At 45.6% G+C, this 126,621-nt stretch overlaps 3 protein-coding genes and 1 pseudogene across 3 annotated transcripts; 3 read left to right on the forward strand and 1 right to left on the reverse strand.

Annotated features, from left to right (window-relative positions):
* Positions 1 to 29,817: 29,817 nt before the first annotated feature.
* LOC120979192 (CARD- and ANK-domain containing inflammasome adapter protein-like) lies at positions 29,818 to 32,249 on the forward strand. The gene is given in 3 exon segments (XM_040407781.1): positions 29,818 to 30,432; positions 30,478 to 32,026; positions 32,029 to 32,249. Coding segments are annotated over 3 exon segments (2,274 nt in total). The 5' UTR covers positions 29,818 to 29,928.
* Positions 32,250 to 34,790: 2,541 nt separating this feature from the next.
* LOC120979053 lies at positions 34,791 to 37,480 on the forward strand (annotated as a pseudogene).
* A 3,647-nt stretch (positions 37,481 to 41,127) lies between these two features.
* MYSM1 (Myb like, SWIRM and MPN domains 1) lies at positions 41,128 to 68,231 on the reverse strand. The gene is given in 21 exon segments (XM_040407569.1): positions 41,128 to 41,421; positions 41,423 to 41,466; positions 43,773 to 43,830; positions 44,483 to 44,588; positions 44,719 to 44,851; positions 45,650 to 45,838; positions 46,309 to 46,383; positions 46,466 to 46,516; positions 47,632 to 47,686; positions 48,013 to 48,095; positions 56,372 to 56,449; positions 59,003 to 59,106; positions 59,193 to 59,323; positions 60,437 to 61,047; positions 62,275 to 62,373; positions 62,573 to 62,651; positions 64,047 to 64,076; positions 64,501 to 64,578; positions 65,043 to 65,113; positions 67,223 to 67,301; positions 68,146 to 68,231. Coding segments are annotated over 21 exon segments (2,382 nt in total). The 5' UTR covers positions 68,205 to 68,231; the 3' UTR covers positions 41,128 to 41,252.
* Positions 68,232 to 68,510: 279 nt separating this feature from the next.
* Positions 68,511 to 115,353, forward strand: OMA1 (OMA1 zinc metallopeptidase). Its single transcript, XM_040407351.1, has 10 exons — positions 68,511 to 68,580; positions 79,360 to 79,791; positions 80,342 to 80,570; positions 82,538 to 82,714; positions 83,275 to 83,382; positions 92,265 to 92,393; positions 93,105 to 93,179; positions 107,165 to 107,314; positions 113,591 to 113,820; positions 114,687 to 115,353. Exons 2-9 carry the CDS (start codon positions 79,364 to 79,366, stop codon positions 113,780 to 113,782), a joined length of 1,488 nt encoding a protein of 495 aa, XP_040263285.1. The 5' UTR covers positions 68,511 to 68,580; positions 79,360 to 79,363; the 3' UTR covers positions 113,783 to 113,820; positions 114,687 to 115,353.
* The last annotated feature ends 11,268 nt before the right edge of the window (positions 115,354 to 126,621 follow it).

Below are 126,621 nucleotides of genomic sequence, written 5' to 3' on the forward strand. Positions count from 1 at the left end.
TTTGTGAATCACAGGAAGTATTTACAGGAAATCGTCCTTCCTCTGGGTTCTGGGACTTCAGTCATAGTAGAAATATGTGATGTTCTGACAGCGGCTCGCGCTCCACCTTCTGCTCTGTTATAACGTAGAGCTATGAAGCGCGGTACGAATGGTCTGCGCCAAAAGAGAATGTCTGAAATTCCTGGTGAAACCTACAACTTTGTAACATTCCTGCTGCTCTATTATATATAAGCCGTATTCTATTGTATTGATACATTGTATACACAAGGACTGCACCAAGAATTATTGCTATTGTTGCTGCCATTTTTAATATACGATACCCAAATAAATGTGTGGTCCTAGGGGTTGCCTATATAGTAAAAGAACAGGCCCAATTGTGGCGCTCCATCCATGGATGGTCATTCTGATAAAGTACTGTTACCCAAGGAACAGAAAGCATGAACCCATGGATGGGGGCATGGCGTCCCTCATAGTGCCTATTTTGTCTCATGGAGAACACGGCCCAAGTATGGTGCTCCATCCATGGATGGTCATCCTGACAAAGTACTGTTAGGGGACTTTCACACTTGCGTTGTTGGATTCCGGCAATCTGTATGAAAACGGATACCATTTGTAGACGGATCCAGGTGCGTATCCGTCTCACAAATGCATTGCAATACCGGATCCGGTATTTATCTTTTCACATTTCTAAAGGTTGGCTTATGCGCAGACCGCAAAACCGGATTTTTTTTGGAACACTTGGGGACGGATACGGCATTAAATGGAAAATAATGCAGGCTCCAGCATTCCGGCAAGTGTTCCGGAATTTTGGACGGAGAAAATACCGCAGCATGCTGCAGTATTTTCTCCGTCCAAAAACCGTACAGTGACTGAACTGAAGACATCCTGATGCATACTGAACGGATCACTGTCCATTCAGAATGCATAGGGATCAAACTGATCCGTTTTTCCCCGGTATATAACCCCTAGGACGGAACTCAATGCTGGAAAAGTTTAACGCAAGTGTGAAAGCACCCTTATCCAAGGATCAGAATGCATGAATCAATGGATGGGGGGTATGGTGTCCCCTAATTTTGTTCCCCCTCTGGTTTTATTACATTGGATAATGTTTTCATGTTGAAAAACTTTTTAATGAAAGAGGAGCCTGGTTCCCTTTAAGTTAACCCTTTACCCTTCGCCCTTGTTTGCCTGCATTGACAACAACCTCTGTGCCAGGCGGAGTAGAATCGCCAGGCTCAGCTTCCCCATTCCTTCCTCATCCGCACCCTCTCCCTCCCCGCGGCACGTCCAGCTCGGTTAACCACCAGATCATTTCCACAGCAACTTTTTATGTTTCTACACCGGATGGCGGAAGTCAGATGCTAGCAATCTGTCCTGTCCTGTAATCACCACTCCTGTGGGGCTCAGTCCACTGGAGTTGTTTTGTAGAAAGAGTCGGGTAATGCCGCCTGCCGCCTACAGAGGGCGCCGTCAAGTTGTTTACTTCCAAAGGGAATTCTGCTCCTGCCAAGAGTTTAAAATAATTTCCAGGGATACTTTACCAATAAGCAGATAGCGCGGGGCCTGACCTACTTAGAGCTGGTGACAATGATGGGGGTGATATCTGCTGCCTTCCAGGACAGGACTGAAAACAGGGACTATTATACAAAAATGCTACAAAATATAATCGTCTCTAAATGAAAAATGATAAAGAATCCCCAATAGAGGGAAACCCTTGAATATTCAGCCTTTTCTGTTTCTGGGAAAAACTGGGTGACAACCAGGATGGCCTCTGTTATTGCTCTCACAGGGGTTGTCATAAATGTTTCTGGAACCCCACGTGTAATATGGTCACATCCGAATCACGATCTGCATAGATCAGTAGGACGGCAGGATCCGGATCTGCAACACTGCCGGCTTGATGAGACCCATGAGACTAGAACGTTTTTGTATTTGCAGATATCTCCGGTGCACCCCATAACGGCAGGATCGGGGGGGGTGGAGAAATACCGGCCGTTAGAAGGGAAGTGATTTATATTAATGTACACACAGGAATGTCGCAATCCTACTGAGCGGCGGGAAATGGAGAAAGAGAATATGGGCTTATTTCTGATATTTACATTGGGCAAGTCACACAATGCAGACCATTGGCCTTCACCAGCAGAGCTCACAATCTAATCTCCATGTCTCACCCACACACTGAGGGTAGCATGTACATGTATAGAGAGATCCCAGCTCTGAAGCCTCCAGATCAGTCTGTTCTATCTATCTATCTATCTATCTATCTATCTATCTATCTATCTATCTATCTATCTATCTATCATTTATATTCTGAAGCATGCAGCATTGTGAGCGCAGCTCTGGAGCACAATACATATGATGCTATATGTGATCATGTTGTTACTCTATCACAGGTTTTGATGCCATTGCTGCACTATCAGGAACGTTCTGGGGGTCATGATGACGGTAATATGGAATATGATCATGAAGTTGTTTCAGAATCAGTCAGCTCATAATTCATCCTTCAGTTCACCTGATTTCTCTGCGGCCCGCGCCAGCACATATACATAATATTGGCTTCGTTTCTGAGGTTCTCTCTTTGATCTTCAGTCCAAGTTACTAATTTGGCATTAAGAATCTGGCGGCAGCGAGGCAGCATCCCTTTCTTTCCTGCCACTTTTATCTCGTTCCACATGAAGCCAAGAAAACTCCTTCTGCTGATCAGCAGGGATGCACGTTCTCAGGAGCCATGTGCCTTTAAGAAGTAACCTCTGCTGACAGGACAACCTCCGATGTCTATGGCCGGCTAAAAGGGCCACTAACCCAACAATCAGCAGCTCATGATAGACATTGTATCACTGATCCCATTAAAGAACATAACAGCCAAGCCACCCCCCAGCATTAAATGGCTGATAACAGGGGGCAATAGATTGTATTCTCCTGTCCTACAGCCATCCTCCCCCCTGAAATGGCTGATAACAGGGGGCAATAGACGGTATTCTCCTGTCCTACAGTCATCCTCTCCCCTGAAATGGCTGATAACAGGGGGCAATAGACTGTATTCTCCTGTCCTACAGTCATCCCTCCCCTGAAATGTCTGATAACACGGGGCAATAGACTGTATTCTCCTGTCCTACAGTCATCCTCTCCCCTGAAATGGCTGATAACAGGCGCAATATGCTGGTATTCTCCTGTCCTACAGTCATCCTCTCCTCTGAAATGGCTGAGTAACAGGGAGCAATAGACTGTATTCTCCTGTCCTACAGTCATCCTCTCCCCTGAAATGGCTGATAACAGGGGACAATAGATTGTATTCTCCTGTCCCTACAGTCTTCTCTCCCCTGAAATGGCTGATAACTGGGAGCAATGATTGTATTCTCCTGTCCTACAGTCATCCACTCCTCTGAAATGGCTGATAACAGGGGGCAATAGACTGTATTCTCCTGTCCTACAGTCATCCTCCCCCCCTGAAATGTCTGATACAGGGGGCAATAGATTGTATTCTCCTGTCCTACAGTCATCCTCTCCCTGAAATGGCTGATAACAGGGGGGCAATAGACTGTATTCTCCTGTCCTACAGTCATCCTCTCTCCTGAAATGGCTGATAACAGGGGGCAATAGACTGTATTCTCCTGTCCTACAGTCATCCTCTCCCCTGAAATGCTGATAACAGGAGGCATAGACTGTATTCTCCTGTCCTACAGTCATCCTCCCCCCTGAAATGTCTGATAACAGGGGGGCAATAGATTGTATCTCCTGTCCTACAGTCATCCTCTCCCTGAAATGGGCTGATAACAGGGGGCAATAGACTGTATCTCCTGTTCCTACAGTCATCCTCTCTCTGAAATGGCTGATAACAGGGGGCAATAGACTGTATTCTCCGTCCTACAGTCATCCTCTCCCCTGAAATGGCTGATAACAGGGGGCAATAGACTGTAGTCACCTGTCCTACAGTCATCCTCTCCCCTGACATGGCTGAAAACAGGGGACAATAGACTGTATTCCTCCTGTCCTACAGTCATCCTCTCCCCTGAAATGGCTGATAACAGGAGCAATAGATTGTATTCTCCTGTCCTACAGTCATCCTCTCCCCTGAAAAGGTCTGATAACAGGGGGTAATAGATTGTATTCTCCTGTCCTACAGTCATCCTCTCCCCCTGAAATGGCTGATAACAGGGAGCAATAGACTGTATTCTCCTGTCCTACAGTCATCCTCTCCCCTGAAATGTCTGATAACAGGGGGCAATAGACTGTATTCTACTGTCCTACAGTCATCCTCTCCCTGAAATGGCTGATAATAGGGAGTAATAGACTGTATTCTCCTGTCCTACAGTCATCCTCTCCCTGAAATGGCTGATAACAGGGAGCAATAGACTGTATTCTCCTGTCCTACAGTCATCCGCTCCCCTGAAATGGCTGATAACAGGGGGCAATAGATTGTAATTCTCCTGTCCTACAGTCATCCTCTCCCCTGAAATGGCTGATAACAGGGGGCAATAGACTGTATCTCTCCTGTCCTACAGTCATCCTCTCCCCTGAAATGTCTGGAAAACAGGGGGCAATATACTGTATTCTCCTGTCCTACAGTCATCCTCTCCCCTGAAAATGGCTGATAACAGGGAGCAATAGATTGTATTCTCCTGTCCTACAGTCGTCCTCTCTCCTGAAATGGCTGATAACAGGGGGCAATAGACTGTATTCTCCTGTCCTACAGTCATCATCTCCCCTGAAATGCTGATAACAGGGAGCAATAGACTGTATTCTCCTGTCCTACAGTCATCCTCTCCCCTGAAATGGCTGATAACAGGGAGCAATAGACTGTATTCTCCTGTCCTACAGTCATCTCTCCCCTGAAATGGCTGATAACAGGGAGCAATAGACTGTATTCTCCTGTCCTACAGTCATCCTCTCCCCTGAAATGGCTGATAACAGGGGGCAATAGACTATATTCTCCTGTCCTACAGTCATCCTCTCCCCTGAAATGGCTGATAACAGGGGGCAATAGACTGTATTCTCCTGTCCTACAGTCATCCTCTCCCCTGAAATGGCTGATAACAGGGAGCAATAGACTGTATTCTCCTGTCCTACAGTCATCCTCTCCCCTGAAATGGCTGATAACAGGGAGCAATAGATTGTATTCTCCTGTACTACAGTCATCCTCTCCCCTGAAATGGCTGATAACAGGGGGCAATAGATTGTATTCTACTGTCCTACAGTCATCCTCTCCCCTGAAATGGCTGATAACAGGGAGCAATAGACTGTATTCTCCTGTCCTACAGTCATCCTCTCCCTGAATGGCTGATAACAGGGGGCAATAGACTGTATTCTCCTGTCCTACAGTCATCCTCTCCCCTGAAATGGCTGATAACAGGGGGCAATAGACTGTATTCTCCTGTCCTACAGTCATCCTCTCCCCTGAAATGGGCTGATAACAGGGAGCAATAGATTGTATTCTCCTGTCCTACAGTCATCCTCTCCCCTGAAATGGCTGATAACAGGGGGCAATAGACTGTATTCTCCTGTCCTACAGTCATCCTCTCCCCTGAAATGGCTGATAACAGGAAGCAATAGACTGTATTCTCCTGTCCTACAGTCATCCTCTCCCCTGAAATGGCTGATAACAGGGAGCAATAGACTGTATTCTCCTGTCCTACTGTCATCCTCTCCTCTGAAATGGCTGATAACAAGGGGCAATAGACTGTATTCTCCTGTCCTACAGTCATCCTCTCCTCTGAAATGGCTGATAACAGGGAGCAATAGATTGTATTCTCCTGTCCTACAGTCATCCTCTCCCCTGAAATGGCTGATAACAGGGAGCAATAGATTGTATTCTCCTGTCCTACAGTCATCCTGTCCCCCCTGAAATGGCTAATAACAGGTGGCAATAGACTGTATTCTCCTGTCCTACAGTCATCCTCTCCCCTGAAATGGCTGATAACAGGGAGCAATAGATTGTATTCTCCTGTCCTACAGTCATCCTCTCCCCTGAAATGGCTGATAACAGGGGGCAATAGACTGTATTCTCCTGTCCTACAGTCATCCTGTCCCCCCTGAAATGGCTAATAACAGGTGGCAATAGATTGTATTCTCCTGTCCTACAGTATCCTCTCCCCTGAAATGGCTGATAACAGGGAGCAATAGATTGTATTCTCCTGTCCTACAGTCATCCTCTCCCCTGAAATGGCCGATAACAGGGAGCAATAGATTGTATTTCCCTGTCCTACAGTCATCCTCTCCCCTGAAATGGCTGATAACAGGGGGCAATAGATTGTATTCTCCTGTCCTACAGTCATCCTCTCCCCTGAAATGGCTGATAACAAGGGAGCAATAGATTGTATTCTCCTGTCCTACAGTCATCCTCTCCCCTGAAATGGCTGATAACAGGGGGCAATAGATTGTATTCTCTGTCCTTACAGTCATCCTCTCCCCTGAAATGGCTGATAACAGGGGGCAATAGGACTGTATTCTCCTGTCCTACAGTCATCCTCTCCCCCTGAAATGGCTGATAACAGGGGACAATAGACTGTATTCTCCTGTCCTACAGTCAAACTCTCCCCTGAAATGGCTGATAACAGGGGGCAATAGACTGTATTCTCCTGTCCTACAGTCATCCTCTCCCCTGAAATGTCTGATAACAGGGGGCAATAGACTGTATTCTCCTGTCCTACAGTCATTCTCTCCCCTGAAATGGCTGATAACAGGGAGCAATAGACTGTATTCTCCTGTCCTACAGTCATCCTCTCCCCTGAAATGGCTGATAACAGGGAGCAATAGACTGTATTCTCCTGTCCTACAGTCATCCTCTCCCCTGAAATGGCTGATAACAGGCAGCAATAGACTGTATTCTCCTGTTCTACAGTCATCCTCTCCCCTGAAATGGCTGATAACAGGGAGCAATAGACTGTATTCTCCTGTCCTACAGTCATCCTCTCCCCTGAAATGGCTGATAACAGGGGACAATAGACTGTATTCTCCTGTCCTACAGTCATCCTCTCCCCTGAAATGGCTGATAACAGGGAGCAATAGACTGTATTCTCCTGTCCTACAGTCATCCTCTCCCCTGAAATGGCTGAAAACAGGAGGCAATAGACTGTATTCTCCTGTCCTACAGTCATCCTCTCCCCTGAAATGGTTGATAACAGGGGGCAATAGACTGTATTCTCCTGTCCTACAGTCATCCTCTCCCCTGAAATGGCTGATAACAGGGAGCAATAGACTGTATTCTCCTGTCCTACAGTCATTCTCTCCCTGAAATGGCTGATAACAGGGAGCAATAGACTGTATTCTCCTGTCCTACAGTCATCCTCCTCCCTGAAATGTCTGATAACAGGGGGCAATAGACTGTATTCTCCTGTCCTACAGTCATCCTCCCCCTGAAATGGCTGATAACAGGGGGCAATAGACTGTATTCTCCTGTCCTACAGTCATCCTCCTCCCCTGAAATGGCTGATAACAGGGAGCAATAGGACTGTATTCTCCTGTCTACAGTCATCCTCTCCTCTGAAATGGCTGATAACAGGGAGAAATAGACTGTATTCTCCTGCCCTACAGTCATCCTCTCCCCTGAAATGGCTGATAACAGGGAGCAATAGACTGTATTCTCCTGTCCTACAGTCATCCTCTCCCCTGAAATGGCTGATAACAGGGGGCAATAGATTGTATTCCTCCTGTCCTACAGTCATCCTCTCCTCTGAAATGGCTGATAACAGGGAGCAATAGACTGTATTCTCCCGTCCTACAGTCATCCTCTCCCCTGAAATGGCTGATAACAGGGGGCAATAGACTATATTCTCCTGTCATACAGTCATCCTCTCCCCTGAAATGGCTGATAACAGGGGGCAATAGATTGTATTCTCCTGTCCTACAGTCATCCTCTCCTCTGAAATGGCTGATAACAGGGAGCAATAGACTGTATTCTCCTGTCCTACAGTCATCCTCTCCCCTGAAATGGCTGATAACAGGGGGCAATAGATTGTATTCTCCTGTCCTACAGTCATCCTCTCCCCTGAAATGGCTGATAACAGGGGGCAATAGATTGTATTCTCCTGTCCTACAGTCATCCTCTCCCCTGAAATGGCTGATAACAGGGGGCAATAGATTGTATTCTCCTGTCCTACAGTCATCCTCTCCCCTGAATTGGCTGATAATAGGGGGCAATAGACTGTATTCTCCTGTCCTACAGTCATCCTCTACCCTGAAATGGCTGATTAACAGGTAGCAATAGACTGTATTCTTCTGTCCTACAGTCATCCTCTACCCTGAAATGGCTGATAACAGGGGGCAATAGACTGTATTCTCCTGTCCTACAGTCATCCTCTCTCCTAAAATGGCTGATAACAGGTAGCAATAGACTGTATTCTCCTGTCCTACAGTCATCCTCTCCCCTGACTTGGCTGATAACAGGTAGCAATAGACTGTATTCTCCTGTTCCTACAGTCATCCTCCCCCCTTGACATTGGCTGATAACAGGGGGCAATAGATTGTATTCTCCTGTCCGACAGTCATCCTCTCCCCTGAAATGGCTGATAACATGGGGCAATAGATTGATTCTCCTGTCCTACAGTCATCCTCTCCCTGAAATGGCTGATAACAGGGGGCAATAGACTGTATTCTCCTGTCCTACAGTCATCCTCTCCCTGAAAAGGGTGATAACAGGGGGGCAATAGACTGTATTCTCCTGTCCTACAGTCATCCTCTCCCCCTGAAATGGCTGATCACAGGGGGCAATTAGACTGTAATCTCCTGTCCTACAGTCATCCTCTCCCTGAAATGGCTGATAACAGGGAGCAATAGATTGTATTCTCCTGTCCTACAGTCATCCTCTCCCCTGAAATGGCCGATAACAGGAGCAAGGAGATTGTATTTATCCTGTCCTACAGTCATCCTCTCCCCTGAAATGGCTGATAACAGGGGGCAATAGATTGTAATCTCCTTGTCCTACAGTCATCCTCTCCCCTGAAATGGCTGATAACAGGGAGCAATAGACTGTATTCTCCTGTCCTACAGTCATCCTCTCCCCCTGAAATGGCTGATAACAGGGGACAATAGACTGTATTCTCCTGTCCTACAGTCATCCTCTCCCCCCTGAAATGGCTGATAACAGGGGACAATAGACTGTATTCTCCTGTCCTACAGTCATTCTCTCCCCTGAAAATGGCTGATAACAGGGAGCAATAGACTGTATTCTCCTGTCCTACAGTCATCCTCTCCCCTGAAAATGTCTGATAACAGGGGGCAATAGATTGTATTCTCCTGTCCTACAGTCATTCTCTCCCCTGAAATGGCTGATAACAGGGGGCAATAGACTGTATTCTCCTGTCCTACAGTCATCCTCTCCCCTGAAATGGCTGATAACAGGGGGCAATAGATTGTATTCTCCTGTCCTACAGTCATCCTCTCCCCTGAAATGGCTGATAACAGGGAGCAATAGACTGTATTCCTCCTGTCCTACAGTCATCCCTCTCCCCCTGAAATGCTGAAAACAGGGGACAATAGACTGTATTCTCCTGTCCTAACAGTCATCCTCTCCCCCTGAAATGGCTGAGAACAGGGGACAATAGACTGTATTCTCCTGTCCAACAGTCAAACTCTCCCTGAAGATGGCTGATAACAGGGAGCAATAGACTGTAATCTCCTGTCCTACAGTCATCCTCTCCCCTGAAATGGCTGATAACAGGGGGCAATAGACTGTATTCTCCTGTCCTACAGTCATCCTCTCCCCTGACATGGCTGATAACAGGTAGCAATAGACTGTATTCTCCTGTCCTACAGTCATCCTCTTCCCCTGACTTGGCTGATAACAGGGGGCAATAGATTGTATTCTCCTGTCCTACAGTCATCCTCTCCCCTGAAATGGCTGATAACAGGGGCAATAGATTGTATTCTCCTGTCCTACAGTCATCCTCTCCCCTGAAATGGCTGATAACAGGGGGCAATAGACTGTATTCTCCTGTCCTACAGTCATCATCTCCCCTGAAATGGCTGATAACAGGGGGCAATAGACTGTATTCTCCTGTCCTACAGTCATCCTCTCCCCTGACATGGCTGATAACAGGGGCAATAGATTGTATTCTCCTGTCCTAACAGTCATCCTCTCCCCTGAAATGGCTGATAACAGGGGGCAATAGATTGTATTCTCCTGTCCTACAGTCATCCTCTCCCCTGAAATGGCTGATAACAGGGGGCAATAGACTGTATTCTCCTGTCCTACAGTCATCATCTCCCCTGAAATGGCTGATAACAGGGGCAATAGACTGTATTCTCCTGTCCTACAGTCATCCTCTCCCCTGAAATGGCTGATAACAGGGGGCAATAGACTGTATTCTCCTGTCCTACAGTCATCCTCTCCCCTGAAATGGCTGATAACAGGGAGTAATAGATTGTATTCTCCTGTCCTACAGTCATCCTCTCCCTGAAATGGCCAATAACAAGGGGCAATAGACTGTATTCTCCTGTCCTACAGTCATCCTCTCCCCTGAAATGGCTGATAACAGGGGGCATAGATTGTATTCTCCTGTCCTACAGTCATCCTCTCCCCTGAAATGGCTGATAACAGGGGGCAATAGACTGTATTCTCCTGTCCTACAGTCATCCTCTCCCCCTGAAATGGCTGATAACAGGGGACAATAGACTGTATTCTCCTGTCCTACAGTCATCCTCTCCCCTGAAATGGCTGATAACAGGGGACAATAGACTGTATTCTCCTGTCCTACAGTCAACTCTCCCCTGAAATGGCTGATAACAGGGAGCAATAGACTGTATTCTCCTGTCCTACAGTCATTCTCTCCACTGAAATGGCTGATAACAGGGAGCAATAGACTGTTATTCTCCTGTCCTACAGTCATCCTCTCCCTGAAATGTCTGATAACAGGGGCAATAGATTGTATTCTCCTGTCCTACAGTCATTCTCTCCCCTGAAATGGCTGATAACAGGGGGCAATAGATGGTATTCTCCTGTCCTACAGTCATCCTCTCCCCTGAAATGGCTGATAACAGGGGGAATAGACTGTATTCTCCTGTCCTACAGTCATCCTCTCCCCTGAAATGTCTGATAACAGGGGGCAATAGACTGTATTCTCCTGTCCTACAGTCATCCTCTCCTCTGAAATGGCTGATAACAGGGGGCAATAGACTGTATTCTCCTGTCCTACAGTCATCCTCTCCCTGAAATGTCTGATAACAGGGGGCAATAGACTGTATTCTCCTGTCCTACAGTCATCCTCTCCTCTGAAATGGCTGATAACAGGGGGCAATAGACTGTATTCCTCCTGTCCTACAGTCAAACTCTCCCCTGAAATGGCTGATAACAGGGAGCAATAGACTGTATTCTCCTGTCCTACAGTCATCTCACCCCTGAAATGGCTGATAACAGGGGGCAATAGATTGTATTCTCCTGTCCTACAGTCATCCTCTCCCCTGAAATGCTGATAACAGGGGGCAATAGACTGTATTCTCCTGTCCTACAGTCATCCTCTCCCCTGAATTGTCTGATAACAGGGGGCAAATAGACTGTATTCTCCTGTCCTACAGTCATCCTCTCCTCTGAAATGGCTGATAACAGGGGCAATAGACTGTATTCTCCTGTCCTACAGTCAAACTCTCCCCTGAAATGGCTGATAACAGGGAGCAATAGACTGTATTCTCCTGTCCTACAGTCATCCTCTCCCCTGAAATGGCTGATAACAGGGGGCAATAGACTGTATTCTCCTGTCCTACAGTCATCCTCTCCCCTGACTTGGCTGATAACAGGTAGCAATAGACTGTATTCTCCTGTCCTACAGTCATCCTCTCCCCTGACTTGGCTGATAACAGGGGGCAATAGATTGTATTCTCCTGTCCTACAGTCATCCTCTCCCCTGAAATGGCTGATAACAGGGGGCAATAGATTGTATTCTCCTGTCCTACAGTCATCCTCTCCCCTGAAATGCTGATAACAGGGGGCAATAGACTGTATTCTCCTGTCCTACAGTCATCATCTTCCCTGAAATGGCTGATAACAGGGGGCAATAGACTGTATTCTCCTGTCCTACAGTCATCCTCTCCCCTGAAATGGCTGATAACAGGGGGCAATAGACTGTATTCTCCTGTCCTACAGTCATCCTCTCCCCTGAAATGGCTGATAACAGGGAGCAATACAGTCTATTGCTCCCTGTCCTACAGTCATCCTCTCCCCTGAAATGGCTGATAACAGGGAGCAATAGATTGTATTCTCCTGTCCTACAGTCATCCTCTCCCCTGAAATGGCTGATAACAGGGGGCAATAGATTGTATTCTCCTGTCCTACAGTCATCCTCTCCCTGAAATGGCTGATAACAGGGAGCAATAGACTGTATTCTCCTGTCCTACAGTCATCCTCTCCCCCTGAAATGGCTGATAACAGGGGACAATAGACTGTATTCTCCTGTCCTACAGTATCCTCTCCCCCTGAAATGGCTGATAACAGGGGACAATAGACTGTATCTCCTGTCCTACAGTCAAACGCTCCCTGAAATGGCTGATAACAGGGGGCAATAGACTGTATTCTCCTGTCCTACAGTCATTCTCTCCCCTGAAATGGCTGATAACAGGGAGCAATAGACTGTATCTCCTGTCCTACAGTCATCCTCTCCCCTGAAATGTCTGATAACAGGGGGCAATAGATTGTATTCTCTCCTGTCCTACAGTCATTCCTCTCCCCTGAAATGGCTGATAACAGGGGGCAATAGACTGTATTCTCCTGTCCTACAGTCATCCTCTCCCCTGAAATGTCTGATAACAGGGGGCAATAGACTGTATTCTCCTGTCCTACAGTCATCCTCCCCCCTGAAATGGCTGATAACAGGGGGCAATAGACTGTATTCTCCTGTCCTACAGTCATCCTCTCCCTGAAATGGCTGATAACAGGGAGCAATAGACTGTATTCTCCTGTCCTACAGTCATCCTCTCCTCTGAAATGGCTGATAACAGGGAGCAATAGACTGTATTCTCCGTCCCTAACAGTCATCCTCTCCCCTGAAATGGCTGATAACAGGGGGCAATAGACTGTATTCTCCTGTCCTACAGTCATCCTCTCCCTGAAATGGCTGATAACAGGGGGCAATAGATTGTATTCTCCTGTCCTACAGTCTTCCTCTCCTCTGAAATGGCTGATAACAGGGAGCAATAGACTGTATTCCTCCTGTCCTACAGTCATCCTCTCCTCTGAAATGGCTGATAACAGGGAGCAATAGACTGTATTCTCCTGTCCTACAGTCATCCTCTCCCCTGAAATGTCTGATAACAGGGGGCAATAGACTGTATTCTCCTGTCCTACAGTCATCCTCCCCCTGAAATGGCTGATAACAGGGGCAATAGACTGTATTCTCCTGTCCTACAGTCATCCTCTCCCCTGAAATGGCTGATAACAGGGGGCAATAGATTGTATTCTCCTGTCCTACAGTCATCCTCTCCCCTGAAATGGCTGATAACAGGGGGCAATAGACTGTATTCTCCTGTCCTACAGTCATCCTCTCCCTGAAATGGCTGATAACAGGGGGCAATAGATTGTATTCTCCTGTCCTACCAGTCATCCTCTCCCCTGAAATGGCTGATAACAGGTAGGCAGTAGACTGTATTCTCCTGTCCTACAGTCATCCTCTCCCCTGAAATGGCTGATAACAGGGAGCAATAGATTGTATTCTCCTGTCCTACAGTCATCCTCTCCCCTGAAATGGCTGATAACAGGGAGCAATAGATTGTATTCTCCTTGTCCTACAGTCATCCTCTCCCCCTGAAATGGCTGATAACAGGGGGCAATAGACTGTATTCTCCTGTCCTACAGTCATCCTCTCCCTGAAATGGCTGATAACAGGAAGCAATAGATTGTATTCTCCTGTCCTACAGTCATCCTCTCCCTGACTTGGCTGATAACAGGGGGCAATAGACTGTATTCTCCTGTCCTACAGTCATCCTCTCCCCTGAAATGGCTGATAACAGGTAGCAATAGACTGTATTCTCCTGTCCTACAGTCATCCTCTCCCCTGAAATGGCTGATAACAGGGAGGCAATAGATTGTATTCTCCTGTCCTACAGTCATCCTCTCCCCTGAAATGGCTGATAACAGGGGCAATAGACTGTATTCTCCTGTCCTACAGTCATCATCTCCCCTGAAATGGCTGATAACAGGGGCAATAGACTGTATTCTCCTGTCCTACAGTCATCCTCTCCCCTGAAATGGCTGATAACAGGGGGCATAGACTGTATTCTCCTGTCCTACAGTCATCCTCTCCCCTGAAATGGCTGATAACAGGAAGCTATAGACCTGTATACTCCTGTCCTACAGTCATCCTCTCCTGAAATGCTGATAACAGGGGGCAATAGATTGTATTCTCCTGTCCTACAGTCATCCTCTCCCCTGAATGGCTGATAACAGGGAGCAATAGATTGTATTCTCCTGTACTACAGTCATCCTCTCCCCTGAAATGGCTGATAACAGGGGGCAATAGACCTGTATTCTCCTGTCCTACAGTCATCTCTTCCCCTGAAATGGCTGATAACAGGGAGCAATAGACTGTATTCTCCTGTCCTACACAGCTCTCCTCTCCCCTGAAATGGCTGATAACAGGGGGGCAATAGACCTGTATTCTCCTGTCTACAGTCATCCTCTCCCTGACTTGTCTGATAACAGGGGGCAATAGACTGTATTCTCCTGTCCTACAGTCATCCTCTCCCCTGAATTGGCTGATAACAGGGAGCAATAGATTGTATTCTCCTATCCTACAGTCATCCTTTCCATGAAATGGCTGATAACAGGGGGCAATAGATTGTATTCTCCTGTCCTACAGTCATCCTCTCCCCTGAAATGGCTGATAACAGGGAGCAATAGATTGTATTCTCTGTCCTACAGTCATCCTCTCCCCTGAAATGGCTGATAACAGGGAGCAATAGACTGTATTCTCCTGTCCTACAGTCATCCTCTCTCCTGAAATGGCTGATAACAGGGGGCAATAGACTGTATTCTCCTGTCCTACAGTCATCCTCTCCCCTGAAATGGCTGATAACAGAGGGCAGTAGACTGTATTCTCCTGTACTACAGTCATCCTCTCCCCTGAAATGGCTGATAACAGGGGGCAATAGACTGTATTCTCCTGTCCTACAGTCATCCTCTCCCCTGAAATGGCTGATAACATGGAGCAATAGACTGTATTCTCCTGTCCTACAGTCATCCTCCCCCCTGAAATGGCTGATAACAGGGAGCAATAGACTGTATTCTCCTGTCCTACAGTCATCCTCTCCCCTGAATTGGCTGATAACAGGGAGCAATAGATTGTATTCTCCTATCCTACAGTCATCCTTTCCCTGAAATGGCTGATAACAGGGGGCAATAGATTGTATTCTCCTGTCCTACAGTCATCCTCTCCTCTGAAATGGCTGATAACAGGGAGCAATAGACTGTATTCTCCTGTCCTACAGTCATCCTCTCCCTGAAATGGCTGATAACCGGGGGCAATAGACTGTATTCTCCTGTCCTACAGTCATCCTCTCCCCTGAAATGGCTGATAACAGGGGGCAATAGATTGTATTCTCCTGTCCTACAGTCATCCTCTCCTCTGAAATGGCTGATAACAGGGAGCAATAGACTGTATTCTCCTGTCCTACAGTCATCCTCTCCCCTGAAATGGCTGATAACAGGGGGCAATAGACTGTATTCTCCTGTCCTACAGTCATCCTCTCCCCTGAAATGTCTGATAACAGGGGGCAATAGACTGTATTCTCCTGTCCTACAGTCATCCTCCCCCTTAAATGGCTGATAACAGGGGACAATAGACTGTATTCTCCTGTCCTACAGTCATCCTCCCCCTGAAATGGCTGATAACAGGGGGCAATAGATTGTATTCTCCAGTCCTACAGTCATCCTCTCCCCTGAAATGGCTGATAACAGGGGGCAATAGACTGTATTCTCCTGTCCTACAGTCAGCCTCTCCCTGAAATGGCTGATAACAGGGGGCAATAGATTGTATTCTCCTGTCCTACAGTCATCCTCTCCCCTGAAATGGCTGATAACAGGTAGCAGTAGACTGTATTCTCCTGTCCTACAGTCATCCTCTCCCCTGAAATGGCTGATAATAGGGAGCAATAGACTGTATTCTCCTGTCCTACAGTCATCCTCCCCCCTGAAATGGCTGATAACAGGGGGCAATAGACTGTATTCTCCTGTCCTACAGTCATCCTCTCTTATGAAATGGCTGATAACAGGAAGCAATAGATTGTATTCTCCTGTCCTACAGTCATCCTCTCCCCTGACTTGTCAGATAACAGGGGGCAATAGACTGTATTCTCCTGTCCTACAGTCATCCTCTCCCCTGAATTGGCTGATAACAGGGAGCAATAGATTGTATTCTCCTATCCTACAGTCATCCTTTCCCTGAAATGGCTGATAACAGGGGCAATAGATTGTATTCTCCTGTCCTACAGTCATCCTCTCCCCTGAAATGGCTGATAACAGGGAGCAATAGATTGTATTCTCTGTCCTACAGTCATCCTTTCCCCTGAAATGGCTGATAACAGGGAGCAATAGTCTGTATTCTCCTGTCCTACAGTCATCCTCTCCCCTGACTTGGCTGATAACAGGGGGCAATAGACTGTATTCTCCTGTCCTACAGTCATCCTCTCCCTGAAATGGCTGATAACAGGGGGCAATAGACTGTATTCTCCTGTCCTACAGTCATCCTCTCCCCTGAAATGGCTGATAACAGGAGCAATAGACTGTATTCTCCTGTCCTACAGTCATCCTCTCCCCTGAAATGGCTGATAACCGGGAGCAATAGACTGTATTCTCCTGTCCTACAGTCATCCTCTCCCCTGAAATGGCTGATAACAGGGGGCAATAGACTGTATTCTCCTGTCCTACAGTCATCCTCTCCCCTGACTTGGCTGATAACAGGGAGCAATAGACTGTATTCTCCTGTGCTACAGTCATCCTCTCTCCTGAAATGGCTGATAACAGGAAGCAATAGACTGTATTCTCCTGTCCTACAGTCATCCTCTCCCCTGAAATGGCTGATAACAGGGGGCAATAGACTGTATTCTCCTGTCCTACAGTCATCCTCTCCCCTGAAATGGCTGATAACAGGGGGCAATAGACTGTATTCTCCTGTGCTACAGTCATCCTCTCTCCTGAAATGGCTGATAACAGGAAGCAATAGACTGTATTCTCCTGTCCTACAGTCATCCTCTCCCCTGAAATGGCTGATAACAGGGAGCAATAGACTGTATTCTCCTGTCCTACAGTCATCCTCTCCCCTGAAATGGCTGATAACAGGGAGCAATAGATTGTATTCTCCTGTCCTACAGTCATCCTCTCCCCCTGAAATGGCTGATAACAGGGGCAATAGACTGTATTCTCCTGTCCTACAGTCATCCTTCCCCCTGAAATGGCTGATAACAGGCGGCAATAGACTGTATTCTCCTGTCCTACAGTCATCCTCTCTCCTGAAATGGCTGATAACAGGGGGCAATAGACGGTATTCTCCTGTCCTACAGTCATCCTCTCCCCTGAAATGGCTGATAACAGGGAGCAATAGACTGTATTCTCCTGTCCTACAGTCATCCTCTCCCCTGAAATGGCTGATAACAGGGGGCAATAGACTGTATTCTCCTGTCCTACAGTCATCCTCTCCCCTGAAATGGCTGATAACAGGGGGCAATAGACTGTATTCTCCTGTCCTACAGTCATCCTCTCTCCTGAAATGGCTGATAACAGGGAGCTATAGACTGTATTCTCCTGTCCTACAGTCATCCTCTCCCCTGAAATGGCTGATAACAGGGAGCAATAGACTGTATTCTCCTGTCCTACAGTCATCCTCTCCCCTGAAATGGCTGATAACAGGGGGCAATAGACTGTATTCTCCTGTCCTACAGTCATCTTCTCTCCCCCTGAAATGGCTGATAACAGGGGGCAATAGACTGTATTCTCCTGTCCTACAGTCATCCTCTCCCCTGACTTGGCTGATAACAGGGAGCAATAGACTGTATTCTCCTGTCCTACAGTCATCCTCTCCCCTGACTTGGCTGATAACAGGGAGCAATAGACTGTATTCTCCTGTCCTACAGTCATCCCTCTCCTGAAATGGCTGATAACAGGGAGCTATAGACTGTATTCTCCTGTCCTACAGTCATCCTCTCCCCTGAAATGGCTGATAACAGGGAGCAATAGACTGTATTCTCCTGTCCTACAGTCATCCTCTCCCCTGAAATGGCTGATAACAGGGGGCAATAGACTGTATTCTCCTGTCCTACAGTCATCTTCTCTCCCCTGAAATGGCTGATAACAGGGGGCAATAGACTGTATTCTCCTGTCCTACAGTCATCCTCTCCCCTGACTTGGCTGATAACAGGGGGCAATAGACTGTATTCTCCTGTCCTACAGTCACCCTCCCCCTGACTTGGCTGATAACAGGGGCAGTAGACTGTATTCTCCTGTCCTACAGTCATCCTCTCCCCTGAAATGGCTGATAACAGGGGGCAATAGATTGTATTCTCCTGTCCTACAGTCATCCTCCCCCCTGAAATGTCTGATAACAGGAAGCAATAGACTGTATTCTCCTGTCCTACAGTCATCCTCTCCCCTGAAATGGCTGATAACAGGAAGCAATAGATTGTATTCTCCTGTCCTACAGTCATCCTCTCCCCTGAAATGGCGGATAACAGGGAGCAATAGACTGTATTCTCCTGTCCTACAGTCATCCTCTCCCTGAAATGGCTGATAACAGGGAGCAATAGACTGTATTCTCCTGTCCTACAGTCATCCTCTCCCTGAAATGGCTGATAACAGGGAGCAATAGATTGTATTCTCCTGTCCTACAGTCATCCTCTCCCTGAAATGGCTGATAACAGGGGGCAATAGATTGTATTCTCCTGTCCTACAGTCATCCTCTCCCCTGAAATGGCTGATAACAGGGGCAATAGATTGTATTCTCCTGTCCTACAGTCATCCTCTCCTCTGAAATGGCTGATAACAGGGAGCAATAGACTGTATTCTCCTGTCCTACAGTCATCCTCTCCCCTGAAATGGCTGATAACAGGGAGCAATAGACTGTATTCTCCTGTCCTACAGTCATCCTCTCCCCTGAAATGTCTGATAACAGGGGCAATAGACTGTATTCTCCTGTCCTACAGTCATCCTCCCCCTGAAATGGCTGATAACAGGGGACAATAGACTGTATTCTCCTGTCCTACAGTCATCCTCTCCCCTGAAATGGCTGATAACAGGGGGCAATAGATTGTATTCTCCAGTCCTACAGTCATCCTCTCCCCTGAAATGGCTGATAACATGGAGCAATAGACTGTATTCTCCTGTCCTACAGTCATCCTCCCCCTGAAATGGCTGATAACAGGGAGCAATAGACTGTATTCTCCTGTCCTACAGTCATCCTCTCCCTGAAATGGCTGATAACAGGGAGCAATAGATTGTATTCTCCTATCCTACAGTCATCCTTTCCCTGAAATGGCTGATAACAGGGGCAATAGATTGTATTCTCCTGTCCTACAGTCATCCTCTCCTCTGAAATGGCTGATAACAGGGAGCAATAGACTGTATTCTCCTGTCCTACAGTCATCCTCTCCCCTGAAATGGCTGATAACAGGGGCAATAGACTGTATTCTCCTGTCCTACAGTCATCCTCTCCCCTGAAATGGCTGATAACAGGGAGCAATAGACTGTATTCTCCTGTCCTACAGTCATCCTCTCCCCTGAAATGTCTGATAACAGGGGGCAATAGACTGTATTCTCCTGTCCTACAGTCATCCTCCCCCCCTGAAATGGCTGATAACAGGGGACAATAGACTGTATTCTCCTGTCCTACAGTCATCCTCTCCCCTGAAATGGCTGATAACAGGGGGCAATAGATTGTATTCTCCTCCTACAGTCATCCTCTCCCCTGAAATGGCTGATAACAGGGGGCAATAGACTGTATTCTCCTGTCCTACAGTCATCCTCTCCCCCAAATGGCTGATAACAGGGGGCAATAGATTGTATTCTCCTGTCCTACAGTCATCCTCTCCCCTGAAATGGCTGATAACAGGTAGCAGTAGACTGTATTCTCCTGTCCTACAGTCATCCTCTCCCCTGAAATGGCTGATAATAGGGAGCAATAGACTGTATTCTCCTGTCCTACAGTCATCCTCCCCCCTGAAATGGCTGATAACAGGGGGCAATAGACTGTATTCTCCTGTCCTACAGTCATCCTCTCTTATGAAATGGCTGATAACAGGAAGCAATAGATTGTATTCTCCTGTCCTACAGTCATCCTCTCCCCTGACTTGTCAGATAACAGGGGCAATAGACTGTATTCTCCTGTCCTACAGTCATCCTCTCCCCTGAATTGGCTGATAACAGGGAGCAATAGATTGTATTCTCCTATCCTACAGTCATCCTTTCCCTGAAATGGCTGATAACAGGGGGCAATAGATTGTATTCTCCTGTCCTACAGTCATCCTCTCCCCTGAAATGGCTGATAACAGGGAGCAATAGATTGTATTCTCTGTCCTACAGTCATCCTTTCCCCTGAAATGGCTGATAACAGGGAGCAATAGTCTGTATTCTCCTGTCCTACAGTCATCCTCTCCCCTGACCTGGCTGATAACAGGGGGCAATAGACTGTATTCTCCTGTCCTACAGTCATCCTCTCCCTGAAATGGCTGATAACAGGGGGCAATAGACTGTATTCTTCTGTCCTACAGTCATCCTCTCCCCTGAAATGGCTGATAACAGGGAGCAATAGACTGTATTCTCCTGTCCTACAGTCATCCTCTCCCCTGAAATGGCTGATAACAGGGAGCAATAGACTGTATTCTCCTGTCCTACAGTCATCCTCCCCTTAAATGGCTGATAACAGGGGCAATAGACTGTATTCTCCTGTCCTACAGTCATCCTCTCCCCTGACTTGGCTGATAACAGGGAGCAATAGACTGTATTCTCCTGTGCTACAGTCATCCTCTCTCCTGAAATGGCTGATAACAGGAAGCAATAGACTGTATTCTCCTGTCCTACAGTCATCCTCTCCCTGAAATGGCTGATAACAGGGGGCAGTAGACTGTATTCTCCTGTCCTACAGTCATCCTCTCCCCTGAAATGGCTGATAACAGGGGGCAATAGACTGTATTCTCCTGAAATGGCTGATAACAGGAAGCAATAGACTGTATTCTCCTGTCCTACAGTCATCCTCTCCCCTGAAATGGCTGATAACAGGGAGCAATAGATTGTATTCTCCTGTCCTACAGTCATCCTCTCCCCTGAAATGGCTGATAACAGGGAGCAATAGATTGTATTCTCCTGTCCTACAGTCATCCTCTCCCCCTGAAATGGCTGATAACAGGGGGCAATAGACTGTATTCTCCTGTCCTACAGTCATCCTTCCCCCTGAAATGGCTGATAACAGGCGGCAATAGACTGTATTCTCCTGTCCTACAGTCATCCTCTCTCCTGAAATGGCTGATAACAGGGGCAATAGACGGTATTCTCCTGTCCTACAGTCATCCTCTCCCCTGAAATGGCTGATAACAGGGAGCAATAGACTGTATTCTCCTGTCCTACAGTCATCCTCTCCCCTGAAATGGCTGATAACAGGGGGCAATAGACTGTATTCTCCTGTCCTACAGTCATCCTCTCCCCTGAAATGGCTGATAACAGGGGCAATAGACTGTATTCTCCTGTCCTACAGTCATCCTCTCTCCTGAAATGGCTGATAACAGGGAGCTATAGACTGTATTCTCCTGTCCTACAGTCATCCTCTCCCCTGACATGGCTGATAACAGGGAGCAATAGACTGTATTCTCCTGTCCTACAGTCATCCTCTCCCCTGAAATGGCTGATAACAGGGGGCAATAGACTGTATTCTCCTGTCCTACAGTCATCTTCTCTCCCCTGAAATGGCTGATAACAGGGGCAATAGACTGTATTCTCCTGTCCTACAGTCATCCTCTCCCCTGACTTGGCTGATAACAGGGAGCAATAGACTGTATTCTCCTGTCCTACAGTCATCCTCTCCCCTGACTTGGCTGATAACAGGGAGCAATAGACTGTATTCTCCTGTCCTACAGTCATCCTCTCCCTGAAATGGCTGATAACAGGGAGCTATAGACTGTATTCTCCTGTCCTACAGTCATCCTCTCCCCTGAAATGGCTGATAACAGGGAGCAATAGACTGTATTCTCCTGTCCTACAGTCATCCTCTCCCCTGAAATGGCTGATAACAGGGGGCAATAGACTGTATTCTCCTGTCCTACAGTCATCTTCTCTCCCCTGAAATGGCTGATAACAGGGGGCAATAGACTGTATTCTCCTGTCCTACAGTCATCCTCTCCCCTGACTTGGCTGATAACAGGGGGCAATAGACTGTATTCTCCTGTCCTACAGTCACCCTCCCCCTGACTTGGCTGATAACAGGGGCAGTAGACTGTATTCTCCTGTCCTACAGTCATCCTCTCCCCTGAAATGGCTGATAACAGGGAGCAATAGATTGTATTCTCCTGTCCTACAGTCATCCTCCCCCTGAAATGTCTGATAACAGGAAGCAATAGACTGTATTCTCCTGTCCTACAGTCATCCTCTCCCCTGAAATGGCTGATAACAGGAAGCAATAGATTGTATTCTCCTGTCCTACAGTCATCCTCTCCCCTGAAATGGCGATAACAGGGAGCAATAGACTGTATTCTCCTGTCCTACAGTCATCCTCTCCCTGAAATGGCTGATAACAGGGAGCAATAGACTGTATTCTCCTGTCCTACAGTCATCCTCTCCCTGAAATGGCTGATAACAGGGAGCAATAGATTGTATTCTCCTGTCCTACAGTCATCCTCTCCCTGAAATGGCTGATAACAGGGGGCAATAGACTGTATTCTCCTGTCCTACAGTCATCCTCTCCCCTGAAATGGCTGATAACAGGAGGCAATAGACTGTATTCTCCTGTCCTACAGTCATCCTCTCCCTGAAATGGCTGATAACAGGGGGCAATAGATTGTATTCTCCTGTCCTACAGTCATCCTCTCCCTGAAATGGCTGATAACAGGGAGCAATAGACTGTATTCACCTGTCCTACAGTCATCCTCCCCCAGCATTAAATGGCTGATAACAGGGGGCAATAGACTGTATTCTCCTGTCCTACAGTCATCCTCTCCCTGACTTGGCTGATAACAGGGGCAATAGACTGTATTCTCCTGTCCTACAGTCATCCTCTCCCCTGAAATGGCTGATAACAGGGGGCAATAGACTGTATTCTCCTGTCCTACAGTCATCCTCTCCCCTGAAATGGCTGATAACAGGGAGCAATAGATTGTATTCTCCTGTCCTACAGTCATCCTCTCCCCTGAAATGGCTGATAACAGGAGGCAATAGACTGTATTCTCCTGTCCTACAGTCATCCTCTCCCCCTGAAATGGCTGATAACAGGGGGCAATAGACTGTATTCTCCTGTCCTACAGTCATCCTCTCCCCTGAAATGGCTGATAACAGGGGGCAATAGACTGTATTCTCCTGTCCTACAGTCATCCTCTCCCCTGAAATAGCTGATAACAGGGGGCAATAGACTGTATTCTCCTGTCCTACAGTCATCCTCTCCCCTGAAATGGCTGATAACAGGGGGCAATAGATTGTATTCTCCTGTCCTACAGTCATCCTCTCCCCTGACATGGCTGATAACAGGGGGCAGTAGATGCCGTCCTGTCACCGCCTCTCCTTCATTGCCTCTTTGTCACGGACACCCTCCACCCCGCCGCGTCCTGTGGCTTTCATTTCTCCCCACACTTTGTACCTTGAGAAGAAACCCCCCGTTTCTCACACTCATCTCGCTGTGGTCACCATTAAGGAGGCCAGTATTACTTAGAACTCGACAGGACGACATTTCCCAGGAAGTGCGGCGTTAACCGCTGACAGCTCTGCTACATTCGCCCTGTGCAACATGACAGCAGGTTCATACAGCGCGCCCTCTAGATCCGGGGCGACCATTGTATGCTGAAAGCAGTGTAACTTGGCTCCATAACTATATGGAAAACTGGTAATTGGTTCCAAAGCCCCAAAATGTCATCTGGAGATAAGAGAAAGTAAAAATAAGCACATAACTAATCCAGATAAGTCCTAACATATAACAGTCAGGGATAGATGCTGGAAACCGTACATCACTCTCTATGATGAGGACAGGAGCTTCTCCAGGGTCCAGCACACAGTGCCAGGAGAATACCATGGAGCCCCCGACCAGGAGCAGCTCCTCCTGGCACAGGACATGTAGTACCGCCCTGTACTGTCATCAGGAGCTACTACACACCGACACAGGGGTTTACCAGAGGAATGGCCGTGTTTATTGGTGGGACCTGAGTCTGAGGCATCGTGTATTGTTTCTAGTTCCAACGGCCCAAGAAATATCATTATATGCTGAAAATACTGTGTCCTGAGGCCGTTGTATCTGGAGGAACCACTGTACCTATAGTCATACAAAGAAGAAGCCTTGCCCATAAATCAGGGGCACAAACCTCTTTACCGTACAGCTACACTGCCCCATTGTACTGGACAGAAGGGCAACAATAAAATGTCGCCATGTTGTACATTATTAACAAACGGAAGCTGCCTATACACTTTACATGTCAGGTCCCCTTGGAGTAGTGACTGTCCCCAAATGTTTAATGTCACGGGTCTGATATTTGACATCCTTCATAAGAGGTGACAGAGGAGTCAGACGGCTTCTTATCTCTCCGACTACACAGACATAGTGTAAGGGCGGAGCAGGATGGGAATGATAGTCCTTATCTAAAAAAGAATTCACTGCAATGTATGTGAGCCACTTGTTTTAACACCATATTATATCCTGTATTATACTCCAGAGATGCACTCACTATTCTGCTGGTGGAGTCACTGTGTACATACATTACTTATCCTGTACTGATCCTGAGTTACATCCTGTATTATACTCCAGAGCTGCACTCACTATTCTGCTGGTGCAGCCACTGTGTACATACATTACTTATCCTGTACTGATCCTGAGTTCCATCCTGTATTATACTCCAGAGCTGCACTCACTATTCTGCTGGTGCAGTCACTGTGTACATACATTACTTATCCTGTACTGATCCTGAGTTACATCATGTATTATACTCCAGAGCTGCACTCACTATTCTGCTGGTGCAGTCACTGTGTACATACATTACTTATCCTGTACTGATCCTGAGTTACATCCTGTATTATACTCCAGAGCTGCACTCACTATTCTGCTGGTGCAGTCACTGTGTACATACATTACTTATCCTGTACTGATCCTGAGTTACCACCTGTATTATACTCCAGAGCTGCACTCACTATTCTGCTGGTGCAGTCACTGTGTACATACATTACATTACTTATCCTGTACTGACCCTGAGTTACATCCTGTATTATACTCCAGAGCTGCACTCACTATTCTGCTGGTGCAGTCACTGTGTACATACATTACTTATCCTGTACTGATCCTGAGTTACATCCTGTATTATACTCCAGAGCTGCACTCACTATTCTGCTGGTGCAGTCACTGTGTAAATATATTACATTATTTATCCTGTTCTGGTCCTGAGTTACATCCTGTATTATACTGCAGAGCTGCACTCACTATTCTGCTGGTGCAGTCACTGTGTACATACATTACATTACTTATCCTGTACTGATCCTGAGTTACATCCTGTATTATACTCCAGAGCTGCACTCACTATTCTGCTGGTGCAGTCACTGTGTACATACATTACATTACTTATCCTGTACTGATCCTGAGTTACATCCTGTATTATACTTCAGAGCTGCACTCACTATTCTGCTGGTGCAGTCACTGTGTACATGCATTACATTACTTATCCTGTATTACAGGCATGCCCAACCTGCGGCCCTCCAGCTGTTATAAAACTACAACTCCCACAATGCCCTGCTGTAGGCTGTACGGGCATGCTTGGAGTTGTAGTTTTGCAAAAGCTGGAGGGCCGCAGGTTTAGCATGCCTGCTGTATTATACTCTAGAGCTGCACTATTTTGCAGGCTTCAGAGCTGAATTCTCTCCACAGGATGGGTGAATGGATAGACAGAGGAATAGATAGATAGATTTTTCTATTGTGGTCCCATTCTGTGAAGGAGAAGAGAATTCCTGGATCTCTCAATCCTCTGCTGTGGGTAATAACAATACACAGTCCTGGTTTCTCTGGGCCGCACCCTGCTCGTCCTCTCCAGCTGCAGCGCATGTTGTTAAACCTGTACAGTAGGAGGCCCCCTGACTGCACAATGCAATGCTGCCATCTAGTGGTGGACAATGAACACTGTGGATGTGGCAATGAATGGAGGAGTATAAATAATACAGCTGTGGTCGAAAGTTTTGAGACTGACACAACTTTTAGTTTTTACACATATTGCTGCTTCAGTTTTTCTGGTTGCAATTTGCATGAACCCTAGATTGTTAGGAAGGGTGATCAGATGAATCACAATTATATTAGTCGTTTCCATGAAAATTAACTTAATAAAAACAAAGATTTTCCACCACATTTCAGTCCTGCCGCATAATGACCTGCATCAGGAGAAAGCATTCACAAGGACAATGCAGCTGATATCACTCTGTCTTGTTAATTGGATTAGAAGAGGAGACTGGTTGCTTTAAAAGGAGGGTCGTGCTTGAAATCATTGTCTTCTTCTGCTAACCATGGTTATCTTCAAGGAAACGTACAGTCATCATTGATTTGCATCAAAACAGCTTCACAGGCAAGGACTTTGCTGCTTGTAAGATTGCACCTAAATCAACCATTTATCGAACTTCAAGGAGAGAGGGTGAATTGCTGTGAAGAAGGCTTCAGGGCGCCCAAGATCGTCCAGCAAGTGCCAGGACTGTCTCCTAAAGAGGATTGAGCTGCAGGATCGGGTCACCACCAGTGCAGAACTTGCTCAGGATTGGCAGAAGGCAGGTGTGAGTGCATTTGCAGGCAAAGTGCGGTGAAGGCTTATGGAGAATGACCTGGTGTCAAGAAGGACATCAAAGAAGTCGCTTCTCCAAGAAAAACATCAAGGACAGACAAACATTCTGCAGGACGTACAGGTGCTGCCTAAGAACACTGCCATAAATAAACTTCTCACAACCATCCAGGAGACACTTCTCCCAACCGTCCGGGAGACACTTCTCCCAACCGTCCAGGAGACACTTCTCCCAACCGTCCAGGAGACACTTCTCCCAACCGTCCAGGAGACACTTCTCCCAACCATCCAGGAGACACTTCTCACAACCGTCCTGGAGACACTTCTCACAACCGTCCAGGAGACACTTCTCCCAACCGTCCTGGAGACACTTCTCCCAACCGTCCTGGAGACACTTCTCCCAACCGTCCTGGAGACACTTCTCCCAACCGTCCTGGAGACACTTCTCCCAACCGTCCTGGAGACACTTCTCCTAACCGTCCTGGAGACACTTCTCCCAACCGTCCTGGAGACACTTCTAACTCTGGAGACACTCTCCAACACCCGTCCTGGAGACACTTCTCCCAACCGTCCTGGAGACACTTCTCCCCCAACCGTCCTGGAGACACTTCTCCCAACCGTCCTGGAGACACTTCTCCCAACCGTCCTGGAGACACTTCTCCCAACCGTCCTGGAGACACTTCTCCCAACCGTCCTGGAGACACTTCTCCCAACCGTCCTGGAGACACTTCTCCCAACCGTCCAGGAGACACTTCTCCCAACCGTCCAGGAGACACTTCTCCCAACACATGACCATGACTGTATTATAGGGATCCGCAGGCTCATCATGGGGTCCTCCTGCTGAGACCCTCACATGGTCAGCTGATATCTCCAGGGGGACCTGCGTTGAAGCATCTAATATTGGTTGCATTTTCTGCATAACATATTAGCAGATTGTGTTTTTTTTTTATATTAGTTATAGTACATGGCAACCATGACATGGATTAAAGGGTGTGTAGACTGTTTTGTGTATGCAGTTCCCATGCCGACCTATGTGTCCCCTTACCAGACCCTGTGAAGTCTGGCTCTGCACTCCTACCGCTTCCATTTGCCTCTTCTTCTGTTCTCTGTACTTTGTTATAAAAAGAGAGAGCGGCGTAAAACACGACGGCAGAATCAGACTACACAGGGGGCGATTGTAGTCTGCAGCCATGGGGACACATAAGGCTGCATAACAGCTGTATACACAAAACAGGGGGAGACTTTTTTTTAATGAAGAATATCTTAAAGTTGTTTCATTTTAATCAGCATTGGAGCATTAAGAGAAAGGCCGTAGAGAGGACTTTGTTATAAGGCACATCTGATGACTCGCGCTCTGTGTCACCCACACGATTCTCTCCTAAGTGGTCAGAATAATCAGATCATAAATAAGCCTAATGCAGAAAATAGCAGCGACGAGGTTGTGGGGGTGCAAGGGAATGCTGTAGGGTGAATTCTAGTTTGGAAATGGAAAAGTATGACTCCCCCAGCAGAGGGCAGCACTGAGATCACAAGCACATTATATTGTAAGTGATTATTTGTGCTCAGGTTTGTTTTGGGGGCCGTTTATGCCCTTAAAGGGGTCCTCTCACTTCAGTAAGTGGCATTTATCATGTAGACAAAGTTAATACAAGGCACTTTCTAATGTATTGTGATTGTCCATGTTGCTTCCTTTGCTGTCTGGATTCATTTTTCCATCACATTATACACTGCTCGTTTCCATGGTTACAGACCACCCTGCAATCCATCTGCGGTGGTCGTGCTTGCACACTGTAGGAAAAAGCACTAGGCTATGTGCACTCCCATGGCCCCGGCCACCAGAGCGGCTGGCACTTTTTCCTACAGTGTGCAAGCACGACCACCACTGCTGGATTCCAGGGTGGTCACAACCCTTGTATACAAGCAGTGCATAATGTGATGGAAAAATGAATCCAGCCAGCAAAGGAGGCAATATGGAGAATCGCAATACATTAGTAAGTGTCATGTATTATAAATGCTATTTGCTGAATGGGTGACTGCCAGCACCCATAGTGTAAACTGACCCTTTATAGTATCGGCACACAGGTGCGGGTAAATATTCAGAAGATCCACACGAATTTCCATGCAGATGTCTGTGCGTTTCTGCACCAAAATCCACATGTGTTACTTGCACATGTGTGACATGTATGATATCTGCACATCTTAACCTGATATTTTTAGGAGGTGTTGTGCATCTAAGGCTCTGCTTGGGTCATTTTATCTAAAATCCTAGTCCTACTCTTTGATGCAAAATTGCAAGAAGACGCCCATGGTTGTAAAGTACGAGGTAGATTTTCTACAATGTGTCAGCTGTCTACTCAAAACATATCTGGGTATGGGTGTATAATAGGATTTAGGTATTTGTTTGCACCAGTGTCCTGGTAGGAAAAGTGCAAATCTGAAACGCGTGAGCGTTCCTGTAGCTCGAAGTTGTGTAGTGTTTATATAAGTGGACATTCTGCTCTACATTCAGTGGACGTGTCATCTCCTGACTCCCCGACCCAATCAGCTTCTAGTTACAATGTTTCCACTGCTCCCAAAATGTATCAGTCTCTGGACAGTTTGTGTTGATTCTGGTATCGTTGTGGCAGAGTCCATTACCCAGGTCTTTGCTCTGTCACCGACTCTCTCTTTATTATGTGTAATGACCTCTCTGCTTCCCATATATTTCTGTGCCGGTTCTAATCCCCGTCTCTTCTGTACACAGATTACCCGCTCACACTCCACTTACTGAGTTGTGTTTGCAGCAACAGTCGCTAAGCTATTATTGACTTGTTTGTTAATCTGGACAAACTGCTTTACTTCCTACCAAGCCCAAACAAAAGGAGACCTGTCCAACAAAGGACTCCAGGGCAGTGTGTGTGATATGATTGCTGAGGCTCAGTGGCTTCTTACAAGGAGCTGGCATTTACTACGATGGTGTCTTGGACTCTCTCATGCTTCGAGGCTGCTCCAGGTTCCAGAAACGAAGCCGGAGTAATCTAAAACCTTGGAATGATGATTGCTGCAAGTTCAGGGTTGTTCCCACTTATTCCCCCCCAGGGGCAGTTTAAAAACCCTTACGCTGTAGATGTGCTGAAGACCAAGAAAGAGGAGCTCATCGAAGGTATCAAAAACCCAGAAGAACTCATCAACCTTCTGGTCGACCATGGAATCTTCTCTACAGATAAGAAAATGGTGATGTCCTACTACAGAACAAGGACTGAGAAGAATTCCCGGCTGGTAGACATCTTGTTGTCTAAAGGTGAGAGGGCTTGTCGCCTCTTCTTCTACCCTTGTCTGAAGCAGATAGAACCCAGCTTATACAACAGCATCAAAAGTTACGTCAACCATGTTAACAACGCAGTGGGAGATGGGAGAAGACAACTGGTGGGATATCTACTGGAGAGGGATAAGGAGGACAATCGAGGTCCCGTCAATGAACCACCAGAAAAAATTCCCCGGAAGGAGAATTTGCCCAAGACAGTTAAAAAAGAGACTCAAAAACCAAGTGTCAAAGTCAAGGAGAAGAAGAGTCCTCCACCGGAGACTCCGAGACAGAAGGTGGGTCAACAGTCAACTGTTGGGGTCTTTGATGCTGTCATGAAGGGCGACCTCTCCACATTGGAGGCAATTCTCAAGGGTTCAAATGTAAATGCTGTAAATTCTTCTGGAGAAACGCTGTTACACGTAGCTGCTTCTAATGGACACGTCCCGGTCATTGAATTCTTGCTTTCGAAAGGGGCCAAAGTAGACGCCAAGGATAAAAAACGGAGGACACCTCTGCACCGAGCAGCAGAGAATGGGCACATAGAGGCTGCAAGGGTTTTACTCCAAGCCGGGGCAAACATGTACTCCCTGGACAGCGACTCTCAATCTCCTCTACACTTAGCAGCTCAGAACAATTACCACCATCTGGTAAAACTTCTCCTCCAAGAAGAAGGGAAACGCTACAAAAATCGGACCAACTTTTTACACCAGGAGGCTTCCAAGGACAATAGTCATCTGGTGGAGATTCTTCTGACGAATGGTGCCAGTGTGGACGGTATGGATGAAAAGAAGCGAACCGCCTTATACCACGCGGTGTCGGGCGGCCACGAAGCGACAGTGAAAGTGTTACTGGAAGCTGGCGCTACTATTGACCCCAGCATTATAGACGTGGCCTTCAGTACCAATAACGAATACATTTTCGGTCTCCTTCTAGAATATTCCAAGGGGCTCTCCCCCGACACCATGATCTCCGCCATGTTCAAAGCCGTCAAGCTGAACCTTTTTGGAATAATCAAGGCTTTAATTGACAAAGGCACGGATGTGAATGCAAGGAACGACATCCAGTACACACCTCTTCTGCTGGCGGCAGAGCTGGGCAAGTCGGAGACGGCACAGGCGCTTATCGAGAAAGGAGCGCAGGTGAGGGACCGGACGCCAAATCTGAACACGGCATTGCATCTGTCCGTTCAAGCAGGAGATGTTTCCATCACAAATCTGCTGCTCAGGAAGGGGATTAATGTGAATATTACGGGTCCGGGAGAGCAAACCCCGCTTCACGTGGCAGCCTACCACAACAGACCGGACCTGAGTGATATCTTACTTGCAGCCGGTGCCAATGTGAACGCTGTCACCAAGGAATCGGTGACTCCTTTGCACCTTGCCAGCCAGAGGAACAATGTTGACGTTGCCCGGAATCTCATAGAGCACAAGGCCAACGTGAACGCCAAAGACAAGCATTCAAAGACGCCCTTACATATGGCGACAGAAGGAGGGGGGCTTCCTCTGGTGCAATTACTCCTCAATAGCAAAGCAGACCCCAATGTCCCAGATAAGGAAAAGAAGACCCCGCTCCACCTTGCAGCCATTGGGGGAAACTCCGAGGTGGTGTCAGCCTTGCTCAATAGCGGGGCCAGGTGTGGTGTGAAGGACATGGACGGTTGTACCCCCATCCACTACGCCATCATCTCCGGAAACGTGGACGTTGTCAAATCTTTGCTGAAAGCTGGGAAAAATAAAAACCTAGAAGATAAAAATGTCTGGAGGAAAACGCCCCTGCACCTCGCGGCTGAGCATGGACATAGTGACATCATCCACCTGCTGTTAACCAATGGGGCGGCCATAGACCCCTGGATAGTAACCGTGACACCCCACTGCACTGCGCCTGTAGAGCCGGCCACCTGAGCTCTGTGCAGACCCTTGTGGGCTGGACCCAGGGCCAAAAAGCCAATTTACAGGCCACCAACAGTCTGAAGAAGACCCCACTTCAAGTGGCAGAAGCTGAAAGCACCGACGGTCACCAGCAGGTGGCGACATTCCTGAAAAAGAAAATGCTGATCATTAAATAGAAATATAGAGGCGACTCCTGCCGCTGCTCTTAAAGGGGCCCCTCGTGCAGTAAACTCAAAGGGGTTATCCCAGCTTAGACAATAGGGGCAGATCGCTAGAATATGCTGCCCCCATTGTCTGATAGGTGCGGGTTCCACCTCTGGGACCCGCACCTACAAGGAGAACGGAGCGGAGAAAGTTGAGGAGGGCGCACTGCGCATGCGCAGCCGCCCTCTATTAATTTCTATGGAGCCGCAGAAAATAGCTGAGTGCTGGCTCGACTATTTCCGTCGGCCCCATAGAAATGAATGGGAGCGGTGGGGCCGCGCATGTGCGGTGCGCTCCCATTCACTTCAGTGGGAGAGGCGGGGAACTGCGCCTGGTGGTGGACGGACCCCGGGGTCCTCCAGCCACAGCTCTCCCCGGCTTTCTTCTTGTAAGTGCTAGTCCCAGAGGTGGGACCCGCACCTATCAGACAATGGGGCATATCCTAGCGATATGCCCCCATTGTCTAAGATGGGATAACCCCTTTAACCATAAAAAATCTGAAACTTTACAATATACTTTGTTTCAGCTGCTCAACATTTTCAAGATCTTTGCTCTCTGTCAGTGAACTGCAACATTAATGTTTATATACAGACACAAAAACACCTGTAAGACTGACCTAATGCTTCTCACAGCTGAGGTTTTGTTACAGTTGCAGGCAATCTGCACATGTGATAAATAGAATGGACGCGAAACTGATACATTGTAGTAAACTGTCAACACCAGGGTAAATAAAATGGAAACAAACCCTCAGCTGTGAGAAGTGCCAGGTCTATGGGGTTCTCTGCCTCTGGGTGTAAACAAGAAGGTTCTTATTCATTGGCAGCAAGCAGAGATTTTGAAAATGGTGAGGAATTGAAACACAAAATCTATTACAAAGTTGCAATGCTTTTAGAGCAGGGGTCAGCAACCTTCGGCACCCCGGCTGCTGTGAAGCCACAACCCCCAGCATGCACACTTGGTTTGGCTGTTCTGGGAACTAACATAGAAGTGAATGAAGCATACTGGGAGTTGTAGTTTCACAACAGCTGGGGTGCCAGAGGTGTACAGGAGAAAAGGCATATGAGGGGCGCAGACCTGAGCTAGTCCACTGTTGCTGCAGACTTCAGATCGCCATAAGAGTGATAGCGCAATGCTCTGCAGAACTGCGATGTGATGCTGCTCCGTGGCGGTTGTCGAGTGTGCGGAGTGTGGGACTTCACAGCAGGGGTGCACCACCAATGAGGCCAGGTGAGGCTCAGGCAGCACCAGGTAGGGGAAAGAGGGGGGGGGGGGGGCAGCTGAAGGGACATGGGCTGAAGGGAAAGGGTTTAGGTTACGAAATTTGCATTGGGAAGGCGCTGTTTCCGTTTTCACCTCAGGCAGCAGAAAGGCTAGGTGCACCCCTGCTTCACAATGGTCGGAGTGCCTCTATAGCATTCTGTATGCCTTAGTAGATTGCTTCATACTTGTTTGTATTTCAGGTTTTCCTTAAAGGGGTACTCCATCCTGACTCACTAGGATATGCCATCATTTTATGATTGGTGGGGTCTGGCCGCCTCCTGGACCCCGAAGGGTCCTGAGAATGAAGGGATAACACAGCATTGGTGCCGGGCTGTAGCTGCCCCTCCCCCCCCCCCATCTCAGGTCGCAGAGGTCCGAACCCCATCAATCATAAAGTGACCCCTCAGTAAATCTTCAGGAAACATGAAATTTTGAGTCATCTACTTCAGCCAAATTTAGTCAGCTTCTGGAAAAGCTGGGTGACGAGCATCATAAAAGTCAATGTTCTCTCCCCTGTGGCTCTCCAGCTATTGCAAAACTACAATTCCCATCATGCCATGACAGCCCGCGGATATCAGGGCATGACTGGAGTTTGAGAGAGGCTGCAGCCGGGCTCTACAATACCACAGTGTGATTCGTTATAATGGCCGCTTCCAGCATCGTCTGCACTGAGCAATAAGTCCCTGAGAAATGATTAGAAGTCACAAAATCTGCTTTCCCCTAATAGCATTCCTGGCTGCTGGGTGTGATGAGCAGTACCTGTCTATGACCAGCAGGGGCCGCTGTTACTATCAATATTTCTGATATGCACTTGTATTACAATGGCGACAGTGACCCCTGCAGGTTGTAAGGAGACATTACAGGCGGTCAGGTCACTGTAATGATATTTGTATAATTATATTTACATTTCTATTAAATATTAATATTAATATAACCTCGTGTCAAATTATTTCTGCATTTATCTGTAAAGCTCACCCGATTTCTGTGTATTCATTGCCACATTCACCCTCCAGACACAAGCCCTGATGCTATTAGAGGGAACCTGTGGTCAGTGGAGAAGATAAAGGTGAGAGATTTGGGAAGTTACAGCATGGTGGACAGGACACTGCACATGCTGTGCTCCTGGTCAGTGTCTTTCCTGTTGATGCCAATGAGGAAAAATGACGCAAAATACAACAGATTATTGACAGGGTCAGGGAGCTTAGAGATTTCTAGGGGTATGACGTCACTGTGCTGGGGGTGTGATGTCATAGTAGTGGGAGGATGATGTCACTGTTGGGGCTGTGATGTCACAGTGCTGGGAGGATGATGTCACTGTGCTGGGAGGATGATGTCACTGTTGGGGCTGTGATGTCACTGTTCTGGGGGCAGGGGCTGTGATGTCACAGTGCTGGGGCTGTGATGTCACTGTGCTAGGAGGATGATGTCACAGTGCCGGGCGCGTGATGTCACTGTTGGGGCTGTGCCGCTCTCAGTCTGCAGGGCGCAGTATGAGGACAGCTGTCCTGTGTGAGGCCGATAGGTCTGTTCTTAGGTAGACAGGCGCCGCCCACTCCCGAGATCTCCGCCTGGTTTACATTTGGCCCTGCCCCTCCGCTGCTGATTGGTGATGGGACGAAGATGTTTGTTGTAGTCAAGACAACGACCTCTCCGCCCATCTGACGTCACGTGACAAGAATGTCAGCTGACCGGAAGTAAAAGTAAACATGGCGAGAAACGAGGAGAAGCAGCTGGGAAGACTGAACCGCCTGTGGCTGCAGAAGGAGAAGGACGGTAAGAGACTTGGGGTCCTGTCCCCGGAGTGAGACCTGAGCCCCCCCCCCCCCCCCCCGCGTCCTGTCCCCGGAGTGAGGCCTGAGCCCCCCCCCCGCGTCCTGTCCCCGGAGTGAGGCCTGAGCCCCCCCCCCCCCGCGTCCTGTCCCCGGAGTGAGGCCTGAGCCCCCCCCCGCGTCCTGTCCCCGGAGTGAGGCCCGAGCCCCCCCCGCGTCCTGTCCCCGGAGTGAGGCCCGAGCCCCCCCCCGCGTCCTGTCCCCGGAGTGAGGCCCGAGCCCTCCCCCCCCCCCGCGTCCTGTCCACGGAGTGAGGCCCGAGCCCCCCCCCCCCCCCGCGTCCTGTCCCCGGAGTGAGGCCCGAGCCCCCCCCCGCGTCCTGTCCCCGGAGTGAGGCCCGAGCCCCCCCCGCGTCCTGTCCCCGGAGTGAGGCCCGAGCCCCCCCCCCGCGTCCTGTCCCGGAGTGAGGCCCGAGCCCCCTCGCGTCCTGTCCCCGGAGAGAGGTGCCTACCACCACCCCACCCCCCCAGTCCTTACCTGGGAGAGGCCCCTGACCCCCGCCGCGTCCCGCCCTCGGTGAGAGACCCGAGACCCCCGAGTCCTGCCCCAGTGAGAGGCCCAAGGCCCACAATCCTGACACCCTGGCCTTCCCAACATCTCTGATTTGATTCTCTGCAGAGGGACGGAGTGAAAGAGATATCCGTGGGAGCGTCCGCAGTCTGAGTAAGTGTAGTCCTGGAGGATGGGGGTATCCTTCCCGGCTCCATGTACTGCCTCCTGTTCTCTGTATGTCAGCATCTGCACACCGCCGCCGATGTCCGGAAATGGATCCCAAGCATCAAGAATGAGTTGGAGTATTACCTGGAGGTCAGTCACCCTGATATCGTGTCATAAGACCCCAGAGACAAGACGTGTTTCCATTCCTCACCATTTCAGTATCTCTGCTTGCTTTCAGAAAATTGTAACTTTGTTAACATCCAGGGAAACCAGTCTTGACCCACTACAGTTGTATCCAATCCTCTGTGAGGTGAACCCATCAGTAGCACAAACCTCTCTCCCGTTCTGACAGTTTGTTACAGTGTATCGGTCTGTTTACCACACAGGGGATTGTATGCAATTGTAACAAACCCTTAGCTGTAAAAAGTATCAGGTCTGTACAGATATTCTGGTCCCCATTTACTGACTAAAACTACAGAACTGTTAATTGTACAATGATTCTAGGAGTAGTCAGTGAGGGTCTGATCGCTGGGACAGGTGACCCCGGTGCCCTGTGCAGTCACGTCTTGTCCCTGCCCCCATTCACCGATTCGGCCTTTCTCCTTGCAGCAATCTCAGCTGATTCACTATTCAGACAGTAATGATTGAAGAATTCAAGAGAAGCTCGAAGTCCTGAAGAAGGAGTATCAGAAATATCTGTGGAAGTACGCCGCTTGGATCCGTCCTGCAAGGAGCACCCATGGAAACCCCGAGGATACACAAGGAAGAGGACGGCCGACGGGAAGGTGCCATCATGGGTGACATCAGGTGCGTGCTGACAGCACAGGGGACTCTAGGGGGTGTCAGTCAAGGGGTCTCCCACCAACAAAGCATCCTCTATCCAACAGCATAAAAGCTCCCACATAATGTTTTTAGAAATGAAGAGCTGATGGGACTAATACCCCCAATATCTGCAGATGACCTATGACCTTTGTTCTCTCGGTTAGGTGGACGGCCCGGTGATGCGCTGATCTCTACCCCCATCCTGTCTGACAGCATCAATACTGAGCTCAGTGACCCTGAGGAGGATGATGAGAGTAGCTCCAGGATCAGATAAAGTGATAGCACCGTGCCGGACCTCGGCCGCGTCATTCCTCAAGGTCAGGATGCTCCTCTAGAGTTCAGTAACGTGAAATCTCACTCCAAGCACGTCTGGCTGCGCTCGTCCTATAACACGGGGGACGACAGTGCCAATAAACTTAAAGACATTCTTCTGTCTACCCAGCCAATGCAAAAGGAAAACCAGTGCTGCAGGGAACAGCATGGAGGACAGGACTGAGAATCAAGCTGCTGGATCAAAGAGCAAAGGGATCCTGGGGTTAGACTGTTACTCGTCTTCTGAGGAGGATGATTGACATATACATTGGTGAAGAAGTGTTTCATTAAGAAAAACTTTGTTGAAATAAACACGGTCGGGACGGTGAAGAGAATCTGTGGATGAGGCCGTTCTGTCGTTACCTGCCAATGTGGCTATGAAAACACTTCCTGTCTGCACGGACAGCGTGCACCCTTAGCTTCATGTGTACAGGACTGTTAGGTTGTGAATGGTGTTTGAACACAGACAGGAGGTGTTGTCATAGGGACATAAGAGCAGAACAGCAGGCAGAGGACACGGCTCATCCTGATCTCGTCTGCTGTACAGAACTCTGATTTGGGAATTCATGGGTTTGTAGGAGGTTAAAAAAAAATATAAAATCACGGAAAATAATGCACTAACACAATAGATGCAAGCATTATATATGGACTAAGCCCTCACTCACCCTACCTGTGCCATTGGGCATCTACATTCAGGTGAGCAGACCCTGCCCAAAGGCATAGGCAGGTTTAGAGTAGGACCTGCCGGACTGTGACCACCTTGGCGCTGGTAGGCGGGCACAGATTGTGTTTTGATCAAAATATATTGTCTGAGAGTCTCAGATTTTATTATATCAGAAGTGAGGGCTTATGGACACATAATGTTTGCATCTATTGTGTTAGTGCAGTATTTTCAGTGCTTTGTATGAGGTTAGAAACAGCGCCACAGCTGGCTGGAGGTTTGGCATTGCAGCTGTACCCCATTGATGTGAATAGCAGACACAGCCAAGAATAAGAGCAGAACGGGTCCAGGAGAAGAGACCTTCCATTGCTCCTCCACCCGAAATCCACAGCCATTTCTACCCTCTTCAGAGAACAGTCCAAATTCATCTGCAACCTTTACAGAAGGCACGGGAAACCGCAAACAGCGAATGGCTGGTGTAACTCACACAGCCTGCGTTATCCTCCAGAGCTGCACCTCACTGTTCTACTAGGAAATAGTCATCGTAGATGAGATGCGAAAAGGATTGCTCATGAGCAGAGAGAGCGGCGCACTGCACTATAAGGCTCCAATAAAGCTAGAGCATAAGCAGAGGCTACGCGCTTCGGTGACTGACAGACCGCGTTTATTGGAGCCATATAGAGCCGCCACGCCATTCTTTCTCTGCTCTTGAGCAATCCGTTTCACATGGTTCTTCCGGCGTCCTCAGGTCCAACCGGCACACGAGCCAACAGCCCGGTATCTCCCCCATATGGGAGTGGCTCCATCATTCTCTAGTGCAGGCATGCTCAACCTGCGGCTCTCAGCTGTTGCAAAACTACAACTCCCAGCATGCCCGAACAGCCTACAGGTATCAGCCTACAGCAGGGCATTGTGGGAGTTGTAGTTTTACAACAGCTGGAGGGCCGCTGGTTGCGCATGCCTGCTCTTGTGTTGCTCGTAGGGTGCACCCACTATATGGTAAGGGCTTTACTCTGTTACCTTAAATCTACTCTGATGATAATCACATCAGGGAGCGCCTCCTTTTCTTTTTTCCATACTGAATGAGAGATGATTGCACAGCACCTGAATCACAAGAACAAACTGTGTGCAGGCACAGGGAGATTGCCGCTCTGAAGTATTGCATTACGCAGGATGTAACTCAGTTTCAGCAATGTATGTACACAGTGACTGCACCAGCAGAATAGTGAGTGCAGCTCTGGGGTATAATACAGGATGTAACTCAGGATCAGTACAGGATAAGTAATGTATGTACACAGTGACTGCACCAGCAGATAGTGTGTGCAGCTCTGGAGTATAATACAGGGATGTAACTCTGGATCAGTGCAGGATAAGTAATGTAATGTATGTACACAGTGACTGCACCAGCATAATAATGAGTGCAGCTCTGGAGTATAATACAGGATGTAACTCAGGATCAGTACTGGATAAGTAATGTTGTACACAGTGACTGCACCAGCAGAATAGTGAGTGCTGCTCCTGAGTATAATGCAGGATGTAACTCAGGATCAGTACAGGATTAGTAATGTAGGTACACAGTGACCTGCACCAGCTGAATAGTGAGTGCAGCTCTGGAGTATAATCAGGATGGAAACTCAGGATCTGTACAGGTTAAGTATGTATGTACACAGTGACTGCACCAGCAGATAGTGAGTTGCAGCTCTGGAGTATAATACAGGATGGAACTCAGGATCAGTACAGGTTAAGTAATGTATGTATCACAGTGACTGCACCAGCAGAATAGTGAGTGCAGCTGTGGAGTATAATACAGGATGTAACTCAGGATCAGTACAGGAATAAGTAATGTATGGTACACAGTGACTGCACCAGCAGAATAGTGAGTGCAGCTTGGAGTATAATACAGGATGGAACTGAGGATCAGTACAGGTTAAGTAATGTATGTACACAGTGACTGCACCAGCAGAATAGTGAGTGCAGCTCTGGAGTATAATACAGGATGTAACTCAGGATCAGTACAGGATAAGTAATGTATGTACACAGTGACTGCACCAGCAGAATAGTGAGTGCAGCTCTGGGGTATATACAGATGTAACTCAGACCAGTACAGGATAAGTAATGTATGTACACAGTGACTGCACCAGCAGAATAGTGAGTGCAGCTCTGAGGTAAAATACAGGATGTAACTCAGGATCAGTACAGGATAAGACTACTTTCACATTAGCGTTTTTTTTTTTGGGATCTGTCATGGATCTGCAAAAATGTTTCCGTTACAATATTACAACCGCATGCCATCATCATGAACGTATCCGGTTGTATTTTGTCTTCTAGAGCCATGATGGATACGTCATGAACACCATTGAAAGTTGGGGGACGGATCCGTTTTCTATTATGTCTGTATGTTCACAGTGACTCCACCAGCAGAATAGTGAGTGCAGCTCTGGAGTATAATAGAGGATGAAACACAGGATAAGTAATGGATGTACACAGTGACTGCATTATCAGAATAGTGAGTGCAGCTCTGGAGTATAATACAGGATCAGTACAAGGTAAGTAATACAATGTATTTACAAAGTGGCTCCACCGTTTAGGTAGATGATATATATGTAAACTTCATTTTTTTTTCCCTGCCAGCAGGACTCTGTATGGGGGTCTGGTGCTGTATTTGGGAGCTTTTAGGTTATCACTGTAGGAGTTGCTGTGACTTTATTGAAAGTTCCAGGTTGATCTGCTCAGGGCCAGGGAGCTGGAAATCTGTTGTAAAGTCAGGTTACAAAGTCTTTCCGAACATGCTTCAGGCATTCGTCTGCTTTTCCCGTTTACTATAGAGACTGCACATGCATGACAGACACCTCTGTGCTGGAAGAGGGGACCCGGAATGTAGTGCTCGGCCCTCCGCTAGGGGCTGCATCCGATGGCCCCCATCCTACGTTGCGCTCACCACCACTGCTGTAGCCCGAGCTCCCAGTAGGCAGTGGGACAGTTACCATCTTAGTGGCTGGAACGGATGACACACTCCCTTTACCTCCGTCTTATAGAATAAAGTGATACCCCCGTTTATAATGGAGGTGACAGTGAACAGAGCGCTCACGTCTCTCACAATATTATAATGGGCACCATGTAATCATTCAGTGCCAGCTGCCTCTGGATTACTGAACCCCTTTATAAATTTGGATATTGGCAGATATTCTACCAGAGGCACTGGATATGGTGCATTTCAGAGACCCCCTTGTATATACGCACTATTAGGACATTTTGAGGTAACATTAGGGAGCCCCAACTAGAACCACCAGAATGTCTCCCTTCTGGGGTACCGACCCTCCCATGGGATCAGTGGGCACATGGGAAATGAGCATTGTGTTCCTGCATGGTTAGATCTGCCGGCCGGGGACCCCCACAACAAGTGAAGTGAAAGGGCCCCAGTCTACAGTCAGTGGCTAAAGATGAACTGTCCTTAAAGGGTTAATACAAGGACGGGACATGTCCATCAGACAGCAGCCTCGCTCTCTGCCGGCAGCACCTCCCCCCGGCTCCTGCTCCTCCTTCACATTTGTATAGCTGTTTAGGAAATAGTCCTCGATCCTGCTCAGGAACTCGTCGCGAACACCGCGCAGGCCGACTCACCAGCGTCCTCCTCAAACACGTCAGGAGCTGCAACCAGGACAGAAGAGAGGATTAAAATAACCAGCAGACACTTATCCTGAGCTACAGCCTATACTCCAGTCACATCCAAAGCTGCACTTGTCATCACTTGGAATCCATCACCACAAAGCTGATAAAGACTCAATCGGTAGCGTAGGACAGATCAGGCAACCAATAAGCTCATCAGTGCAGTGCATTCTGGGAGACCCGAATTGTCTACAGAGGGTCGCTATAGTCACATGACATAGAAAAGCAGAGACCGGGAGCGCCTCCTCGCGTGGTACAGCTGGTATCCAATGCTGGGCCCTGAGCGTGATCACGCCGCGCTTCTACGCCAGGCACGGGAGGAAAAGACCCCGGGACAAAACAGAACTTCTCCTGATGAGGATTTTTATGTAAAAAAACAAACAAAACAAAAACATTTAAAAAAATTAATAAAAGCTACGCGTTTCAGCTGCAGTCTGCCGCCTTCCTCAGGCTTGATACAAATGAAGAAAGTCCATTACATAAAACCCCAGAAACCGGACGTAAAAGGTAATACAATAATAATTATATATATTGATCACTATGGTGTGTGTATTATACAGGAGCCAAATAGGATCATAATAGGTCGTGACAGCGACAAAGGGACCCAGTGCAGGAAGTGGTTGCGAGGCAACCAGGAAATGGGAACGAAAACCGTAGTGGAAGGCGGCAGCGAATGTCAAGAAATCCCACATGAAGCAGCAGGTTAGAGCGGTGGAAACCAGTACCAAGGGACGAACAAAGGAAACACCATGCCTGTGGCTGCTTGTAGAATACTCCATGGTCATCAGTATATTTTTCTTCTTTTTTTTCTTCAAACCCGAGGAAGGCAGCGGGCCGCAGCTGTAAAGCCTAGCTGTTATTCATTTAGTTTAATTTTTTAAAATAAAAATCCTCTTTAGAAGAAGTTTGAGTGCAGCGCGCTATTCCTCCTACGTTCCCACTAGTCACAGGACGTGACCGGAGTCATTCACGGCGAACCAGCAGGGGCAGCACTGGAGTTTGGACTAGTCGCTCCCCTGAACACGCAGACAGGATCTGGGTGTTGTGGAGGTTCTTTAGGTTTCTTTTTATTAGTTCTCAGATATTTTTATCCCCGACAGATATTCCTGCGGAATGCATGAAACGGGAGACGCGGCGCCGCCACGACTCTCCCTGGATCTCGTGTCTCGCAGGTATTCTCACTTGCCAGAGGAGGAACGAGTGTGAATGTTTTAGTGCGGAGGACGCGGCGCTGTGGGAGACGCGGGTGATTGACGAAGGAGGGCTGGAATTGTCACATGGCGACTGCCAGCGCCGAGGTCAATAATCGTCATATCCCGTTACATTACACATTAATTCCTTGGATCTAGCACCTAATGATCTGGAAGTCCCCACCACCAAAAATAGACCCGCCCAAGCCCGCGGGATGATCGGAATATGTCTCCTGATCCCATTCTTTAACCAAATTCTTTTTTTTTGCTCCATGTTCCAGTCAAAAGGGGTCCTCCACTGTCTTCATAACTTATGACATGCCATACACTGACATTGGTATGTGAACGCTGTAAGGGCCCATTTTCTACCCCAGTGTGACCTTAAAAGCCCCCACAGTCCGCATGTCCATTCACCCACGCGTCCACATCCTCTTCTGCGCAGTAGATCCTGCATATTGGATACGGCGGTCAGTTCACAACACAGTTCCCATGAGAAGACTCTACACTTGTGTTGGGGGTAGGGCATTGGGCATTTCAGAAGTTTAATCAGAAAGCAGACAAACCCCTTTAAATGCAGCCTGCAGTGTAAAGGATGGGTTTTCATTCTGGTGTCATGTACGTATAGACGCCATGTCTTATTACTGTGTTTACTGGAGACCCGCTCCTGCACAATAGAAATGGAGGTGTATTTATTCTCGAGTCTGAAAATATTCTTCACTGTGCAGTTTTCTTACACGCAGGACAGTACCACGCCGCTAAGCGCCCCCCCCCCCCCCCCCCCCCGGTGTTAAGATCGGGGGTACTATGCACGTGTGTGTCAGTATATAATTGCTACAGACATAGCTGTATTATACAGAAGTCATACAGCGCCATCTGCTGGCGTTTTTGTGAAACTGTCACTATCTGGCCCTAACACTCATGGGCAGAAGCTTACAGCAGAACAGAGGATTTCAGGAGAGGATGTATGCCTAGTTTGCATCATACCTTTAGCAACCACAGGCAGAAGTACACAGTCCCACATCTATAACAGCAGCATGTTATGTCACCCAGCTTTCCTAGAATCAGATAGGAGATTCTATTATTGGGGATAACACTCACCTTCTGTAAACACGTTAGATCACTGTCTTGTCGAAAGCGCCGGGTCATGGGGACGCTGCTGCTCATGAAAAAAGAAAAAAAAAAAAAGAAGATTAAACCCATCTCATGCCCATCGCCAGCGCCTGTTTGGGGGGAGGGGCAGAATCCACCTGTGATCGCCAGCGCCTGTTCTAATGGAGGCGATCAATGTCCTGTGAGAAAACAATGAAGCTACTGAACCAGGACTCACGAACAGGTTGCAAATGAAGGGAGCAGGGAAAAAAAACATGGTGGTAAGGGCGTTCCCTGCACGGGCAATGTGTGGTCTACTGCAGCTGAAATCCTTAAAGGGGCCATTAGGCTTCTGGGGTAGGAGAGGGGCGGGGGGGTCATAGAGAAGCTGCAGAGGAATATGCACTGAATGCAGCCCCTCTGACATCATCTAGTCGCTGGGGGATTCACTAAAGTAGGATTTGTCCCTGCAGACGCCCTGCAACTGAATGCAGCTGATCCGCTAATGGATGTAGCGGAGATCTCAGCAGCGCCTCTGCAGGGAACATGAAGTATTGCATGGCGCCCACTGAAATCACCTCCAGAGTGAGGACATTGCAGATCTCTGCTCTGAAGGTGGGCTTAATCGAATACCTCACTATACTGTAATAGGGCACCCTATATGAATACTAGCGGAGCGCCCCCATCAGCGGGCACAGGACGTTTTAATGTCTCCTTACTTGTGGGAATGCCGATACTTCTCAATGATCCATCTCGTCTTCTCAAACACAAGTTCCCAGTCAGGTTCTCCGGGCAAGTGTTGTACATCAAACCGGTACGGTATCCCTTTAAGAAAGGAGACATGTCCATCAGCGAACTAAGCTACAGGTACAATATCTGCACTGATACACTAAAACAAGTCCTGCTACTGTGTCAGACAATGTCCCCTTTCAGCTCCCCCACCCCCCGTACTTACTGTGTGATCCATCGTCACTGGGATCGTCACTTATCACCAGGCAGGAGAGCTGGGACTGGGGCAGGGGGTTACTGCGATTATACGGGCTGATGATCATCCCCAAAAACTTCGCTCCTCCCCGAGAAAAATAACTCTGGATACGAAATAGAAGGATAAAAAGGTCAGTGACGGCCATGTATACATATAAGGGGGGGAGGGGTCTCAGCGGAGACTGGATGCGTCCTCGGTCACCACCTCTCCAGCCGCAACTACATTTTAAAGGAGTTGTGTCATCTCAAGCATTGGGGGCATGTCGCTCTGATAGCGGGACCCGCACCTACCTCTAGAATGGACTGCGCATGCGCAGCCGCCCTGCATTCATATGGGATTGCCGAACATAGCCGAGTGAATGAAGGCAGCCGCACATGCGCGCCCGGCTCTCCTTCACTTTGCAAGCTGATGAAAAAGCCGATTTGTCACTTAAAAGGGTTCTCCAGGCTTTTTCTATTAAAGACCTGTCCTCAGAATAGGTCATAAATATTTGATCGGCGGGGATCTGAACCCCCGCCAATCAGCTGTTTGAGGAGACGGCGCGCGCAGTGCACACATGCCGTCTCCCTTCGCTCTTCCTGCTCTCTGCTGTATGTCTATGGGACAGCAGTGCTAAACAGAGAGGACGGCAAAGTGCGCACCGAGTCTCCTCAAAACAGCTGAGCGGCGGGGGTGCAATGAGTCGGACCCCCCCCGATCTGATATTGATGACCTATCCTGAGGATAGGTCATCAATATTAAAGCACGGACAACCTCTTTAAACCTGATCTCTGTTTTGCTTCATTTTCTGAATACAGCCTGCAGTGTAAAGTATGGAGGTTGTGTACTAGTTGCCTCAAGGGTCCCTCCTCTAGTCCATAACTGCATATATATATAACTACATTACATATGGAAGTCCCACCTGGTATTTGGCCTGAGTATCGATATCTCGGATTGAAGGGTTGGGGTCGAACGCTGGGTGAGAGTGGTACCATCCAATGACGCTGTAGCCGCGCAGGTGCAGGGCCTCCGATGCCTGGGTCTGGGAGACCGGATCCATCTCACACTGAAGTCCGGTGCTGAGGCTGTTACACGGCTCCGCGGCGCAGATCTGTGAACAACCGGAGAGCACAGTGTACAGGAATACGCGGGGACGACACCAAGATCGTCAGTAGGGGGCGCCAGAATTTACAGTGCAGCTCCTCTATGTGACAGCATCAGGAGAAATCTACTTATAAGGCCTCATACACACGACCGTAGTTTCAGTCCACATCCGATCCGCATTTTTTGCAGATTGGATGCGGAACCCATTTATTTCAAAAGATGCGGACAGCATACCGTGTGCTTTCCGAATCCGTATGTCCGTTCCGGAAAAACTGGATACAGTCATGTGCATGAGGACTAAGGCTGAGAACTCTGAAATAACTATCAATGCAAAATCTGAAAATGTAAAAGGTATTTATGAATTATAATACGAAGATTAGGACACAAAGTACGGCCGCTCAGTGTGTATAATATGTCATATGTGCTTCAGTCTTCCACCTGTCAGCGGGTGACGGACGGCTGATATCGGCCTCTTACTTCTATAATACCGTCATCCTCTGAATAGCTTCCACCCAATAAGCCGATAACCTCCGCCATGGATACGTGAGCGTGCTGAAAGACAGACAGGTTCGTATTAACTGGTCAGACACATAAGACAAGGGGACAGAGACTGACGTCTTCATGCTTCACTTACCAAATCCAATATCAACATGGCTTCCGCTGACACCCTCACTCGAAACGGGGCCTACGACACAAGGTGTAAAAAACTGAAATCTGAAGTTCACAAACAATTGAGAAAAAGAGAAAATATCCTGATAGATTTCAGACCATTCCAAAAAATAAAAATAGGCGATTCATCTCCTAATCTATCTTTATAAGGACTTAAGATTCTTTTTTTCTCATAGAAATGCAAGGGCAGCCCCTAGTGGTGGCTGTATAATCTGTATGCAGTGAGCTCCCCCTAGTGGTGGTTGTATGATTTGTATGTAGTGAGCTCCCTCTGGTGGTGGCTGTATAATCTGTATGTAGTGAGCTCCCCCTAGTGGTGGCTGTATAATCTGTATGTATGTGAGCTCCCCCTAGTGGTGGCTGTATAATCTGTATGTAGTGAGCTCCCCTCTAGTGGTGGCTGTATAATCTGTATGTGTGAGCTCCCACTAGTGATGGCTGTATAATCTGTATGTAGTGAGCTCCCCCTAGTGGTGGCTGTATAATCTGTATGTAGTGAGCTCCCCCTAGTGGTGACTGTATAATCTGTATGTAGTGAGCTCCCTCTAGTGGTGGCTGTATAATATGTATGCAGTGAGCTCCCTCTAGAGGTGGCTGTATAATCTGTATGTAGTGAGCTCCCCCTAGTGATGGCTGTATAATCTGTATGTAGTGAGCTCCCCCTAGTGGTGGCTGTATAATCTGTATGTAGTGAGCTCCCCCTAGTGGTGACTGTATAATCTGTATGTAGTGATCTCCCTCTAGTGGTGGCTGTATAATCTGTATGTAGTGATCTCCCTCTAGTGGTGGCTGTATAATATGTATGCAGTGAGCTCCCTCTAGAGGTGGCTGTATAATCTATATGTAGTGAGCTCCCTCTAGAGGTGGCTGTATAATCTGTATGTAGTGATCTCCCCCTAGTGGTGGCTGTATAATCTGTATTAGTACAGTATCCTCAGGATAGGACAGCAATATCTGATCAGTTGGGGTCTGACTCCTGCATCCCTGCCGATCTGCTGTTTTGAGGGGCTGCACCACTCCTCATACTATACCAAGCAGAGCGCCACACATTGTACAGTGGCTGTGCATGGTATTGCAACTAAATCCCATTCACTTGGGAGCTGACATGGCACAAATATAAAATGCTCATACCGGCTTCTCTTCTGTAAAGTCGGAGCAGGGAATCAGCTGGAAGGGGTCAAAGGAGCTGTGGGACAAAGCACCGGGGTTAACTGCAGGTAGTTAATACAAAAAGCATTACACAGACTCATCACGTCAAAGAACATGGAGCCGGCGCTCCCCCTTCCCCAGAACAAGCTGGATTAAAGGATTGCAGTTTGTCACCATTATAAAGATGGAAACCTTCTTGATTCCATCCAGAGACTAATAACCATTTCTGATCAAGTCTGGTTGACACCAGTGCACTGACACACTGTAACAAGCCCTGCAGCTGTGTCAGGAGCAGCTCTCAGCTTCGGGTGACAATAAATCTACTTTACAAGTCCTGAGGATGCAGATCTGAACAGTTCATACCTCTTGGACGATCTCGATCCTTTGGAACACTTTGACTGTTTCATCTTCTCCCGTCTGATCGCTACCTCTGCTGCCGAGAGATGCTGACAAATAAAAACATGGATCGTTACAGTGTACCTCTGTCCTGATACTGTAACACTGGCCATACACGTCAGATAGCAGTCACTGTCCCCCCCATACACATCTGACAATCATGTGTGTTCAGAAAGCGCTACCAGACGCTTCTCAAGACACATCTCCCCTGAGAACAAAAGGATTGGACATGCTGGAGTCCAACTGCTTGATCCTTATTGATACTGACATCTGTGGAGAGTCTGGACATTAATCAATGTGTACGGCCAGCCTGACTAGAATATACTATACATATCTGCTTGCAGTAATCTCCCGAGCTCCCCCTAGTGGTGGCTGTATATATCTGTATGCAGTAATCTTCTGAGCTCCCCCTAGTGGTGGCTGTATATATCTGTATGCAGTCAGCTCCTGAGCTCCTTCTAGTGGTGGCTGTATATATCTGTATGTAGTAATATCCTGAGCTCCCTCTAGTGGTGGCTGTATATATCTGTATGTAGTAATATCCTGAGCTCCCTCTAGTGGTCGCTGTATATATCTTTATGCAGTCATCTCCTGAGCTCCCTCTAGTGGTGACTGTATATATCTGTATTCAGTAATCTCCTGAGCTCCCTCTAGTGGTATCTGTATATTTCTGTATGCAGTAATCTCCTGAGCTCCCTCTAGTGGTGACTGTATATATCTGTATTCAATAATCTCCTGAGCTCCCTCTAGTGGTATCTGTATATTTCTGTATGCAGTAATCTCCTGAGCTCCCGCTAGTGTTGACTGTATATATCTGTAGGCAGTAATCTGAGCTCGCTCTAGTGGTGGCTGTATATATCTGTATGTAGTAATCTCCTGAGCTCGCTCTAGTGGTGGCTGTATATATCTGTATGCAGTAATCTCCTGAGCTCCCCCTAGTGGTGTCTGTATATATCTGTATGTAGTAATCTCCTGAGCTCCCCCTAGTGGTGTCTGTATATATCTGTATGTAGTAATCTCCTGAGCTCCCCCTAGTGGTGTCTGTATATATCTGTATGTAGTAATCTCCTGAGCTCCCCCTAGTGGTGTCTGTATATATCTGTATGTAGTAATCTCCTGAGCTCCCCCTAGTGGTGTCTGTATATATCTGTATGTAGTAATCTCCTGAGCTCCCTCTAGTGGTGGCTGTATATATCTGTATGCAGTAATCTCCTGAGCTCCCTCTAGTGTTGGCTGTATATATCTGTATGTAGTAATCTCCTGAGCTCCCTCTAGTGATGGCTGTATATATCTGTATGTAGTAATATCCTGAGCTCCCTCTAGTGGAGGCTGTATATATCTGTATGCAGTAATCTCCTGAGCTCACTCTAGTGATGGCTGTATATATCTGTATGCAGTAATCTCCTGAGCTCCCCCTAGTGGTGACTGTATATATCTGTATGTAGTAATCTCCTGAGCTCCCTCTAGTGGTGGCTGTATATATCTGTATGCAGTAATCTCCTGAGCTCCTTCTGGTAGCGGCTGTATATATCTGTATGTAGTAATCTCCTGAGCTCCCTCTAGTGGTGGCTGTATATATCTGTATGTAGTAATCTCCTGAGCTCCCTCTAATGGTGGCTGTATGTAGTAATCTCCTGAGCTCCCTCTAGTGGTGGCTGTATGTAGTAATCTCCTGAGCTCCCTCTAGTGATGGCTGTATATATCTGTATGCAGTAATCTCCTGAGCTCCTTCTGGTGGCGGCTGTATATATCTGTATGTAGTAATCTCCTGAGCTCCCTCTAGTGGTGGCTGTATATATCTGTATGCAGTAATCTCCTGAGCTCCTTCTGGTGGCGGCTGTATGTAGTAATCTCCTGAGCTCCCTCTAGTGGTGGCTGTATATATCTGTATGTAGTAATCTCCTGAGCTCCCTCTAGTGGTGGCTGTATGTAGTAATCTCCTGAGCTCCCTCTAGTGGTGGCTGTATATATCTGTATGTAGTAATCTCCTGAGCTCCCTCTAGTGATGGCTGTATATATCTGTATGCAGTAATCTCCTGAGCTCCTTCTAGTTCTGGCTGTATATATCTGTATGAAGTAATCTCCTGAGCTCCCTCTAGTGGTGGCTGTATGTAGTAATCTCCTGAGCTCCCTCTAGTGGTGGCTATATATATCTGTATGTAGTAATCTCCTGAGCTCCCTCTAGTGGTGGCTGTATATATCTGCATGTAGTAATCTCCTGAGCTCCCTCTAGTAGTGACTGTATGTATCTGTATGTAGTAATCTCCTGAGCTCCCTCTAGTGGAGGCTGTATATATCTGTATGCAGTAATCTCCTGAGCTCCCCCTAGTGGTGGCTGTATATATCTGTATGCAGTAATCTCCTGAGCTCCCTCTAGTGGTGGCTGTATATATCTGTATGTAGTAATCTCCTGAGCTCCCTCTAGTGGTGGCTGAATATATCTGTATGTAGTAATCTCCTGAGCTCCCTCTAGTGGTGGCTGTATATATCTGTATGTAGTAATCTCCTGAGCTCCCTCTAGTGGTGGCTGTATATATCTGTATGTAGTAATCTCCTGAGCTCCCTCTAGTGGTGGCTGTATGTATCTGTATGCAGTAATCTCCTGAGCTCCCTCTAGTAGTGACTGTATACAGGAGAAACTCGAAAAATTAGAACATCGTGCAAAGTTCATTTATTTCAGTAATGTAACTTAAAAGGTGAAACTAACATATGAGAAACTCATTACATGCAAAGTGAGATATTTCAAGCCTTTATTTGTTATAATTTGGATGAATATGGCTTACAGCTTATGAAACCCCAAAGTCACAATTTTGAGGTCCCCTTTGCTCAGGGGGTATGGATTAATTAGCGGACTAGAGTCTGACACTTTGAGCCTAGAATATTGAAACTTTTCACATAATTCTAATTTTAAGCTGCATTAATGCAATTCCTTTTAATTTGCATTACTGAAATAAATAGACTTTTGCACGATATTCTAATTTTTCGAGTTTCACCTGTACACAGTAAGAACCTCAGATCGCCCTAGAGGTGGTTATATATATGACCCCATTTTAGAAACTACACCCCTCAAGGTATTCAAAACTGATTTTCCAAACTTTGTTAAAGAGGACCTTTCACTAGAATAAAAAATGTAAACTAAGCATACAGACATGTAGAGCGGCGCCCAGGGATCTCCCTGCACTTACTGTTATCCCTGGGCGCCGCTCCGTTCTCCCGTTATAGGCTCTGGTATCTTCATATGTTTGGCTCCACCCAGTTGAGCCTGCCGGCGTCTCCTTCTCCCAGGCTGTAGCGCTGGCCAATCGCAGCGCTCAGCTCATAGTCCGAGAGAAAAAAAAACCTCCGGCTATGAGCTGAGCGCTGCGATTGGCCAGCGCTACAGCCTGGAGGAGACGCCGGCAGGCTCAACTGGGTGGAGCCAAACATATGAAGATACCGGAGCCTATAACGGGAGAACGGAGCGGCGCCCAGGGATAACAGTAAGTGCAGAGAGATCCCTGGGCGCCGCTCTACATGTCTGTATACTTAGTTTACATTTTTTATTCTAGTGAAAGGTCCTCTTTAACCCTTTAGGTCTTCCACAAGATTTCATGGCAAATGGATATAAAATGTAAGAATTTCTATTTTTGGAAAATTTTCCAATATAATCCATTTTTTCCAGGAACAAAGCTTAATATGGGTATCCCTGATTCTGTAGTTTACAGAAACACCCCATATGTGGTCCTAAACTATTGTTTGGCCAAACGGGAGAACATAGAAAGAGGTGAACACCATATGGGTTTTGGAAGGCAGATTTTGCAGGACTGGTTTTGTTTATACCATGTCCCATTTCAAGCCCCCCGTTGCACCCCTAGAATAGAAATTCCAAAAAAAGTGACTCCATCTAAGAAAGTACACCCTTCAAGGTATTCAAAACTGGGTTTACAAACTTTGTTAACCCTTTAGGTGTTCCACAAGAGTTAATGGCAGATGGAGAAACAATTTTGGAATTTCGATTTTTTGGAAAATTTTCCATTTTAACCCATTTTTTCCAGTAATAAAGTAAGGGTTAACTGCCAAACAAAACTCAATATGGGTTGCCCTGATTCTGTAGTTTGCAGAAACACCCCATATGTGGTCGTAAACTACTATTTGGCTAAACGACAGGAAATAGAAGAAGGGGAACGCCATATGGGTTTTGGAAGGCAGATTTTGCTGGACTGGTTTATTTATACCATGTACCCTTTCAAGCCCACTGATGCACCCCTAGAGTAGAAACTCCATAAAAGTGACCCCATCTAGGAAACTATGGGATAAGGTGGTTGTTGTTGTTTTGGGACTATTTTAGGGGTAAATATGATTTTTGGTTGCTCTATATTACACTTTTTTGAGGCAAGGTAACAAAAAATTTAAATTCTAAAATAGTTTCTACATTCGCTATTAAGTTTTGTGGAACACCTAAAGGGTTAACAAAGTTTGTAAAGTAACTTTTGAATACCTTGAGGGGTGTAGTTTCTTAGATGGGGTCACTTTTTTGGAGTTTCTAGTCTAGGCTACATCAGGGGGGGGGGCTTCTAATGGGACATGGTGTCAAAAAAAAAAACTGTCCATCAAAATCTGCCTTCCAGAAACCATATGGAGTTCCCTTCGTTCTATGCCCTGCCGTGCGGCTATATAGCCATTTACGACCACATATGGGGTGTTTCTGCAAACTACAGAATCAGGGCAATAAATATTTAGTTTTGTTTGGCTGTTAACCCTTGCTTTATTGCCGGAAAAAAGGATTCAAATTGAAATTTTGCCAAAAAATGGGTGTTTTGGCACCGTTTTTATTTTATATTTTTAACGCTGTTCATCCGAGGGGTTTGGTCAAATGTTATTTTTATAGAGCAGATTCTTACGGACGCGGCGATACCTAATATGTCTACATTTTAAAATTTATTTAGATTTTACACTAGATTATCATTTTAGGAACAAAAAAAAAATATTTTAGTATCTCCATAGCCTGGGAGCTACAGTTTTTTTTTTTTTTTTGGGCGGTTTTTGCGGGATGAAATGGCGGTTTTATTGGTACTAATTGGGGGTGCATATGACATTTTGATCGCTCGCTATTACACTTTTTGTGATGTTAGGTGACAAAAAATGGCTTTTTTTTTTACACTTTTTTTTAACGCTGTTCATCCAGGGGGGTTGGGTTAAATGTTTTTTTTTATAGAGAAGATTTTTTACGGACGCGGCGATGCCCAATATGTATGGCTCTCAGACTTTGGAGACACTAAGCAGGCATCCTCAAACTGCGGCCCTAAAACTACAATTCCCACCATGCCCTGCTGATGGCTGTAGGTTGTCTGGGCATGCTGGGAGTTATAGTTTTACAACATCTGGAGGGCCGCAGTTTGAGGATGCCTGCACTAAAACTAATATTTTTGGGGAAAAAATTTGTTTCCGTGTCTCCAAAGTCTGAGAGACATAGTTTTTTATGTTCTCTAGTGGACTGTTGGGGATTACAAAAATTTTGTACTCCATGGAAGTGTGATACTCCCTGAAGCAATCGATAATGCAGAGGCCCGGATGATCAGGGCACGTGTCGCACTGAGTGGTGGTGTCCTTCCGTATCCCCCTCCTGTGACACACTCTGCACTTTTTTTGGGTTCGTCCCTTCTTTCCAGTATGGGGGACCACACCTGGAAAGTGTTGGCCAGGGACGATCCGGGCGCCTCCAGTTCCCGAGGTGCTCCGGCCTGCTCTTTCCCGGTCAGAAAAGATCAGGTCCTTGAGGACTGCCTCATAGAATTGGAGGAATGTCCCTGTGCTGCCAGCGCTTCGGGATAGTACAAAAGAGTTGTACATGGCAACCTGCACCAAGTAGACCGCAACTTTTTTGTACCATGCCCGGGTTTTGCGCATGGCGTTATATGGCTTGAGGACTTGATCAGAGAGATCAACTCCTCCCATATACCGATTGTAGTCGACGATACAATCGGGCTTGAGGACCGTTGCCGCGGTACCTCACACAGAGACGGGGGTGGTGCTGTTACCGTGGATTGTGGACAGCATAAGGACATCCCTCTTGTCCTTATATCTGACCAGCAACAGGTTTCCAGTGGGGACATTCTGGGGGTTCAATACGGGAATCTCGCCCCTCATACACATGAAATTTGTAAGTGTACCCTGAGGTACTCTCACAAATTTTGTACATTTACACGCCATACCTCGCCCGCTTAGTGGGAATGTATTGGCGGAAACTGAGTCTCCCCTTGAACGCAACGAGAGACTCCTCAACCGCGACCTCCCTTTCAGGTACGTAGGCCTGCGCAAATTTGGCCCCGAAGTGATCGATGACCGGCCGTATCTTATACAGACGGTCATAGGCAGGATCACCTCGGGGGACGACGACACGCTGCATTATCTGAATAATGCAGACATTTCCGGATGGCCTCAAACCGGGGGCATGTCATGGCCGTACTGTAGAGTGGGGTCTGGTATAGGACGTCCCCACTCCAGTATTGCCTGGGTTTTTGGACTAGACCCATGTGCAGCACGAGGCCCCAAAATGTCCTCATCTCGGCTGCACTGACCGGCGTCCAGCTAAAAAGGAGCCCGGGTGCTGAGCAAAGTGCTGTGGACCCCAACCACCAGAAACAATAAATTAGATAAAGTGTTTTTTTTTTTTTTTTCCTAACTAACTTTTCCCTTCTATCCCTGCCTAATGGTGCCTCTCCCTCACTGACCCTAACCTACCTGGAGGGTGATAGGTGCCGACGGGGGGGATCGCAGGAGCTGGTGAGGACGCTGCAGGTGCAGCAGCAGGAAGAGGAGGGGAGAGAGGAGCGCCGGGAGTTTAAATCTCCCGCCTCTCTCCAGGACCAATCAGCACCACGGCCAGCACCGCCTCTCCCAAATGCTCGGACTGTGATTGGTGGTGTGTAATCACACCACCGATCACCGTCCTTTTCCGGTTCATCGGGTCACCGGAGACCCGAATGGACCGGAAACGCAGCAAACCGCAGGTTTTTAAGGGGACATCCTGTTCCGATTACCCCGCGCCGCAATCGCGTTTTAAAGCTAGGACGTACCGGTACGTCCTAAGTCCCTAAGGGGTTAATAGGGTTAAATCTGGTGACAGAATCTCTTTAAAAATAACATGGTGCAAAGGTTCACTTTAAGATTTACAGTTTTACTAAACTTTAGGCCTCATGCCGGTTAAGTAACACACCGTCACACGGCCATTTTTAGCACCAATGAAAGTCTATGGGGCTATTCACATGGCTGTTCTTTTAATAGCCAGTGAATAGCGTCAGTCCAAAGATAGGACATGTCCACGGCCAGATTGACCCCATTGAAATCAATGGGACCGTTTTTAGCGGCCGATTAACAGGAGTGCACCCGTCTAACGGCCGTTAAAAACGAGTACACTTTATCTATATGGCCATTTAGGGGTTAAAAAATACATAACTCACCTCATCCACTTGCTTGCGCTGCGGCAGTCTCTTCTCTCTTCATTGAGCAGGACCTGCGATATGCGTGGTGACGTAACCACGTGGGAGCGCTCAGTGACATCATCGAGCACATCGCAGGTCCTGGTCACTGAAGAGAGAAGAGACTGCTGCAGGGCGAGCAAGTGGATAAGGTGAGGGGTTTCTTTGTTTTTGTTTTTTGTAAAATCAACAAAAAATAAAAAATAAAATAAAAAACTGCGGTGGGTCATTATGGGGACATTATTTAAGATCAGGGCCTACATTAGGGGCATTAATAAAGCTGAGGGCAGTAAAAAAATAAATAAATCATACACTATGGGGGACATTATTTTACCAGGGGGCCATTATTAAAGCTGGGGACAGTAAAAAAAAAAAAAAAAAAAAATTCCTACACTATGGGGGACATTATTTCAGCTGGGTGCCTACCATCATGTGGGTGCTCTCAGAATGGTGGGTCTGCCAATCAAATTCATCCATTTTTCATGTCTTTAAAGTTTTTAATGGACATTAAGAACTGATTCCGAACGGACATTAAAAACGGACACACGGCCAGAAAATGGATGCACACTTATGCAAAATGTCCATGAAAAACTGACAGTGTGACTGTTTTTAACAGACGTTTTTTTTTTTTCACGGTCATATGCATGTAGCCTTAGACTTGAGTTTGTGCTTTCAACACCCACGTGCAGACACCCCCCCCCAACCTCCAGGAGGGACATCCCATAAGGGCACCGCACCCTGAAAGATCGTGACGAGCAGGGACACTGAACACAGAGTGAACATACATAAGATACATGAGGAGGTGTGTGGTGTCATGGCCGCATGGACATCCAACGCTTCATGAACTCACTTTGAAGGCATCCACCTACCTCAAAGGTCTGTCCTTCCAGATCTCTGGCATCACACCAGTTTCCCCGGGGGTCTCGGACACGTCTTCTTCTGGTGCGCTAGTGCAAAAGAGGCAAGACTGTTACCGACACCGAAATGCTGGGAACTAATAAAATCTGGAGAACTTTTCACTTAATCTCTTTCACCCGTTGGCGCCACATGCCGCCCATTCAGCCTACCCTTAAAGGGGTTTTCTGAGATTTTACTACTGATGACCTATCCTCAGAATAGGTCATCAGTATGTGATCGGTGGGGGGTCGGCACCTGGGACCCCTGCCGATCAGCTGTTTGAAAAGGTACCAGCTCTCGGTGTAGCACCAAGATCTTCTCGCAGCTTTTCCTAGGCTGAATGACAACACGTTCATCGGTCACGTGGCCTAGGAGAAGTAAATGAGGCTGAGCGCGATACCAAGCACGGCCACTATACAATGTACGGCGCTGTGCTTGGTAAGCACGGAGAAGGACGCAGCGCTCACAGGAGCTCCAGTGCCTTCTCAAACACCTGATCGGTGGGGGTCCCAGGTGTTGGACCCCGACCGATCAGATACCGATGACCTATCCTCAAGATAGGGCATCAGTTCTAAAATCTTGGAAAACCCCGGACTGTGGGTACAAACCCAATAACAGCCTGCCTGCAACAACAGCTGAGATCAAACATAGCTCCAATCTCGGCTGTTTAACCCATTAGATCCTGGAGAGAAGGGGCTCCTTTTGTTTTTCCTCTACAGCCTCTGTGACAAGATGATCAGGCCTGACAGGTGCCCGAGTGGGACAAAAATATAAGGTTTACCTTACCCCTTCTTGCACCTTGATGTACATATAAATCCCAGGTGCGAGAAGAGGGACCGGGTGACACCTGCTTGCAATGGCTAGGATCAGAGATATTCCCAATCCTGGCCGTTTTAAACTCCACAGATGAGACAAACAATAGTGAAGGCGTCTGAGGCGTTAGACCAGGGATCAGCAACCTTCGGCACTCCAGCTGTTGTGAAACTACAACTCCCAGCATGCTCCTTTCTCTTCTGTGGGAGTTCAGAGAACAGCCAAGAAAGTGTACATGATAGGAGATGTAGTTTCACAACACCTGGAGGTTGCTGACCCCTGCGTTAGGGGAAGAGGGCTCCTGCGTACCCCAATTTATTGCACAAAAACATAGTAAAAAAATTGATATATAACTGGCATCGCTACATCCGAAAAATTAAAATATTGTATTACCTATAAGATCCTAATGCCAATTTTTTTTCCGTCTTTGCCCTTCCTCCAAAAAATGATTTAAAAAAATGGTATGTACCTAAAAATAGTAAAAAGTTATGGGTGTCAAAATATGGTGACAAAACCAAATGGTTTTTTTTAGGTAGTAAAGGTAGCAAAACTGCTATCACTGTAATAACGGTAACATGTCCGCTTCAGTGCACAGAGGCGGCTGTAAAAGCAAAATTCAATGAAGGAATGTTTTTATCCTTTCCAACTCAAATATATTTTGAAGTTCCTCAATATATTATATAGAACATTAAATGGTAAAAAATATAACGTCCCACAAAAAACAAGTCGTCACATGGTGATGTCGAAAAAATGGCAGGTAGTGGAATAAAGAAAAAATGGGGTTAAAAATCCTACAAAGATAGGTTTTATTTTTATGGAAATAAAAGTTATTGAATAAATGTGGTCAAATACAATAAAATGCTTCTACGTACTTGGTGTCCTAGTGACGACCGGCAGAAAATGCTACTTATACTGCTGGTAAAAAGAAAAATGCAAAAATGTTTTTTTTTTTGCATAAACGCCCCATAAAATTCAATGTCAGGATACAAGTTCCCCAAAATGGTGACTGAAATAATACAAACGATCCTGAAAAATCCCAACAAGCCCCTGTACAGTATATCCGTAGGGGTTAAATAACATCAGTATAATGAGGACGCCTCTGCTGCGTATTTTAGTCCTCGCCCTGTTGTCGGGGGGTTTATTACCCGGACCCCGCGCTCTGCAGCAATATCGAATTAATTTCTGGCTGCAGCAGCGACTCCGGCTGGAAATCCTCCAGGTTCGTGTAAAAGGCACTTTATCGCCGCAGACACTGATATAAATAAGAAATGTTTGTTCCCGAAGAAAAACTGTAAAATCTTCTATAATCTCCATTGATTTTGTCTAGAAACCGGCTTCATTGTCTCCATATTTCACCCTTTCCAGAGCCACATAAAATGGCAGGGGCGAAGCTCGGCACAAAAATCTTACCAGGCGGCCGCTGCGCACGACTGTGCGCAAAACTGTAAAATGCAATATAATCAGAAAACTGTAGCCAAAATCTCAGGCTGTACCATGAAATTAGCATTTTTTGACCAGTGAAACAGGTTGTAGATATTACAGAAGCCATGACGCCATGCTGGATCTGTCATATGATGGTGAATAACGGATCCCAGTGACTTCTAATGGGGTCCGTGGAGGTTAAAGGTGAGACTATTGATGCAAAATGTGCAACGCTAAAGCTGAAAAGTGATGTAAAACTGATGTGAACAGACATCTTGGATTATACTCCAGTCACAGCCAGAGCTGCATTCACAATTCCAGCAGACAGACTGAGCCGTTGAAATACATCATGAATAGAGACCCCTTACCATAGAGTGCAGGCGGTGAGCCAACTCGTAGGCTTCCAAGGTGTCCTTCCCCATCTTAGACTTGGTTTTGTCCACCGGTCGTGGACGGTTGTAGACGGCTTGCTCTGGAAAATGGACAGAAGGTCTGGTGAGCGTTTGGTAGCGATCCGTCGATGAATCGCTGGGTGTGAAGTGACGACTGGTGATTTACCGCAGCCAAAGTTGATGGCACCAATTAATTCCAGGTAAGTGTGGATGCGACCGATGCAGTTCACGTCTCCGCAGTTCCTCAGCCCCGGACGCACGGACGTTTTGTTTAGATAGTTTGGTTTACAAATCTTCCTGTGAGAAACGGAGAGAAATCCCTGGAGATCACCATCCACATCATGACAGACATCCTCCACGGATAAAAAGGTGGCAGCTACGTGTGACCATTCATAAGGGTGGAAGTGTGTGTGTATATACCTGACAACACTGCGCCTGACACAAATCGAGGCGTGATGTCATCTGAATGTCTCAGTAGTGCAGCCTCCTGCTCCAAGGGAACCAATGAAAAACAGATGTGTCATGTGACGCATAAGGGACACGTCACTACTGCTGCCAGTCATTGGCTGCAGCAGCACACATGACCATCTGTCAAATCAGCTGTTGACGCCGAGTGTTATTGGCACCGGGGGACCGAAGGAGCCAAAACCCAATGCTTCATTCGGCAGGCCTGGCTACGTAGGGGTTGTCAGTCCAAAGGGCCTCTGAACATGGACAATCACTTCAATACTACTAATAGTTGAGGATTTGTTACAATTGTATCCAGTCTAGACAAATCTCTGACCTAAGCAGACTGGACTCCAGACTGATACATTGTATCACTTCAGGTACAATGTATCAAACCATCATGAGAGGACAGAGGTTTGTTTGTCTAGACTGGATACAATTGTAACAAACCCTCGGCAGTGAGAAGTGTAAATAAGAATCCCCATTCTCTGTCCACAAACAGAGGTCTTAAAAATTTTGAGGAATTGAAATACATGCGGAAAGTTCACACACGGTGGAAAAGATTCTGCAGCAAATTCCATTGTGAAGGGTGAGATCCACAGCAATAAGGGAACTGACATGTTTTGGGTGGAGATACATTTTAAAGGGTCACTGGGGTCTGAGTGCTGAGACCCCCACGGTACCTAGAATGAGAAGAGAGAAGCGTTCGCATATCACGCTCCCTCCTCGCTGAAGAAGCGAGACGGACTCAATAGAAAGTCTATAGGACCGTCTCCTGCAGAGAGCACGATATGCGAGCGCTCCTCCCTCCTCATTCATTCTGACCCCCACCGATCAAAACTTTTGATATGTCTCTATGACATATCAAAGGTCTGCTGAAAATTCTGTGACCCATCTAGGATATTAGATCAGGGATATAAATTTCTGTGGTACTGAATCACAGCATTGTTACTCGTACATTACCATTGATCCAGAATGTAATTGCGAATCCGGAGATAACGCTCTGGAGTCTTCGCTGACCGGCCCTCGAAAAATTCTGAGATGGCCTGCTTCTCTTCCTCAGAAATAAAGTCTTGCTCTATTTCCACTTCCTGCTCGGGAGGTTTCAGCTCATCTACTTCCTCCAGCTGTTCCTGCTCACAGGGTGGAGGGGACGGTAATGAGGACGGACAGTCGTCCTGCTCCTGGTTGTGTGGAGGGGCAGGACTCGCCGCCTGCATTTGAGGACTGGGGGCTGGAGTGTCGCTGAGAGCAGGGGGAGAGCGTCCACCGTCCATCAGCTGACACATGTGATCCGTAATTGCCTCCTCTCCTTGTTCACTGACTGTAGGCCCCACCTCCTCCGCCAGAGTCATTAGCGGGTGGTCTCCATTATCGGCAGGCTCCTCCTTCACCTCATCAGTTATGTCAATCTCTTCGTCGTCTGATAACGTCTCGATCTTCACTGCGTTGAGGTTGGGATCGGCGCGGCCTCGGAGTGCGGACAGCTCATCTCCAGCGGCATCCTCTAGACGGAGCAGATGAAGAACCGCAGAATCCACCTTGGAATCGTTCTTTCCATCTTCCGCTTTACACTGTACAAAGAGAATGGCATTACTAAGTGGAGATACAAGAGACGAAGGCATGGATGCAGGGTTCACAAACTTCCTTATGGAGCTTAGGACTACATATTGCTTTTCCTATGTCAGATTGGCCCATATTTGCCTGGGACGATAAATCAATTCAGACATATATATGCATTCCCGGGAAAGGTAAGGACATCCCTATAAGACCAGGTGGTTTACCATCAGCATGGTTGTCAAAAGATGAACTGTCCCTTTAAGAAAGCAGCCATCCAATTAAAGAGCATCTGTCAGCATGATCAACCCTAACAAACCAGGCATGCAGCCTGGTAGGGTTGATCATGCTGATAAAAAGGACACCCTTATTATCACAAGCTGTGGCCCAGCTGCTGAGAAAAATCAATTGTATTCATATGCATATTACCTGACTGGAGCACTGAGGGGGCGGCCATAGCCCTCGGAGCCCCAGTTTGTAAAGCTTTAGTCCCTCTTCACATCCCCTGGATTGACAGGGCTAGATATCTCTCAGCGCAGACTCCAACTGAGCAAGCGCAGAGACTGGGAGGCACAGTGCAGGTGCAAAAATGACAGGTCTCGGGCGCTTTCTCAGTTGGAATCTACTCTGCTTGGAGAACAACTGGAGACCCACTGGGCACAGGCCAAGACTGGAAGACAGCGCAAGCAGAAGACGACAGGACTAGACAAGATGTGTAGCCAGGAGAAAGGGGGGAGAGATTGAAGCTGAAGGGATGTAACAAACTGGTTCTCCGAGGTCTCTGGACGGCCCCTCGGTGCTCCAATTAGTCCATTTGCAGATGAATAAAATACATTTTTCTCACCGTGATCAACACTGCCAGGCTGTATGCCTGGTTTAATAGGGTTGATCATGCTCTCAGATGCTCTTTAAAAAGGGATAATCTGCTTTGTAAAATCCCTGTTAGAAGGGTCCCTTGACAATAAACCAATCACAACGTGGGACCTCCAGCGATCAGCTGTAATCTGCGGTTAGACATAGCAGTGACTGTCTAATTTCCCTGCAGCGCCACCACAGGGGAAACAAAGCATTACATGACGCCTATTCACATCAACGGGTTGTCCGTGTAAGGTAGGACAGGTCCTCCAGAGTGAGAGATGCTCTTTGTAACCGCTCTCCGCTCTGCTGAAAACCCTGCTTCCAATAATGGTGCATGACGATATGTTTTCCCAAACTGGAAAACCCCTTTAAGCGCGAGCACTGACCTTATTCTTATAATACTGCCTGGCGTAGCTCTTCACTTGCAGCACCGTGCGGCTCCCGATCAGCCTTGCGATACTCGTCCAACGTCTGCCATACTTGGCCTTAAAGAAACACAGGAGAATTGAACATATGAGCTTACTGACGCCTATAGATTGGGCAGAGTGGTACGGTGGGATCGGGCGGAGCGGTCAGAGAGGTCAGGGCCCAATGTGCTTTTAGTTTGCGATTAGAAATCATTTAGATCAGAAGATGAACCACAGCAACAAAAGAAAGGAAGGAAAAGGTCAGGAGAACGCTCACCAGTCCCTGCTCAAACAGAGCCTTCTCCTCCGCGCTCCACTTCACGGCGCTGCTGCCGGGCTTAGACGGCGATCTGACCCTGGAAAGTGACCGCAAGACGTTAACCGTGCGGAGAAGACAGCGCAGAGGTTTTATTACAAAAAGGGGGTTGTTGTAATACTGATGACCTACACATAAACTTATGAGAGGTCATCCACGTCATATGGACAGGGGTCCGACTCTTGGCACCTGCACAGCTCCGTATACTGGGTAGTGGTCATTAATAGTGCCGCAGCACTGCCCCCAATCCAAAGGGAGAAGAACTGCACTGCCATGCATGGACGCTAAACAGCTGATGGTGGAGGTCCTGTATCCCCATCAATCTGATACTGCTGACCTATACTATTACAGTGCCAGAGAACCCTGAACCCTCTATTCTCAGAATAGATCATCACTACGACATTGGCGGGGTTGGACCCTCGGGACGGCTGCGGTGCTCTAGTAAGCACTTAGGCCTCTTCCTAGGCCACTGACGTCATGTTCATCGGTCACGTGGCCTAGGAGCAGCTCAGTCCTATTCAAGTGAATGGGCCTGGGCTGCAATACCAAGCATGGCCACTATACAATGGACGGTGCTGTGCTTGATAAACTGCGAGGAGGCTCTGAGCGCTGCGGCCTCCGCAAACAGCTGAGAATAGGCCACGAATATGTAAATCCCAGAGAAACCTTTTAATCAAAGTATAATGAAAAGCTCTGTAGACAGGATTCTTTACTGCAAGAGCAGTGAGACAATGGAGCTGCCTCAAGGCTTTGTGGTGGTTGAACCATTGTATATCACAAGTTTCTGAGTTAGTTACGTTGATCCAGGGAGTTGTTCCGATTGCCAGATTTCGCGTTGGGAAGAAATCTTCCCCTAGATAGTGGCTCATTCAGACGGCCGTATGCTGTCCGCAAAAATGCGGATCCGTTTTTTTGCGGATTAGATGTTGTCCCATTCACTTCGATGGGGCCCTTTTCTTCCATTGCATGGCTCAGCAAAATAATGAAACATGTCCTATACTTCTCAGTTAAAATCAGGACATGGCCCTATTGAAGTCTATGGATCAGCAAAAAAAAACGGAATGCAATCCGCATTTTTGCGGACAGCATACGGCCGTCTGAATGAGCCCTAATATGGAGAATCTGCTGACGCAGTTGAGCCGTTCCTCAACCTCGTCAACTCTGTAAGGCGATTTTCATCACTGTCAAGATCTGTACTTCCTGTCAGTGAACGTTAACAATGCAGGACATGGCGTCCAGTCTAGACGCTGTGTGTGAACGGCTGAACTCCAGACTGATACATTGTAACAACGGTCAGGAGACAGCTTTGTGCTGTTGATGAGTTCAGCTCACACTGGATACAAATGTAACAAGCTCCTGAACAGGTAACTATTAAGCTTTAATTACACGACCAAATACAGCGACATCCAATGACGGAGTCGCTCTCACTACTTACGGGGCCCGCGCCACTTTCTTTTGTGGACTCCTGTAGGAAGAGAAAACACTGTACGTTACTGCACCGGGAGTAACAAGCTCATAAATAATAACCCCAATCACCACAAGAAAACTAGACTGGCAGCTAAGATGTGCCGAGCCGTTCCCATAGCCCTCACCTCAAATACCACCCCCCCGGCCAAAGATCAGGAAGACATTGTGGAACTGGGGTTTTGTTACAAAGTTGCGCTTCTTACAATTGCAGCTTTCAGGAAGCAGCAATTTTTTACTTTAGAAATTCCCATACACGCGGCAGGACATGTTGTACTGTTGGGGGCTAACAGAAAGAAATGGAGTCCGGTGACAAGCGAGTTTGGAGTTTTTCAAAGGTACGGATGGCTGGGGTTCAAAAAAAAAATAAATGGACAACCCCTTGAAGTCCACCACAAAGACATGAAGCTTCGTCCACACCAGACCTTTTGATGCCGGGCTTGTCGCCATCTTTAGCTTCCGACCAGACCTTGCCTGCGGGCGGCTTGTTAGAGAAATAGTATCTGGGAGCAGCTAAGGAAGATCTGGAACGGCGAGGCCAGCTGCAGCGCCGAGCAGCCGCATTCCTTTAATTCGGCAATCAATAACCCAAGTCTGATAATGCGGCACAGACAGAACCAGACCTACCAGTCGCAGCAGAATTAGTGGTAACATTTGGGCTCCTCTTAGCTGCCTCTACAAGACCCGTCTAATAATCCAGAAAGTGGCGCTGCACAGTCCGCGGGCGGGGTTAACCTAAGTCCTAAACATCGGTCATAGCGCAATTGCAGTTTTTAAAAAAATTCACTGAGTTTTCTCCATTCACATCTAAATTCTCCTAGTTGCCCTTGGAAACAGACAGAGGATCCTCCCCGTCAGACAGGTGACAGCTGTTACTGTCCTCTCAGCTCCCACAATGCACTGCTCGCTAGTAGCTTTAGACCTGAACAGAGAAGAAAACTGCTGCCGCGCTCAGAGCAAAGGATACTCCTCCTCCAGCAGCATTCTCTCGATGGCGGCGCGGTTCTCATCACTGATCGAGCTGTCCAGGGTCCACGGCTGCAAAAGGAGAACAGGTCAGCGAAGAGTTAAACACTAAAATCAATCAATTCTACAAACTTTGTGAACCTTTCACCATCACATCATCAAAGTATTAGATACCCACAGAATGTGCTCCAAATGGTGTCTCGTTATGTGTCAGTCTTTACCGTATTGTTGGCGTTATATTCATAAAACACTAACTCAGGATCAGTACAGGATAAGTAATGTATGTACACAGTGACTCCACCAGCAGAATAGTGAGTGCAGCTCTGGAGTATAATACAGGATGTAACTCAGGGTCAGTACAGGATCAGTAATGTATGTACACAGTGACTGTACCAGCAGAATAGTGAGTGCAGCTCTGGAGTATAATACAGGATGTAACTCAGGATCAGTACAGGATAAGTAATGTATGTACACAGTAACTGCACCAGCAGAATAGTGAGTGCAGCTCTGGAGTACAATACAGGATGTAACTCAGGATCAGTACAGGATAAGTCATGTAATGTATGTACACAGTGACTGCACCAGCAGAATAGTGAGTGCAGCTCTGGAGTATAATACAGGATGTAACTCAGGATCAGTACAGGATAAGTAATGTATGTACACAGTGACTGCACCAGCAGAATAGTGAGTGCAGCTCTGGAGTATAATACAGGATGTAACTCAGGATCAGTACAGGATAAGTAATGTATGTACACAGTGACTGCACCAGCAGAATAGTGAGTGCAGCTCTGGAGTATAATACAGGATGTAACTCAGGGTCAGTACAGGATAAGTAATGTATGTACACAGTGACTGCACCAGCAGAATAGTGAGTGCAGCTCTGGAGTATAATACAGGATGTAACTCAGGATCAGTACAGGATAAGTAATGTAATGTATGTACACAGTGACTGTACCAGCAGAATAGTGAGTGCAGCTCTGGAGTATAATACAGGATGTAACTCAGGGTCAGTACAGGATAAGTAATGTATGTACACAGTGACTGCACCAGCAGAATAGTGAGTGCAGCTCTGGAGTATAATACAGGATGTAACTCAGGATCAGTACAGGATAAGTCATGTAATGTATGTACACAGTGACTGTACCAGCAGAATAGTGAGTGCAGCTCTGGAGTATAATACAGGATGTAACTCAGGGTCAGTACAGGATAAGTAATGTATGTACACAGTGACTGCACCAGCAGAATAGTGAGTGCAGCTCTGGAGTATAATACAGGATGTAACTCAGGATCAGTACAGGATAAGTAATGTATGTACACAGTGACTGCACTAGCAGAATAGTGAGTGCAGCTCTGGAGTGTAATACAGGATGTAACTCAGGATCAGTACAGGATAAGTAATATATGTACACAGTGACTGCACCAGCAGAATAGTGAGTGCAGCTCTGGAGTATAATACAGGATGTAACTCAGGGTCAGTACAGGATAAGTAATGTATGTACACAGTGACTGCACCAGCAGAATAGTGAGTGCAGCTCTGGAGTATAATACAGGATGTAACTCAGGATCAGTACAGGATAAGTAATGTATGTACACAGTGACTGCACTAGCAGAATAGTGAGTGCAGCTCTGGAGTGTAATACAGGATGTAACTCAGGATCAGTACAGGATAAGTAATATATGTACACAGTGACTGCACCAGCAGAATAGTGAGTGCAGCTCTGGAGTATAATACAGGATGTAACTCAGGATCAGTACAGGATAAGTAATGTATGTACACAGTGACTGCACCAGCAGAATAGTGAGTGCAGCTCTGGGGTATAATACAGGATGTAACTCAGGATCAGTACAGGATAAGTAATGTATGTACACAGTGACTGCACCAGCAGAATAGTGAGTGCAGCTCTGGAGTATAATACAGGATGTAAAAGTACAGGTTCTGATACAGTGGAAGTTACTTGGGGGTCAGTGAGCGCTGTTCTATGCTGCAGCCTTCAGTGGGTACAGGAGCAGACTGCCCTCATGTGACCCCAGCCATTACACACACTTCTGAGCAGCCTGGAAAAATAATATTTCCATATATTTTACATATAGATTTTTTCTTGATGGTGGATGTCCCCTTTTAAGACATATCCACAGTAGTGGAGAGGCCCCGGAAGTGGTCACAGCACACAGGTCACTTACAGTCAGTAGGTCGTCTCGTTTCCACACGGGTTCCACATAGTGATCGGGGGTGAACGGCGAGCCCAGAGTTTCGTAGGTTCTGCGGGACACATGTAGAGGGGGTTAGCGGTGCGGACTCTGTATGTGGTGCTTTACCAAGTATAAGTCTGTTCCAGAGACAGGAAACCTGTACAGACCTGTAACTTCACACAGCTGAGATTTTGTTACAATTGTATCCAGTCCAGACAATCCTCTGTGGACTCTAGACTGATACATTTTACATGCACTGATACAATGTAACAGACTATCAGCACTGATGTGTTTAGCTCACAGAGAATTGTCCGGACTGGATGCAAAAGTAACAAATCCTCAGCTGTGAGAAGCGTTAGGACGTGTAATCTGCATCCCGCAGTTTTAAGTCGTCCGTGCAGCAGTTCACACAATCACGGACATGAAGTCCGCATCGCGAAAGAAAATAAATCATTAACTCTCGCCGCGAAAACCGGGGCCAGGGCCCCTCCCAAGGAACAGGACGACATCCACAGTCAGATCCGCGGCAGAAATCCGACAGCGAGCCTTGGGATTCAGCTGCAGATTCCGTATCTGACTCTGGATGTAAACAAGAAGGTTCCCATTCACTGACAGCAAGCTGAGTTCTCACAAGTGATGAGTAATGGAAACAAACTGATGCACAATTTTAGCACCACGGTTTTTTCCCGCCCGCATCCCTCCCTTTTCCATGAATATTTGGTAACAATAAATTATTTTTCAAAGGAAAACAAAAAAAAACAGAAAGGAGCAGGAAAACAGCCATTACTGATTATTTGAGTGTCAGCTCCTCTGCCATGTAATATAACACAGAACGATTAGATTGTAAGCTCTTCTGCCTCGTACCCCTCCCCACACATACTGTCAGGAACCCATCACATGCTATAAGTCCTCACCCCCTGCACGACTCAGTCGCATCTCCCTCTATGTCCACATCCGCCTCCTCCGCCGCCATGTTGTCTACGCCTCAAACAGCCTTTGCTGACGTCACAGGGACGCCTACCAATCAGCGTCCCCGACAGCCACATTAGTACACTCTCGCCGCTTCCTTGCAGGCGCCATATTGGTCCTCCCTTTACGTTTGCGTAAGAAAGCGCAAGAGGCCATCTTTGTACACCCGCTCGACTTTGTTTTTGTTTAAAAAAAAAAAAGGAAGCATTTCAGGACCGGGTTAAGGCCTCGGAGATGAATCAGTTTTCTTATCCCATTGTACCATGCTGGTAATAAAATGTGTTCCCTAGCTAGTATTTGTTAAAAGCGGGTGCACCAAGATGGCGGCGACGTGACAACCATGAGCTCTGCCTCTTCTGCCCGTTTCTCCTCCAGGCTGGGTGAGTCTGTTGCCCGGGGGGCGTACTTAGAAACGTTGTGTTAGAGGTGGACGGCAGTAAATGGAAGCGGCCCTGACCTGCTCCTCCTGGCTGCAGACTTGTGGTGAGTAGAGGTCGTTGTCAGTGTGCAGGGAAGGTGACAGCAGGTGACAGGACCCCGAGCTACATCACAGGGGTCCTCAGTGACAGCTGTGGAACTACAAATCCCAGCACGCCCTTGCCAGTCAGTATTAATATGCAAAAGTATTCCACTATGAAAAGTTCTGCAACTATCTGATACACTTTTTGTGTTTTATTGCTTTATAATTTTCAAGATCGGTACTTGCTGTCAGTGAATGGAAGCATTCTAGTTTTGATTGAAAACCAGAAAACATGTTGTGCCCTTCTCTGCTTGTTCAGTGTCTGCACAGGGTTTGCTCCAGGGATTGGGGGTCATTTGCAAACATTTCATGTCAGTAATGTATTTGCGTACAATGTATGACCCACTTTTTTAAATGCCGTGTGACCGTAAATTTGCCGGCCCAGGATTTCAGCCCCGGCAAATTTACTAACATTTAATCTTGGAAACATATATAAATATTAGATATAAACTACGCCAGCCAGCGCCGCAAGGACAGCCATACATGCGCTTCATTTATGACAAGACGCAGGCCTCGTCATAAATTAGATGAATGTAATGGAAGCGCAGAGGGGGAAACTAAGGGTACTTTCATAGAGTTCCGTCCTAGGGGCTCAATACCGGAAAAGAACTGATCTGTTTTATCCTAATGCATTCTGAATGGAGAGCAATCCGTTCAGGATGTCTTCAGTTCCGTCTTTTCGACTGCTCAGGACTGAGATAATACCGCAGCATGCTACGGTTTTATCTCCGGTCAAAAATCCGGAACACATGCCGGATCCAGCATTTTTTTCCATAGGAAAGTATTAGTGCCCGATCCGGCATTCAAAATACCGCAATGCCGGATCCGTCCCTCAGACCGAAAAAAATAAAATGCCGGATCCGTTTTTCCGGATGACACCGGAAAGATGGATCCGGCATTTCAATGCATTTGTAAGGCCTCTTTCACACTTGCGTTGTTGGGATCCGGCATGCACTTCCGTTGCCGGAGGTGCCTGCCGGATCCGGAAAAACGCAAGTGTACTGAAAGCATTTGAAGACGGAACCGTCTTCCAAATGCTTTCAGTGTTACTATGGCACCCAGGACGCTATTAAGGTCCTGGTTGCCATAGTAGGAGCGGGGAGCGGGGGAGCAGTATACTTACAGTCCGTGCGGCTCCCGGGGCGCTCCAGAATGACGTCAGAGCGCCCCATGCGCATGGATGACGTGATCCATGTGATCACATGATCCATGCGCTTGGGGCGCCCTGACGTCACTCTGGAGCGCCCGGGGAGCCGCACGGACGGTAAGTACACTGCTCCCCCGCTCCCCACTACACTTACCATGGCTGTCAGGACTTTAGCGTCCCGGCAGCCATGGTAACCACTCTGAAAAAGCTAAATGTCGGCTCCGGCAATGCGCCGAAACGACGTTTAGCTTAAGGCCGGATCCGGATCAATGCCTTCCAATGGGCATTAATTCCGGATCCGGCCTTGCGGCAAGTGTTCCGGATTTTTGGCCGGAGCAAAAAGCGCAGCATGCTGCGGTATTTTCTCCGGCCAACAAACGTTCCGTTCCGGAACTGAAGACATCCTGATGCATCCTGAACGGATTACTCTCCATTCAGAATGCATTAGGATAATCCTGATCAGGATTCTTCCGGCATAGAGCCCCGACGACGGAACTCTATGCCGGAAGACAAGAACGCAGGTGTGAAAGAGCCCTAAGACGGATCGGGATCCTGATCAGTCTTACAAATGCCATCAGTTGGCATACGTTTTGACGGATCCAGCAGGCAGTTCCGGCGACGGAATCCTCTGCCGCAAGTGTGAAAGTATCCTAAGACTGGAGTAAATATGCCCCACTGAGTTCTGCATTTGGATTTGCATGCACTACCAGCCAAGTAGATGAGATTCAAAAATTTTCATGGTGTGAATTTTCAATGTGTGAACAGACCTGAGGTGTGGAATCTGAATTCTGCAGCATGCCAGTTATTTCTGCGATATCTATTGCAGAATGGGCAGCACGGTGGCTGAGTGGTTGGCGGTGCCTGGGTGGTTGGCGGTGCCTGGGTGGTTGGCGGTGGCTGAGTGGTTGGCGGTGGCTGAGTGGTTGGCGGTGGCTGAGTGGTTGGCGGTGGCTGAGTGGTTGGCGGTGGCTGAGTGGTTGGCACTGGTGCCTTGCAGTGGTTGGCACTGGTGCCTTGCAGTGGTTGGCGGTGGCTGAGTGGTTGGCGGTGGCTGAGTGGTTGGCGGTGGCTGAGTGGTTGGCGGTGGCTGAGTGGTTGGCACTGGTGCCTTGCAGTGGTTGGCGGTGGCTGAGTGGTTGGCGGTGGCTGAGTGGTTGGCAGTGGTTGGCGGTGGCTGAGTGGTTGGCAGTGGTTGGCACTGGTGCCTTGCAGTGCTGGTGTCTTGGGTTTGAATATGACCAAGGAGTTTGTATGTTCGCCCCGTGTTTGCCTGGGTTTCCTCCGGTTTCCTCCCACACTCCATAGACAGACTGATAGGGAAGCTAGATTGTGAGCCCCATTGGGGACAGTGTGATGATTTCTGTAAAGCGCTACGGAATATGTTAGCGCTATGTAAGTCCATAAAATGAAAATAAATTCACGCTTTGCAATGCATTGATTGATATCTGCAGCAAATCCTAGATTCAATCCAAACATGTCAAATCCGGATTTTGCTGCAGATTCGTTATGGAAATTTAGCGAAAATCCACATGAAATTCTGCAGAGAAAATCCGCATCAAATGTATTCCCGTGATCAGGTAGCCTTGGAATTCCTATAGGGATTTTATTGCTAAAGGAGGCTCTCATTGTGCATTAACTTTCTTTACTCCTCCAATAGCAGCAAGAAAACTATTACAAGAGGTGAAAGAAAGTTTTTTCAAAACAGGTAATAAATATGTAAATGAGAAGTCCAGCTAGCCAATCCATGATCTTCCTGGTCTATAAGAGGCGAGGAGAACGTAGCCCCGCCTCTTTCTTGCTGCTCCCAACTAGAAGAGATGCGGATAGAGAATCTTTGTCTTTCATACTTATTAACCGTATTTGTGAATCGATAGAACTGATACTATTTGATTGTCGGTTGCCATGGTTGTACTGCCCGTTTCCTAAAGGGCTTGCATCTTTTCCTGGTCGGCGCCGAGACCTTCGCTATTGCCCATCTGTGGCAGTCTTTCTTCCTCTCTCCCTTTCCTGACGCCCGACGTTTCTGCCGCTCTGTTGCTTGCCTTGAATTCCCCAAAACTTACCTCCTTCCTTCTTCGGTCCATTCCTTATCGGCGCCATCTTTTTCTCTCAGCACCGAAGGGTCATGGCGCTCCGCTCTGCTCAAACTGTGAGGCGATTGCGCGCGCTTTTCAAAATACCTCAGCGCAACTAATCACCTCACAGAGAGTTCCCTGCTTCTCTAAAGTCTGCACAAATAAAACAACATTAAATATATATATATATATATATATATATATATATATATATATATCCACCTCTGTACATCTGCATTTACGCTCATGTGGTTGTTTTTTATACATATCTGTATATATTTATTGTATATGCTGATAGTGTATATGTATAAAAATATCTTCTATTATACCACATTCCTTCTCATTTAATTTTCCCATTTTTTTTTCTCTTCTATCCATACACATATATTTAGCAACATGAATCCCTCAGAGAATCAATCTAATCCCCCATCCACTCAACCCATGCCTATGGGCTATGAGGTATTAACTACGGATTCTATCCAGCAAATGGTGGATCAATCCGTCTCTCAATCAGTATCCGTGGCGATACAGTCAGCCATGGTATCTATTCAAGACTCTATTTCTAGATCTTTTTCCTTGGTTGTAAACCAAAGGACACCTCAAGTTTACACTTCTACTCCGTCTGACAACTTCCTTTCAGCGGAAGATTCTATTACGGAGCTAGCCAAGAGATTCAAAAAATCAGGCAAATCTGCCAAGAAAAGAAGGTTTTCTGACGACCCTAAGATCCCCAATATCCCTAAATCCGACACTATGGGGAAGGGTCAAGATCCTAATGAATGTCCACATAAGTTAGGCGGTAATGACAATTGTGGTGAAAATCCCCACAAAAGACCCTCCGCCCGGGAGGAGACTACCAATATCTGGGCTATGACAGCCAGTAAGAGGGCTAAGAATATCTCTTACAAAGATCTATCTTCCACCTCCTCATCAGCTGACTCTGATTCAGGTTCAGAAGATTATTTACCATTTTACTATGAAGACGACTCCTCTGAGAATCCTGAGGATTCTTTTTCGACTAGCCAACTCCCAGACTCCCTGGTCCTAGACAGTCAACCCTGACCAGATAAAACACCCCTAGATCTAGAGAGTGGGTTCCCCAACCTCAACAAATCCCTGGATAGATCCTCCAGAAACAAATTAAAAGCGGAGTGTCCGAGACCTACTCTGCCTCACAAAAAAATCCCAAACTCCAGATTTTTCCCAACATCTTTAAATACCTAAATAAAACCGGAAAAAAATCCCAAAAGAGGTCTTGACAGATCATCAAAATTATGTCAAGATAAACTTCTAGACTTATTAGGACCTCTCACTAAAATATTGGATTTGTCAGAACAAGCCGTTATTATGTGCCAACCTGTAGACATGTCAGTCCTACGTGGCTGGGCCCAAAGGGCCATCTGTTTCTTTGGAAACATTAATTCCGCCCTCAGCGTGGAAAGAAGACGTAACGTCTAAATGAAATTGGACCCACAGCTTACTCATCTGGCCAACTCAGACCCTGATACGTCTGCTAAGGGTCTCCTCTTCGGAGACACCCTCCATCAAGGAGATAGGAAAGTTCGTCGGAGTGTTTACCTCTCTCGACACGGCCAAAATATCGTTGAAAAAAGTAGGCCAACCAAAAAATTTTGGCAGGGCTGGGAAAGGCAGGGGCCGCTTTCCCAGCCGAACTTCACAGTTCAGACAAACTCAGCAGGCCCCCTTCCACTCAGACAGACCTACCACCTTTACACCATCCACTACACCATTCTTCCCGACCAGAGGATGTCCATGGAGAGCCCGAGGCCATCAAGGTTTCCCTAGATCGAGACAATCATCAGGTAAGCTTTTTTTTATCCCAAACAATCCCCACATTCCTCTCGGAGGAAGACTAAAACATTTTTTCCAAACATGGTCTTCTCTAACCTCAGACTCATGGGTCCTGAATACCATCTCAGGCTATCAGATAAATTTCCAATCCCCTCCCTCACAGAACCACATCCCTTAACCAATACATTTCTCCACTCTCTAGATCAAAACCTCATAGAGTCCGAGATACAGGATCTTTTCTACAAGAGAGCTATCATCCAAGTACCACCCCTATCTCCGGGTTTCATCAGAAACATCTTTCTAGTAAAAAAGAAAGATGGGGGTCACAGACCTGTCATAATTTTAAAAACCCTCAACGATTTTGTTGCTTATCATCACTTCAAAATGGAAGGAATCCATTATTACTCCCTCAAGACTGGCTAATAAAAATAGACCTAAAAGATGCTTATCTCACCGTACCCATACACCCTTACCATCAACCTTTCCTACAATTTTTCTGGAACAACCAGAAATGGCAAATTACTTGCCTTCCATTTGGCCTATTATCGGCCCCATGGTGCTTCACCAAATTAATGAAACCGGTTATCTCATCCCTAAGATCCTGAGGTGTACGTCTAATTATATATTTAGACGATATTCTAATTATGGCACAATCACTCTCACTATTCCTTATTCGTTCACAATGGACCATTTCCCTTCTAACCAGTCTTAGTTTTCTAATCAATTACAAGAAATCCGTCCTCTCCCCATCCAGGGAAATAGAATTTCTGGGCTTCAATATCAATACCGTCTCCGCTCTATTGAGTCTCCCTGATTCGAAAAGAAATCCGATCAGTATTAAACAAACATCTAGTATCCCTACGCACCATTGCACGGATTGTGGGACTGTTATCGGCCTCCATACAAGCCATCTTCCCCGCCCCGTTACACTACAGAGCCCTCCAACGCCTCAAAACACAACATCTACGGGAGGGCCTACAATATTCGAACAAAGTTCCCCTATCTCCAGAAGCCAAAGAAGAACTTCTCTGGTGGCTCCAACACATCCAGATCTGGAACGGAAAAATAATATTCAATTCCTTACCGGATCTGGTCCTAGAATCAGACGCCAGCCTATCGGGCTGGGGTGCTCGTTGCGGTCCTTACTCTACAGGAGGGAAATGGTCAGAAATAGAATCTCGCTTACACATCAATTGTCTGGAGCTACTAGCCGCTTCTTTCGCCCTGAAAAGTTTTGCGAAAGACAAGTCACACTGCTGCATCCTACTACGTATGGACAATATCACAGCAGTTCAATACATCAACCGATTCTAAGCGATATTGCCAAAGATTTTTGGCATTTCTGTCTGGACAGGGATACCTCCCTAAAAGCAGAATATCTCCCGGGTTTGATAAACTCAGTTGCCGACTGGAATTCCCGATACCTTTCGGATTCCCGCGATTGGCAATTGAACCTCTCATCTTCCAACAGATCAACAAACTATGGGGTCCCCTCCACATGGATCTATTCGCATCACGACTGAACACCCAACTATCCACCTTCTTCAGCTGGCGTTCAGATCCAGACGCTTTAGCTCTGGATGCTCTTCGCAAAATTTGGCCACAAAAACGTTTTTACGCCTTTCCCCCCTTCGCTTTGATCCCCAGAGTTCTACTTCAGACAATTGCCCAGAGATCCACACTAGTGATCATCACTCCGTGGTGGCCGTCTCAAGCATGGTTCCACACACTACTCAGTCTGGCGATAGATATCCCGACAATTCTCCCTTTTTCCCAGGATCTCCTCCGAGACCCTTCGGGACATCTCCACCCTCTGATCCTATCGGGACACCTAGCGTTAGTAGCTTGGTTGATTTCAGGCAATCAAGAATCGATCTCTGCCTTTCACAATCTACTCTCGACATCCTCTCTGACGAATGGGCCCCAGGTATCAGAAAGGCTTATAGATCAGCCTTGAAAATTTGTCTTCATTGGTGCTCTCAACGGCATTTGGATCCCATTCACGCACCTATTACCCACATATTAAACTTCCTTTCTGAATCCTTTGATATTGGGAAAGCTTATAGGACCATGAACCTTTACCGTTCTGCAATATCTTCAGAACATGCCCCTTTTAACTCCATCCCTGTTGGTAAACACCCAAGTGTCTGCAGACCTCTGAAAGGCATTCGTTTTAGGAAACCCCCTAAACCCAGAGACCATTCCACTTGGGATGTTACCTTCCTTCTAAACCTTTTTTCTAATTGGGAAAACAACGAACATCTTTCCCTAAAATTACTCTCCTTTAAACTCACTACACCTTTATGTCTCATCTCCATCAAAAGAGTCTCAGACGTCAGAGCCCCTAACGGAGTAACCTTCCAAATTGCCAGACGAACCAAAACCAACCTACATATGGTCTTTTACCCAGCTTTCCTGTTCAACGATAAACTATGCGTTGTCCGCTGTTTAAAAACATACGAATCCATGACCCAATCTCTACGCACCCCTCAATCTTCCCAACTTCTTATCTCATTCCGTAAACCACATCTTCCAGTATCTTCCCCTACATTAGCCAGATTTTTGCTGCCAAGATCCGGTAAATTCAAGCTACTTCTTCTCTGGTCGCCATCAAGAAAGAGGCGGGGTCTACGTTCTCCTCACCTCTTATACACTAGGAAGATCACGGATTGGCTAGCTGGACTTCTCATTTACATATTTATTACCTGTTTTGAAAAAACTTTCTTTCACCTGTTGTAATAGTTTTCTTGCTGCTATTGGAGTAGTAAAGAAAGTTAATGCACAATGAGAGCCTCCTGTCTTCAATAAAATCTATATTTTCCGTTTCAATAGCTAGGAGAATCTTCAATTCTCCACTGCTTCTCTGCTGTGGTGTTAGCAGATAGAAAACTGCTCATAAGGCAGTTCCCTAAGGGCATGTTCGCACCAGCACCAGTCATTGCAGTTGCAATGCACCTCTCAGATGAACACTGTAAAAAATAAAAACTGTGCTAAATAAACAATTTTTTTTTTGTCACCTTACATTACAAAAAGTACAACAGTAAGCGATCAAAAAGGCGTATGCCCACCAAAATAGTACCAATCTAACCGTCACCTCATCCCGCAAAAAATGAGACCCTACCTAAGACAATCGCCCAAAAAATTAAAAAAAACTATGGCCCAGAATGTTATTGTGTAAAACCTAAGTAAATAAAAAAAGTATACATATTAAGTATCACCGCGTCCGTATCGACCGGCTCTATAAAAATATCACATGACCTAACCCCTCAGGTGAACACCGTAAAAAAAACAAAAACGGTGTAAAATAAGCCATTTTTTGTCACCTTACATCACAAAAAGTGTAATAGCAAGCAATCAAAAAGTCATATGCACCCCAAAATAGTGCCACTCAAACCGTCATCTCATTCCGCAAAAAATGAGACCCTACCTAAGATAATCGCCCAAAAACTGAAAAAACTATGGCTCTCAGACTATGGAGACACTAAAACATGATTTTTTTTTTGTTTCAAAAATGAAATCATTGTGTAAAACTTACATAAATAAACTTGTATACATATTAGATATCGCCGCGTCCGTGACAACCTGCTCTATAAAAATACCACATGATCTAACCTGTCAGATGAATGTTGTAAATAGCAAAAAAAACGGAGCCAAAACAGCTATTTCTTGTTACCTTGCCTCACAAAAAGTGTAATATAGAGCAACCAAAAATCATATGTACCCTAAACTAGTACCAACAAAACTTCCACCCTATCCCGTAGTTTATAAAATGGGTCACTTTTTTGGAGTTTCTACCCTAGGGGTGCATCAGGGGGGCTTAAATGGGACATGGTGTAAAAAAAAAAAACAGTCCAGCAAAACCTGCCTTCCAAAAACCGTATGGCATTCCTTTCCTTCTGCGCCCTGCCGTATGCCCGTACAGCGGTTTACGACCACATATGGGGTGTTTCTGTAAACTACAGAATCAGGGCCATAAATATTGAGTTTGGTTTGGCTGTTAACCCTTGCTTTGTAACTGGGAAAAAAATATTAAAATGGAATATCTGCCAAAAAAGTGAAATTTTGAAATTGTATCTCTATTTTCCATTAATTCTTGTGGAACACCTAAAGGGTTAACGACGTTTGTAAAATCAGTTATGAATACCTTGAGGGGTGTAGTTTCTTGAATGGGGTCATTTTTGGGTGGTTTCTATTATGTAAGCCTCACAAAGTGACTTCAGACCTGAACTGGTCCTTTTAAAAAGTTGGTTTTTGAAAATTTCTGAGAAATTTCAAGATTTACTTCTAAGCCTTGTAAGGTCCCCCAAAAATAAAATGTCATTCCCAAAATGATCCAAACATGAAGTAGACATATGGGGAATGTAAATAACTCTTTTTGTAGGTATTACTATGTATTATAAAAGTAGAGAAATTGAAACTTGGAAATTTGCTAATTATTCAAAATTTTGGGCAAATTTTGTATTTATTTTTTTTATAAATAAAAATGATTTTTTTTAACTTCATTTTACCAGTGTCATGAAGTACAATATGTGATGAAAGAACTATCTCAGAATAGCCTGGATAAGTCAAAGCGTTTTAAAGTTATTACCACTTAAAGTGACACTGGTCAGATTTGCAAAAAATGGCCTGATCCTTAAAGGGACTCTGTCACCACTTTCTAACCCCCCCTTTTAAAAGTATTGTTATCTCCATGGCGCCCCTGTGATTACAAAGGTGTTGTTAGAAGATAAATTCGCCGTCTCCTTTTGATAAAAAGAGCTTTTATCTAACCTGTCAATCTTCTTGATAAGGTGCCCAGGGCGTTTCTGTTGGTCTCAAGCTGCCGCCCGCCGCCGCCGCTGTTGGTGCCCAGCTCCTCCCCTGATGCTTTCAGCGCCGCCTGAATATAATGAAATACGCCTCCGGCTCTCGCTCAGTGCCCCCTCCTTTTAAAAGATCCCGCGCGTGCGCACAGGCCTGTGCCTGATGCGCCCGTGCGGACATTTACAATCAGCCTCATTGAGCGAAGTGCGCATGCGCGCACTTCGCTCAATCTCCTCATCAGACGAGCACTGCAGCCGGCCGGCTGCAGTGCTCGTCTGATGAGGAGGTTGAGCGAAGTGCGCGCATGCGCACTTCGCTCAATGAGGCTGATTGTAAATGTCCGCACGGGCGCATCAGGCACAGGCCTGTGCGCACGCGCGGGATCTTTTAAAAGGAGGGGGCACTGAGCGAGAGCCGGAGGCGTATTTCATTATATTCAGGCGGCGCTGAAAGCATCAGGGGAGGAGCTGGGCACCAACAGCGGCGGCGGCGGGCGGCAGCTTGAGACCAACAGAAACGCCCTGGGCACCTTATCAAGAAGATTGACAGGTTAGATAAAAGCTCTTTTTATCAAAAGGAGACGGCGAATTTATCTTCTAACAACACCTTTGTAATCACAGGGGTGCCATGGAGATAACAATACTTTTAAAAGGGGGGGTTAGAAAGTGGTGACAGAGTCCCTTTAAGGTCAAAATGAGCCCGATCTCTAAGGGGTTAAATGATGAGTGAAACATTGTAACCTTTCTGTTATGATACGCTGTATGTGTGTAAGATTAAACATTGTAATTCTTCTGTCTTATAGGGAGATGATGGAGGCCGCCTGGATCCGGTGCATCTCCAGACAGAGACTGTCCCCTCCGCTCAGACTGATCTCTTCCAGATTAACCCCTCATAAATGCTTCTTAACACCAGATCCGACCAGGCCGGCCATTGCCCTGAGGACCGGACTGTGTCCTCCCGCTGCTGTACACCTCGGCTTCCCGTTATTCTCCACATATGCATCCAGGACCTCGGTCTATGGAGGATGTGGCCTGAAACATCTCCGTCATGGACACAGCCCGGTGGTGTATGCTAGTTCTATACAGAGCTGGGACCGGACTCTCCCCAGAGCCCAGAACTTCATGGGGGGCCGCAGATCCATCCACACCACCCGCCGCCTGAACGTCCTCTTACCACCTCATATCTGGATCTTTATCAAACCGGTGCAGAAACTGTTTGCGATTATACTTGGCAGGTCCTGTATAACCTGTTACTTTTATTATTACACATGAGAGGGCTTTTCCTGAAATACTCTGTGCTGCTGTTAAACTCTGCACCTTCCTCTATGTAACTCAAAATCTGTCATCTTCCACTCGTCTCCATTCTCTTCCGTCCAGTGTTACTGCTCTGCTCACATGCACTATCACAGGGTCAGCACACTTCTTTCCTGAAGTACTTTGTGCTGCTGGGAAATCCTGCTCCTTCCACTATGTAGCTCTTAGCCTCCATTCTATAAGTGTGACACTTATTCTGCCACGTGCAACCCTGTCCTCACATTGTCACAGGAGTGAACAGGTTACCGTCTCCCACACGATCCTGAAATACTTTGTGCTGCTGAGCAGCCCTTCTTCTACTATATAACTCTGTCTGTGACCCACTTGTCTAGATCCTTGGCACATCATTACAGAAGTGGACAGGTCAGCATGCGGCTCTTCTCCTGAAATACTCTGTGCTGCTCCTTCCACAATCATGATGCCTGTGGACGGGTTGTCTTGTCTTCTCACTGATGTCTCTTATTTTTCTAGGAGTGTGAGGAGATGGTGGAAATCTCTTCCAGCAAACAAGCGGCAGCTGTTTAAAGAGAGTGTGAGGCGGAATAAGTGGAAGGTGTCTCTTGGTGCCGCAGCGCTGGGAATTCTCTTCATTCTCTTTTACTTCACCAATCTGGAGGAGACTCCTGTTACAGGACGCAGCCGGCTCCTGGTGTTCAGGAAGGAGGACTACGATCTGCTGACCAGCTTGGAGTATGAGAACGTGAGTATCATCCCCAGACCATGTAATGTCAGGAACCATAGTTTGACTGACGCAGTGCAATCTTATCAGCCTTAGAAAGGCATGAAGACCCAGGATGGTTAGATCCTCCTCCACCATGGACTTTGTGTATATATTATACTCCAGAGCTGCACTCACTATTCTGCTGGTGCAGTCACTGTGTACATACATTACTTATCCTGTACTGATCCTGAGTTACATCCTGTATTATACTCCAGAGCTGCACTCACTATTCTGCTGGTGCAGTCACTGTGTACATACATTACTTATCCTGTACTGATCCTGAGTTACATCCTGTATTATACTCCAGAGCTGCACTCACTATTCTGCTCACTATTTTTGGAATTGGGCAGCAAGCATATTGTTGAGGGGGAGTTAATTACTGTACATATGACACTTTCCAGAATACAGATCACCAGAGCAAGCCTACTGCAGACACTGTGCAGGCAACTGATATTAGTAGATTTCAGCTCTGAAGCCTGCAGAATAGTAAGTGCAGCTTTAGAACATAACACCGTCTGTAACTCAGGATGATTACAGGGACTGCAGAGGGACTACAGTGCATCCATTACACCAGGCTGTAATGGACTATAACACGTCTGCTCCGCAGTGGATGCCTCCCCCTCATAGCGTTCCTCGCCACCTCCTTCCTGCAGCATCATCTACCTCCAGGTCGCACGTGTTTTTCTGGGTAGAGATGAATCGTGCTGCCGTCTACTTAAGCGATAGAAAACGGATGTTATTTGCGCAGTTAGGTGCCAGCTGTGAACAATTCTCCTTGATGAAAATCTAATTCATTTTGAAAGAACGATTTCAGTGAAAGGAGACAAAATAACATTTTTCACGGCCAAACTAGTAAAAGCAGCAGGACGCTAATGCGGCAATAAAGACGCTCGAGACTCCTTATAAGTGATATGGGAGCGGAATCGGCTCATTACATCAGATATTCATCAGTATTAGAAGAGGAGGCGAAGAACGGCCCGTTATAAGGATTATAATAGACAGATTCCCCCCGTACTGGGTCTATCTATCTATCTATCTATCTATCTATCTATCTATCTATCTATCTATCTATCTATCTATCTATCTATCTATCTATCTATCTATCTATCTATCTATCTATCTATCTATTATCTATCTATCCATCTCATATCTATCTATCTATCTCCTATCTATCTATCTATCTATCTATCTATCTATCTATCTATCTCTCTATCCTATCACCCTGCTTTCCCAGAGTCCTGAACGACGCACCTTTCTCTTTGAGGAGTCCGATGCGCCGTCCCCCTGGCACCCGTCGTAGCGGCCGTCCATGGCTGTCACGTTGATTCCTCAAGTCCGTGAATGATGAATGTGCCTCTTTATGTAGTAATATGGGAGTGGGGAAAGTGTCTGGCTTGTGGGAAAGCTGGGTGAGCATTACCCAGGACCGGTATTATACAGCAGGGATGTGACTGCACAGCAGGCAGGTTTGCCTTTCAGGATCCCGGGAAAGCTGTGTGGACAGGAGAGGGGGGCTGGAGCCCGTCTCAGTCCATAATTGGGTGATTTATAAGGCAATTGAGTGTTTTGCGGTGAGTAGTGTTATCGGACGGCGGGTCATTGAAGTCTCTCCGCTCCCGCAGATTATCTCCCGCGTCCAACAATAAAACCCATTATTTCCCTTTTATTCCCCTGTTTCCGCCCTATGACAGAAGACATTGCTGGACACAGAGGATTTTTCCAAGCGCAGCAAATCTGGCCTGTTCCTCCCTTTTAATTTCTTCTCAGAGATAACCTGGTATGGAGTCGCCTCTTAGGGGTCTCCCCCGGTTCATGGGCTCATTCGTCTCCCCCGCTGCGGAACAGATAGGACAATTCTAATAGACAAGAGATTAACGTATGGAACCTGCTGAGCTGTCGCTTTCCAGATTTTACCACCTTCTTTCTTTTACGTTATCTCCTTGCAGATGATGGAGGAGTTTAAGGACGCCATACTTCCCGCACAGAGCAAACTTCATCAGCTGGTGCAGAAGGTCGTCGACCACCTTATCACCTGCAACCGCGACCTGGCCGAGGTGTCCAAGATCCAGTGGACCGTGCACGTGGTGGACAAGCCGGAGGTCATCAACGCTTACGTGCTGCCGGTGAGACGTCTACTATACTACCTTACCAGCCCAGGCCTAACTACGACCCCCAGCATGCTAGGAGTTGTAGTTTCACAACAGCTGGAGAGCTTATATTGGAATCCACTATGTTAGGACATAATAAAGTACCAAAGAGGAGTCTCACAATGGTAGAGTATGGTTAATGATGAGTACACTCTATCAGATCACTTTCAGATTCTACTCCAGTCGCCTCCAAAGCTGCTTTCTGGATTTTTCTAGTTTCCCCTTCATATTCGTCAGCCCTGTGATCACAGTCCCATCCCCTGATGGCATTGCTGGACTCCATCATGAGCAGTCCAGTGTAGAAAGTGTAAAGTGCGTCAGTCACCGAGACCGGACTCCTTGAATTTTTAACCCATTGAGTGTCCCTCATAATGTAACCATGAAAGATTTCAGATTGTACCTGATACAGTATATGCGGACAGCTCGCTCTACCTCTGATGCACCCCGTCACATACACCGACAGATCTTACCTGTGAACGCTGCCGTGTCCCCATCATATTAACCAGGGCTGTGACATCTAATGATTTGTTTTGCAGAACGGTCAGATATTTGTGTTCACAGGGATGCTGAATGCAGTGAAGGACATTGATCAGCTGTCGTTTATTTTGGGTCATGAACTCGCACACGCCATTCTTGATCATACGGTAAGTACATAGGTGTAATATTGGTTACTTTAGAAGGAATATAACTACTATAATACTGCTCCTATGTATGACAATATAACTACTATAATACTGCCTCTATGTACAAGAATATAACTACTATAATACTGCTCCTATGTACAAGAATATAACTGCTATAATACTGCTCCTATGTACAAGAATATAACTACTATAATACTGCTCCTATGTACAGGAATATAACTACTATAATACTGCTTATATGTACAAGAATATAACTACTATAATACTGCTCCTATGTACAAGAATATAACTACTATAATACTGCCTCCTATGTACAAGAATATATCTACTATAATACTGCTCCTATGTACAAGAATATAACTACTATAATACTGCTCCTATGTACAGGAATATAACTACTATAATACTGCCTCCTGTGTACAAGAATATAACTACTATAATACTGCTTCCTATGTACAAGAATATAACTACTATAATACTGCTCCTATGTACAAGAATATAACTGCTATAATACTGCTCCTATGTACAAGAATATAACTGCTATAATACTGCTCCTATGTACAGGAATATAACTACTATAATACTGCCTCCTATGTACAAGAATATAACTACTATAATACTGCCTCCTATGTACAAGAATATAACTGCTATAATACTGCCTCCTATGTACAAGAATATAACTACTATAATACGGCTACTATGTACAGGAATATAACTACTATAATACTGCCACCTATGTACAAGAATATAACTACTATAATACTGCCACCTATGTACAAGAATATAACTACTATAATACTGCCTCCTATGTACAAGAATATAACTACTATAATACTGCCTCCTATGTACAAGAATATAACTACTATAATACTGCTCCTATGTACAAGAATATAACTACTATAATACTGCCTCCTATGTACAAGAATATAACTACTATAATACCGCCTCCTATGTACAAGAATATAACTACTATAATACTGCTCCTATGTGCAAGAATATAACTACTATAATACTGCCTCCTATGTACAAGAATATAACTACTATAATACTGCTCCTATGTACGAGAATATATTTGGTATAACCCCCCTTGGCTATGTGAATGTAACCACTAATTTTTATTTTTCACATAGTTCTCGTATAAATACAAAAATAGCAAAAAAGGGACTACTCTCTAGTAGCAAAATTAAGAAAATGTATTCACCCATGTAGGGCTCAACGTTTCGGCTCTGTAGTAGAGCCTCCCTCTAGTATAGAGCTGAAACGTTGCGTCCTACATGGGTGAATACATTTTCCTAATTTTACTACTAGAGAGTAGTCCCTTTTTTGCTATTTTGGGCGATTATCTAGTCCCATTGGGCTTGTCCCTCAAGTTGTAGGCTTTTGTCTGGTGCTGCCAATTTTCCTTCTCGTATAAATAAGAGATATAAGTTGTGACTGATGTGTCCGGTATTATTAGTATGTTACTGGGTATAATCTCCATATATTCCAGTTTATATCCCCTGATGATTATGGGGCTACTGGGGACGGGGGTTGGGATTGGCTGAATTTGCTGCTGAAATCCTCACGTCCGCTGCGACTAATAAACCGTAATTGGATCATTTTCTGGTAATGATGTATCTCCTCGCTCTCTGGCTCGGGCAGTCGATGAAGTAGGAACCTGCTCCGGATCAATACTTGTAAATTCCTTCTTTAGAGATAAGAGGTTGAGCGAGGTCTGTGTATTCCCTGCCGTGTTCTCCGCCAGCAGGGGGCAGTGTCAGAATAGAGGGGGGGGGGGGCACTAATGTGTCAATAGGTATTTATGTGGATATTTTGTTCTCGAAACGCGTGAGTGGTGCTGATAGCCTTTATATTCAGTAAGAGGTCGATGAACTTAAGGGCGGCCGGGCTCGGATCCACGTACATGTTCGCCTCTGCTTCTGTGTTAACGTGTTTTATTGTGAAGGCAGCTGGAGCCGAATTACTATGTTTCTAATTTGTACTGCTCCACGGGATGAGAGCGGAACCGCACCGGCCTGTCACCAGCATGTCGGCCAACCCATGACACTGCAGCCATTCACATATGACCGCTATATAGATAGCATCTGTAGTCAGCAGGGCTCCCAGGAGAGGTCGTCACTCAGCTTTCCTGAGTCCTGAAGGGCAAATCTGCCTAGAATTGTAGCAATATAGAAAAGCTAAATGTATCATCACTTCACTACAAGCTGGGAATTGTAACTGATAGACATCAGACGGGATGTGGGGATCCTTTCTGGACAAGCTGAAATCTTGGGTTACACTATTTATTATGTCCCATTCACACCAAGAGCTGCATTCAGAATTCTGCTGGTTTCTAATCATACCAGCAGAATAGTGAGTGCAGCTCTGGAGTATAATACAGGATGTAACTAGGTGATTTTCCTAGTCTATGACGGAAAGTCATGGTTTTATTAAAGACACGGAGGCTCCTATTGCTATCTCCTTCTTTACTGTCCACCAATAGCAGCAAAGAAAAATTTACATAACATGACGTAACCATAGTAACATCACCCTCCCCTCACAGTCCATATAACAGACGGCTCCTCCTATAGATCCTCCTCTTTCTTTACGAGCCTGACACCATGACTGGAACCACCGAACACGAAACCGGAACCTCGAATCGGGAAACGACCAGAACATCCTAACGAACACCATCAGCTCAGATCACTGGAACATTTCTTCATTGAAAGCCAACATGGCTATAACCGGAACAGAGCAACTGAAGCCCGGAGAGAATCAACTTCCTCCTGAAAGTAATAAACAGATTAAGCAATGGGCAGGAGAATACATTGCAAGTCATACGCGATCCTGCCAGAAGAAACATCGTAAGCCGACTATGCAGACATAGCATGCAAATCAGACTGAAAACCACAGAAAAATACATCATAAGGGAGGGAACCCTAGGGCGGGCAATACTCACCTCCGTGTCTTTAATAAAACCATGACTTTCCGTCATAGACTAGGAAAATCACCTAGTTTTACAGCAAGACACGGAGGCTCCTATTGCTAAGTTTAAAGTTGAGCAATCACAGCAGAAAACAAATGTGGAGGCGGTCTAAAATAATACTCCCTGAATGTTGAAGCTGAAGACCAGTCCGCAAGACGTAGAATATCCTCCAAACGTGTCCCCGAAACAGCCAAGGCGGTAGCCGATGCGCCCCTAGCGGAATGAGCGGTAAATATGGAGGTATCAATTCCTGCTAAAGACATCACCCACTTCATCCAACGCGCCAAAGTAGGGCTGGACACAGGACCGAACGGATGCCGAATGGACAGGAAGAGCTGAGGAACCGAAGACGATCGGTAAGTACGCGTCCGGGACTCATACTCCCTCAAACAAGCCACCGGGCAAAGAGCCGGCGAAGATGGAAAAGATGGATAAGAGACTGACCTAATGTTGGTCTTCGTACGTCTGGATATATTGAAGGTGACCCCATCCGGAGTAAATGACCTGGCGTCGTGATCAAGCGCCCGAACATCCGAGACCCGCTTACAGGATATAAGGCAAAAGAGAACCAATAACTTGGCAGACAACTGCCGTAACGTGAGATCCGGATTGCCTGGCCAATTGGATAAAAAAGACAAAACCGAAAACACGTCCCAAGTCGTGGTAAAGCGCGGACGGGGAGGACGAGACATGCGGGAACCGCGAAGCAAACGACATACGGAAGGGTGCTGTCCCACAGGGACACCATCAAAACCCTGATGCGTAGACGAAATAGCGGACCTGAACAAATTAATTGTCCGATAAGCCTTACCCGCTTCGAAAAGGGAAGTAAGAAAATGTAAAAGATGGGTCACAGGGGCCGAAACGGGATCCAAGTCCCGTTCCACGCACCAACCAGACCAAGATCGCCAGGCTGCCCGATAAGATTTTCTGGTGCCGGGAGCCCACACGTTGTCCAAAAGGCGTCTAGTTGCCTCCGAAATATCGCCGACTTCTCTAGGCGTCCTGAGATCCGGCAAGCTATCAGCCGCAGGGATCTGTCCGACAGGAGCGGGTGGTGCAATCCCTGAGGGTCCTGGAGGAGATCCACCCGAATCGGGAGAAGAAGAGGTACATCTATCAGGAGACCCAGCAGAGACGGAAACCAAGCCTGAGTCCCCCAGAAAGGGACCACCACCACCAATTCGGCCAGCTGACGACGAACGTGTAACATCATCCTCGGGATCATAGCAAATGGCGGGAATGCATACATCAGCGGACCGGACCAGGGTTGAAGGAACGCGTCCACTGCCTCTGCCGCCGGATCCGGGCGCCAGCTGAAAAACCGTGGAAGTTGGGTGTTGAGACGTGAGGCAAATAGGTCTATAGCAAAAGGACCCCAGTTCCTGGATAACTCGGAAAAGGTCTCTGGAGCCAGAATCCAATCGCTGCTGTCCGTAAGGTAACGAGAGCCCCAATCCGCCCGACTGTTGTGGAGACCCGGGAGATATTCCGCTTGAACCATGACCTCCCTGGAGAGACAAAAAGACCAGAAATCTTTCGCCAACCGAGCCAAGGTAGCCGAGCGCGTACCTCCCAACCGGTTGATGTAGCGCACCGCAGACACATTGTCCATCCGCAAACGAATGCACGCCCGAGCCATCCCGTTGGTGAAACTCCGAATGGCAAAGGAACCGGCAAGAAGTTCCAACGCGTTGATATGAAGTCGTGCCTCTTCTGTGGACCACCGGCCGCCCGTGGAGATCCCGTTGCAGTGGGCACCCCAGCCGTGAAGACTGGCGTCCGACTCGACAGTGAACTCGGGTTGTAAACCGAATATCGCCCTGCCGTTCCATGCGTCCAGGTTGTCGATCCACCACGCGATCTCTTCCCGAGATTCCGGGTCCAGGGTCAGAGTGTCTGCGAACACAGCGCCAGAGCGGAGGTGCGCTATCTTCAAGCGCTGAAGGGCCCTGTAGTGCAAAGGGGCTGGAAACACCGCTTGGATCGAAGAGGCGAGAAGGCCGATGATCCTGGCCAGATGGCGTAGGGACAACAGAGGCATAGACAGGGCATGTCTGAGTTCCTTGCGTATGGAACGCAGCTTCGTCGCGGGTAGCGAGAGGGATTCCGACACCGAACCGGTCGCATTAGTTTCGTGAAACACCACGGTGCTGAGGAAAGGCCGAAAGAGAGGCTAGAGAACCGCCAGATCTCTCCCTTCCACAGGAAACGCAGCAAGTCCCTGGAGGGGGCGGACACAGGTACTGTCAAGTAAGCGTCCTTGAGGTCTAGTTTTACAAACCAATCGCCCGGCATGAGGAGATCTCGTAGTAGATGGATGCCCTCCATCTTGAAGTGGCGATAGCGGACAATCGCATTCAGAGCCCGCAAATTGATAACTGGGCGCATCTGACCCCCTTTCTTCTGGACCAGAAAGATAGAGCTGACGACCCCCTTTGTGTATGGCGGGGCCCTCTCGATCGCCCGCTTGTGGTAGAGGGAAATGAGTTCTAGGTCTACCAGCGCGGCGTCGGGGCGAGACAGTAGGGAGGTGGGAGGGGGTGGAATCTGATCCGGCGAACCCACGAGTTCCACGTGGAAGCCTTCTATAGTGGATAAAATCCAAGGGTCGGATGTTATTGCCGCCCAAGCAGGGGAAAAATGAAGTAGTCTGCCCCCTATGCAATGATCCAAAGAAGCCCCCATCGGGGGAGGACGTACCGAAAGGACGTCGAGAGGACTGATTCCCTCTGTAGGATCTGCCACGCCATTGTCCACCTCTGGCAGGGAAGAAAGGGGATGGAAACCTCTATTCCTGGAAGGCGGGGCGTTGATGAAAGGAGCCTCTGCCCGCGTTGCGGGCTTGAAAATTGGAACGGCCGGACAGGCGGCCCCTAATACTGCCGGCCCTGGTGGAGACCCATCCCTGGAATTCTCTCCTAATGAAAGATTGGGCCTTATCTAGGGCAGTAAATGCTCCCACGAACCGACTCAAATCCTTAATAAAGGAGTCGCCAAAAAGATGACCCTGAGCATCTGCGCCTGATTCAGTCAGGGCCAGGTTGGCCAATTTCGGGTCTATTTTAAATAGAATGGCCTTTCTTCTCTCGATTGCTAAAGAGGAATTGGCGTTGCCAGCGATGCAGATCGCTCTCTGGATCCAGCCTCTCATCTCTTCTGGGTCAATAGGGGACCCATCCGATCTGGCATTCTCAGCCATCTCAAACAATTTGGCCAGAGGACCAAACACATCCAGGAGCTTGTCCTGACAGCTACGCAGAGCTGAGTCTAACCCCTTACGGGGATTCCAGCCGGACTTGGCAAGAAATTGTGTGACTTTGGGATCTACCACAGGAGTGTCACATACCTTATTAGGCACAATGGGCCTAGGGCATTCCGCCTTCATCTTATTGCGCGCCTCCTTGCTAAGGGGGCGGCGGACCCAGTACTCCAGGTATTTACCAACATGGTCCGTCGGCAACCACTCCGCCGATCTGGGATGGTGGAGGGCGTTGGGGTCAAACATGGGCTCTCCCAAAGGGTCAACAAGGGAAGAAGCTGGAGTAGCCCTAGCAGAGGAATCCTTCACTTGAGAAGTGGAAGGGGTGGGGCAGTGGGGGGCACTGGGCCCCGAGTGCGTTTCTTCCTCAGAATCAGCACTCGCTTCAGCAAAAGCCTCCTCATCTGACCTGATCTCGGCGTCAGAATCGCTTAATTGTTGCGCTCTAGCGCATTTCCAAGGCCGCGCCCGTTCTGCCTGGTGCGGAAAGGCTCTCTTACGCGATCTATGCGCGTGTTCAAGGTTGGCCGGAGGCGCACCAGTCAATTGTTCCTGTGGCACAGGAATATTCACAGTAGGAGGTTGCTGAGCTGTGGGAGCCGCAGGCTGCACAGACCCTGTAATAGGGTGGCCAGCCAGTGCTTGCGCAATAGTCTGCGACAGCACAGAGGACATGGAATCCATTTCAGCAGTGATTGCGGCCGAGACAGAGCGCTGCAGCGCTACTGCCTGGTTGTCAGCCCCAATATGGGAATCCCTCCCAGGGGATGAAGGTGCTGAGGCGTCAGGGGTTGGATCGGATAGAGGCATGACTAGTGCTAGATACAGGCTATACTAGGGCTCAGGTGGGAATATAGGGGAACTTAAGGGACCGGAGAGAGGCTATATAGCAGGGCAAACAGCGTAGTGAAGATAGACAGACAGGGTCAGTCACCCGATACAGAGGAGCGCCGGAGCAGGCGACTGGATCGCAGGACGGATGCGGTGAAATAAGAATGGCCGCCGAAGTCTCGCGAGACCCGGCGGGAAGAAAACAGAAGAAATTAAAATGGCCGCCGAAATCCCGCGAGAACAAGCAGGAGACGGCCAAAAGGAGTACCAATATGGCCGCCGAGATCTCGCGAGATCACGCGGCCATAGGCAAAAGACCGGGGAGAGCGCGGGAAGCGATGCGCCGATCAGGTATGACGGAACCTGAAAGAAAATACTATAAGGGTGCACAGTGAAACCGCAAGAAGCGGAACCTATGGGGGGAAAAACAGAAACAATAATGCTAAGGAAATAAAACCCCAGCAAATGCGATGGCCGCAGGGAACTAGTCCCAAGCAATGAGCAGCATCATAAACGCTAACAGAAGCGTGCAAATAAAGCAAGTGACAAATAAATACAGCAATTAAACTAGAATGCACAATTTAGACACAGGAGCTGCCAAACTGAGTACCTATCTTGGTGGCAGCAGCAAAGAAAGAGGAGGATCTATAGGAGGAGCGGCCTGTTATAGGGGCTGTGAGGGGAGGGTGATGTTACTATGGTTACGTCATGTTATGTAAACTTTACTGTCCACCAATAGCTGCAAAGAAAAGAAGGAGATAGCAATAGGAGCCTCCGTGTCTTGCTGTAAAACTCAGAATCAGTACAGGATAAGTAATGTATGTACACAGTGACTGCACCAGCAGAATAGTGAGTGCAGCTCTGGAGTATAATACAGGATGTAACTCAGGATCAGTACAGGATAAGTAATGTATGTACACAGCGACTCCACCAGCAGAATAGTGAGTGCAGCTCTGGGGTATAATACAGGATGTAACTCAGGATCAGTACAGGATAAGTAATGTATGTACACAGCAACTGCACCAGCAGAATAGTGAGTGCAGCTCTGGAGTATAATACAGGATGTAACTCAGGATCAGTACAGGATAAGTAATGTATGTACGCAGTGACTGCACCAGCAGAATAGTGAGTGCAGCTCTGGAGTATAATACAGGATGTAACTCAGGATCAGTACAGGATAAGTAATGTATGTACACAGTGACTGCACCAGCAGAATAGTGAGTGCAGCTCTGGAGTATAATACAGGATGTAACTCAGGATCAGTACAGGATAAGTAATGTATGTACACAGTGACTGCACCAGCAGAATAGTGAGTGCAGCTCTGGAGTATAATACAGGATGTAACTCAGGATCGGTACAGGATAAGTAATGTATGTACACAGTGACTGCACCAGCAGAACAGTGAGTGCAGCTCTGGAGTATAATACAGGATGTACCCCTGGATTTGTATGTATATTTTATCTGTATATAAACTATAATATAATGACATTACAAGAATTAGAAATTATATTCTGCAGATAAAGCCGTTCCTGTGAGGCGATGATAATATACACCTAATGACAAATAAATCCCGCACCTGGATGCAGTTGTCGGAATGAAGCTTTCTGTGTGGCTGTAATGATGATATTTGCGGCTTTGTTACAGGGCAGTACTGTTGCGCCCTCTTGTGGCAGGACGCTGTCTCTCATCAGGCCACCCTATAATCATTTACATAACTTCATGCTGAGTTTAGCAGCAGTCAGACATGTCGGGTGGCGGTATTATTTTGTCATAGTGAAATTCTCTTTCTTCTGTCTCTAATGTCTCCTTTTCTGATCCTTGCAGGCGGAGAGGGCGAGCGTCAACCATTTCCTGGACTTCCTCTTCCTCATCTCTCTAGCCATGATTTGGGCTATCTGCCCCATGGACAGCCTCGCTGTTGTCGGTCAGTGGGTTCAGTCCAAACTACGAGAGGTGAGGGCAGCACCTTCAGAGCCAGGAGCTCACGTAGGACGCCACTTATAGTCACTGGACGGAATACAGCTACGGTCGTGTAGTTACATTAGTGGATCACATGGGTCTGACCTCCGCCAGTCACGTATTTGCTTCATATTTTGGGTCTACCCCTATTCCCACAGTCCAGCGCGGGTAGAGATGATCATGTAATCTTCACTTGTATGGGAAGTACAGTAATTACAGGTCTGTAGGAATTTACCCACTATGACCACTAGGGGGAGCAGCCCGTCAGTGCTCAGTTATTCCAGTGCATCTGCAGAGCGTAGGGATATAGGGAGGGGTCGGGCGCTGCTCGTTATAAAGGGGTAGAGGGGTTCGGGGGCATACATTTCTCATTAATGACTCTAACCGATCCAAGCATCATTAAATGCAGACATGGCAGAGATGTTCCAGCCCCCCCCCCCCCCCCATTATTGCCAATGAGGTCGACAACCTGTCCTGAGCTAAGGTTTCCTTCCATACTTACAGTCTGCACTGATACATTGTAACAAACTACTAGGATAGCGGATAGGTTTATGTTGTGTAGTCTTGATACAAGTGTAACAAAACCGCAGCCGTGAGACATATTAAATCAGAATGTTGTTGTTGAATTAATGAATGGTGTAATAAAAACGACATTATAAACAAGTGGAAAAACCCAAACCTGATGTGACGTCCATTCTCTTCTAGTTTCTGTTCGATCGGCCGTACAACCGCACACTGGAGGCTGAAGCAGATAAAGTGGGACTAGAGCTCGCTGCAAAGGTAACCTACACCAGGCGGTATAACGGGCCTGATAACGTATATCGCTCGCCTGCCTGCACTAATATAACAACTACAGGGATGACGTACCGCCAACATGACAGTGTAATACAGGTCACAGGAGCAGTATTATAGTAGTTATATTATTGTACATAGGAGCAGTATTATAGTAGTTATATTCTTGTACATAGGAGCAGTATTATAGTAGTTATATTCTTGTACATAGAAGGCAGTAATATAGTAATTATATTCTTGTACATAGGAGCAGTATTATAGTAGTTATATTCTTGTACATAGGAGCAGTATTATAGTAGTTATATTCTTGTACATAGGAGCAGTATTATAGTAGTTATATTCTTGTACATAGGAGCAGTATTATAGTAGTTATATTCTTGTACATAGGAGCAGTATTATAGTAGTTATATTCTTGTACATATAAGCAGTATTATAGTAGTTATATTCTTGTACACAGGAGGCAGTATTATAGTAGTTATATTCTTGTACATAGGAGCAGTATTATAGTAGTTATATTCTTGTACATAGGAGCAGTATTATAGTAGTTATATTCTTGTACATAGGAGCAGTATTATAGTAGTTATATTCCTGTACATAGAAGGCAGTATTATAGTAGTTATATTCTTGTACATAGGAGCAGTATTATAGTAGTTATATTCTTGTACATAGGAGCAGTATTATAGCAGTTATATATTCTTGTACATAGGAGGCAGTATTATTGTAGTTATATTCTTGTACATAGGAGGCAGGATTATAGTAGTTATATTCTTGTACATAGGAGGTAGTATTATAGTAGTTATATTCTTGTACATAGGAGCAGTATTACAGTAGTTATATTCTTGTACATAGGAGCAGTATTATAGTAGTTATATTCTTGTGCATAGGAGCAGTATTATAGTAGTTATATTCTTGTACATAGGAGCAGTATTATAGTAGTTATATTCTTGTGCATAGGAGCAGTATTATAGTAGTTATATTCTTGTACATAGGAGCAGTATTATAGTAGTTATATTCTTGTACATAGAAGGCAGTATTATAGTAGTTATATTCTTGTACATAGGAGGCAGTATTATAGTGGTTATATTCTTGTACATAGGAGCAGTATTATAGTAGTTATATTCTTAACCATATTTCTTTTTATTGAGGTAAGAAAACAAGGCCACATGCCTACATAAGACATCAGTATCATAACATTAAAAGTTACAGTAGTTATCCAGCATACAAGTCATGAGTAGGCAATACTAGCGATTATCATCATCATCATCACCATAAAACAAACATCAAAAGGAGGAAAAAAGGGGAGGAGGGGGAGACAATGGGTTAGGTGGGGGAGGGGGCAGAGAAGTGAGGGAATCCTGCTCTATCATGTGAAATTCCTGTGTGATTTCCATGGGGACCATAGCTTTAGGAAACAATGGCGAGAGTTTGTTTCCCAATGCGCCAGTTCCTCAAAGCGGTAGATATGATCCACCTTGTCCGTCCACATATCTAGATTTGGTGGGGAATCAGTTTTCCACAAAAGGGGAACCAGTAATCTCGCAGCTGTGATCAGCATTGTAGGGAGATTATTCTTAGCAGGGGTTATCGTGCTATTAGGGCACCACAGTAGGATAAGTTTAGCATCTAATAGGACTTTAGTTTTGCAAACGCTATTAATCATTGATTCTATCAATTTCCAAAACGGTTGAATCTTATGGCAGAACCACCAGATGTGTGATAATGAACCGGTTTCTATGCCACACCTCCAGCACACCTCAGGTACCTCAGGATTAAGTTTGTGCAAGAATTCAGGAGTTTTGTACCATCTACTTAGTAGCTTAAAAGAATTCTCCTGAATTCTTACACAGCGACTGAAGCCATGAGAGTGGGCTAAAACAAAGGCCCTCTCTGGTTCCGTCAGGATCATAGAAAGCTCTCGCTCCCATGAAGTCACATAACCGAGCTCTGGAGGTAAAGAGGAAAGCAATTCCTTATACATCTGGGATAATGGCCTAAGAGGAGGCCTAGGGGCCAAGACTTTCTTTTCAAGCCAGGAAGGGGAGCTATTACTAGCAAAGTTCACTACGCATAACTTAGTATCTCTCTTAAAGTCTGCTAAGTGGAAAAAGGGAGCTGACTTGATTTCGGGGCGATCCATTATTAAATCCCATTGCAAACTACCATCTGGGAGAAGGACATCCCGCAGGGACAAACCAGCGAGCCTTGACCAAATCCCGGAGGGGTTTGACACAGAAGGATGAATATAGCTCTGTAACAATTTAAGAGGCATACAGGGGTTAGGGAAGTTAAACTGCTGGGATTTGACCATTTTAGACCATTCTACTAGCATTCCTTTCCAAACCTGGGAAGAGGCGTAGTGATTGGCTGAAAAGGGCCTAACACCCCATAGAGTGAGCTGATCTTGGCTGGTGAGTAGCACAGATTCGAGCCGTGAGCAAAGAGAGTTAGATTTGTGGGTCAGGGCAGATATACATCTACATAACTGAACAGCAGTATAATATGACTTTACATCAGGCATCCCAAAGCCTCCAAACTTCTTGTCCCTTGTAAGGACAGAGTAGGCAATGCGTGGAGACTTACCATTCCAGAGGAAGCGCGTGAACACTCGGCGGACTTCTGAGAAGTATGAGTTTGGCAGCCATATGGGAATGGCTTGCAGCAAATAAAGAAATTTGGGGAGAATGAAAGTTTTCAGATAGTTTTTCCTCCCTATCCACGAAACAAAAGGGAGTTTCAGATTCTGTAGGTGAGTGCGAACCTCTTGCAGGAGTGGAGCATAGTTAAGGGAGGCTAGGTCTTGAATATTGGCCGAAACACGTGTTCCTAAAAATGTAATGTCTCTGGAGGCCCAGGTAAATGGGGTGGCACGTTTTAGACTATTGACTACAGATTGGGGACATGAAATATTAAGTGCCATGGATTTCCCATAATTTATTTTAAAATTGGATACAAATCCAAAATCCTCAAAAGTATTCAACAACTTGGGCAAGGCCTCTGCAGGGTTGGAGGTCATGACTAAAAGGTCATCTGCGAATGCTGCAGTAACATGGGTTTGCGAGCCAATCTGAAGGCCTTTGATAGCAGGATCTGACCTAATTTTACACAAAAGGGTCTCCATGACCAGTACAAACAGTGCCGGGGAGAGGGGGCACCCTTGTCTTGTCCCGTTTGTGATGCGAAATGGTGGGGACAATGCTCCATTGACTTTGACCATGGCAGAGGGGGCCGAATAAAGGGTGTTAACAGCGCTAATAAACTGGTCCGGGAGGCCAAACTTCGACAGGGTCCGCGACATAAAGAGCCAGCTGACCCTGTCGAAGGCTTTTTCCGCATCCGTACTCACCAGGACTAAAGGCTTAGAGGATCTCTTGGCCCAATTCACAAGATGTAGAAGCCGCACCGTATTCTCCGACCCCTGTCTGCCATGGACAAAACCTACTTGTTCCTCATGTACAATGTCAGGGAGGACATCCTGAAGCCTGGTAGCCAGAATTTTCGCCCACCACTTCACATCATTATTGAGTAAGGATATTGGCCTATAGTTACTGCAGCATGTTGGGTCTTTGTTTTCCTTATGGAGGACAGTGATGTGCGCCAATAAGGAATGAGGAGCAAGAGACCCCCCTGTCAGAAGGTAGTTGCACAAGTTCCTGAAACGTGGGATTAACACATCCTGAAAGGATTTATAGTATGCAATGGAAAATCCATCCGGTCCGGGGCTTTTGCCCGATGGGATAGACATAAGGACCTTGCGCACCTCCGAGTCTGAAATAGGCTTAGTCAGGAGGGAAGTTTTTAATGGGGATACAGAGGGAAGATCCAGAGACTGCAAGAATTTGTCAGTAGCCTCGGATAAATCTCCTGGTGTAGTCCCATTAGGGGGTGGCAAATTATATAAGGCCTCATAGAAGGCACAAAATGCTTTAGCAACATCTGGAGTGGACTTATGTATTTTGCCCTTGGAGTCTTTAATAGAGGAAACAAAGGAGTCAGAAAACTGCTTCTTGGCAATTGCCGACATCAGTCTGTTTCCTCTATCCCCATGTGCATAGGCCTTAAATCGGGAACGAAGTACCAGCTTTGCTGAGGTGACATTCAATAGATTTTTTAGTTTTGTTCTGGCTTCAGTTAGTTCTGCTAGGATGCTTATAGCCTGAGATTCCTTATGGGAGGATTCTAAACGGGTTATGTTCGCCAATAAGGCGTCCAGGGCTAGTGTCCTTTGTTTTTTCAAAAAAGCTCCCAAAGCTATAAGTTCCCCCCTGAGGACCACCTTATGGGATTCCCATAATATAGAAGGAGAAGGAGGCGACTCTGGGGTGTCATTAAGCGTGAAAAATTCAGATATTGAGGCCTTAATTTTATCTGCATGTCTGGGGTCTAGAATCAGGGTATCATTGAGACGCCACAAGCGCTCCCTTCTCTGTGGTCCAAACAGGGAAAAATTAACAATGACAGGGGCATGGTCGGACAATGTTATATTACCTATCCGGGCTCCAGAGACATTACGCACGTGAGAACTCGACAGGAAAATGTAATCCAATCTGTGGAAAGACAGTTTAGCATGTGAATAAAAAGTATAATCTCGGCCATTGGGGTTTAGGGCCCGCCAGACATCTAATACTTTAAGTTTCCTCAGGGAAATTTTTAATCTTCTCAGGAGCCTGTAAGATACTGAAGGTCTGCCCGCCGAGGTGTCCACCGCTGGCTCCAGGGCAACATTAAAGTCGCCCCCCAAAACTAGTAAGCCCTCAGAGAAGGAGGACAACGCATTAAGGGTCTGAACGAGCCATGGTACTTGGCCTTTATTGGGAGCGTATAAGTTAGCAAAGGTCACTGGAGATTCGCCCAGTAAACCCTTTACAAAGATGTACCTGCCCTCAGGGTCCGCTGAGATAGCTGAGTGCTTAAAGGGGAGGCATTTATGCACAGCTATACTAACCCCTCTACTGGTGGAATCATGAGTACTGTGAAACCACTGGACAAATTTCTTGGGGGGAAGTTTAGGAACTTTGCCTGTTCTAAAATGGGTCTCTTGCAAAAAGGCCACAGAGACCTTATCTTTCAGAAGGAGAGATAGAGTTTGAGACCTTTTACATGGCTCGTTCAGCCCGTGCGCGTTTAGTGAGGCGACTATTATAGAAGACATTTCTGCATACTTTCAGGTGAGTAAATGCATAGTACATCCATGGAAGTATGGAAGAGCACACATATGATATGAGCAGGAGAAGGGAAAAAAGGTAGGGGAAGTACAAAAGAACAAAAAATGAGTAAGAGAACATTAAACATGTCAAGTTGACAAGTGAGTAACTCAGACTATATACCCGTCCGAGGAGGGTTAGGCACTCTACCTATCACCAGCCAAGACAGGATTGGACTGGCGAGGGGGCAAGTAAAGCACCTGTGGTCTAAACAAAAGAGACCAAAAACAGAAAAAGTGTCCAGCATCTTAATCCGTCCGGTCATCACCCTGCAATGAGGAACGAAGTGTAATACTCTAGAGGTAGTATCCTTTAGCGACATAGACAAGGTGCAAAAACATTCAAATATGACACAATAATAAGCCCAATTAAAAGGTAGGCCATAAAAATAAAACCGTAAAAATGCTGAAAACATAGAAAATGTAAAGAGGCTAAGTCTGCCTTTAGAACCTGTATATCGTAGAGGTGAGCAACAGTCATCTCCAATTCTGGGAGGTAGAAATATCAGCAAGGAATGCTTCTAAGTGCTTCTAATCAGGTGGGATCTCTGTCAATCCTGCTGCGGCCCGAGCGATCCGACTTGCCTGTAGACGCCGTCTGCCATGCGGATACGCGAGGTGGTGTGGGAAGAGCGCCATCTTGGTCAGCTGGCAGCCATGAGGGAATTTCCACCGGAGGAACGTCCAGAGACCGCCAGACAGAATCCAGGTCTGCAGGTGAACGCACGGTGAGTAGCTTGCCATTTCTGGAAATTGCCAACCCAAAGGGGTATAGCCAGCGGAATGGGGTCGAGGTTTTCCTTAGGATTTCCAGGAGAGGTCTGAGGAGACGTCTTTTGGTCAGAGTGGATGGCGCAATGTCCTGAAACATCTGAATCGGGGTATTTTCATACTCCAACACTTCCATCTCTCGTTGCCTTTTTAGGAGGGCTGCGGTGTCTACATAGCTCAGTAGGCCGCAAATTACGTCACGTGGTGGCTCTTGTGGTTTAGGCCTAGGGCGCAGCGCCCTGTGTATGCGCTCCACCACGATCCCCTCCGCTCTGTCTGGCCCAAGCATTTTGGAGAACAGCTCACGCGCCACAGTCGGTAAGGCCTCCGTCGCAATCGACTCAGGTAGGCCGCGTATGCGTATGTTGCGCCGGCGACTCCGGTTCTCCTGGTCTTCTAGTTTCAGGAAGGCCTCATTCAGTAGGGCTTTGTGGGATGCCAATACTTCTGATGCTTTGCCTTGATAGGCTATAATGGCGTCCTGCGTACCCTCTAGCGTGACCACTCTCTGGCCTAGGTGCTTCATATCGTCTTTGATGTCCGCCAGATCTTGTTTAAGAGGTGTAAGGGCCGATTCAAGGACCCGGCGGAGGGTCCGTTCTGATAAAGGCGAATCTCTGGGCCTCCTGTCTGAAACATCAGAGCCGCTACCCGCATCAGATAGCTCTCCTGCGTCAGAGTCCTGGGCAATAGACGCCGCCATATTGGCGCCTTTCTGCGCGGCAGCTCTCGGTGCTTTTCGTAGGAACTTCTCCATCTCAGGCTGTCTGGAGCGCAGTGGGGTAGACTCTGAGCTTCCTCTGTTCTTTTCTTTGCCAGGTTTCCCCATAATCAGGTAAAATATAGGCTTTTATAGGGTAAATGAGCCGGAATGCTGGAGGAGCTCAAGCTCGTGCTGCCATTCAGCAGCGTGGCTCAGCTCCGCCCCCCTATAGTAGTTATATTCTTGTACATAGGAGCAGTATTATAGTAGTTATATTCTTGTACATAGGAGCAGTATTATAGTAGTTATATTCTTGTACATAGGAGCAGTATTATAGTAGTTATATTCTTGTACATAGGAGCAGTATTATAGTAGTTATATTCTTGTACATAGGAGCAGTATTATAGTAGTTATATTCTTGTACATAGGAGCAGTATTATAGTAGTTATATTCCTGTACATAGGAGCAGTATTATAGCAGTTATATTCTTGTACATAGCAGCAGTATTATAGTAGTTATATTCTTGTACATAGGAGCAGTAGTATAGTAGTTATATTCTTGTACATAGGAGCAGTATTATAGTAGTTATATTCTTGTACAGAGGAGGCAGTATTATAGTAGATATATTCTTGTATATAGGAGCAGTATTATAGTAGTTATATTCTTGTACATAGGAGCAGTATTATAGTAGTTATATTCTTGTACATAGGAGCAGTATTATAGTAGTTATATTCTTGTACATAGGAGCAGTATTATAGCAGTTATATTCTTGTACATAGGAGCAGTATTATAGTAGTTATATTCTTGTACATAGGAGGCAGTATTATAGTAGATATATTCTTGTATATAGGAGCAGTATTATAGCAGTTATATTCTTGTACATAGGAGCAGTATTATAGTAGTTATATTATTGTACATAGGAGCAGTATTATAGTAGTTATATTCTTGTACATAGGAGCAGTATTATAGTAGTTATATTCTTGTACATAGCAGTATTATAGTAGTTATATTCTTGTACATAGGAGCAGTATTATAGTAGTTATATTCTTGTACATAGGAGGCAGTATTATAGTAGTTATATTCTTGTACATAGGAGCAGTATTATAGTAGTTATATTCTTGTACATAGGAGGCAGTATTATAGTAGTTATATTCCTGTACATAGGAGGCAGTATTATAGTAGTTATATTCTTGTACATAGGAGCAGTATTATAGTAGTTATATTCTTGTACATAGGAGGCAGTATTATAGTAGTTATATTCCTGTACATAGGAGGCAGTATTATAGTCGTTATATTCTTGTACATAGGAGCAGTATTATAGTAGTTATATTCTTGTACATAGGAGCAGTAATATAGTAGTTATATTCTTGTACATAGGAGCAGTATTATAGTAGTTATATTCTTGTATATAGGAGCAGTATTATAGTAGTTATATTCTTGTACATAGGAGCAGTATTATAGTAGTTATATTCTTGTACATAGGAGCAGTATTATAGTAGTTATATTCTTGTATATAGGAGCAGTATTATAGTAGTTATATTCTTGTACATAGGAGCAGTATTATAGTAGTTATATTCTTGTACATAGGAGCAGTATTATGATTATTATATTTGTGCTATTAGAACTTGTAAGATGTCAGGAGTTGGAATACAATTGTTAGAAATGAACATTTTGTGGATAAAGATGTGACTCGTAGAGGTTAGATGCTTTTATGTAAAGAAAAAAATAGAAAAAATAACCCCTTGCGATGTTGTCTGTAGATGGGACACATGACGGAGGCCGGCGGCAGCGCTCGGCTCTTTGCAGTGAATTACACGCCTGTACATAGTGAGTTGCAGAGCCTGCATGATAATTTGTTAGCTCGACAGCTCGTCTGACTGGGATGATGATGTACAAACTGCTGCGGAGTAACCTTCTTTGTCTGGAAGCTTGTACACATGCAAATATCTCCTCCAGTTTGAATAACAGATTTCATTCCCACGAGCTTCCTCCCCGTGTTATCTTCTCATGCACTGCATGCTTGGAAGTCAGCCTCGGAAATGTCAAGTCGAGAGGTGGCCGAGTACAGGATTCACATTTATGGCGACGCTTTGATGTAATCTCAGCCACTAGATGCTGTTCTCTGAAAGAAAAGCAATGAACAGTCACAGAAACCCTGTAGAATAGTTAGTATCTTTTATATTGTAGAATTTACTATCAGGTGCCGCCATCTAGTGGCCATAATTTAAATGAAACCTATAATACACCCCCTGTCCTGACAGCTTTTAAAATTTTAGGCTACTGTCACACTGGCGTTTCTGGGTCCACTTGTGAGATCTGTTTCAGGGCTCTCACAAGCGTCCCAAAACGGATCAGTTAAGCCCCAATGCATTCTGAATGGATAAGGATCCGTTCAGAATGCATCAATTTGGCTGCGTTTGGTCTCTGTTGCGTTTTTTAGACGGTCACTAAAACGCAGCTTGCAGCGTTTTGCTGACCGTCTGACAATGTGGAGCCAAACGGATCCGTCTTGACTTACAATGTAAGTCAATGGGGACGGATCAGTTTTTCACTGACACAATATGGTGCAATTGAAAACTGATCCGTCTTCCATTGACTTTCAATGTAGGTCAAGACCGATCCGTTTTGACTTAGACTTTTTTTGAATGAATAATGCATACAAGCGTTTGCATTATTGGTGCGGATCCGTCTGTGAAGATACAAGATGGATCCGCACCAAACGCAAGTGTGAAAGTAGCCTAACCCTCCTCTGATACAATGTATCAGCCTGGAGTCCAGACTGTATCTCCCAGAAGATCGTCTATGATCGATACATGCACATTAGATAAATGTCCACCGAACGCCTGATTAAGGTGGGAACAGGCCATTATAGCGTACATATGGGGCCCTTCCCCAATGGCAAAGGTTGGAGAAGTAAGGATTGGACAATTCAATTTCAACATGTCCAATATGACTCTGCTTGATGTGTTTGGCAGTGCCCTTCCCGCCTCTGCCCTATAAGGAAATAGGCACATTCGGACGAGCATGCATGTTTATGTGGGCTTGAGAGAGGTAGCTGTTTGTCCTGTACAGTTTTTTTTCCTATTCAGCAAGCAGAGATTTTGAAACTAGAAATTGTAAGGTTCCAGAACCTCGAAAGGTTAAGCTGTTATATAAAGGATTTTTACATTAGTTCAGGTTTTTCTGACTATTGTTTATTTTCGATAATGGTTGTCGGCAATATTGGTGGCTGTGTAATCTGTATGTAGTGAGCTCCCTCTTGTGGTGGCTGTATAATCTGTATGTAGTGAGCTCCCTCTAGTGGTGGCTGTATAATCTGTATGTAGTGAGCTCCCTCTAGTGGTGGCTGTATAATCTGTATGCAGTGAGCTCCCTCTAGTGGTGTCTGTATAATCTGTATGTAGTGAGCTCCCTCTAGCGGTGGCTGTATAATCTGTATGTAGTAAGCTCCCTCTAGTGGTGGCTGTATAATCTGTATGCAGTGAGCTCCCTCTAGTGGTGTCTGTATAATCTGTCTGTAGTGAGCTCCCTCTAGTGGTGGCTGTATAATCTGTATGTAGTGAGCTCCCTCTAGTGGTGGCTGTATAATCTGTATGTAGTGAGCTCCCTCTAGTGGTGGCTGTATAATCTGTATGTAGTGAGCTCCCTCTAGTGGTGACTGTATAATCTGTATGTAGTGAGCTCCCCTAGTGGTGGCTGTATAATCTGTATGTAGTGAGCTCCCCCTAGTGGTGGCTATATAATCTGTATGTAGTGAGCTCCCTCTAGTGGTGACTGTGTAATCTGTATGTAGTGAGCTCCCTCTAGTGGTGACTGTATAATCTGTATGTAGTGAGCTCCCTCTAGTGGTGGCTGTATAATCTGTATGCAGTAATCTCCTGAGCTCCCTCTTGTGGTGGCTGTATAATCTGTATGTAGTGAGCTTCCTCTAGTGGTGGCTGTATAATCTGTATGTAGTGAGCTCCCTCTAGTGGTGACTGTGTAATCTGTATGTAGTGAGCTCCCTCTAGTGGTGACTGTATAATCTGTATGTAGTGAGCTCCCTCTAGTGGTGGCTGTATAATCTGTATGTAGTGAGCTCCCTCTAGTGGTGGCTGTATAATCTGTATGTAGTGAGCTCCCTCTAGTGGTGGCTGTATAATCTGTATGTAGTGAGCTCCCCTAGTGGTGGCTGTATAATCTGTATGTAGTGAGCTCCCCCTAGTGGTGGCTATATAATCTGTATGTAGTGAGCTCCCTCTAGTGGTGACTGTGTAATCTGTATGTAGTGAGCTCCCTCTAGTGGTGACTGTATAATCTGTATGTAGTGAGCTCCCTCTAGTGGTGGCTGTATAATCTGTATGTAGTGAGCTCCCTCTAGTGGTGGCTGTATAATCTGTATGTAGTGAGCTCCCTCTAGTGGTGGCTGTATAATCTGTATGTAGTGAGCTCCCTCTAGTGGTGGCTGTATAATCTGTATGTAGTGAGCTCCCTCTAGTGGTGGCTGTATAATCTGTATGTAGTGAGCTCCCTCTAGTGGTGGCTGTATAATCTGTATGTAGTGAGCTCCCTCTAGTGGTGGCTGTATAATCTGTATGTAGTGAGCTCCCTCTAGTGGAGGCAGTATAATCTGTATGTAGTGAGCTCCCTCTAGTGGTGGGTACAAGTAGCAAGAATTGTATAATGTAGGGCTATCTCTATGCAGAGGATTTCGAGCTCTGTTTCAGGAAAAAGTTAATCAGAACAGAGTTTTTATCATGTATCACATTTTCTGTGCAACTTTAGCATGATTCTTGCTGAGTCACCACGCATTTTGTGATCATCTCCTTAAAATCCCCTCTACTCCTTTTATTTGGTCACCCCGTAGTCTGAAAACCGTTAGAACGTTTAATACGTTTTTTTAGTTTTGTTTATAATATTTTACATGGCAAACAGGGAAAAAAATATATATATATTTTTGCTGTTGTTGACGGATCTTCTTTTGGTTTAGAAAGAAATGTGAGGTTGTATCTGGAAGCCATGAATAAGCTGCTGTTGACGGATCTGTTATACAAATAAATGTGGGTTTGTACCTGGAAACTCGGACCGCGCTGCTGTTAATGGAGCTGTTATTATTAGTGTCTGAATAATGTGGGCTCATACCTAGTAACTATGAACACGCTGCTTTTGAAGGATCTATTAGTGTAGAAAGAGAATTGTGGGTTCCCATCTGGTGGCCGTGAAGAAGCTGCTGCTGACGGATCTTGTAATATCCTGTGGCTTCTGTTTAGTTCTGGGTTCTGCTGCTTGTTGACTGTTTCTGGGAACAGATAAAACCACTAATGAGGATTAGGGCCACTTCACACCTGGTCTTTTCTGTACCTCAGACGGGCTCATTCTTGCATAAAAAAAGTGTCAAAAAAGCGCTCAGCGGCGCGTACGTTTTCCGCTATGCATGTGACTAATGCACAAATACTTCGTGTACCGGGTTCATCCGTTGTGGTGTGCTTACCTCGTGCCAGTTTTTGGTGGATTCATTGGCGTATTACACCGACTGCACGCCAACCACGAGGTGTGAACTGAGGCGAAATGACAAACGCGGGAATATTGTTTATTAAAGGCAGAGTTTCACCTTCCAGGACAGTTATCACAAGGGTTAAAAAGTAACAAGGCGTTCGTTCTCCTTTGATAATTGACTAAAGAATTACTCTAAGAGATCCTAATGTTTCTTACTGGCAAATGCAACATTTCTTACCGTGCATCCTGGTCCACGAATATAATGCCAGAATTACAGTAAAGACTGACATTTTCATGATAGGCAGCGATGAAATGATTTTTATGTCTGCAAAAAATGGCTGAATTGTTGAAAAGTGACCACCACTGTCATGAGGATGAAATGTGCAGTTATTACCTCCCTTCCCCCCCATTCCTGTTTGCAGCTGCATTATCGAGCAGAGGAGAAAATGACCACCCAAATATGAAATCTGTGCTTGGAAAGGAGGCTGGGAGTAGTAGTCCAGCCCATACACTCTTGATTCTTGGCCGGGTGCTTTAGAAACCTCTGGGGGACGAGGCGGTCGTCTGCACATCTCAGAAGTCGCCCTCGCAGTCCCCGGCTTCAAGCTGCTTAGCATCTCTCGGCTTCCTTCTTCCTGCGCCGTCTGAACGCCGCCGATCTGTACATGACCTACTTCAAATCAGTCACGTCTTTTTCCCCCTTTTCTAGGCAGATTTTAGATGCTCGATTAATTTAACTTTTTTTTTTTTTTTTTTTTACGTTTATCCTCATTTTGGTGGATTTTCAGATTATTGCGCTTCTTTCGTTAATTTTATTCATTGGGAGAATGCATTGAATTTAAATTTCATTTTAATTTAATGTAATATGCCAATACTTTTTTATTTTCCCTACTGCTTTGCCTCCTTACGTGTCAGTCTTTACTCTCATTTTGGCATTCTGTACATGAACCAGGAAGCTCGGGAAGAACATTATTCTTGATTTTTCTTTTGTTATTTGTATTTTCAATGGACATTTGAGGAATAAATATAATAAAATGAAGCCTTGTGACTGCAGACCCAGGAGGTATGTGGGGGGGGGGGGGGGTAGGTAATGTACCTTTTTTAAATCATTAAGTTCCTTGGAAAGTTGGGTGATAGTTGTCACCTGTTCTCCCAGTGTCCTGGTTGGCCGGCTGTGCGGTGCTTAAGGGGTGTACACCTATGTGCTCTTATCACTGCATTTCCAGGAAAGCAGGGCGACAAGATAATATTTAAAGGGATATCCCCATTTTTTATTTTGCCATGAAATGTGATCACTTTATGATTAGTAGGGTCCAACCTCTGGGATCCCCACGAACTCTGAGAATGATTCGACCTCTGCAGAGATTCAACGCTGTGGCCCTTCACAGTTTTTCCAATCACTGAGTGGCCCCTGCTTACCACAATGCAAGGAGCTGCAGCCCCGTTCGCATGAATGGGGAAGGTGCCCCATAATTGTCAGGATTGTGGGAGTCCCAGAGGTCAGAACGCCCCACAGTCATAAAAAGTGCAATCACATTATAAAATGGGAATACCCCTTTAATTAAGAAACTCTTGTTGTCCTTATTCTAGATACAATTGTACCGAAGCCTCCGCTGTGAGATGTATTAGATGTATTAGGTCTGTACAGGTTTTTAGCCTCTGGATGAAGAATGTTTCCATTCACTGACTGTAAGCCGAGATCTTACAAATAGTGAGGAATTGTAAAACAAACGTTGCAGCAATCGTTATTATACTCTGATTATTTTGCCGTCTTGCTGGATACAATGTAATAATTCTGTTCTATCTCTGCCCCCCCTTCCCCAGGCCTGCGTCGATGTGAGAGCCAGCTCCGTCTTCTGGAAACAGATGGAAGTCATCGACGCCATAGCAGGGCTGCCCCGCGTCCCGGAATGGCTCTCCACCCATCCATCCCACGAGAACCGAGCGGAGCATCTGGACAGACTCATCCCCAAGGTCGGTGGTTGCTTCACTAAATGCATTGGGCAGTATATAGGGGGCGCTAATGAGCTCTTTTATCTGAGAGGGAGTTTGACCCTGCAGACGGAACCTCTACACTACATGAATCGGTGCAGCGCCGCTGTCCACTCTGTGGCTGTATGTGGTCTTGCAGGTCAGGCACAGCTCCTGCCGAATCGTACGTTCATGGCCTATTAATGCCAAAGCCTGGGATCACCAGAGCTGCTTTTAATACCCTTTTTTTAAATAAAAATATCCATGTATTTATTTTTTGTGAATATGAAGTTTTATTCTGCCAGATTCTGCTCCTACAAGTGCACTGGAGGCGGAGCTTCACTGTGACCTGCTCTCTGCATTGAGCTGCTTTACAGCCCCTCCCCTCTGCTCTGAGTGACAGCTGTAGCATCCAACCAGGAGACAACTGCAGCTGTCACTCAGATCAAAGGGGAGGGGCTGTGAAGATCGCAATGCAGAGAGCGGATCACAGTGACTTGCGGGAGCAGAATCTGGCAGAATAAAACTTCATATTCACACTACACGATGATACAAGCTCCACAAAATATATAATTGTCCTGCTGTCCCCGGCCCCTACTGAGTGCGGTCAGCAGTTTAACACGATCAAAACAGCTGACAGAGTCTGATTAAGGGGATTCTGCTGCTGGAGCTTCCAGCAAGTCACAAGTGTAAAGCCTCATTCACACGTCAGTGTTTCACGGACAGCACACGTCCCTATTCATTTTAATGTGTGTATTCACTCATTAGGCCTATTGCACACGACCGTATGGCTTTTTCAGTGTTTTGCGATCTGTTTTTCACGGATCCGTTGTTCCGTTTTTTGTTTCCGTTGTGTTTCCGTTTCTGTTCCGTTTTTCCGTTCCGTTTTTCCGTATGGCATATACAGTATACAGTAATTACATAGATAAAATTGGGCTGGGCATAACATTTTCAATAGATGGTTCAGCAAAAAACGGAACGGAAACGGAAGACATACGGATGCATTTCCGTATGTGTTCCGTTTTTTTGCGGACCCATTGACTTGAATGGAGCCACGGACTGTGATTTGCGGGCAATAATAGGACATGTTCTATGTTAAAACGGAACGGAAAAACGGAAATACGGAAACGGAATGCATACGGAGTACATTCCGTTTTTTTTGCGGACCCATTGAAATGAATGGTTCCGTATACGGACCGCAAAAAACGTCCAGTAAACGGAAAAAAAAAAACGTCCGTGTGCAATAGGCCTTAGTGTTTTAGCACGGTCCGTGGGTCCGTTTTTTTTAGCACGGATGCACGCTCTATTTTGTCCGTGTTCACGGATCCATCGCGCCCATTATAGTCTATGGGTCTGTGAAAACCACGGATGCCATCCATGTTGCATCCGTGTTTCACGGATCATTAAGAAGAGATTCTTTGAATATTATTTTTCAGCTGTTCAGTGTCAGTGAAACACGGACAGCAAAAAACGGACACACGGACTCAACACGGATCCTTCACGGATGCAACACTGACCACCTGCTCGCGGATTTGAGCACGGACATGTGAATGAGGCTTAACACAGGAAACTGAGACGTGGGGGTCTGTATAGCTGTATAGAGGTAATATGTTACCCGCAGCCATCCTGCTAAGGCGGTTCAGCAGTGTGAAGACTCTGCAAACAGCTCCCTGTATCTCAGCTACCTGAACTGGAGTGTGACATGAGGGGGTTTTGAGTTGCTGCCTGATAAATCTGCCTATGAGACAGAGCTCAGATGTTTTCTAAAATCTTGCATAGATCTGCTGTTTTATTTTCACCAGTCACCTCCAGAGCTGCATTCATAATTCTTTTAAATGCTTCTTGGCGGATAGACCTGTTCTGACAGGCAGACCGCTATATCCTGCGTGACGCTAACTGCGCTATACCTCCCCATCAGCACCTGCACAGCAGAATATGTTAGCAATTAGACTGCAGCTCTGGGTGTGACTGGAGTATAAATATACATTTTTGTTACAGGTCTTTCCCTTCTTTCAAAACCTCTGCTTGCTCCAGTGCAGTGCATTCTGGGAGACTGCTATATAGTGCCAGATGTAAATGCTACACCTCCAGTATGTTCTGTTCAGACACTGAACCAGCAGGGGGCAGCAGTGATAACCTAGTTGATCAAGCCTGAGCGCTAACTGAAAGCTAGCAGAATTTATGCAGCAGCTTTGGATGTGACTGGAGTACGAATATGATATTTTGTATATTTTTTTTACCTTCTTTTACATAGTAACATAGTACATAAGGCCGAAAAATGACATTTGTCCATCCAGTTCGGCCTGTTTAAAGTCTCTGCTTGCTGTCAGTGAATGGGAATATGACTTTTACAATTCCCTATACTTTTGCTGCGTGTAGGTAACGACTGTGATTGTATTTTCCATGTCTTTGCTTTATTATCAGTAGTTTATTTTTATTTATTTTTTTCTCTGCGCAGCCTTATAATAAACCCGCCATTGCGACGCTGCTGCGAGCGGTCGTCCTCATGGCTGAGCCGGTAATGTCTGCAAATGCAGATATAATTGGATGTACATGTGGATCCGCTTCAGTTGGTCCATACCCCAGTGACGCAGGCGCATGGTAATCACTTCCCTTGCAGATGCCGGTAATCTCTGCGGCGGCACACTGTCACGCTTCTTCCACTCTGCTACATTAAATGCACAGGAGCGTTCACGCTTCACTTACATGAAAAGGCTGAGGGTCGGAAATTTCAATGCCGGATATTATATGATTCATCCTTAATGGAGGCAGATCCTGGCTGCTTGATAATGGCCTTGGTCTCAGGCCCCTCCCCCTTATGGAGGCTCCTCCCCTCAGTCTATGGGGGGGGGGGGGGCTGGAAACCCATACAGACCTAATACTTCTTCCCCCAACTGTTTGTTACAATGTATCAGTCTAGATAGTCACCTGGTGAACTGGATGCACCAGCAGAAATCTGTGCTATTCTGATATTTTGCTACGATGTATCAGTGCAGGTAATATGTTATCCGTCTGGGGGTCCAGGCTGGTTAGATCCCAAAAGATTGTCTAGACTGGATCCAATTGTAACAACCAGTCAGCTGTGACACACATTCACTTTGTGTACAAGATGTAACCACAGATGTGCACTCACTGATACATTGTAGCAAAACTGACTTGACGTTGAAACCAGTTCTTGTTCTTCACCTTCCTTATTTGTTTTGTAATTCTTCACCATTTCCATCTGTGCTTGCTGTTTTTCATACATCACGAGGCAGAAGATAAACACTTTCCCACTTCTGAAGTTTTGCTACAGTTGAAGCCAGTCTAAAAACGGCAGCGACACAACTCTTTGCCCTGTCCGGCGATTTAGTAACCATTAGTACTAGCACTAGCAGGGCCCCAGATGTGACCATTGATATGTATGTGAATAAGCATCCACTGGTCACAATGTACAGACGCTTATCTCCCCTCTGTATAACTAGCACACAGGGACCATCAGAGTTGTCATAGGGGCGCAGTATCCGGCCGCATCTCATACAGCAGGACATTTACCGGACGGGTGAAGGAGCAGATTCCCGGACAGATGTGACGGCTTTATACTGTGTAATGTGGCGTGTCATATTTTGTTACAATGTTACCGTAACCCACCGCCCTTCCCCCACGTCTGCTGCTGTCTGGAGGGCACTTAGTGGTAAACTGTATGTTTAGGATGACACGGGAGCCTCCGGGGATCACAAATTGGGAATATTACGGTACATTTGTGTCTAATCCCGAGGACGGCCGCTCACGTTTTACGGCTCGCTTTATGTGTTTTCCTGATTAACGCTCGCAATGTTTATTAAACGCCATTAATATCCTTTTATAACCGCCCGGGCGTCTCTGCCGCTTGGTCGGTGGCTGCAACCAAGCGACAGAACATTGAAGGACGTTTTGTGTTGTCCTACGACCGGAATGATTTCACAGTTCATTTCTTCTTGGAAATCTCCCATCGTTGATGCATCTGTCACATGAACATAGATTGCAGTGTGTATAATGTAGAGGGGATGCCTCACTCTTATTGACATGTAAAAAGTACAATATTAAATATTTCATATTAATTGATTTGCAATTATACTCCAGTCACATCCAGAGCTGCGCTCAGAATTCTGCAGATCACAGGACGTTACTTCCTCCTTCAGTGTCTGTACAAAGTCTTCCTACAGTGCGCTGGCTGCCAAACCCTTTCCCCCTATTGACGTGTGAATGGAGAAGAGGATGTCATCCTCTGATTGAAGTGTGTATGGAGCAGAGGTCATCATCACACCTGTTTGCAGTGTGCTGTACAGATTTGCATATTATTATGACCCCATTTGGGGGGGGGGGGGGGGGTCCGCGTTGATCAGGTCTCGGTCTTTCTTGGCTGCAGGGTAAATGGCTGGGACTAAGTTCCGGCACCGGACATCCATGCAGAGCTTATTCTACTGCACCCATAACACATATATACACTGCTCAAAAAAATAAAGGGAACACAAAAATAACACATCCTAGATCTGAGTTAATTAAATATTCTTCTGAAATACTTTGTTCTTTACATAGTTGAATGTGCCGACAACAAATTCACACAAAAATTAAAAAATGGAAATCAAATTTTTCAACCCATGGAGGTCTGGATTTGCAGTCAAACTCAAAATTAAAGTGGAAAAACACACTAAAGGCTGATCCAACTTTGATGTAATGTCCTTAAAACAAGTCAAAATGAGGCTCAGTAGTGTGTGTGGCCTCCACGTGCCTGTATGACCTCCCTACAACGCCTGTGTATGCTCCTGATGAGGTGGCGGACGGTCCCAGACCTGGACTAAGCATCTGCCAACTCCTGGACAGTCTGTGGTGCAACGTGACGTTGGTGGATAGAGCGAGACATGATGTCCCAGATGTGCTCAATTGGATTCAGGTCTGGGGAACGGGCGGGCCAGTCCATAGCATCAATGCCTTCGTCTTGCAGGAACTGCTGACACACTCCAGCCACATGAGGTCTAGCATTGTCTTGCATTAGGAGGAACCCAGGGCCAACCGCACCAGCATATGGTCTCACAAGGGGTCTGAGGATCTCATCTCGGTACCTAATGGCAGTCAGGCTACCTCTGGCGAGCACCTGGAGGGCTGAGCGGCCCTCCAAAGAAATGCCACCCCACACCATTACTGACCCAATGCCAAACCGGTCATGCTGGAGGATGTTGCAGGCAGCAGAACGTTCTCCACGGCGTCTCCAGACTCTGTCACGTCTGTCACATGTGCTCAGTGTGAACCTGCTTCATCTGTGAAGAGCACAGGGCGCCAGTGGCGAATTTGCCAATCTTGGTGTTCTCTGGCAAATGCCAAACGTCCTGCACGGTGTTGGGCTGTAAGCAGAACCCCCACCTGTGGACGTCGGACCCTCATATCACCCTCATGGAGTCTGTTTCTGACCGTTTGAGCAGACACATGCACATTTGTGGCCTGCTGAGGTCATTTTGCAGGGCTCTGGCAGTGCTCCTCCTGTTCCTCCTTGCACAAAGGCAGAGGTAGCGGTCCTGCTGCTGGGTTGTTGCCCTCCTACGGCCTCCTCCACGTCTCCTGATGTACTGGCCTGTCTCTTGGTAGCGCCTCCATGCTCTGGACACTACGCTGACAGACACAGCAAACCTTCTTGCCACAGCTCGCATTGATGTGCCATCCTGGATAAGCTGCACTACCTGAGCCCCTTGTGTGGGTTGTAGACTCCGTCTCATGCTACCACTAGAGTGAAAGCACCGCCAGCATTCAAAAGTGACCAAAACATCAGCCAGGAAGCATAGGAACTGAGAAGTGGTCTGTGGTCACCACCTGCAGAACCACTCCTTTATTGGGGGTGTCTTGCTAATTGCCTATAATTTCCACCTGTTGTCTATCCCATTTGCACAACAGCATGTGAAATTGATTGTCACTCAGTGTTGCTTCCTAAGTGGACAGTTTGATTTCACAGAAGTGTGATTGACTTGGAGTTACATTGTGTTGTTTAAGTGTTCCCTTTATTTTTTTGAGCAGTGTATATAGACAGCTTTTAATGGGTTGAGTGATGCTCCAGCCACATCCAGAGCTGCGTTCAGAATACTGCTGATTACTTGTTAGCTCCCCCTCCCTTTCTCCGCAAGGTCAAGAGTCTGCTGTAGTGCATTGTCGAAGGTGTAGAGTTTCCACTATGAATGTGAATACAGCTCTGGTCGTGACTGGAGTATAGGACCATCAGCAATTTTCTTGTTTTTATATAGTTTTAATTGCCGTTTTATTTTTATTTTGCAGGCCATAAAGCTGAGAGAGTCCTGTAACTGCCCAGATCTTCCTTCCATTGACCCCAGAGTCATTTTTGAGATGTCGGCGAAGGAGCTACTGAAGAACCACAGAGACTCTCAAGACAAAGTTATAAGCGGCCCCAGTGAACTTCTCCAGGTGGAGGACAGAGTCGCAGTCACGGCTGCAGTCATAGGAGCTTAGCGGAGTGTTTAGTATGGGATGTATGATGCACCTTTAGACCCCTTTCACAGGGGCGAGTATTCCGCGCGGATGTGATGTGTGAGGTGAACATATTGCACCCGCACTGAATCCGGACCCATTCATTTCTATGGGGCTGTTCACATGAGCGGTGATTTTCACGCATCACTTGTGCGTTGCGTGAAAATCGCAGCATGCTCTATATAGTGCGGATGCGGTGGGATTTTCACGCACGGTTGCTAGGAGACGATCGGGATGGAGACCTGATCATTATTATTTCCCCTTATAACATGGTTATAAGGGAAAATAATAGCATTCTGAATACAGAAAAATACCAAAAAATACCCAAAAAATATTATAATTTAACTCGCCTTAGTCCACTTGATCGCGCTGCCGGCATCTCCTTCTATCTCCTTCTTTGCTGATTTTAGGAACAGGACCTGTGGTGACGTCACTCCGGTCGTCACATGGTCCATCACCATGGTAAAAGATCATGTGATGGATCATGTGATGACCGAAGTAACGTCACCACAGGTCCTGTTCCTACAATCAGCAAAGGAGACAGAAGGAGATGCCGGGCTTCGCGATCAAGTGGACTAAGGTGAGTTAAATTTTTTTATTTTTTTTTAACCCCTCCAGCGCTATTGTACTATGCATTCTGTATTCAGAATGCTATTATTTTCCCTTATAACCATGTTATAAGGGGAAATAATACAATCTACACAACACCTAACCCAAACCTGAACTTCTGTGAAGAAGTTCGGGTTTGGGTAGCAAACATGTGCGATTTTTCTCACGCGAGTGCAAAACGCATTACAATGTTTAGCACTCGCGCGGAAAAATCGCGCATGTTTTCGCAACGCACCCGCACATTTTCCCGCAACGCCCGTGTGAAAGAGGCCTTAGAGTGGACCGATCCTTAGTATTATTATTGTTTTTTTGTTTTGTTTTGTTTTTTGGGAGCTCCAAATCCACTGCCATTCAGTTATATGATCAAATTATGTCTGCCCCCAACCACCACTAGGGGGAGCTCCCTGCGTACAGATTCATACAGTTCTGCAGTAAGCTCATGAGCTCCCCCTAGTGGGGGCTGCAGTCACATTTTTATCATGTAACTCTATGGAGGGAAGCAGTGTCTCCAGCTAACAGGAAAATGGACTCCTGCCCCTATAATTATACCTATTAGGTATAGTATGCACAGAATCTGTATAGAGATTTTATAGAATGTTATTGGTGGAGGACCTTAAGCAGCGTCACTGAAACTAAAGGGCTGCATCGCTCACAATAGCGCTCCCATTGGGATCTACGCCACCCGCTTCCATCCAAGAACATCTCTGAAGCCATTCAGTCTAGCAGCAGTGATGGGGTATCCGGCTCATGGACGTAACACACTCACAGGGTAGGGAGTTTTTATTTTTATTTTTTTTATAAAAAAATTTTTACCAAAAATCCTGTTGACATTTTTTTAAATAATCAGGGTTTTTAGCGGAATGTGTACGCTTTAAGGACTATTCTGTAAGGGTCCATTCACATGTCCGCAAAATGGGTCTGCATCCGTTCCGCAATTTTGCGGAACAGGTGCGGACCCATTCATTTTCAATGGGGCCGAAATGTGCTGTCCTAAAAAATACGCACTAAAATCTGCACTAAAAAAAGGACATGTCCTATTCTTGTCTGCAATTGCGGACAAGAAAAGGCATTTTCTATGAGAGTGCCGGCGATGTGCAGTCCGCAAAATGCGGAACGCACATTGCCGGTGTCTGTGTTTTGTGGATCTTCAATTTGCGCATCCGTAAAACACATACGGACCTTGTGAATGGACCCTTACAGTGATATTTTGAGGGTACGTTCGCGCTTGCGGCAGAGGATTCCGGCAGGCAGTTCCGTCGCAGGAACTGCCTGCCGGATCCGGCAATCCGGACGCAAACTGATGGCATTTGTCAGACGGATCCGGATGCGGATACGTCTGACAAATGCATTGAAATACCGGATCCGTCTCTCGGAAAAACGGATCCGGTATTAATTTTCTTTTGCATTTTTAAAGGTCTGTGCATGCGCAGACCGGAAAGCCGGATCCGTTTTGCCGGGACACTTAATGCACTAATACACTTCAATGTAAGTTAATGCCTGTGACGGAACTCAATACCGGAAAACCAAAAACGCTAGTGTGAAAATACCCTAAGTAAGACAAAAAAATCCATCCAGTTCGGTGTTTTATTTTTTTTTGAGGGGGGTTGTTTTTTTTTTTTTTTTATATAACTGTGTTCATCCAGAAGAAGAAAAAACAAAAACTGTTCTTCAGGTATCCTAAGAAGGGGCCGGTGGTCTTAAAAGGGGTTTCCAGGTTTAATTATAGGATACCTGAATCCTATTGGACAGTAATCTGTGTTTTTCCCATACCTGCACTGATACATTGTAGCAAACTATCAGGACAGGAGAAGGAATTGTGCTGATGTGTTTATCTCACAGAGGATCGTCTAGGCTGGATACAATTGCAACAAACCCTCCACAAATGTAGGCAAGAATGTTCACGTTCACTGACTGCAAGCAGGAGAACTGCAAATCTGTTGGTAGACTGGAAAACCGATTTGATCATCCTCCTGCTTGCCTGATCAGCCGATCATACACCTGGAGACCCCCCAGTCCGTCCATAGCGGGAAACTCTCGAGCGCCATTGTTTACTTTCTTCTGTCCATTTTTACAAAAAAAGAAAGTGCAATGGACAGTGGAGCCCCCCACCCCTGCAGCATCATGTGAATGCAACTTTCCCAGAGGATTTGTATACATTGTTGTTCTTTATCAGATTATAGTGATACATTGTATCTTGTTGATAAGTCTATTAACTGTTTATTGTCTGCAAGGGAGGGGGAGCTAGTACATGACCAGATTATTTAAAGTGGGGTTTTGCCTTTTATTTCATACTTTTACTCTACAGATAATATGAAATCACTTTAAAGATTAATTTCATCTCCTTCTCCTTGTCACATCGTGTCTTCTGCTCCAGTCACATCCAGAGCTGCTTTCAGAGTTCCTGTTAGTTCTCAGGTCACAGGTGCCCCTGCTTGTTCAGATCACAGTCTGTCATGGTGTATTATGGGAAATGTAGTGTTTCAGCCAAACTTTGTACTCTAGTGTGATATAGAAAAATAAGATCTCACCTTATCTGTAATGCATGGCATTGTGGGTGTGTTACATGAGTGGCGTCAACACCAGAATTCTGAGTGCGGCTCTGGATGTGACTAGAGTATGTATGATTTTCTAATAGCTTGGGTGCAGTGGTTGCCGTCTTAGTGTTTTACATTATGAAGGATGTTTTTTTTTTTTTAGAGCCTTTCATTTAAAGAGGCGGTTACCGCAGAAAGCCGTAAACTGACCTGTGAACCACACAACCTACGTAACATTTCATCTGATGCTAAATGTCAATTTTTTTTAATCTCGGTTATGATTTTGGCCACCAATCATCATAATTTTTGTTTTAACTTGCCGTGTTGTTATAGTCCTTTTTATGGTTTGTATAAACCCTCAGAGGCTGTGGGTCTCTGCCAATGGGCTCCCTAAATGGCCCCTGAAAGTGCCAGTCAGGGGCCGCACAGGCCTTTCACATGACTCCCTATGAACAGGAGGAATTAAATGAATCCATTATTTCATACCGCCTGGTGTCTAATTATTTATTCCAACCAGTTTACCTCATTTTCCTCTTTCTGGGAAAGCTGGGTTATAAATGGCATGGCCGCCATTAGCTATGACCCCCCCCCCCCCAATATCTGGATTAACCCCTTGAGGATCATCGGTATACATGTACGGTAGAAGTCATCAGTTAAAATATGTCGCCCTCACTGGCTGGGTTTCTGCTGTTTCAAACAGCAGAGACTCAGGTTTAATGTCTGCAATTGTCGATAACGCCAATCGCAGACATTTAACCCATCAGATGCAATGGCATCTGAGAGCTAAAAAACCATGAAGCGTGTCCTCCCAGGGCAGGAACACCTTCTACTTGCTGAAATTGGGGAAGTCATTCCTTTGTAGTAATAGACCTAAACCTTAACCAGGCTTCCAGGCCTATTACTGATATATTCCAATGCACGCCTGCAGGTGGCAGCACTGCTTTGGAATATACTACATTTTCTAAAAAAAATATAATAAAAAAAAAAAAATTCAAATCATCCCCTTTCCTTAAAAAAAAAAAATAATAATTATGTAAAAAACCAAACATCATAGGCATTGCCACAATCAAAAATGCCCGTACTACTAAAATATAAAAAATATTCCATTTCCGTTATCCCCTTGGTGCACCAAAAACAAGGAACGCCACAACAGAGGACCTGCTGGGTATTATGCTGGCTTTAATAGGGTTGATTCTGCTGCCAGGTGCCCTTTCAGTAATACACATTGGTGGCTTATCCTTAGGCGACCATTTATCTTTTTAATGTGTCTCATGTAGAGAAGTGCTGCTGTGCTTGGAGAGCCACTGACACCAAGTCCTGATCCCGAGGGACCACATCAACAGAACAAAGGGGACTCTGACTTTCCTACAGACTTCAAGACTCAAGGTTTTTTCAGGCACAGCACCACGCCTGTACATGTGGCAGGGTCTGGTACTGCAGCATTCTAATTGATGGAGGTTTCGTGGGTTGGACCTCTCCACGCACCGCTCCCTGATGATCTGTCCTCATGGATATTTCTAGAGAATGTACTACAAAATTGTAAATATTAATAATCCTCCCCCCCCCCCCAAAAAAAAAAATTCTACTCAGCATCCTGAATAGCGGAGCAGCTTGTCATTCTTTGCCGTCTTCTGATGTACGAGAAAACACAGAACCCCTTCTATACGGCTTTGAGGTTCAAAGGGAAACCCGAAACGCGGCAGCTGTGGCTGAACATAATCAGTCCCGTGTGTAATCCTACTGCGCCTCGTTAAAGCCGAGGATCTGATCTGACAACGCGACTGATCGATGCAAAAGCCCGATGTGTGCCGCCAATCCGCAAGCGCTGATTGTGCCGCTCTTCGGCTTTAAACGCCTGTTCCAGAAGGAGATTTCTATTTGATCAGAAAAATGGTGATTAATATTCATGAGAAGCGAAGGCTTCATGAATATTCAGGAGGATTGCGGGTAATGAATTCCGCCGTCCTGTCGTGGACCTTTATTACGTTGCAAATGCTTCGCACAAGGTTACACGTGAGGGGGAGAAGCTCGAAAAGTTCCACACCAATTACCGCGACGATCGAGGGAGGTAAAGATACAAAGTGTCTTCTGGATCTGCGGCCTGTGAGACGTCAACCGCTACATTGTATCCAGTGGAAGGAAAAAGGAAAAACATCATTTGCACAATGGACAATGGATATTACTATATTGTGTCTTATGCTCTGGTTATACTCAAAGCAGTATTCAGAATTTTCTCTCTTAGGTTACAGAATATCAAATTTTCGTGCTTCTCCCTGCTTGTTCAGCATCTGCCATGGTGTGTGGCGCATTCTGGGAATATTATATAGAATACATTCCTATTTTTCCAATAGCAAGTATTGAGGTTTTCCTCTCCTTTGATTCCATGTTCCAGTCCAGGCTGTGAGAAGTAAATCAGAAAATCTATAGCTTTTTCAGGACTCGTGAACCTTTCTGGCTGTAAGACAACTGGATGCAGCAGGAGACCTAGAACGTTAGTGTCCATCCCCGTGGAAGTGATCAGCGGGGAAGCTAACCCTTGTGTTCTCTTTAGGTTATGAGCTTGCAAGCATTTCTGCTTCATTGAATCATTCATTTCTAGGTGTACTGCCCCTTTAAGAAAAATAAAATATCAAATTATTTAAAAACATACAGTAGCAGGGGCCGTTGTGCAGTTTAAGGGGCTCCACAGAAAGCACCCCTCACCAGACCTGACTGGCCATAAGCAGAAGAGTCTGACGTCTGGGGAGATAAATGGCCGCTGAGGCGCTGGGCGCCGTCCGTGGCCACATCTTGTGCTCTGCAGCTAATTATATAAAGATTCAATGCGTGGCACCACCAGGAAGCAGATCCATCATACTTTACTGGCGCTGGAGTGTGGCAAAGGCTGACAAGCGTGCAGAGTTTACACAGGTCCAGCACTTAAATGAAAATGTTTTGGGGGATTTTTTTTTTGTGTGTTACTTTCACAGTCAGAACGGACGCCATGATTTACAATGATGGATGAAGCTGCCGGAAAGATTTCATGTGAAACGTTTACCAATGCAAAGCAAACAACGCGGCTCCCGACAGCGAAAAATCCAAACTACAGCATTATATATTATATATATACGATATTACGCATCACCGGGGAGAACCTGACACCGCACTGTAATGGAATATCACTAACCCAACCAAACACAAAGCCAGTCACATCTGTATTCTACAGGGGGCAGTGTTATAGCAGTTATATTCTTATATATAGGAGCAGTATTATAGTAGTTATATTCTTGTACATAGGAGCAGTATTATAGTAGTTATATTCCTGTACATAGGAGGCAGTATTATAGTAGTTATATTCTTGTCCATAGGAGCAGTATTATAGTAGTTATATTCTTGTACACAGGAGGCAGTATTATAGTAATTATATTCTTGTACATAGGAGCAGTATTATAGTAGTTATATTCTTGTACATAGGAGCAGTATTATAGTAGTTATATTCTTGTACATAGGAGCAGTATTATAGTAGTTATATTCTTGTACATAGCAGTATTATAGTAGTTATATTCTTGTACATAGGAGCAGTATTATAGTAGTTATATTCCTGTACATAGGAGCAGTATTATAGTAGTTATATTCTTATATATAGGAGGCAGTATTATAGTAGTTATATTCTTGTACATAGTTGCAGTATTATAGTAGTTATATTCTTGTACATAGGAGGCAATATTATAGTAGTTATATTCTTGTACATAGGAGGCAGTATTATAGTAGTTATATTCTTGTACATAGGAGCAATATTATAGTAGTTATATTCTTGTACATAGGAGCAGTATTATAGTAGTTATATTCTTATATATAGGAGGCAGTATTATAGTAGTTTTATTCTTGTACATACGAGCAGTATTATAGTAGTTATATTCTTGTACATAGGAGGCAGTATTATAGTAGTTATATTCCTGTAAATAGGAGGCAGTATTATAGTAGTTATATTCTTATATATAGGAGGCAGTATTATAGCGGTTATATTCTTGTACATAGGAGCAGTATTATAGTAGTTATATTCTTGTACATAGGAGCAGTATTATAGTAGTTATATTCTTGTACATAGGAGCAGTATTATAGTAGTTATATTCTTGTACATAGGAGCAGTATTATAGTAGTTATATTCTTGTACATAGGAGCAGTATTATAGTAGTTATATTCTTGTACATAGGAGAAGTATTACAGTAGTTATATTCCTGTACATAGGAGCAGTATTATAGTAGTTATAGTCTTATATATAGGAGGCAGTATTATAGTAGTTATAGTCTTGTACATGGGAGGCAGTATTATAGTAGTTATATTCTTAGATATAGGAGGCAGTATTATAGTAGTTATATTCTTGTACATAGGAGCAATATTATAGTAGTTATATTCTTGTACATAGTTGCAGTATTATAGTAGTTATATTCTTGTACATAGGAGGCAATATTATAGTAGTTATATTCTTGTACATAGGAGGCAGTATTATAGTAGTTATATTCTTGTACATAGGAGGCAATATTATAGTAGTTATATTCTTGTACATAGGAGGCAGTATTATAGTAGTTATATTCTTGTACATAGGAGCAATATTATAGTAGTTATATTCTTGTACATAGGAGCAGTATTATAGTAGTTATATTCTTGTACATAGGAGGCAGTATTATAGTAGTTATATTCTTGTACATAGGAGCAATATTATAGTAGTTATATTCTTGTACATAGGAGCAGTATTATAGTAGTTATATTCTTGTACATAGGAGGCAGTATTATAGTAGTTATATTCCTGTAAATAGGAGGCAGTATTATAGTAGTTATATTCTTATATATAGGAGGCAGTATTATAGCGGTTATATTCTTGTACATAGGAGCAGTATTATAGTAGTTATATTCTTGTACATAGGAGCAGTATTATAGTAGTTATATTCTTGTACATAGGAGCAGTATTATAGTAGTTATATTCTTGTACATAGGAGCAGTATTATAGTAGTTATATTCTTGTACATAGGAGCTGTATTATAGTAGTTATATTCTTGTACATAGGAGAAGTATTACAGTAGTTATATTCCTGTACATAGGAGCAGTATTATAGTAGTTATAGTCTTATATATAGGAGGCAGTATTATAGTAGTTATAGTCTTGTACATGGGAGGCAGTATTATAGTAGTTATATTCTTATATATAGGAGCAGTATTATAGTAGTTATATTCCTGTACATAGGAGGTAGTATTATAGTAGTTATATTCTTGTACATAGGAGAAGTATTATAGTAGTTATATTCTTGTACATAGGAGCAGTATTATAGTAGTTATAGTCTTATATATAGGAGGCAGTATTATAGTAGTTATAGTCTTGTACATGGGAGGCAGTATTATAGTAGTTATATTCTTATATATAGGAGCAGTATTATAGTAGTTATATTCCTGTACATAGGAGGTAGTATTATAGTAGTTATATTCTTGTACATAGGAGCAGTATTATAGTAGTTATATTCCTGTACATAGGAGCAGTATTATAGTAGTTATATTCTTGTACATAGGAGGCAGTATTATAGTAGTTATATTCTTGTACATGGGAGCAGTATTATAGTAGTTATATTCTTGTACATAGGAGCAGTATTATAGTAGTTATTTTCTTGTACATAGGAGCTGTATTATAGTAGTTATATTCTTGTACATGGGAGGCAGTATTATAGTAGTTATATTCTTGTACATAGGAGCAGTATTATAGTAGTTATATTCTTGTACATAGGAGCAGTATTATAGTAGTTATATTCTTGTACATAGGAGCTGTATTATAGTAGTTATATTCTTGTACATAGAAGAAGTATTATAGTAGTTATAGTCTTATATATAGCAGGCAGTATTATAGTTGTTATATTCTTGTACATAGGAGCAGTATTATAGTAGTTATATTCTTGTACATAGGAGCAGTATTATAGTAGTTATATTCTTGTACATAGGAGGCAGTATTATAGTAGTTATATTCTTGTACATAGGAGCAGTATTATAGTAGTTATATTCTTGTACATAGGAGCTGTATTATAGTAGTTATATTCCTGTACATAGGAGCAGTATTATAGTAGTTATAGTCTTATATATAGGAGGCAGTATTATAGTTGTTATATTCTTGTACATAGGAGCAGTATTATAGTAGTTATATTCTTGTACATAGGAGCAGTATTATAGTAGTTATATTCTTGTACATAGGAGGCAGTTTTATAGTAGTTATATTCTTGTACATAGGAGCAATATTATAGTAGTTATATTCTTGTACATAGGAGGCAGTATTATAGTAGTTATATTCTTGTACATAGGAGCAGTATTATAGTAGTTATATTCTTGTACATAGGAGCAGTATTATAGTAGTTATATTCCTGTACATAGGAGCAGTATTATAGTAGTTATATTCTTGTACATAGGAGAAGTATTATAGTAGTTATATTCTTGTATATAGGAGCAGTATTATAGTAGTTATATTCTTGTATATAGGAGGCAGTATTATAGTAGTTATATTCTTGTACATAGGAGCAGTATTATAGTAGTTATATTCTTGTACATAGAAGGCAGTATTATAGTAGTTATATTCTTGTACATAGGAGCAGTATTATAGTAGTTATATTCTTGTATATAGGAGCAGTATTATAGTAGTTATATTCTTGTACATAGGAGCAGTATTATAGTAGTTATATTCTTGTATATAGGAGCAGTATTATAGTAGTTATATTCTTGTATATAGGAGCTGTATTATAGTAGTTATATTCTTGTACATAGGAGCAGTATTATAGTAGTTATATTCTTGTATATAGGAGCTGTATTATAGTAGTTATATTCTTGAACATAGGAGCAGTATTATAGTAGTTATATTCTTGTACATAGGAGGCAGTATTATAGTAGTTATATTATTGTACAGAGGAGCAGTATTATAGTAGTTATATTATTGTATATAGGAGCAGTATTATAATAGTCAAGACGTGATTGGATTGTTGTATAAACAATTTTCTTAAATGAAATTTCTGAAATCACAATATTGGTATGTTTTAAAAGACAGGTATTGTCAAACTCACTTTAAATTAATATAAGTTTTGGCCACTTATTATTGATCATGCTTCCATTTTTCCATTTATTTTAATGTGTCTTATTATTGAATGTCTACTATGGGACGTTCCCTTTCTTGCATTAGGTTAGGACCTGACTAATGCATTATAATGAACCTTCTATCAGCCTTGAAAACTGTTTTTTGCAGGCTTCCCCTTGTTACTATGAACACATTTGTTGTTAGGGAGTATATTTAGCAAATTCCAAATATAAAAAAATCTATAATCGGAATACATTTAACCCTTACTTGGAGGTTTTTTCATTTTTGCACTTTCATTTTTCTTCCCTATCTTCCTTGAGCTATAACTTTTTTATTTTTCGGTTCACATAGCCGTATAAGGGCTTATTTTTTGGCGGGACAAGTTATGCTTCATAATGTCACCATTTAATAAACATTGTAATTGGAAGCAGGAAAATTTTTTCAAATGGGTGGGAATTGAAAAAAACCCCGCAATTCTTCCACCGTTTTACAGCTTTTGTTCCCATGACGTCCCCTTTTACAGCAAAACTGACTTGTGCCCTTTATTCTCTGGGTCAGTATGATTACAACAATACCACATACAGTACAGACCAAAAGTTTGGACACACCTTCTCATTCAAAGAGTTTTCTTTATTTTCATGAATATGAAGGCATCAAAACTATGAATTAACACATGTGGAATTATATACATAACAAACAAGGGTGAAACAACTGAAAATATGTCATATTCTAGGTTCTTCAAAGTAGCCACCTTTTGCTTTGATTACTGCTTTGCACACTCTTGGCATTCTCTTGATGAGCTTCAAGAGGTAGTCCCCTGAAATGGTCTTCCAACAGTCTTGAAGGAGTTCCCAGAGATGCTTAGCACTTGTTGGCCCTTTTGCCTTCACTCTGCGGTCCAGCTCACCCCAAACCATCTCGATTGGGTTCAGGTCCGGTGACTGTGGAGGCCAGGTCATCTGGCGCAGCACCCCATCACTCTCCTTCATGGTCAAGTAGCCCTTACTTTCAAAGTTTTCCCAATTTTTCGGCTGACTGACTGACCTTCATTTCTTAAAGTAATGATGGCCGCTCGTTTTTCTTTACTTAGCTGCTTTTTTCTTGCCATAATACAAATTCTAACAGTCTATTCAGTAGGACTATCAGCTGTGTATCCACCTGACTTCTCAACGCAACTGATGGTCCCAACCCCATTTATAAGGCAAGAAATCCCACTTATTAAACCTGACAGGGCACACCTGTGGAGTGAAAACCATTTCAGGGGACTACCTCTTGAAGCTCATCAAGAGAATGCCAAGAGTGTGCAAAGCAGTAATCAAAGCAAAAGGTGGCTACTTTGAAGAACCTAGAATATGACATATTTTCAGTTGTTTCACACTTGTTTGTTATGTATATAATTCCACATGTGTTAATTCATAGTTTTGATGCCTTCAGTGTGAATCTACAATTTTCATAGTCATGAAAATAAAGAAAACTCTTTGAATGAGAAGGTGTGTCCAAACTTTTGGTCTGTACTGTATGTATAAGTTTTCACGTCTAAATAGTGTAAAAATACATTTAAACTTTGAGAAAAAAAAAAAAATTTTTACATCACCATATTCTGACCCCCCCATACATTTTTTATAGTTATATCTACTGAGCTCTGTGGGAGCTCATTTTATGTGGGACAATTTGTAGTTTTTATTGATACCATTTTAAAGTGTGTGTGTGACTTTTTGATTACATTTTATAAAAAAAATTCGGATAAGAGAAGCAATGAAAAAATGGCAAATTGGCCATTTTGACTCTTTTTTTTTTTTCCATTACACCATTCGCCGTATTGGAAAAAATATTTTAATATTTAAATAGTACGGGCATTTTTTTGTCACGGTGATACCCAGGATGTTTATATTTTTTGTTTATTTATGTATTTATTTCTCTATTTTACGGGAAGGGGTGTGATTTAAACATTTTATATATTTTTATTTTTTTTATATATTTTTTAACAGTTTTACTTTTCCTTTTTTTTTTTTAAACTTTATCGTTCGTATTTGAGCCTACAAAATCCAATATATATATTTTTTAAAATTTTGAACAATTTTTTTTTTTTTTTTACATCTATGAATTGTTCAGAATTCCTCTTTTATTATGTTGGCCTGCCACCTGCTGGCCAAAATGAGAATTGCAGCTTTAAGGCCCTGGGTCTCTTCAGCGAGACCCAGCGCATTGAAACCAATTTCCGGCATCCTCATTGGCTGCAGAGGATGCCGGTAAGAAGCCCAGAAGCGCAAGCTTCCGAGTTTTTCACCCTTTAGATGCCGTGATCTCACTTGATCACGGCATCTAAAAGCTTTAATGACCGCGTTTGCAACAGTGGAGACCCACCGCCCATGACGCCCGCTGCACATGTGATAAGGCGCCATGTTTGGCTATCGCTTTAGCGCCGTACATGTATGGCGCTGGTAGCGATGGGGTTAAGAAAAAATGTGTCAATTGCTCCTTTTTGTGCCACCTTTCATTATATTTAATGGATCTCTCTCTGGGCTATTAGAATCTATTAATAAGACAATTCATGTTTAGTATTAAAAATTCCAAAAAAAACGTGTTGCTGATCGCTGGGAC

This window comes from Bufo bufo, chromosome 9, assembly GCF_905171765.1.
Source record: "Bufo bufo chromosome 9, aBufBuf1.1, whole genome shotgun sequence".
NCBI lineage: Eukaryota > Metazoa > Chordata > Amphibia > Anura > Bufonidae > Bufo > Bufo bufo.

Coding starts and splice junctions, on each gene's coding strand:
- OMA1 (XM_040407351.1), top strand. CDS start 79,364: ATGATGGAGGCCGCCTGGATCCGGTGCATCTCCAGACAGAGACTGTCC. Junction 80,571..82,537: donor CCAGCTTGGAGTATGAGAAC/GTGAGTATCATC, acceptor ATCTCCTTGCAG/ATGATGGAGGAGTTTAAGGA. Junction 83,383..92,264: donor ACGCCATTCTTGATCATACG/GTAAGTACATAG, acceptor TGATCCTTGCAG/GCGGAGAGGGCGAGCGTCAA.